Here is a 129011-nt window from a genome sequence, read left to right as displayed (position 1 = left end):
CAGCATTACTGTAAAGAACCGTTATCCTCTTCCCCTGATTACGGAACTCTTTGACCGGTTACAAGGCGCCAAGTACTTCACTAAGTTGGATCTCAGAGGGGCCTATAACCTTATTCGCATCCGAGAGGGTGATGAGTGGAAGACGGCTTTTAACACCCGAGACGGGCATTTTGAGTACTTAGTCATGCCTTTCGGACTCTGGAACGCTCCAGCGGTCTTCCAGGAGTTCGTTAACGACATTTTCCGAGACCTGCTCTATACCTGTGTCGTGGTCTATTTGGATGACATTCTCATCTTCTCTACTAACTCGGATCAACACCGTGCTCATGTCCGCTTTGTACTCTCCCATCTCAGGAAGAACCGCCTCTACGCTAAATTTGAAAAGTGCTTGTTCGACCGTACCAGTCTTCCCTTCCTGGGCTACATCATTTCCGCCAAGGGACTACAAATGGATCCTGCCAAACTGTCTGCCATCCTGGACTGGCCTCGTCCCTCTGGCCTTAAGGCCATCCAGCGATTCCTCGGATTCGCAAACTATTATAGACAGTTCATTCTGCATTACTCCACCCTTGTGGCACCAATTGTAGCCCTAACCAAGAAGGGGGCTAACCTGAAATCTTGGCCTCCCCAGGCCGAGAAGGCCTTCAGCGCTCTTAAATCTGCCTTTGCCACCGCCCCAGTTCTATCCAGACCGGATCCTACTAAGCCGTTCTACCTGGAAGTAGACGCCTCCTCCGTTGGTGCTTTGCTCATACAAAAGACTCCGAGAGGCAAGTTGGTTACTTGCGGGTTTTTCTCGAAGACTTTCTCTCCTGCTGAAAGAAATTATTCTATTGGGGATAGAGAATTACTCGCCATCAAGCTGGCCTTGGAGGAGTGGTGGCACTTACTTGAAGGATCGGTACATCCCGTGAACATCTACACGGATCATAAAAATTTATCATACCTCCAGTCTGCTCAGAGACTAAATCCCCGCCAAGATGGTCTCTATTTTTTGCCAGATTTAACTTCCGGATCCATTTTCGTCCAGCGAGCAAGAACTTCAGGGCCGATGCCCTCTCTCGTTCTTCTGGTGTCACAGGAGAGGAAGTCAAGCCACAGCACATTGTGCCCCCGGAATGTCTGGTCACCGTGGCACCTGTAGACTTGCGTAACCTCCCTCCCGGAAAAACCTATGTTTCTCCCCGTCTTCGCCTAAAAGTTCTTAAGTGGGGACATTCTTCTATTCTCGCAGGACATCCTGGCGTCCGAAAGACTGTACAACTTATCTCCAGGAGATATTGGTGGCCATCCTTGGAGAAGGACATCTCTGAATTTGTGCAGTCCTGCTGTGTATGAGACAAAACCCCTCGCCAAAGACCCGCCGGCTTTCTCCAGCCACTTCCCATACCAGAGACCCCTTGGTCCAATATCGCGATGGACTTTGTTATGGACCTACCACCATCTCACGGGAAAACTATAATTTGGGTCGTCATAGATCGCTTCTCAAAGATGGCGCACTTCATCCCGTTGCCAGCCTTACCATCCGTGCCTCAGTTGGCCACGCATTTCCTCCGACACATCTTCCGGTTACACGGCCTGCCTTCACATATTGTCTCCGATAGAGGAGTTCAGTTTGTGTCCAAATTCTGGAGGGCTCTTTGTGGACGGCTTAAAATCAAGCTGGATTTCTCTTCTTCATACCACCCCCAAACCAACGGACAAGTGGAGCGGATCAATCAAATCTTGGGCGACTACCTTCGCCACTTCGTTTCCTCCCGTCAAGACGATTGGATCGACCTCCTCCTGTGGGCGGAGTTTACCTATAACCACAAAGACTCTTCCGCCACCAACAAGTCTCCCTTCTTCGTGGTTTACGGTCGTCATCCTCTGCCTCCTCTGCCGTTGTCCTCCTCCTCCGGTGTACCTGCAGTGGATGACCTGGTGCAAGACTTTTCTACCATCTGGTGTTAGACACGCCTGTCCCTCTTACAGGCCTCATCCCGCATGAAAATCCAAGCGGACAAGAAACGTCGGCCTCCTCCTGTCCTGGATCCTGGGGACAGAGTTTGGCTTTCCTCCAGGTACATCCGCTTCAGGGTTCCTAGTTACAAGCTTGGTCCTCGTTACTTGGGACCCTACAAGGTCAAGAAGAGGATCAATCCTGTGTGTTACCAACTCCATCTCCCTTCCTCCCTTAAAATTCCCAACTGTTTTCATGTCTCCCTCCTCAAGCCTGCAGTCTTTAATCGCTTTTCCCCCAAGAATATTCCTCCCACGCCTGTATCCTGTACCTCGGATGTCTTCTCCGTTCAGGAGATATTGGCCTCTAAATTGGTCAGGGGAGAAGATATTTTTTGGTGGACTGGGAGGGCTGCGGTCCTGAAGAGAGATCCTGGGAGCCAGAGGAGAATATCTTGGACCGCAACCTCATCCTCAACCACTCCTTCTTTATCAGCCTCTTCCTTCATCAGCTGATGAAGGAGGCGTGGTTTTGCCTCTGAATGGTTCCTGATTGGCTACTAGCACTCAGGCTTTTGACAGCTCCATCTGACAATAGCACTCAGGCTTTTGACAGCTCCCTCTGTCAGTTTTTCCAAGTTTCTCCTGTTGGCTCTGACAGCTTCTCTTGATCTTATCACTGGCATCTACTGTACTATACATTTTATATGAATAAATTCTTGCTGCACTATTGGCCGCCTCTCTCTCCCCTTCTCTTACTATAAAAAAAGTCCCTTCCTCACATTTTTGTTCCCGTTTTTCTTAATTGACTGATTTTCATCATAGTTTTCGTCACTGAAAACATGCCTCTGCCGAAAATTATGATGAAAAATATTTTTGTCAAAACAAATTTAAAGGGAGGTTACCCTGTGATTCCCGAGGGTCTGGGTAATAGATGAATGATTGCTGTTCCACCTTACCTTTTCCAATGTATCTGTTTGGCTTGTCAAACATCACGTGTGTCTAACTAGACAACTGAGGAATTGCTAGTGATATCAGCCGTGTCCTATTGCTGCTCCATCTTGATTCTGGGCTTACATTTCTTCAGTTACTTCCTGGTTTCTTGGCAAATTATGTCATACATCCCAGGAGTCTTCAAGAGGGGAGGAGAGGGGGAGGGGTTTTCCCCAGCTAAGCACACTTTCCTTGCTAAGGCAAGGAAGTAAATGCTACATGAATCATTTGCCCTTACTCAAGATGGCCACAGCCAGAAATGCTAGTGGGGGGGGGGGGGGGGGGGGCGGGGGGTTTCAATGAGATTTCTCACCAAAATAAAGGATGGAGACATGGATGAATGGGTAGTTTGCTTTTGAGTATTAAAAATTAAATAAATAGTGTTTTTAGTTTGTGGGGCTCAGATACAGTGAAGATCGACTATAAGTACCCCATTTCCAGGCTGGCTGCAGAGGTGTTCCAACAGACTCCATTAGTTACTGTTATCTAACTGGCTGCTCTTTTCCATGTTAAATTGAATGACATCTTGTGTCAGGTACTGCTGTGGACATCCTGAGCACTTGCATTTTCTAGGGATCCTCAAAAAGTTTCCGCACTTTTTTATGTTTATTAGGGTTAAAAAAAGTGCAGAAACTTTTTGAAGAACCTTTGTATTTTTGGGCTCTCCTTGATTTTCTACCTACTCTTCTGTGGATATTATTAGTCACACTCTGGTTGTTATCACAGATCGGTAATAGGCCTTTGGACTGTCATGAAGAATTGGAGCAGTTCTAAATCTGATATACACTGCGAACTGAGATTCTGTGTATATTGGTCATGGAGGGATATTTCAATATGTGCAAGCTCGTCAAGGAAATATTTTAGATATTTTAAAGGGCTCACTCACACTTGCTTTGGTCTTTGAAGAGTGGTCGACATTGGGAGTGTTCTTCAGAGAGCATTTGATAGGCAGTGTTGTATCACTTCCTCATCTCCTGTTTTAACCTTTTAAATTCCACCGTAGCACAACGTATTGCAACTGGTTGCGGGGCACATTTACTTGAATGAGTCCCTCCAGGTGAATGCTACGCAAAAGGTTACAAGGGTAGAATTTCTGCCGGAAACCATGAAGCAAAGCAACATGGACACAGCTTGTGTACAACCCTGGTCACTTAATCTGCAGCTAAAGGGGGAGCAGTTGGGGGAGGTAAAAACCCACAAACAAACAAACAAAATGGCCCCTGCCTCCACCTATAACTGGCCTTCACAGCAAGGAGCACATGGAAGGCCAACGCATGCAAGACAAAAACCAAAAAAATTCCAAGCTCAACTCACTAGGTTTTACCATCCCTCAACCACTAATGTGAATGAGCCCCTGAGTGTATTTTCTGTGTGGAAGTTTTTTGATATATGAAAACAAAATAAAATAGAGATACATTGTTGATACAATATAATAGTAACTTGATACTTAAAGTGCTACTAAGTCCCGGTTCACACTGCCACGACTTGTCAGGCGACTTGGTCGCCTGACAAGTCGCGCTCCATTCTGTGCAATGGAAGCGTTCTAATCAGAGCGACTCAAGTCGCCTTGACTTAGAAAAAGGTTTCTGCACTACTTGGAGGTGACTTTGGAGCGGCTTGCATTGACTTCTATTAGAGAAGTCGTTTGCAAGCCGCGATGAAGTCGCGCTGCACGGGGCGGCTTCAAAGTTAGGGTGACTTTGAGTCGGCCCAGTGTGAACCGGCTCTTAAGGTTTAAAAAAAATAATATTTTCAAGTATGTATTTTTAACTCAAAAAGTAGCTTTTATTGCTTTCAGCCTCCTACAAATTGTTTTTTTGTTGCTGTGCTATGACTTCATATTATAAGACACTCTTGCTCATTCCCGCTGTGGATTAGAGACTAGGGACAAGATTTGTAGTTTGCACTGAGCAACTAATGTGCACTGCTCATTCTATACAAATGGAAGAGGTTCTGTAAGGTAATTTAGATCATTAAGATTTTTAATATAATTGAAATCCCCAGAAAATTAGGTCCTAAACAAATGAGAGGGGGTCAAGCACTTGGGTGAAAGAAAGAGGGAGCTATCCAGTTCTGCTGTTGTGACTTTTATTGAGGACTGATAATTTATTATACAGTGGGTACGGAAAGTATTCAGACCCCCTTAAATTTTTCACTCTTTGTTATATTGCAGCCATTTGCTAAAATCATTTAAGTTCATTCTTCTTCCTCATGAATGTACACATAGCACCCCATAGTCCCGGTTCACACTAGGGCGACCTGTGAGGCGACCTGGTCGCCTCGCAGGTCGCCGCAGGTCGCCTCCCATAGGGAAGCTGCGGACCCGTTCTAATAGGAGCGACACAAGTCGCTCCGACCTGGAAAAAGGGTCCGGAGCTTCTTTGGGGCGACCAGGAGGCGACCGCCATAGACTTCAATGTTATGAAGTCTGTGGCGGCCGCTCCGAGGTCGCGGCGCGCTGCTCGCACCGCGACCTCGGAGGTCGCCACCCAAAGTAGCGTCGCTCGTATGTGAACGGGCACATACTGACATAAAAACACAGAATTGTTGACATTGTTGCAGATTTATGCAGATTTAAGTATTCAGACCCTTTGCTCAGTATTTAGTAGAAGCGCCCGTTTGATCTAATACAGCCAGGAGTCTTTTTGGGAAAGATGCAACAAGTCTTTCACACCTGGATTTGGGGATCCTCTGCCATTCCTCCTTGCAGATCCTCTCCAGTTCTGTCAGGTTGGATGGTAAACGTTGGTGGACAGCCATTTTTAGGTCTCTCCAGAGATGCTCAATTGGTTTTAAGTCAGGGCTCTGGCTGGGCCATTCAAGAACAGTCACGGAGTTGTTGTGAAGCCACTCCTTTGTTATTTTAGCTGTGTGCTTAGGGTCATTGTCTTGTTGGAAGGTAAACCTTCGGCCCAGTCTGAGGTCCAGAGCACTCTGGAGAAGGTTTTTGTCCAGGATATCCCTGTACTTGGCCGCATTCATCTTTCCCTTGATTGCAACCAGTCGTCCTGTCCCTGCATCTGAAAAACACCCCCACAGCATGATGCTGTCACCACCATGCTTCACTGTTGGGACTGTATTGGACAGGTGATGAGCAGTGCCTGGTTTTCTCCACACATACCGCTTAGAATTAAGGCCAAAAAGTTCTATTTTGGTCTCATCAGACCAGAGAATCTTATTTCTCACCATCTTGGAGTCCTTCAGGTGTTTTTTAGCAAACTCCATGCAGGCTTTCGTGTGTCTTACACTGAGGAGAGGCTTCCGTCGGGCCACTCTGCCATAAAGCCCCGACTGGTGGAGGGCTGCAGTGATGGTTGACTTTCTACAACTTTCTCCCATCTCCTGACTGCATCTCTGGAGCTCAGCCACAGTGATCTTTGGGTTCTTCTTTACCTCTCTCACCAAGGCTCTTCTCCCCCGATAGCTCAGTTTGGCCGGACGGCCAGCTCTAGGAAGGGTTCTGGTCGTCCCAAACATCTTCCATTTGAGGATTATGGAGGCCACTGTGCTCTTAGGAACCTTAAGTGCAGCAGAAATCTTTTTGTAACCTTGGCCAGATCTGTGCCTTGCCACAATTCTGTCTCTGAGCTCTTCAGGCAGTTCCTTTGACCTCATGATTCTCATTTGCTCAGACATGCATTGTGATCTGGAAGGTCTTATATAGACAAGTGTGTGGCTTTCCTAATCAAGTCCAATCAGTATAATCAAACACAGCTGGACTCAAATGAAGGTGTAGAACCATCTCAAGGATGATCAGAAGAAATGGAAAGCACCTGAGTTAAATATATGAGTGTCACAGCAAAGGGTCTGAATACTTAGGACCACGTGATATTTCAGTTTTTCTTTTTTAATAAATCTGCAACAATGTCAACAATTCTGTGTTTTTCTGTCAGTATGGGGTGCTATGTGTACATTCATGAGGAAGAAGAATGAACTTAAATGATTTTAGCAAATGGCTGCAATATAACAAAGAGTGAAAAATTTAAGGGGGTCTGAATACTTTCCGTACCCACTGTATGTATTCATTTATTAATGCATTAACTTTTTGAAATACTGAGAGCCACTTTCCCTTTTCTTTATGTTTTTTTTGTGGTTATATTTACCATTATTAAACTATATAAAAATGATTAAATACAAATCTCACAGTGTGCAATACACCATATAAAGAGAGACCTACCCGCATAAGGAGATATCAACAGGAATAATAGATGCAGCTACTTGAAAAACAAAATACAAAAAGATAATATTTGATCATGAAGGTAGGACCAACCATATACAAATAATAGTAGCGCAAAGATATGACAATATTAAATCATCACTAATGCAGCATAAAAGATCATGCAGACCCAGGGAAAAAAAATCTAAAATCCACTTAAAAGTCCAACAGTCCTTCAGCTGGAAGTATAGGTAAGATGATGTGCTTTCCAAATATAGAGTCCCGGTATGCGTGAGATATATAAAGGGATCACCTCAATCTCCACCACCAAGTGCCAGGGATAATGCAAATATGGCAACTCACCAGAACACAATGCTTACTCACTCTCGTGAACAAGAGGAAATCACATTAAGATATAAGGTCCGGTAGAGAATCCACTTCCGGTTATCCAATCATCACACACCGATGCTTCAGTACATGTGGGAGAACAAATGACAGCCTCCATTTAGTTGTAGCTCCTGCTATGCTTCGTGGCTACAGCTGCTTTTCTTCTGTTCTGCATGATCTTTTATGCTGCATTAGTGATGATTTAATATTGTCATATCTTTGTGCTACTATTATTTGTATATGGTTGGTCCTATCTTTATGATCAAATATTATCTTTTTATAAAAAAATGATTGCGCTAATGTCATACAAAACAGCTGCTGGCACTACAATCCAACAAAATATTGCGTAGCATTCCAAAAAATTAAAAAGTGCAGTGCCAAATATGAAGCATAATAGATGTTTAAACCGATATGCGTGAATAATAATGATAACTTAATTTACACAATAAAGTGCGATGTGCAAAAAAAAAACAAGCAAGATTGAGCCTGCTCTATGTCATTGCGCTTGTTGGATTTACTGTGTGATCACAATCTAGATGAATGTTTCATTGATATGCCTGTAACTTAAGATTTGATATAGGTTTTCTACCTTTTTAATAAAACTTTAAGAGATGGCTTTACACTGTGAAGAGACCTTTTGTTTTCTATGAATGTTGGAGTTCATGATCTAGTAGAGGGACTGGATATGGTGGATAGTGTTGGTGACAGTTCTGCAGAAACCACTCCCTTCACCATTGTCCTGTTATTTCCATATTCATGCGTGGTTCACTCTTTGCTGCTGGCAGTTGAGTCCACATGTTTCCGGTAAGCGTGTTTACTCTCCCTCCTGGGTGGCGGATGCACGTGTTCTGGTGACTCCTTGAGGGCCGGTTCACATTCCTGCGAGTGCGGTGATCGAATGTATTTCGGAGCGCACTGCTCCTTCATTACATGCGATCGGAGGTGCGGATGCAAATTCAGCCATACACTTTGTATGGCTGAATTCGCACTGTATCCGCACCAAACACGAACATGACCTTTTTTTCCAGCCGCATCAGGATCGGATCGCACAGTGGTTCACACTTGTGTGATCCGATCCTGTGCGAACTGTCAGATCGCACTGCGATATGCGATCAAACTGGGGGTGTCGTTAACATTTCATTGACACCGCCTGCGTATCGCATATGGGAGTGTGAACTGTCAGGGGTGCGTTTGCGATATGGGAACAGGCTGCGAATTTGCAGCCTTCCCGGATCGCACAAGTGTGAACCGGGACTGAGTGAACATTGGATATTCTATTATTTCTATTGGAGTTGATTTAATTTCCAACTTTTTACATCTGGACTGTCCTAATACACAGTGGCTGCTTCATATTTACAGTTCTTATGTCCTTTTTCACTACTTGGATTTTGTTTTTGTTTTGCACATATTCATTAATTTGTATATAGCACTTATTGTCACATGGTATTATTACTGTTCATATATATATTAAATACACATTGTGTTTTCTTTTAGCATCACACATGATTTTTTTGCACATTACACATTATTGCTTGATATAAGTTATCATTAACATTCACGTATATCGGTTTAAAAATCTATTATGCTTCATATTTAGTGCTTCACTTTTAAATTTTTTTTTTTTTTTATATATACCATTATTGCTGGCTGCTGATCTGTAAAAGAGAGAAACGTTGGGTTTATTTTCTATCAATACCTGAGCTCTGTACAGAAAATTAAAAAAAGGTTTAGGCCCCTTTCACACATACGGTCCGTTCAGTTCATCAGTTCAGTCACGTCAAAATGTATCAGTTTTCCATCCGTTTTCATCCATTTTTCATCCGTTTTTCGTCAGTTGTTACCCGTTTTTCATCAGTTTTTGTCAGTTGTTATCTGTTTTTCATCCGTTGTCATCCGTTTTCATCAGTTGTCATCCATTTCTCATCCGTTGTCATCCGTTTTTTGTCCGATCCATTTTTTTGACAGATGAAAAGTAGGGCATTCATCCGTTCAAAAAAACGGACATTGACGGAAGTGGATGAAAATGGATGTTAACTGATGATCATCCGTTGTCATCCGTTTTTACATAGAGATACATTGATGTCCGTTTTTCATCCGTCAACGTATGGATGAAAAACGGACAAACGGACAGCATGTGTGAAAGGGGCCTAAGTCTATGGAATGTGAACAGGTCATCGGCTTTCTTAATTATGAAATTCAATGAGTGACTCCATTTGTAGGAAGCTTTGACCTCTTTAATGTGTGTCCAGTAAGGGACGAACTGCCCTCCTCATAGCCAGGGTAATGCATGAGAGGTCTGGTAGGAGATCAAATTCTGTTGGCCCATTACCTCATGCCCTCCACATTATCACTTCTTTTATCGGGAAGTAATGTGTTCTGCGGGGTGCACCTCTGGGCAAGTCTCAGTCATTACTGGGGCCAAAAATGCCAGTTGACGTGACCTAGTTTTGAGTGGCTGTGAGTAGAGATGTGCAAATTGTTTCCATTTGGATTTGTTCTTTAGGTTAATAATTTCGTTTCATCATACTTGTTATGATAGAATGATTCATTTTAGAATTAATTTTGTATATTTGGATTCATTTTGTTTATTCGTTGATTTCAAATCAATGCGAAATTTGAATCTTGGAAGACGGATATATTTGTTCTATTATATCATATTCTATTTTTTTCTACTCTATTTTGTTCTATTCTATTGTTTTATTTTCTGTTTTATTCTATTCTACTCCTTTATTTTATATTCTATTCTGTTTTAATATATTTTCTTCTTTTCTATTAAATTCTGTTCTTTTTGATTCTATTCTGTTTTATTCTATTCTAATATTTTATTTTATATTCTTTTCTGTTTTAATTTATTTTATTCTATTCTATTATATGCTATTCTATAAATCAGCCTAAGTAGGAATCTCCTTACTTCAATTTTATACCTTAATGTATTTATTGCAATAAATACAAATTCATTTTAAAATTCAAATTAATTTTGGAATTTGGATAATTTGATTCCTTATAATTTTTTTCAGATTAGTTGAAATCTGTTACTATTGTGATTCAGAAATTTGGATACATCCAAATCTACGAATGAACATTTCATCTGAATTTCGATTCTAAACAAAACAGAATACAGAATACTTTATTAATCCAAAGGGGAAATTGGGAAACTGTTGCGACACAGACACACTTAACAAATACAACACAAGATCACAACAATGAACAGAACAAAATACAAAGACACAAAAAAATTACCAATTACAGCCATTAGCATCAATTAAAAAAATTAAAACTACACTGCAAATAAAACCATCCATAAAATTAAAATAAAACATAGAATAAATAACACAGATTAAAAATAACAGGACATCAAACTACCAAATGCATATAATTCCCCACTTTCTCTTACATTTCCCAAATAATAATTACCAATACCACATACTATAAAAACAACATAAAATCCTGATCATAAACCATAATTAAATCTTCACCGCACATGTCTAGCTGAAAGATCCTTGTCAAGGGTGGCATTCAGGATGACCGTTGACTGTTGCCTTCAAATCAGAACCTGGGGTTGATTCAGGATGCCACAGAGCTGATATTGTCCCTCTGATTATGGTTTTCTGACCAGCTGGTATGCAGTGTAGAGGCGTTTTCCATCGTCATGAACTTGGCTTCTTGGAATCCAACACAAGACAGCTACACACTTCTGCTCACTTCTATGGCGGTCCCCCGACACCCCATACAGATATATATTTATCATTTTGGGATAGTTTGGAGTTGTTCATTTTTTACCAGTAGATGTTGTCCAATTTCACTTTGTATAAAGTAGAACACCCATACATGTGTTAAACTATAACTATGGTATAGCTGCTCTGTATTAAAAGACCTAAAAGATAAATCAACAGGGAAGAACATTTATATCCATAGAGCTACAAAATGAATCTGAATTGTAATGGATTTTAACAGCACGTGTCATTTTTCAAATCACGTTTCCTATGAAGACATCATTCAAAGTATAATTGTATGTATATGGTACATCTGTGTAAAGGATAGTTGGGACAAATTGTCTGCAAAGCAGATTAGATTGACTCAGTGGGACAAAATTGCTTTGAAACAAAGACGTGCCTATTAGGGTTTCATACTTCATACTTATAAAAAGATGAGTTTGAAGCTATGTGGTCATGAAATATCAATTTTTGTTGAAATTGTCATGTGTGTTTATAAACCGGTTTATTTACACTAAGGGTCCATTCACACTAGCGCGACTTGTCAGGCGACTTGGTCGCCTGACAAGTCGCAGTCGCTCGCCTGCCATTGATCAGCACAGGACCCGTTCTAATAGGAGCGACACAAGTCGCTCCGACTTAGAAAAAGGGTCCTGTACTACTTTGGGGCGACCTGGAGGCGACTTGCATTGACTTCAATTATATGAAGTCCGTGCAAGTCGCGCCGAGGTCGCCCCAGCAAGTCGTGTCGCCCATGTCTGAATGGGCTCTAAATGGTTTTTACCAGGGCTTTTTTTCTTGGAGAATAGGTGCAGGTACTCCCCCCTTCTGAGTCACCCCTAGTCTCCACCCACTACCCACCTCCGAGCGCTGTCCTTTGGTTCCACCCTCTACCACCCACCAGTACCCTCCCCCCCCCTTTTAGAGAATACAGAACCAAGTATCATGTTGTGGTTCTAGGTAATTTGTATGGAATTTGTAATGATAACTAGAAAAGCAGTAAAATAGATCCCCTGGAATCAGCAACAATAGACCGCTCCCCCCAACAATAGATCCCCATCAGCAACAATAAATCTTCCCCTGCAACAATCGCCCCCCCCCCCCCAATAAATCCTCCCCTGCAACAATAAACCCTCCCAAACAACAATAGCCCCCCAGAAACAATAAATCCTCCACTGCAACAATAGCCCCACCCACAACAAAATGCCCTCCAGCAACAATAGATTCACCCCAGCAACAATAGATCCCCCAGCAGCCAGCATCAATAGGCCCTTCAGCTCACCCCACTGACCCCAGCACCCCTTTGCCATTGCATACATTCAGACTGGAGGTGCCGGAACTGCGTTCCCCCGCATTCCCGCTGAAAAAAAGCCCTGGTTAGAGTGATTGTTACATACTGTACACATACTTCCACCTTTGACTGCAATGTCTTATTGCTTAGTTCTTAAGCATGGAAGGGATTGTAATGCACAATATTATTAAAGGTTGATTTTAAAAGTTTGCTAACTAGAGAATTAACTGTTTCTTGATAAATGCCATATATTTATTTGCCGATGTTTTACCATGGCAAACAAATGATCTGTGCTGTTTCCATGGTGATAGAGGATTCAGCACATGTCGCTTTGGTGAGAGACAATTTAGCACCTGTTACCATAACAAAGGAGGTGTTGGCAATGTTTCCATGGCAATGACCAGGGGCTATGCTTCCTTGTCATGGCAGCAAAGAGAATGGCCCATGCTGCCACAGTGACAGAGGGATAGACCTTAAAAAATACCATTGTCTTCAAGGACCAAATAAATAGATTAGGGTGGACTTTGAACTCAGCAGAGCACCACTAGTAAATCGAAAAAAGGATTACGCAATTAAATGACCATTAGAAAGTAAAACCCTGATTCAAAATATGGATAAAAATAAAATGTACTGCATTAAAGTTACCTGTATTACAGCACACATTTAAAACATATATATATATATATTTTTTTTTTTTTTTTTTTTTAATGGAAAAAAAATGAAAACAGTATCCAGTCTGTGATTATTTTCTTTTTTTATGTTATTTATTTTACATTTATAATAAGGAGTCATTGGTGGATATACAGTTTGAGCACTTTTCTGGGTATATATGGCATGTTGTATGTGTATTTTGATGCATGTTTGAAGTATATTAAGTTAATAAAGTGTATCGCTGCACATTTGCAATAAGTTCTGTTTGCTGTTTATCTGTGAGTGATACACAAGAGGTGTCTGCTGGCTTCACAATAGACACAAAATATGTTTTGTTGTGCGGACACATTTTGTATTATTTCTCTTTCTTCAAGGTACCCAACTTTTCTGGCCAACGTTTTTTTTTTCATCAATCACTGGCCGGCCAGTGGAGTAAACCTGGGACTGTTATAGTAACTTGTAAGAAATCACAAACCTCTGTCAATGAAAACTGTCAACCCTTGGGCCCCTTTCACACCAGAGGACCTATGGGGTTTGCCTGTCTGTTTTTCAGGCAGGCCCGATCGGACCCACCCATTGTTCCTTATGGGGTGGCAGATGTCAGCAGTCACCAGCTGGCATGTGATTCGTTCCGGTCTGCTAAAAACAGGCAGGTGGGGATACTTTCGCCATCCATCCAGCAGATCGGATGACAATCGGATGGAAATGGACATGCAGTCGGTTTCCATCTGACCGCCCCATAGAGAGCAGCTAGCTGTGTCAGGGTCCAATATGCAGACCTGTCATCCACCTGCTTAGCGGGAATCAGCTGAAAGATCCTCCGCTGAGCAGGCAGATCCGCTTTGACGGATTCAGCCCCGTGTGAAATGGGTGTTAAGGCCCGTACACACGTACCGATCGTCGGCATACAAACGTCGGCGGACGAAAGATCTGCCGATTGTACGCGTGTTAGTATGGTGCCTCCGACAGATGTCTGCGCACAATCCGCGGACAAAAGTCTTTCTTGCAAACATGAAAATTTTTGTATGCCGACACCAGAACGGACGATTGTTCGCCTGTAGCCCCGTACACACGTACCGATCGTCGGCCGACAGAACGTCCTACAAATGTTCGCGGCTGGTGTGTTTGTTGTTTGTCTGTTGAAAAGTGCTCAAAACTTGCCCAGGACATTTGTCTGCCGACAGAAAATGACGTCACTACGTTCCACGCACGTTCGCCGCTACAAAAGAGGAAGTGAGTGTTTGGCCGTGACCCTTCTGGGCATCTCGCGCTGATTTCGGTAGCATTTGTTTGGTTGACGACATTTCGCTATTTTCCGAGACATCGTTCGAGAATTTATTATGGCGACCGTGAATTCGTCCGTTGCTGTCGTTAGTGTTGGAGTTTTGGCTCTGAGGCGACGTACGAGCAATAGGAAGAAGAAGCGGACCTCCTGGACGAAAAATTGGTTGCTTAACCGTGATCAATTTTCTCATATGTCCTTGCTGAGGGAGCTCCAGGAAAATAATCCTGATGACTTCAGGAATTATTTGAGGATGACGGATCCCATCTTTTACCGTCTTCTTGCCCTGGTGTCCCCCTATATTCTGAAGCAGGATACTTGTATGCGGCTTGCAATTACTCCTGAGCAAAGGTTAATTGCGACGTTGAGGTATCTTGCAACAGGGAGAAGCCTGCAGGATCTGAAGTTCACCACAGGCATCTCCACCCAAGCTCTTGGTATCATCATCCCTGAGACCTGCTCTGCCATCATCAAGGTCTTGCAGAAGGACTATATCAAGGTATGTTTGATTTTTTACATTACATTACATGTATTACTAGTTTCACCCGAATTATGATGTTTTTGGATGTACAGCAATTGACACAGGCCATTATTTGTAAACTACCCTCTGTCCGCATGCACATAGTAGTAAAGATGTAGATTATCTTTAACCATTTGTAAAATTACCCACTAACCACCCCACCATTCTCTCCTATGTGTCCCTAAACGCATTGCCTGTTAACAGTATGTCGAATTTATCTAATTTTATTGCTTTCCCTCAAACAATTATTCCTTGGCCAATGTTTTAGTACCTAGTTAATGATTTATCTAAAATACATCAGTCCATCCATTCCCACCTATGATTCTGTATGTTTATGTAATGATGTTAAAACCTTCACTGACCACAAGCCCTTATTGATGTATAAATGCCCAGTTTTACTTACCCATCCCCCACCCACATGCTAAATCTCAAAGTCAGCATATACCAAAGCTCAAGTTCAGAGGTCTTCAAACTATGGCCCACCAGTTGTTCACGAACTTCAATTTCCATCATGCCTAGTCATGTCTGTGAATGTCAGAGAATTACAAGGCCTCATGGGATGTGTAGTTCTGCAACAGCTGGATGGCCGTAGTTTGTAAATCTCAGCTCTAGCTGGTGAGTATAATGGGCCATACACACTAGAAGATTGTCAGAACAATTTATCCTTCCGATTTACCAAAACCAAATAATATGAGGTCCAACAAACACTTTCAAATCCTATGCAATCTGGTAGGCCCTTGCACTACATAGAAAAGGTAAATCTGCACGAAAAAGTCTTCAGAGAATCTTCTAGTGTGTATGGCCCTTTACAATATAAGAACAATAGGAGGTTGAAAATAAATGTATGTAGATGTTACATCCCCATATCCAAACCTTTGCCTTCCTGTTGTATATTTTTTTAGCAAGTTGCATAAGCATTTAACAGACAACTGTGTGTGTAATTAATAATGTGATGTGCTCAAGCACTAATTTTATTTTTTTTATTTTTTCCCCACAGTTTCCTTCAAACGCAGAGCAATGGCTGGAGATTTCTGATCAATTTCTGGAGAAGTGGAATTTTCCCAATTGTGGGGGTGCTATTGATGGGAAGCACGTCCGCATTGTCCCCCCTCCGAATTCCGGCACATTTTTTTATAATTATAAAGGTTTTTTTAGTATAGTCATGCTAGCCATAGTTAATGCAAACTATGAGTTTATTTTTTTGGATATTGGCAAAAATGGCCGCAATTCGGATGGGGGAGTTATTGATCAGACGGAGTTCGCTCGTCGTCTAAAGAACGGCACTCTGAACCTGCCATCCAGGGAGCAAACTGTTGAGGGTATGAGCTTTGTGTTTATCGCAGATGAGGCTTTTGCGCTTGGGGAGCATCTCATGAAGCCCTACCCTCAGAGGAACCTCACCCCAGACCAAAGGATTTACAACTACCGGTTGTCCAGAGCTCGCAGAGTTGTGGAGAATGCCTTCGGGATAATGGCCAACCGGTTCCGGATATTCCTGACGTCCATAAACCTGGCACTGTACAAAGTGGATAATGTGGTCTTGTGTTGCTGCATTTTGCACAACTTCCTACGCAGGAATGCACAAAATTATGTATTGCAGCAACTGGATACTGACCCTGCTATGCCAGGTACAAGTGGAGAGGCCCAACCTTCTAACCAAGTGGAGTCCATGCCGTCAATGGAAGTTGGACGGTCAGCATTGGCATCACACAGGGCCCGTCAGATCCGCCAGGAATATCTGGACTATTTCGTGGGGAGAGGAGCTGTGTCCTGGCAGCAATCACTGTCACACACCCATTAATCTTGTTAAAGATTGGACACACAAGATAAATGTCAGAGATATATTATTTTTCAACACATTAAACAAAAATTGCAATGATTCTGTATTGTGGATTATAATCATTTGGGCACATATGCCAAACACAATTATTTGGGTTAATCATGTGTTATATATGTGTGACTTTGGAAGGGTTAATACATTCATCAGTGTGTTTCTTGACTGTAGTCTCTCACCAGCTGATCCAAAGTGATGATGGCCATGTGTTATTTTTTAGCCAGTGGTGTAAATACAAGGGCCTTCTGCACCCCACAAAATGTACACAAACCCTGTCACATTGAGAACTAGGTCACACCCAAGGTTCATCTAATGTCACCTTACATTGGTGTTCATTGTCCAGAAGTTGCCCATACTATATATTTCATATAATACATTAGGGTATTAACAAAGTACCTACACCTGTTATGTTGTGTTCATTTATGACATCCTTCTCACTGCCCACCAATGTTAGGATATGTCAGTGTTATGTGAAACTTGATCATTGTTCATCTCAAAGTGTTATATATATAGGTAATGGAAAGTGAACTAGAGCAACGAACAAGCAATACACTATAGATTACACTGATCTCCCTACACTGATTGCTACTGGCAATATCAATGCCATATTGAATCCTAGGACTGCTAGTACCTTGAGTGTTGAGTCACACTTATGCGATGCGGGAAGTCTGCGACTTTGCAGCCTTCCAGCATTGCATAAGGGTGACCCGCCACTTACTTTTTGCACAGGATTGTATTCCACAAGTGTTAAGCACTGTGCGATCCAATCCAGATACATCAGAAATAAAGGGTCATGTGCGACTTGTATGCGTGTTCAGTGCGAATGTAGCCATACAAAGTGTATGTCTCAATTCACACTGCACATCTGATGGCATGTAATATCGTAGCGCACTGCTCCTTTATTACATGCGATCAGATGTTCATGCGAAAATCAGCTATACAGTTTGTATGGCTCAATTCGCACTGCACTCGCACAAAAGTCGCACATGATGCATTTATTCAGCCGCATCAGGATAGGATCGCACAGTCGTTCAAACTTGTGTGATCCGATCCTGTGTGAAATGTCAGATCGCACTGTGATATGCGTTAAAACTGGGGGTATCTTTAACATTTCATTGACACCTCCAGCAACTCGCATATGGCAGTGTCCAAAATGCTTTCATTAACATGTAAATATGTGAATAGGACAGCCATCATACATTTAGTGCTTCTTTACACAGCTTTAGACCTCGACCCCCCAACGAAAGTCTAATAAAGAATTGAACACACATTGTTGAATGTAAAAATGTTTTAGTATCAAACATTCACAGGGTTAGGGTTAGGGTTAGGGTTAGGGTTAGGGTGTTGTAAAGTGCTTTTCCCAAACTTGGGTACACTCTTTAACATCTGAGTGTAATTAAAATGCCATAAAACATTATAAAAAATTTGTAACATCAGGAACATCCCAATACAAACATTAAAAACGTAGTAAAATTGTGGCTTAAAATTTGCCAATCATGTCCACAAAATTGCGCATTTTGATTTGTAATGCCGTTGCAGTCTCCTTTATTTGTTCCAGGTCTGCGCAGCATTGGAGAGCCTCACGGGTCAATTTGGCTAATGTGCAACTATGTAAAACATGGTCTGTAAAAAAAAAAGAGTCAATGTGAATCACCTACATGAGGTCATAATAATAGAGAAACATTTGGTGTCCAGGTAATCTTAAATTCCTCTCGAGTTAATACCTACCCTGTTCTTATGCTCTTTTGCCCTAGGCTCTTCTTCTTCCTCCTGTCCTCCTCCGATGCTGTTGCTGATGATTCTGCCGGTCTCCTGAGCTTACTATAGATTTATTAGGGGTGTGAACGCATGATGACGTCATTGTGAGGGCATGGTCGTAATGTATATATATTAAGATGCAGAGACCAGAGACGGGCAGAATGCACGGCAACAGCATCGGAGGAGGACAGGAGGAAGAAGAAGAGCCTAGGGCAAAAGAGCAGACAACATAAGAGCAGAAGATTGGACAGCAGAAGAGTGGAGAGGAGAAGATCCAAAGAGCAGAGTGGAGAAGACCGGATGAAGATATTTAAGAACATTTCATAAACGTCTCCTGTCGTTATTCACATACACTTCCATTTATGTGTTTAATGTGTAGGGGTACTATGTACCCCATACCCATTCACATAGGGATTGGGGTCTGGGATCTGGGGGCCACCCTTTGTTAAAGGTTGCTTCCAAAGTCCTAGGAACCCCCTGGCCGCATGACCCCCCAAAACCACCAGACAGGGTTGTGGGGATGAGGCCCTTGTCCTCCTCTACATGGGAGCAAGGTGCTTTTGTGTGTGCGGTGCAGAGGCCCCCTGGCCCAAAGCAACAAAACCCCCCCATGTTGAGGGCATGTGTCCTGCTGTGGTCCAGGGGGTGTTTGGTCCGCTTGCTCGTTCTCTTTCCTGGCCTGACAAGCTGCATGCTTGGATAAGGGTCTGGTAGGGGTTTTGGGGGTAACCCACGCTGTCTTTTTGTTGTGGGCATACCCTCAAACTCAATACCACACACAAAAGGCCTGGTTGTAAACTTGGGGTGGACACCCACGGTGGGTTCTTCAATTTTTTGGTGTAGTTCCCCCTCAAAAATCTTCACAACGCAAGTGGCCCCGCAAGTCAGAGCATCCTGATCCGACTTACGGTGCGACTTCCATTCAAATAAAGAGGCTCCCATAGGGAACTAGTGTTGTAAATTGGAGGCTAAAAATAACACTGATAAAAATCATTCTGAAAAAACCTACGTGGGCACACAATTGGCTCTTGGACACTTGGTCCTGGTTCCTCCACAGTTTCGGAAGTGGCTTCCACGCTGCTTGCCAAGTTGCCAGGAGATCGGGGTTCTGACATGGCTGGGGATGCCACATCCTGGCATGATGCAACATCTGCAATGTAAATTTGTAAGGGAATACAAGAATATAAGGTTAAACAATCATTGCAAATACACATATTTCTATGATCCCACTACACAAAAATCTGTGACTACCAACCTTCTTGTTGCTCTGGTGTCTGGTCACTTGTTGGCTCCACCAGAATCACCTCAGGCATAATGTCTTCATCTACATAATACAAAACATTGGCCATATCATAAAAGTCACAAGAGGTACATTTGTTAGGACATGGTGCCCTGCTTGATAGCTCTTTTAGTAACAAATATGAAGACATGTACATGGTTATCTACGAAAAATATGGTACATTAATGTTTGACAGTGCATAGGAACCAATTACCTTTAGTGGAATTTGTGCCACCATCTGGGCCCATGTCCTCCTCTTCTTCCACAACTGCCGATGGAGCTGCCAAACCTCTCCTCCTCCTTTCCCATTGTTTGGCACGGAGTTTACGTTTTTCTCCTATTTAAAGGTTTGAATAATAATCTGTGATTAATAGGAATGTTTGCTGAGAAGATTCGTGCAGGAAAGAACGTTCGTTGCAACACAATACATATATTTTTAACTATGGCTTCCTGACTTTTAATGTCATATACTAAAACATCAACAATAGATCGATCAAATCACGACATGACAACTAAAATGAGTAATCTAACTTTTTACATAGACATTATAATCTAGACATGTTAATACAACATACACAAAATTATAAAAAACATATTGCATGATTAAAAAAAAAAAAAAAAAAAAAACTTACTTTTTTTCAAAATCCGATGGATTTGGCCCAGCTGATCCTGCTCACGGTGTTTCAGGTCAGACCACCGTTTCCGAATCTGATCTTTCGATCGCTCCACACCGAATTTTTTTACCAAACAGGCCACCACCTTATCCATGATGCCATCTTTCCTGGCATTGGGCCGATCGTAATTTGCCAACTTGCCATCATAATCCATTTTTTCTAAAATGGAGACCATCTCCACCATTTCTGGCTTTGACATGGGTGTAGCCCTTGATTTTCGGGTGGCCCAATCACTTCGGCCCACACTAATTGAGCTCCCAGATTGTTGAGACATTATTCTTGATTACAAGATTTTTCCACTGCTTCAGGTGTGAGTGTCGCATGTAGGCCTGATCTTCGGCACGTACACACCCCTGCACAAGCCCGCCACTGGAGGAGGAGTTGACGCCTGCGCTGTATTTAAAGGACGCCAGATCGTTCGGCCGACGATTCGCTAGCGGACATATCGAGAGTTGGAGCACGATCGAGCGGCGAATCACGACTTTTCCCCACAAACAAAGGTACGACTCTTTTAATAGAAAGTGTGTGTTTTGGGCCCTATACAGCTTTTATTAGGAATATCTTTATTATGTGCCAAAATACATGCTATTTTAATATGTTTTGTGTTGTTTTGTGTCTTGCAGGCATATACTGTCCTGCAATATGGTGGACAATTACACCAGCCACAACTTTCTAATAAGTTTTATTGATGAGTTCAGGCAACTGCCGTGTTTGTGGCAAGTCAAGTCCGCAGATTATAAAAATAGAAAACTCAGAAAACAGGCCATGGAACATTTGGTGGCCTTCTACAAGCCCGTCTGTCCTGGGGCAAATTTTAATTATATACGCAAAAAAATAAACAGCATTCGCACTGCCTACAGGCGGGAGTTAAAAAAAATAGAGGAGTCCACCCAGTCTGGAGCAGGTGCACGGAATGTATATGTACCACGGCTGTGGTACTATGATAACATGCGATTCCTGGCAGACACCATGGAATCCAGGCCGTCAATTTCAACACTGCCTTCTACTTCGGCAGAGGGCTCAGTGTCGGTTGATCCAAGCCAGGATGAGGATTTCCTGGAGGAGAGTTTTACTCAGGTATGGCATTTCACAATATATTGTCTGCTAAAATGTAATCATGTAACAAAATTATAAGCTAAACCATAATTGACCCTTTATGTAAACGGGCATAGCAAGGGGTTGGCATAACAGGCAACCGCCAGGGGCGCAGGCCAAGGGGGGTGGGTCACAAAAACATTGGCATTGTTTTAGTGTTTATTTTAACAATCCACTCAGCCTGCACACCCCAGAACCCCCAGTTTGCAGGCGGATTCATGCAGGTGTAAAACATTGAGAGCTGCTTCATGCAGGTGTAAAACATTGAGAGCTGCTTCATGCAGGTGTAAAACATTGAGAGCAGCTGAGCCAAAAGACCAGGAGACTGAGACTGCCTCTCACTGCATCCCCAGCACACCTCTGGTCTTACAAACACTGCTGCATCCCCAGCACACCTCTGGTCCTAACAAACACTGCTGTAGCCTCAGCATTCCTCTGGCTCAACCTTTTTTAATACAAAACTAACAGCTCCTGCAAATGATACATCCATCCTTGCTTCCATGTCTCTGGTCTCTCACTCTGGGTCAGCAAGGCAGGTGGCTTCCTTATTCCTGTTTCCCTGCACTGCTTCACCCTCAATGCCCTACATCAAGCCCTCTGCAAGTTCAGGCCCCTCTCTCTCTGCAACCCCCCTCCTCTCTCTCTCACACCCCCTCTTTCTCTCCCTCTCTCTATCTCTCAACCCTCTCTTTCTTTTTCACACCTGAGACAATGATTGCCCACTAGAGAGCTCTACACTGGGCAAACAAGGGGCAAATTAGAAACTTTTAATGCCCTTTAATTTTTTTTTTGGGGGGTGGGTTACAGTTTTACATTGATCTTGGGGGGGGGGGGTTGTCGCCAAATACAGCTCCTCAACAAGGGCACTGGAGACCCTAGATACGCCACTGTATGTAAAGTCTGCTATTTGTTCACAATAATATAACAAACATGCATTTTTATATACACTATAACATTCTAATCAATTGTTCATTTCATCAACAGGGAAGTGTCACTGAGGAGGAGCCAGGTTGCAGCCAGGAGCCTGGGGAGCCTGAGGAGCCTGTGGAACTCTTTCCACCACCACCTCCTCCTGCCAAACGGAGGCAAAAGAGGAAGCACGTGGATGACATAACCGATGAATTTATCCAGGAGGCCACCATAGCCCTACGTCGGAAACCGGAGGCCAATGAGTCCTTCGGCAACATGACGGCAAAAATTTTGGATAAGGTGGACCTCAGGCAGTGTCAGTATGCCAGAAAAATTATCCTCGATGTGCTGCAAAAGGCTGAAAACGGGATCCTTAATGAGCACAGCCATGCATGCCAGGAGCACCCGTGCCCTCCACCTCCACCTCCACCTCCACAACACCCACCACCTCGCCAAATGCCACATGGCCAGTGGCAATATGGCCAGCAGGATCCAAACCTGCCCTCATGGCAACCTGATTTCAGTTACCAGCAACTTTAATTTTTGTAACCCCCTATTATTTATTTTACCCCTGTTTGCCAGTTTCTAGTTTAATTTTGTCCAAATGGACCTTTTTTATGTTTAGTTTATTATACGGAAAGTATTGATGTTTTCTTTGGTTTTTTTTGCTGAGATACAAAAAATAAAGAAAATGAAAATAAAAAATGGCCTATCTGAATTTGTTAACATGTTTAATATTGTGCATAACCTGAAAAATATGTTTTAGACATTAATTCAGACAAGAATAAAGGGTCATATCAATAGTTAGATCTTTGGTGTGAAAATACAAAAATAATGGTGAAGAGTTCAAATTATTTAATTATAAAATTTGATAGAACAGATAGAATAGACAAACATTATCTTCATCATAACAGAACACATGCCTTTTGATTAGAAAAGTATGGCATTATGAGCAGCATCTTCCTTCTTCTCACATTTATCAAGATGAGCATGTGCTCCGCATTTCACCTATTTCTTGGACTTCCGCGAGCCGAAAGTTCTTTCTGAATAAAATGTTGAGTTTACTAGAGAAAATTCTTCCGGGAACTCATTTGGTTTGATCATTCGTGTTGGGATTTGTAGCTGTGTGTCGGCCGAATTGTGTACTGACAGGCGAACAATCGTCCGTTCTGGTGTCGGCATACAAAAATTTTCATGTTTGCAAGAAAGACTTTTGTCCGTGGATTGTGCGCAGACATCTGTCGGAGGCACCATACTAACACGCGTACAATCGGCAGATCTTTCGTCCGCCGACGTTTGTATGCCGACGATCGGTACGTGTGTACGGGCCTTGTCAGTACACAATTCGGCCGACACACAGCTACAAATCCCAACACGCATGATCAAACCAAATGAGTTCCCGGAAGAATTTTCTCTAGTAAACTCAACATTTTATTCAGAAAGAACTTTCGGCTCGCGGAAGTCCAAGAAATAGGTGAAATGCGGAGCACATGCTCATCTTGATAAATGTGAGAAGAAGGAAGATGCTGCTCATAATGCCATACTTTTCTAATCAAAAGGCATGTGTTCTGTTATGATGAAGATAATGTTTGTCTATTCTATCTGTTCTATCAAATTTTATAATTAAATAATTTGAACTCTTCACCATTATTTTTGTATTTTCACACCAAAGATCTAACTATTGATATGACCCTTTATTCTTGTCTGAATTAATGTCTAAAACATATTTTTCAGGTTATGCACAATATTAAACATGTTAACAAATTCAGATAGGCCATTTTTTATTTTCATTTTCTTTATTTTTTGTATCTCAGCAAAAAAAACCAAAGAAAACATCAATACTTTCCGTATAATAAACTAAACATAAAAAAGGTCCATTTGGACAAAATTAAACTAGAAACTGGCAAACAGGGGTAAAATAAATAATAGGGGGTTACAAAAATTAAAGTTGCTGGTAACTGAAATCAGGTTGCCATGAGGGCAGGTTTGGATCCTGCTGGCCATATTGCCACTGGCCATGTGGCATTTGGCGAGGTGGTGGGTGTTGTGGAGGTGGAGGTGGAGGGCACGGGTGCTCCTGGCATGCATGGCTGTGCTCATTAAGGATCCCGTTTTCAGCCTTTTGCAGCACATCGAGGATAATTTTTCTGGCATACTGACACTGCCTGAGGTCCACCTTATCCAAAATTTTTGCCGTCATGTTGCCGAAGGACTCATTGGCCTCCGGTTTCCGACGTAGGGCTATGGTGGCCTCCTGGATAAATTCATCGGTTATGTCATCCACGTGCTTCCTCTTTTGCCTCCGTTTGGCAGGAGGAGGTGGTGGTGGAAAGAGTTCCACAGGCTCCTCAGGCTCCGCAGGCTCCCCAGGCTCCTGGCTGCAACCTGGCTCCTCCTCAGTGACACTTCCCTGTTGATGAAATGAACAATTGATTAGAATGTTATAGTGTATATAAAAATGCATGTTTGTTATATTATTGTGAACAAATAGCAGACTTTACATACAGTGGCGTATCTAGGGTCTCCAGTGCCCTTGTTGAGGAGCTGTATTTGGCAACAACCCCCCCCCCCCCCCAAGATCAATGTAAAACTGTAACCCACCCCCCAAAAAAAAAATTAAAGGGCATTAAAAGTTTCTAATTTGCCCCTTGTTTGCCCAGTGTAGAGCTCTCTAGTGGGCAATCATTGTCTCAGGTGTGAAAAAGAAAGAGAGGGTTGAGAGATAGAGAGAGGGAGAGAAAGAGGGGGTGTGAGAGAGAGAGGAGGGGGGTTGCAGAGAGAGAGGGGCCTGAACTTGCAGAGGGCTTGATGTAGGGCATTGAGGGTGAAGCAGTGCAGGGAAACAGGAATAAGGAAGCCACCTGCCTTGCTGACCCAGAGTGAGAGACCAGAGACATGGAAGCAAGGATGGATGTATCATTTGCAGGAGCTGTTAGTTTTGTATTAAAAAAAGGTTGAGCCAGAGGAATGCTGAGGCTACAGCAGTGTTTGTTAGGACCAGAGGTGTGCTGGGGATGCAGCAGTGTTTGTAAGACCAGAGGTGTGCTGGGGATGCAGTGAGAGGCAGTCTCAGTCTCCTGGTCTTTTGGCTCAGCTGCTCTCAATGTTTTACACCTGCATGAAGCAGCTCTCAATGTTTTACACCTGCATGAAGCAGCTCTCAATGTTTTACACCTGCATGAATCCGCCTGCAAACTGGGGGTTCTGGGGTGTGCAGGCTGAGTGGATTGTTAAAATAAACACTAAAACAATGCCAATGTTTTTGTGACCCACCCCCCTTGGCCTGCGCCCCTGGCGGTTGCCTGTCATGCCAACCCCTTGCTATGCCCGTTTACATAAAGGGTCAATTATGGTTTAGCTTATAATTTTGTTACATGATTACATTTTAGCAGACAATATATTGTGAAATGCCATACCTGAGTAAAACTCTCCTCCAGGAAATCCTCATCCTGGCTTGGATCAACCGACACTGAGCCCTCTGCCGAAGTAGAAGGCAGTGTTGAAATTGACGGCCTGGATTCCATGGTGTCTGCCAGGAATCGCATGTTATCATAGTACCACAGCCGTGGTACATATACATTCCGTGCACCTGCTCCAGACTGGGTGGACTCCTCTATTTTTTTTAACTCCCGCCTGTAGGCAGTGCGAATGCTGTTTATTTTTTTGCGTATATAATTAAAATTTGCCCCAGGACAGACGGGCTTGTAGAAGGCCACCAAATGTTCCATGGCCTGTTTTCTGAGTTTTCTATTTTTATAATCTGCGGACTTGACTTGCCACAAACACGGCAGTTGCCTGAACTCATCAATAAAACTTATTAGAAAGTTGTGGCTGGTGTAATTGTCCACCATATTGCAGGACAGTATATGCCTGCAAGACACAAAACAACACAAAACATATTAAAATAGCATGTATTTTGGCACATAATAAAGATATTCCTAATAAAAGCTGTATAGGGCCCAAAACACACACTTTCTATTAAAAGAGTCGTACCTTTGTTTGTGGGGAAAAGTCGTGATTCGCCGCTCGATCGTGCTCCAACTCTCGATATGTCCGCTAGCGAATCGTCGGCCGAACGATCTGGCGTCCTTTAAATACAGCGCAGGCGTCAACTCCTCCTCCAGTGGCGGGCTTGTGCAGGGGTGTGTACGTGCCGAAGATCAGGCCTACATGCGACACTCACACCTGAAGCAGTGGAAAAATCTTGTAATCAAGAATAATGTCTCAACAATCTGGGAGCTCAATAAGTGTGGGCCGAAGTGATTGGGCCACCCGAAAATCAAGGGCTACACCCATGTCAAAGCCAGAAATGGTGGAGATGGTCTCCATTTTAGAAAAAATGGATTATGATGGCAAGTTGGCAAATTACGATCGGCCCAATGCCAGGAAAGATGGCATCATGGATAAGGTGGTGGCCTGTTTGGTAAAAAAATTCGGTGTGGAGCGATCGAAAGATCAGATTCGGAAACGGTGGTCTGACCTGAAACACCGTGAGCAGGATCAGCTGGGCCAAATCCATCGGATTTTGAAAAAAAGTAAGTTTTTTTTTTTTTTTTTTTTTTTAATCATGCAATATGTTTTTTATAATTTTGTGTATGTTGTATTAACATGTCTAGATTATAATGTCTATGTAAAAAGTTAGATTACTCATTTTAGTTGTCATGTCGTGATTTGATCGATCTATTGTTGATGTTTTAGTATATGACATTAAAAGTCAGGAAGCCATAGTTAAAAATATATGTATTGTGTTGCAACGAACGTTCTTTCCTGCACGAATCTTCTCAGCAAACATTCCTATTAATCACAGATTATTATTCAAACCTTTAAATAGGAGAAAAACGTAAACTCCGTGCCAAACAATGGGAAAGGAGGAGGAGAGGTTTGGCAGCTCCATCGGCAGTTGTGGAAGAAGAGGAGGACATGGGCCCAGATGGTGGCACAGATTCCACTAAAGGTAATTGGTTCCTATGCACTGTCAAACATTAATGTACCATATTTTTTGTAGATAACCATGTACATGTCTTCATATTTGTTACTAAAAGAGCTATCAAGCAGGGCACCATGTCCTAACAAATGTACCTCTTGTGACTTTTATGATATGGCCAATGTTTTGTATTATGTAGATGAAGACATTATGCCTGAGGTGATTCTGGTGGAGCCAACAAGTGACCAGACACCAGAGCAACAAGAAGGTTGGTAGGCACAGATTTTTGTGTAGTGGGATCATAGAAATATGTGTATTTGCAATGATTGTTTAACCTTATATTCTTGTATTCCCTTACAAATTTACATTGCAGATGTTGCATCATGCCAGGATGTGGCATCCCCAGTCATGTCAGAACCCCGATCTCCTGGCAACTTGGCAAGCAGCGTGGAAGCCACTTCCGAAACTGTGGAGGAACCAGGACCAAGTGTCCAAGAGCCAATTGTGTGCCCACGTAGGTTTTTTCAGAATGATTTTTATCAGTGTTATTTTTAGCCTCCAATTTACAACACTAGTTCCCTATGGGAGCCTCTTTATTTGAATGGAAGTCGCACCGTAAGTCGGATCAGGATGCTCTGACTTGCGGGGCCACTTGCGTTGTGAAGATTTTTGAGGGGGAACTACACCAAAAAATTGAAGAACCCACCGTGGGTGTCCACCCCAAGTTTACAACCAGGCCTTTTGTGTGTGGTATTGAGTTTGAGGGTATGCCCACAACAAAAAGACAGCGTGGGTTACCCCCAAAACCCCTACCAGACCCTTATCCAAGCATGCAGCTTGTCAGGCCAGGAAAGAGAACGAGCAAGCGGACCAAACACCCCCTGGACCACAGCAGGACACATGCCCTCAACATGGGGGGGTTTTGTTGCTTTGGGCCAGGGGGCCTCTGCACCGCACACACAAAAGCACCTTGCTCCCATGTAGAGGAGGACAAGGGCCTCATCCCCACAACCCTGTCTGGTGGTTTTGGGGGGTCATGCGACCAGGGGGTTCCTAGGACTTTGGAAGCAACCTTTAACAAAGGGTGGCCCCCAGATCCCAGACCCCAATCCCTATGTGAATGGGTATGGGGTACATAGTACCCCTACACATTAACCACATAAATGGAAGTGTATGTGAATAACGACAGGAGACGTTTATGAAATGTTCTTAAATATCTTCATCCGGTCTTCTCCACTCTGCTCTTTGGATCTTCTCCTCTCCACTCTTCTGCTGTCCAATCTTCTGCTCTTATGTTGTCTGCTCTTTTGCCCTAGGCTCTTCTTCTTCCTCCTGTCCTCCTCCGATGCTGTTGCCGTGCATTCTGCCCGTCTCTGGTCTCTGCATCTTAATATATATACATTACGACCATGCCCTCACAATGACGTCATCATGCGTTCACACCCCTAATAAATCTATAGTAAGCTCAGGAGACCGGCAGAATCATCAGCAACAGCATCGGAGGAGGACAGGAGGAAGAAGAAGAGTCTAGGGCAAAAGAGCATAAGAACAGGGTAGGTATTAACTCGAGAGGAATTTAAGATTACCTGGACACCAAATGTTTCTCTATTATTATGACCTCATGTAGGTGATTCACATTGACTCATTTTTTTTTTACAGACCATGTTTTACATAGTTGCACATTAGCCAAATTGACCCGTGAGGCTCTCCAATGCTGCGCAGACCTGGAACAAATAAAGGAGACTGCAACGGCATTACAAATCAAAATGCGCAATTTTGTGGACATGATTGGCAAATTTTAAGCCACAATTTTACTACGTTTTTAATGTTTGTATTGGGATGTTCCTGATGTTACAAATTTTTTATAATGTTTTATGGCATTTTAATTACACTCAGATGTTAAAGAGTGTACCCAAGTTTGGGAAAAGCACTTTACAACACCCTAACCCTAACCCTAACCCTAACCCTAACCCTGTGAATGTTTGATACTAAAACATTTTTACATTCAACAATGTGTGTTCAATTCTTTATTAGACTTTCGTTGGGGGGTCGAGGTCTAAAGCTGTGTAAAGAAGCACTAAATGTATGATGGCTGTCCTATTCACATATTTACATGTTAATGAAAGCATTTTGGACACTGCCATATGCGAGTTGCTGGAGGTGTCAATGAAATGTTAAAGATACCCCCAGTTTTAACGCATATCACAGTGCGATCTGACATTTCACACAGGATCGGATCACACAAGTTTGAACGACTGTGCGATCCTATCCTGATGCGGCTGAATAAATGCATCATGTGCGACTTTTGTGCGAGTGCAGTGCGAATTGAGCCATACAAACTGTATAGCTGATTTTCGCATGAACATCTGATCGCATGTAATAAAGGAGCAGTGCGCTACGATATTACATGCCATCAGATGTGCAGTGTGAATTGAGACATACACTTTGTATGGCTACATTCGCACTGAACACGCATACAAGTCGCACATGACCCTTTATTTCTGATGTATCTGGATTGGATCGCACAGTGCTTAACACTTGTGGAATACAATCCTGTGCAAAAAGTAAGTGGCGGGTCACCCTTATGCAATGCTGGAAGGCTGCAAAGTCGCAGACTTCCCGCATCGCATAAGTGTGACTCAACACTCAAGGTACTAGCAGTCCTAGGATTCAATATGGCATTGATATTGCCAGTAGCAATCAGTGTAGGGAGATCAGTGTAATCTATAGTGTATTGCTTGTTCGTTGCTCTAGTTCACTTTCCATTACCTATATATATAACACTTTGAGATGAACAATGATCAAGTTTCACATAACACTGACATATCCTAACATTGGTGGGCAGTGAGAAGGATGTCATAAATGAACACAACATAACAGGTGTAGGTACTTTGTTAATACCCTAATGTATTATATGAAATATATAGTATGGGCAACTTCTGGACAATGAACACCAATGTAAGGTGACATTAGATGAACCTTGGGTGTGACCTAGTTCTCAATGTGACAGGGTTTGTGTACATTTTGTGGGGTGCAGAAGGCCCTTGTATTTACACCACTGGCTAAAAAATAACACATGGCCATCATCACTTTGGATCAGCTGGTGAGAGACTACAGTCAAGAAACACACTGATGAATGTATTAACCCTTCCAAAGTCACACATATATAACACATGATTAACCCAAATAATTGTGTTTGGCATATGTGCCCAAATGATTATAATCCACAATACAGAATCATTGCAATTTTTGTTTAATGTGTTGAAAAATAATATATCTCTGACATTTATCTTGTGTGTCCAATCTTTAACAAGATTAATGGGTGTGTGACAGTGATTGCTGCCAGGACACAGCTCCTCTCCCCACGAAATAGTCCAGATATTCCTGGCGGATCTGACGGGCCCTGTGTGATGCCAATGCTGACCGTCCAACTTCCATTGACGGCATGGACTCCACTTGGTTAGAAGGTTGGGCCTCTCCACTTGTACCTGGCATAGCAGGGTCAGTATCCAGTTGCTGCAATACATAATTTTGTGCATTCCTGCGTAGGAAGTTGTGCAAAATGCAGCAACACAAGACCACATTATCCACTTTGTACAGTGCCAGGTTTATGGACGTCAGGAATATCCGGAACCGGTTGGCCATTATCCCGAAGGCATTCTCCACAACTCTGCGAGCTCTGGACAACCGGTAGTTGTAAATCCTTTGGTCTGGGGTGAGGTTCCTCTGAGGGTAGGGCTTCATGAGATGCTCCCCAAGCGCAAAAGCCTCATCTGCGATAAACACAAAGCTCATACCCTCAACAGTTTGCTCCCTGGATGGCAGGTTCAGAGTGCCGTTCTTTAGACGATGAGCGAACTCCGTCTGATCAATAACTCCCCCATCCGAATTGCGGCCATTTTTGCCAATATCCAAAAAAATAAACTCATAGTTTGCATTAACTATGGCTAGCATGACTATACTAAAAAAACCTTTATAATTATAAAAAAATGTGCCGGAATTCGGAGGGGGGACAATGCGGACGTGCTTCCCATCAATAGCACCCCCACAATTGGGAAAATTCCACTTCTCCAGAAATTGATCAGAAATCTCCAGCCATTGCTCTGCGTTTGAAGGAAACTGTGGGGAAAAAATAAAAAAAATAAAATTAGTGCTTGAGCACATCACATTATTAATTACACACACAGTTGTCTGTTAAATGCTTATGCAACTTGCTAAAAAAATATACAACAGGAAGGCAAAGGTTTGGATATGGGGATGTAACATCTACATACATTTATTTTCAACCTCCTATTGTTCTTATATTGTAAAGGGCCATACACACTAGAAGATTCTCTGAAGACTTTTTCGTGCAGATTTACCTTTTCTATGTAGTGCAAGGGCCTACCAGATTGCATAGGATTTGAAAGTGTTTGTTGGACCTCATATTATTTGGTTTTGGTAAATCGGAAGGATAAATTGTTCTGACAATCTTCTAGTGTGTATGGCCCATTATACTCACCAGCTAGAGCTGAGATTTACAAACTACGGCCATCCAGCTGTTGCAGAACTACACATCCCATGAGGCCTTGTAATTCTCTGACATTCACAGACATGACTAGGCATGATGGAAATTGAAGTTCGTGAACAACTGGTGGGCCATAGTTTGAAGACCTCTGAACTTGAGCTTTGGTATATGCTGACTTTGAGATTTAGCATGTGGGTGGGGGATGGGTAAGTAAAACTGGGCATTTATACATCAATAAGGGCTTGTGGTCAGTGAAGGTTTTAACATCATTACATAAACATACAGAATCATAGGTGGGAATGGATGGACTGATGTATTTTAGATAAATCATTAACTAGGTACTAAAACATTGGCCAAGGAATAATTGTTTGAGGGAAAGCAATAAAATTAGATAAATTCGACATACTGTTAACAGGCAATGCGTTTAGGGACACATAGGAGAGAATGGTGGGGTGGTTAGTGGGTAATTTTACAAATGGTTAAAGATAATCTACATCTTTACTACTATGTGCATGCGGACAGAGGGTAGTTTACAAATAATGGCCTGTGTCAATTGCTGTACATCCAAAAACATCATAATTCGGGTGAAACTAGTAATACATGTAATGTAATGTAAAAAATCAAACATACCTTGATATAGTCCTTCTGCAAGACCTTGATGATGGCAGAGCAGGTCTCAGGGATGATGATACCAAGAGCTTGGGGGGAGATGCCTGTGGTGAACTTCAGATCCTGCAGGCTTCTCCCTGTTGCAAGATACCTCAACGTCGCAATTAACCTTTGCTCAGGAGTAATTGCAAGCCGCATACAAGTATCCTGCTTCAGAATATAGGGGGACACCAGGGCAAGAAGACGGTAAAAGATGGGATCCGTCATCCTCAAATAATTCCTGAAGTCATCAGGATTATTTTCCTGGAGCTCCCTCAGCAAGGACATATGAGAAAATTGATCACGGTTAAGCAACCAATTTTTCGTCCAGGAGGTCCGCTTCTTCTTCCTATTGCTCGTACGTCGTCTCAGAGCCAAAACTCCAACACTAACGACAGCAACGGACTAATTCACGGTCGCCATAATAAATTCTCGAACGATGTCTCGGAAAATAGCGAAATGTCGTCAACCAAACAAATGCTACCGAAATCAGCGCGAGATGCCCAGAAGGGTCACGGCCAAACACTCACTTCCTCTTTTGTAGCGGCGAACGTGCGTGGAACGTAGTGACGTCATTTTCTGTCGGCAGACAAATGTCCTGGGCAAGTTTTGAGCACTTTTCAACAGACAAACAACAAACACACCAGCCGCGAACATTTGTAGGACGTTCTGTCGGCCGACGATCGGTACGTGTGTACGGGGCTTTAGTGTGTGTGCTGCTTCCTTACATTGGGTTTCTGTCTTCTAGGCCCACCCACACATTTTTTTTTATAGACTAATAATCTTTACTGCCTCCTCCTCCAAGGGGTTATAGCAGCTGAGTTGTGTGGCCTGCTAAAGCACCATTTTCCTCCTCCTCTATCTACTTTAATACCTCCACACCTCTTTGTTGTTTTCAAGATAATCATTTCTTTCTTTTACTTCCTTTTCCTTTGCCTCCTTAAGAGGCAAACCTCTCATGCAACCTTTTCCTTCTCATCTTTCTGCTTAAGGGCATAGAGCAAACACTTGCTTAGCTATGAGGATCTGGCTGAATTATTTGGCTGCTATCATTATGACTGATCTACAGGTCCCTGGAGTTCTACTACAGAAGCAGAAGAAAAAAAATGGCAATCACCCCATGCCCAGTGTCCTTGTACAAGCTTGGACACACACCCCATTTATGCTTTTTATATGACCTGTGCTACACCACAGTGCCAGGTACTCAGGTTCTATAGCAGTCATTTCTTTAAAGCGGAGTTCAGGCCACAAAATCAACATAATCGATTTTGGGCCATCCGCTTGCTTTTGGTCACCTGAAAAAGAAATGGATAGTTATGATTTTTTTTTTGTTTACTTACCTTGTTATTGAAGAAAAATATACTCACCTTTCTTCCACTTCCTCCCTCTGCGGCCGCGGCCCACGCCGTCACTTCCTCTTTGCATTGATTCCTGGGAGCTGAACGTAATCGCTCTCAGGAATCAATGCGCCTGCACCGGCCCCACTCATCACTTCCAGTGCGGCGCCTCATTCCCTGCTAAACAGCTTCTGGGCATGCCCAGAAGCTGTGGAGGGATGATGCGCCCGCACCGGAAGTGATGAGCGGGACCGGTGCAGGCGCATTCTGGGAGAAGAGGACGCAGAAGAGGACGCGCTGGCTTCAGCTGCCCACATCCGAGATGGCAGCGCTGGAGAAGAAATTTTCAAGGTAAGTATTTCTTCTTAAAAGGTAAGTGCGACCCGGGACAGTACAGAGGCTATCCATTGTGGAATGTACTAGCCCTGACTGTCCCGGGGGTATTTTTATTGAAAAAACGTTTTTGTGGCCGGAACTCCGCTTTAAACAACTAATGTGACATTTTCCTCCTCTTACTCCTGAGGGCACATAGCAGCAATGTTTTTGGGCCTGCTAATGCACCATTTTCCTCCTCCTCTTCCTCAAGGCCATATATCAGCCATTTATCCAGACTGCTAAGGTAGCCTTTTCCACCTCCATTTCTTCAAGGACACATAGCAGCCAGACTGCTAATGAGCCACACCACAGTGGTAGGCACTTAACCATCATTTTTTTTTACCATATGTTTATCCCTGCCCTCCACCACCATGTGAATTGCTATGAGGCAGCAGGAGGCAAAGCAGGAATACAAGACGGAGGAGTGTTGTGGTGCTACTGGTTAGGATAAGGAGAAGTGTTGGGGTGCTGACAGTGAGGAGAACATTTTTCATGAAGGCTTTAAGAGAGAAATGTTACCCCCTCCCTGATACAAGGGGAAAAATCTGAGGTATCTACACCCACAAGCCAAGCGTGGGCCCAAAATGACCCAATCTTAAGATGTGGTGCAAAGAAACTCTGCCCCGTTTCTTGATGGTGGCTGGTGACTATTTGCTGCCCATCCTTCCAGAACAGGGTTTTGGCAGTAGACACATATTAAATGTAGGAAATTGCCTTTAGAGAAGAGGAAATAATTGACATGAACACAGTGGGGTTGATTTACTAAAACTGGAGAGCGCAAAATATGGTAAAGCTCTGTATAGAAACCATTCAGCTTCCAGCTTTTTTTGTCAAAGCTTAATTGAACAGGCTGAGGTTAGAAGTTGATTGGCTACCATGCACAGCTGCACCAGATTTTGCACTCTCCAGTTTTAGTAAATCAAACCCAATGAGTCGGCATCTTTAGCGCAATTGGTTGCCATTTTTCTGTAGATCATATTAGATGGTTATATAACAAATAATATGGCAAGTTTCGTTGGAGCTGTGTGAAGGGTTTATAAACAGTTGTATAATTGCATGTCTTGTTCTGTTAAGTCATGCTGACTATTTACTTTTATTAGAGGTACTTACAGTATCTCAAAAAAGTGAGTACACCTCTCACATTTTTGTAAATATTTTATTATATCTTTTCATGTGACAACACTGAAGAAGTGACACTTTGCTACAATGTAAAGTAGTGAGTGTACAGCTTGTATAACAGTGTAAATTTGCTGTCCCCTCAAAATAACTCAACACACAGCCATTAATGTCTAAACCGTTGGCCACCATTATTTTCCAGCACTGACTTAACCCTCTTGGGCATGGAGTTCACCAGAGCTTCACAGGTTGCCACTGACATCACGGAGCTGGTGGATGTTAGAGACCTTGCGCTCCTCCATCTTCCCTTTGAGGATGCCCCACAGATGCGCAATAGGGTTTAGTTCTGGAGACATGCTTGGCCAGTCCATTACCTTTACCCTCAGCTTCTTTAGCAAGGCAGTGGTCATCTTCAAGGTGTGATTGGGGTCATTATCATTTTGAAATACTGCCTTGCGGCCCAGTCTCCAAAGGGAGGGGATCATGCTCTGCTTCGGTATGTCACAGTACATGTTGGCATTCATGCTTCCCTCAATGAACTGTAGCTCCCCAGTGCTGGCAGCATTCATGCAGCCTGAGACTATGACACTCCCACCACCATGCTTGACTGTAGGCAAGACACACTGGTCCTTCTCACCTGGTTGCCGCCACACATGCTTGATACCATCTGAACCATGTAGTTTATCTTGGTCTCATCAGACCACAGGACATGGTTCCAGTAATCCTTGTCCTTAGTCTGCTTGTCTTCAGCAAACTGTTTTTTCGGGCTTTCTTGTGCATCATCTTTAGAAGAGGCTTCCTTCTGGGACGACAGCCATGCAGACCAATTTGATGCAGTGTGCGGAATATGGTCTGAGCACTGACAGGCTGACCCCCCCACCCCTTCAACCTCTGCAACAATGCTGCCAACACTCATACGTCTATTTTCCAAAGACAACCTCTGGATATGACGCTGAGCAGGTGCACTTAACTTCTTTGGTTGACTATGGCAAGGTCTGTTCTGAGTGTAACCTGTCCTGTTAAACCGTTGTATGGTCTTTGCCACCGTGCTGCAGCTCAGTTTCAGGGTCTTGGCAATCTTCTTATAACCTAGGCCATCTTTATGTAGAATCACAATTCTTTTTTTCAGATCCACAGAGAGTTCTTTGCCATGAGGTGCCATGTTGAACTTGTAGTGACCAGTATGAGAGAGTGAGAGCGATAACACCAAATTTAACACACCTGCTCCCCATTCACACCTGAGACCTTGTAAAACTAATGAGTCACATGACACCGGGGAGGGAAAATTGCTAATTGGGCCCAATTTGGACATTGTCACTTGGGGGTGCACTCACTTTTGTTGCCAGCAATTTAGACATCAATGGTTGTGTGTTTGAGTTACTTTTAAGGGACAACAAATTTACACTGTTATACAAGCTGTACACTCACTACTTTACATTGTAGCAAAGTGTCATTTCTTCAGAGCCCATTCACACTAGCACGACTTGTGAGGCGACTTGTGTCGCCCCAGGTCGCTTGACATAACAAAATCAATGTTAATCAATCAGTGCCGTCTTAATTGGCACTACTGAAGACTTCAGAAAAGGGTCCTGTACTACTTTGAGGCGACCTGTGATCCGACTTGTCCCATATACTTCAATGGGAGTTGCCTCGTTATCTTAATTGAAGCGACTTGTTATCAGACTTTCCAGGAAGAAGAAAGAGATTAGCCAGGCATTCCCCACAGACAAAGTCGCCTGCCTCTTCAAAGTAGTGCACAAGTCTCTTCCAAGTCTCTTCCAAGTCTCTTCCAAGTCTCTAAACAAGTTTCTTCAAAGTCACGGGGCGACTTTCTGGTCACGGTAGTGTGAACCGGCTCTTAGTGTTGTCACATGAAAAGATATAATAAAATATTTACAAAAACATGAGGGGTGTACTCTTGTGAGATACTGTACCTGTGAAAACCAGGTACGCACTCCAACTTTCGAGTAAAATTGCCGCAATCATTGTGCTGTGATCTACAAAAATTCTGGCCCCTCCTCCTTCCCCTCAGCTGCCTTCCTGGAGACACATAGGTCCCAGAAGACAGCCGGACCATTGAAAAAGCGCAGCGCGACTTACGCATGTGCAGTAGGAAACAGGCTGTGAAGCTGCAAGGGCTTAGCTTCCTGTTTCCCTTAGTGAAGGTTCCAGCGCCTGCAACCGGGGATCAGCTTGGGGCGCTGACATCATGGGATCCCTGGACAGGTAAGTGTCCTTATATTAAAAGTCAGCAGTTACAGTATTTTTTTTTTTTACAGGCTGGAACTCCTCTTTAACACTAAATATTCTTAAAAATGTTCCCTCCCTCCTTCTTTTACCCATCCTGTCTACCTTGTTTAAAAAAATAAATTTGAATACATACTTTTTTTTAGTCCAGTCCAGTCACGTGATCCTGCATTTTTGTCTTCCCTGTGAGAGTGGTGGTTGCAGGGGAGAAGAGGGAGCACTAACAATGGCTGGGCTATTTGAGCCTATATGATGATGTCACAGCTGCCATTACGCAGGGGAGCCAGAGCTGCAAAAATCACATGACTGGACCAGATTTTAGAAAAAGGTAAGTATACAGATATTTTTTAAACAGGGTATGCAAGAGCAGCATGGGAAGGAGTGGGGAGAGAATGTTTTTAAGAATCATTTGTGTTAGGCTTGATTTACATAAATGGGTTTAGTGCCACTTTAGATGCCATTGCTTTTGAAAATTCAGCACCTGATGAAAGGTGTTAGACCCATTGGTATCATCATGAAGGAATCCGCTTTGTTCATGCAGTGATAGAGGGATCAGCCTATATTGATTTGAATTTGAAGGCCCTTAATGACAAACAGATCAAGCCATTTTGCCATGGCAATAGAGGATCTACTCATCTTATTATAGAAGAGAGTAATGGCTTTTTTTTGCCATGGCAATGACATTTTCTGTGTGGTTGACAGTTCAGGTAGAAGATCTGCACTGGTGCCATTGCAACAGAAGGTTCAAGTGCTATTGCCATGTCAAAAGAGGTGTCAGCAAAGCAAACTTTAAAGTTACCCCCCAGAAGTGTCAGATAGGAGAATGCACCCAGAACTTTTTCTGATACGTATATAAATGTATCTTTCATAGGGTCCTTTTGTTTTCAGCTTTCTTTCTCATGGGCCCTAGGAGCACTTTAAAATCTGTTACATGTGTCAAAATGTTCAGCAAATCCAGCTTAAGTTATATACAGATCCTGACTATTCCTAAAAGCATTCAACCTGACCCCTCACCCTGCCATCTCCTGAGACTGCTTATTAGTAAGTGAGGGGTCCCATCAAGTGCCAGCAAGAAGATTTGGAGGGCAGGATGGGGTGAGGTCAAGTCACCATTGGATGTAACTGGTCCACTTTAATTATCCATTTTGATATTCTTCTAATGAAGATGATTTCTCATTTAAGAGAAGGTTCCCCTTGATTTAAGCACCCCATAGTAACTAGTCCATCTAAACTAAACCTATTCACTGGGTCACTACTCTAGCGCTAGCATGATGAAACAAGAAATGGCTGCTTCTTTCAGCGCCTGTTTTGTTCATTAAGGTTTTGGTTGCTCATTAAAAAAAATAGAGACACACATTACAAAAGCACCCACTTTAATTTCCGTTTCATAGGCAGCATAGCAAATAGTTATCAGAGATTTCATAATGATTTGTCATTTATTTCCCAAATAGGATAAATAAATCAGTAATTGGCTTATCAAACTAGAATATGTTACAGCAAAAGCAACTAATTAACAAAGGAATTAAAAAAAGACCAAATTTTATTATTGGATATATTCCATAGACTGCACAATAAATCTGCTTATCAGTTTCTGAAAATCCTAATTGGCGGAGCATTTGAACTGTAATTTGGAAGTTGAAAATACTGTCAAGGAAGCAGATGATGAAAAGTAGAATTTTTTCTGGTTATAGTTATATAGGTTTCAATGTATTTTGGAAATGCCATGTTTTAAGCATCGAAAAACAAAAATGTAATATGCTGCATTCATTTCAGTATACCTGTTGATTAGAAATGGATGTCTGTTCCAAGGAGTACTGACAGTGAAGTTACAAATAACTATGTTGGTATGTACAATGAATGCCCTGTGACATACAGAGTGGACACCATTTACAATATTATCCTAATTATTTACCATGCTGGGCTTATTATCCTTCATTAAGGAGGAAGGACAGTCTCTACAATAACTTGTTACACCCCGTATAAGCTACTTGTTATTATCTTTTGAGTTCCAGACTGGACTACATTGTCATATATTTACAGATATCATCATTATACTGTATATTGTGCCCAGGTTGGATAAAACAGTTGGGTCATTGTGTTTTCAATGCTCCAAAGAAGGTTTTTTTTTTTTTTACATGTGTATATATTTTTTTTTTATTTCAGCATTATGATTCCTCTATGCCAGAAATCTCCAAACTACGGCCCTCCAGCTGTTGCAAAACTACACATCCCATGAGGCATTGTAAAACTCTGACATTCACAGACATGACTGGGAATGATGGGAATTGTAGTTCCTGAACAACTGGAGGGCCATAGTTTGAAGACCCCTGCTTTATGCCTTTGCCCGTGTCTATCCCCCCTTCATTTTCACATGCTTTTACTAGTCTGTCCTAGAGGGATAGCATTGTCAAAACAATTTCTGAGAGAGAAATGGTGGATGATGTTTTTATTGGGACGTGTTATATCATGGTAATGTTTTTTATGTGTAAAATGTTTTTTTTTTTTGTACAAAAAAATTATCTTAAACCAGGGACTTGCTTATTGAAATACTTATTGGGTGTTTTTGTTAAATTGATTTGGTTCTTATAGTAAGCTAAGGTAATAATCCATCCAAGTCTAAACAGTGGTGTTTCAAATTTGTCTTGTTACTTTATAGTCACCTAGACTTTGGATTAGTTAGTGGGATTGTTGGGCCTTCATAGTGGGTATGGGTATATTGCAACTTACCAGCCCTTAAATGTGCTGGCTGCTTTAGCTTTTGTTATTAAGATTAGGAACATTTTCAGCAAGTACAGAAAGTAAAGAAACCTGTTGATCTTGTCTGAAGTGTTCTTATCACTTTCTTAAAGCTGAAAAGAAAGCAAAAACCTTATCTTTATTGTAACCTAACTTAACTTAACGTCTACAGTGCATTAAAAAACTATTCATTCCCCTTAAAATTTTCCACATTTTGTCATGTTACAACCAAAAACATAACTGTATTTTATTTGAATTTTATGTGATAGACCAACACAAAGTGGCACATAATTGTGAAATGGAAGGAAAATGATAAATGGTTTTTAACATTTTTTACAAATAAATATCTGAAAAGTGTGGTGTGCATTTCTTTTCAGCCCCCTTTACTCTGGTACCACTAACTAAAATCTAGTGGAACCAACGGCCTTCAGAAGTCACCTAAATATTAAATATAGTCCACCTGTGTGTAATTTTATCTCAGTTAAAATACAGTTGTTCTGTGAAGCCCTCCCAGGTTTGTTAGAGAACCGTAGTGAACAAACAGCATCATGAGGCCAAGAAACACACCAGACAGGTTAGGGATAAAGTTGTGAAGAAGTTTAAAGTAGAGTTTGGTTATAAAAAAAATATCTCAAGCTTTGAACATCTCACGGAGCACTGTTCAATCAATCTTCCGAAAATGGAAAGAGTATGGCACAACTGCAAACCTATCAAGATGTGGCTGTCCACCTACACTGACAGGCTGGACAAGGAAATTATTAATCAGAGAAGCAGCCAAGAGGCCCATGGTAACTCCGGAGGAGCTGCAGAGATGCACAGCTCAGGCAAATGAATCTGTCCATAGGACAACTATTAGTTGTGCGCTCAACAAATCTGGCCTTTATGGAAGCGTGGCAAGAAGAAAGCCATTGGTATAGGAAAGCCACAAAAAATCCCGTTTGCAAATTGTGAGAAGCCATGTGGGGGACACAGCAGATATGTAATAGAAGGTGCTCTGGTCAGATAAGACCAAAATTTAACTTTTTTGGCCTAAAAGCAAAATGATATGTGTGGCAGAAAACTAACACTGCACAACACCCTGAACACACCATCCACACTGTGAAACATGGTGGTGGCAGCATCATGTTGTGGGGATGCTTTTCTTCAGCAGGGTCAGGGAAGATGGTCAGAGTTGATGGGAATGTGGATGGGGCCAAATACAGGGCAATCTTAGAAGAAAACCTGTTAGAGTCTGCAAAAGACTTGAGGCTGGGGTGGAGGTTCACCTTCCAGCAGGACAACGGCCCTAAACATACAGCCAGACCTACAATGGAAGGGTTTAGATCAAAGCATATTCATGTGTTAGAATGGCCGAGTCAAAGTCCAGACCTAAATCCAATTGAGAATTTGTGACAAGACTTCAAAATTACTGTTCACAGACACTCTTCATCCAATCTGACAGAACATGAGCTATTTTGCAAAGAAGAATGGGCAAACATTTCACTCTCTAGATGTGCAAAGCTGGCAGAGACATACCCAAAAATACTTGCAGCTGTAATTGCAGCAAAAGGTGGTTCTACAAAGTATTGACTCAGGGGGGCTGAATACAAATGCACGCCACACTTTTCAGATATTTATTTGTAATAAAATTTGAAAATCATTTATCGTTTTCCTTCCACTTTACAATTATGTGCCACTTTGCGTCTATCACATAAAATCCCAATAAAATACATTTATGTTTTTGGTTGTAACATGACAAAATGTGGAAAATTTCAGGGGTATGAACACTTTTTCAAGGCACTGTAGTCCCATCAATCTACCATGAGATTAACCACTTTAACCCCGCCCACCGTACATATACTACGGCACTCTGCCACTGCTGGGCAAAGCGATGTAGCCCTACGTCGCTTGCTCAGGAGACTGTAGGGGGCGCGAGCGCGCTGCTGCCGGTGTGCTCCCACCCCTGCTCGTTCCCTGGGGAGCCAGCATGTGTGACCAGTGGCTCCGATGGCCACCGGCCACTAGAGATCTCCCGCAGCTGAGGGAGAAAGACAGACGGCTGATGTAAACACAGCCGTCTGTCATTCTCTCTGAAGTAATGACAGAGGCTATGTGATCCTGCTATATAGGATTGCATGTTTCTGTGATTACTTCACAAGCCATGCCCCCTGACAGTTAGAATCACGCCCCTAGGGACACATTTAACCCCTTCATCACTAGTACAGTTAACCCCTTCGCTGCCAGTGTCATTTTTACAGTAACAGTGCATATTTATAGCACTGATTACTGTAGTAATGTCACTGGTACCCCCAAAAGTGTCATAAATGTCAGTTAGGGGTCCGATCTGTCCGCCGCAATGTCGCAGTCCCGCAAAAAAAAAAATTGCAGATCGCCGCCATTACTAGTAAAAAAAAAACCAATAAAAATGACATAAATCTTTCCCGTAGTTAGTAAACGCAATAACTTTTGTGCAAACCAATCAAAATACGCTTATTGCGATTTTTTTTTTTTTTACCAAAAATATGTAGCAGAAAATAAATTGGCCTAAAATGTTAAAAAATTTTGATTTTTACATTTTTTTTAACAAATTCATATAAAAAAATGTGAAAAATATTATTATTTTTTCAAAATTGTCGCTCTTTTTTTGTTTATAGCGCAAAAAGTAAAACTCGCAAATACCACCAAAAAAAAGCTCTGTTTGTGGGGAAAAAAAGGAACAACCGCGCAATTGTCCGTTAAAGTAACGCAGTGCCGAATCGCAAAATATGGCCTGGTCAGGAATGGGGTAAAATCTTCCGGTCTTAAAGTGGTTAAAAATACACTCATTGAGAATTTTTTTTGTCAAAATTTTGCTTAATACATTTTGGCCTAAATATATGACAAAAATTGAATATATTGGATATTTTTTAACTGTCAAAATAGAAAATGTCAATTTTTTCGCAAAATGTTTGCTCTTTTTTTATTAATATCGCAAAAAATGAAAAGCACAGAGGTGATCAAATACCACCAAAAGAAAGCTCTGTTTGTGGGAAAAAAAGGACCTAAATTTCGTTTGGGTACGGCGTTGCATGACCGCGCAATTGTCAGTTAAAGTCGCACAGTGCCAAGTTGCAAAAAGTGGCCTGGACGTAAAGCAGGAAAATCCTCCGGTGGTAAAGTGGTTAATCTTAATGCATTCTATGCATTAAGATAAAAACCTTCTGTGTGCAGCAGCCCCTCTAATACTTACCTGAGCCCCATCTCAATCCAACGATGTTGTATCAGAGATTCAGCTGTCCGGGACTCTCCCTCCCTCCCTTGCCTTTGGCTCCCGCTGCTGTCAATCAAAGTCAGTGAGCCAGTGAGGAGATAGAGGAGCAGGGGTGGGACTGAGTCGTGACTCCATGTCTGAATGGACACAGACAAGAGCAGCTTGGCCCCAGTGCCCACATAGCAAGCTGCTTGCTGTGGGGGCACTCAGCGGGAGGAAGGGGCCAGGTTCGCCAGCGAGGAACCCAAGAAGAGGAGGATCTGGGCTGCTCTGTGCAAAACCACTGCACAGAGCAGGTAAGTATAACATGTTTATTATTTTCATACAAAAGAAAAAACAAGACTTTAGTATCACTTTATTGGCTACTCTAGATCTGTGTTGTTACTGTGGCAGCTGTTGGAGTTTGGGTCATGTGAGTGTTCAATTTCATACACATAACTGTTATTAAAAACCTAAGAACAGGGCTGCTAAAATAGATTTTTTTCATATCTGCCAAGTAACATTTCATATGAACTGCTGTAATGTGACAGCTTCTTAACACACAGGGAATATTGCCCAACATTTTAAATTGAAGCATGTCTAATTTAGGTCAGAGGGATGCCAACTGTAGGTCAAATACACCTGGCACTGAATTCTAAATGGTCTCAGAAGTGTCTCAAACTGATGCCCATTGACACAGTTATGACAATACCGAGGATTAAAGAAAACCAGTCACTAGTGGACCTTTGTAAATCTGAACCTCTACTCTGGAATTGTTACAACGGAGCAGCTTTATGTCTTATAAATTACGTTATATATATATATTCTCTCCCTGTTAGAGGAGAAGCATTGAGCCAAGTGTCAGGCTGTAATGGCATGCTATTCTCAGCCTCAAGTCTAGTGATGATAACAGATGCTTAAAATACAGTCATATAACGAAAGCACTGTCAATCATAGAACGAAAGTACTGTCAAGAGTACATAACCACAAAAAGAAAAAGATTTGTTAATTGATGGTTTTACCCTCCACCAGCAGCCTAGTTAGAGTGTTACTTATCCACCCTGAGCTCAGACATAGGAAGTACAGCCTTGATGGAGGATAGCCTGACACTGGGCTGACATTTCTGTTCTGACACTTAGAGTAGAGGATTAAAGCATATCTAAACCCAAGAAAAAAAATGTAATATAATGCAGTTTTCCTTGCCTTTAGATGTGGTGCGGAAAATACCTTGTGCTTTTGCCAGAAATGCAGTGTCCATGTCACTTTCTGTGAGCTGAAGGGAAAGAACAAACATCCATATCTTTCTTTTGTAAACGGCTAATCTCATCCATCCACTATGTGATGGAGATGGCAGACATGTTTGAAAATCAGTTTGTGTGACAACCACGGCTGCCTTCATACAAACAATGGAGAAGTAGGCATTGCCACCCATTAACAGGATGTATGTTATTTATATAAAAATAAAGATGAAAAAAGTCAAAGAAAACTAATGGGGCACTCTTTACGTCTGGAGGAAAACAGATGTTGTCTCCATAGACGGAAAGGTTTCTTCACTGTAAGAGCTGTGAAAATGTGGAATAGACTCCCTTCAGAGGTGGTTCTGGCCAGCTCACTAGATTGCTTTAAAAAAGGCCTGAATTCTTTCTTGGGTGTACATAATATAAGTGGGTACTAATATTTACAGGTAAAGTTGATCCAGGGAATATATGATTGCCTCTCGGGGGATCAGGAAGGAATTTTTTTTCCCCTGCTGTAGCAAATTGGATCATGCTTTGCTGGAGTTTTTTTTTTTTTGCCTTACTCTGGATCAACTGCGGGTATAGGATTGTGTATATGGGATTGTATGGTTGGGTTTTCTTTACTGTTATTTTTTTTTGTTTTTTATTGGTTGAGCCAGCTGGACTTGTGTCTTTTTTCCACAAGACTAACTATGTAACTATGTAATGCCATCCGTAAATCTAAGGACTGGTAATCTGCAACACAGTACATTTTTGTTTTGGGGTTTAGATATGCTTTACCATCAATTTGATGTACACTAACCCCACCATAACTAAAATAAATACACGGACAATGCTTATGTTTCGCATTCAACTCTTTCATAGCTTAGTAATCATTGCAAAATTACAGGAGTTCCTCAAAGAGTACCTCCAGGGAAAACTCCAAGATTAAAACCTCTACCAAGTTTGCACTCTTGCCTGGATCTCCATTGGAGAGACGTCCTGTGATTTCCCGTCTATGTGTGTCAGAACAGGAAGTAAGAAGAGGTCTTCCCAAAAGATTACTCACAGATATATGGAAAATCATTTCCTTTTTTGGAAGGGTTAGGATTAGAACCTCTATTGTTTTTGCTGTTTGTGTCTCCAACCAGGAAGATTTTTCCTCACTTTCAGTCCAGATGAAACAGGTTCTAACCTATCCCCACTCTGTCCAAAATTCCTAAAATAAAAGGTTTAAGCTAGAGTAAAGCAATAACACATATTTATAATATTTTTTAAAAATTATATTAATGGAGTGTTTTTTTTTCCAAAAAATGAAAATACATGAAAATGATCTTGCATGTATGCATATTTAAGTGCAAGAAAAACAAAAAAGTCATCATATTTTATTGTCTAAACTTGGATCTACCATATTTTTACATACATTAGTGGTAAACCTACCGCAAGTAAACCTTTGCTAGTGGCCAGTTTTTTGGAATGATCTACATTGATAACTTTTATGGACCTGTTGTTCAATACAGGAATGGCATAGCAGAGCCACTAAGTGTTTCAGGACCTTTTTGTAATAATATAAGAAGTCTGTAAGCAGATGTTAGTACCCCCTTTTAGTAAGGTCCCTCCCCTGGGTGGAGCTGGTGGATGGAGTACAGCACCCTTATATAAGCTGGTGTGGGAGGAGTCCTGGTCAGAGGAGTAATGGGAATAGGATATACCTGATATACACTAGGGAGAGTACCCTTCAGAGTGGACCATAGAGACTCTGGGAAGAACCCACTTATGGGGGATCTGCATGGAGGAGTGTGGGAGAGCTGGCTGGACATTCAGTATTAATGTGTCTCTACACTGTGGTGAATTTTACTGCTGGACGTGAAGTTATGGAGGTGAAGAATGTGATGTATGGATCTGTTAACATGTTGCTGTTACATTAATATTCTGGTAAGAGACTGTACGTGTGGACATTCCAATATTATTGCAGGTGGGCCTCAGGCCAGGAGAATGTTACTAAAGCCCCGTACACACAATCAGATTATCGAACGATCTGTCGTCCTTTTTTTGTGGTATGCTAGTCTGATGTGGAAAGTGAAGAGGTTATTTTCATACGAATTTTCCCGTATGACAGAATTCTACTTCAGAAGTGATGTCATGTGTTGGATGGCTTTGTTTGTGTTCCTTCGTCTCTGAGCATGCCTAGTCTTGCTCTTAAGATTTTTTTTCCGTCCAAATCTGTACTAATGAGACGAAAATCAGACGTTGTTTTGACGGACGACAAAAATTATATAGCCTGCACATCAGGATTTTGTCAGCCGAAAATTCGGAGTCGGCTGTCGAAGGCACCATACTAACAATCCGAAAATCGATAGATCGGTCGTCGGACGAATTTTCCCTACAGATTTTTTTTCTCGTTTGTACAGGCCTTAAGTTTCTCCCTATACAGGTATGTACGCACCCTATCACACCCTAAACAAGGAGAAGATGGGAGGTGCCCTAGCCAGCTTGGAAGGAGCTGGCGGTGAATCAAGGCTGCCCACAAGTTGACAAAACAGATCATCTTTAATGCATCTTGGATGATGGTTCAGAATTCTCAGTTTAAAATGTTTCATCATTGATAAATGTATAATTCTCATACTGTATTCCTTTATCTAGAAGCAATAAGAAATAGCAATAAGTATAAGCAAAGTCAATTTTACAAAAATGTATACATTCCAATAGCAGACTAACAAGATCAGATACCACTTGTTATATTTGCATGCAGCATGTTAGGTTGTAGAGTGGGGAAGGGCCTCCATGAGGTTTTCATTGTTCTCTGTACCCACATAGTTTGCACTTTCTTTTCCAAAGACCAATGTCACTAGGTCAGGAAAAAAAAGAAAAATATATTGAAAGTTTGGATAGGAGTGGATGAATGGTGGATAATTGTAGTCCAATATCTAGTGACCAGCATCTAGTCAAAGGAGCTGGAATAGACATTGTCATCAATTTAAATTTTTCAGGATAATCATATCAGTAGGATGTATGAAATTTGTACTTGGTTGTGTATAGTAACATGTTATGCCTATTCTAAATAACAAAGCAGTATACTACCTTGGTTTCAGAGGCTTTCTGTATCACACCGCCCCCACTGCTTCTTCTCACTCTAACACAGGTTTTCTCAACCAGGGTTTTGTGGAACCCTTATGTTCTTAACAGAGATTGCTAGGGGTTGCTTGAGAAACAAGAGTTTCTAACTCCTAGTACCCACTGATATTAATTATCTTTTTAGCTGTATGTAAGGGCAGGGCCGGATTAAGAGCATCATGGTCTTGGCGCTGAGGATTTTGAAGGGCCTTAAGGGCCGTGCCTTGGCATGCACCCAGAGGAGGAAGGGTGCAGCCATGCATGCCTAATTCAACATGGGATGCTGTCTCTGAAGCCCATAAACACATCCATGCATCGGCAACTGTCCCTCCTTGTCAGGCCTTCGCGCTGTGTGGGGAGGTTCTGAGGGTGCTGCCTGGGGAAGCGAGCATAGAAGCCAGACTTCTGTGTTTACAAGTGACAGAAGAGCGGTCACAGTGAATATGGCCAACCCGAGGCCTATATAAAAGGTAGGGGCCTGGAGCTGCAGCTCCAATAGCCCCTACGTTAATCTGGCCCTGTGTAAGGGGGAAATTGCCCCACTGTCCAACAAAGTAAGAGTGTCCTTTTCCCATTGACCACCAATTTATAGGATCACCAAATCAACTATATTGGAAGGCACTTCCACTGACCACCAATTGAAAGAACTCTACAGTTTTCACAGTTGGTGTCTATTTTCTGGCAATTAACTATTAGTGCCGGTTCACACTACCGCAGCACGACTTCGGGGGCGACCTGTGAAGTCGCGTGCACCGCGACTTCGGCGCGACTTGCACGATATGAATGTCAATGCAAGTCGCTCCGATATCGCCCCGAAGTAGTACAGGAACTATTTTCTAAGTCGGAGCGACTTGAGTCGCTCCTATTAGAACGGTTCCCGTAGCACTGCATGGACCGTGACATGTCAGGCTGACCAGTCACCTGACAAGTCGCGGTAGTGTGAATGGGCACTTATATGTCTCATTTCATGATTGTTACTGCAACAATGTTTCTAATAGAGCAGGGGAGTGTCAAATACGGTAGATACAGGACATTCTTTATTCTTGTATGTAATATTATAGTTACAACTTACTGGACATATAAATATTCCATAAACTAGAGATGTAATAATACAGCAGGGGTTCCCCAAGACATAAAAATTATTTCAAGAGTCCCTTTGTATTAAAACGTTTGGGAAAGTCTGCTCTAGCAGTTGCCATATGCATAACAAAACCAGCAAATGCTTTGATTTAATAAGCTCAGAGTCCAGCTTTCAATGGAGCCCTGATGCAGGGGGATTTTTCCTAGCCCTTGAAATTTGTTGGCTAAGTAATTCCATGAATCTTGTTTATGAAAATAAAAGGAATACTATTGTGGACTCTGTGGTGTGGAGCTTTCATGACTCTGCTCATCAAAGTAATAAAAATAAGTATTAACACCATATTGGTAAGTTTTGGAATGCCTGTCTTTACACGAACATGAACCTTAATGGTATCCCAGTCTTAGTCCGTAGGGTTCAATATTGAGTTGGCCCACCCTTTGCAGCTATAACAGCTTCAACTCTTCTGGGAAGGCTGTCCACAAGGTTTAGGAGTGTGTCTATGGGAATGTTTGAACATTCTTCCATAAACGCATTTGTGAGGTCAAGCATTGATGTTTGACGAGAAGGCCTGGCTCTCAGTCTCCGATCTAATTCATCCCAAAGGTGTTCTGTCAGGTTGAGGTCAGGACTCTGTGCAGGCCAGTCAAGTTCCCCCACCCCAAACTCACTCATCCGTGTCTTTATGGACCTTGCTTTGTGCACTGGTGCGCAGTCATGTTGGAACAGGAAGGGGCCAACCCAAACTGTTCCCACAAAGATGGGAGCATAACATTGTACAAAATGTCTTAATATGTTGAGGCCTTAAGAGTTCCCTTTACTGGAACTAGGGGCCAAGGCCAACCCCTGAGAAACATCTCCACACCATAATCCCCCCTCCACCAAATGATTTGAACTAGTGCACAAAGCAAGCTCCATCAAGACATGAATGAACGAGTTTGGGGTAGAGGAACTTGACTGGCCTGCACTCAACCTGATAAAACACGTTTGGGATGAATTAAAGCAGAGACTGCGAGCCAGGCCTTCTCGTCCAACATCAGTGCCTGACCTCACAATTGCGCTTCTGGAAGAATGGTCAAACATTCCCATAGACACACTCCTAAACCTTGTGGACAGCCTTTCCAGGAGCGTTGAGGCTGTTATAGCTGTAAAGGGTGGGCCAACACAATATTGAACCCTACAGACTAAGATTGGATGCCATTAAAGTTTATGTGCGTATAAAGGCAGGCGTCCCAATACTTTTGACAATATAGTGTATGTGCAGACCTAAAAGGGCGAATGAAAATAAGGCACAGGTTTTAACTCTTTACCACTGTATTAAAAATTAATATATTGCTATATTTGTCCCTGTTGGAGAGATTTCAATACCCTTCCTATTTCAGTTATCATTGTCACTGCTACAGGAAGTATGGACATTTTCCTAAGCAAGGACGCAGGAATAAAAACCAGACAGAGATTCTAACCCCTTTCTAACTATAGGCCTCACTCCTCTCTTCGTCCACTAATCTATGGTTTGCCACTTACAAAGGTTAACCAGAGTTTTCCGTGATTGAATGAAGGCGGCTCTCTTCTATGTAAGATTTTAATACTAATTTTCTTTGGTTTGGTAGGAATATGCAAGGCATGGTATGACTTTTCCTTTACTCTTTAACAAAAAACACCTAAGTGTCAGAATTACCGACCAATAAAGAGCAGATGTTTCCTATTCACTGCACTCCAAGCAAACATTTGTCCTTCGGAATTGTTAACAGGTTAGTTAATTAAGGCTCCGGGGAGCTGTCTGGCAAGTGGAAAACATAGTAATTTAGACCAAGAATGATTAAATTATAATGTAGCCTGTTCAAATATTCATAGCACTGGAAAAGACGAATTGCTTGGATGACTTGAGATAAAATTTGTTTTGTCTTCTTCCCGTAGGGTTATATTCGATTCTTCACACCTGTATGTCTTGTTCTGAACTATGCCCAACTGAACTTTATCAGGGTCTTCTAGTCAGGCTGGAGGTGTGCGCTGTCAATGTGTCAGAGGTTCAAAGATGGTATCTCCAAGGCTCCATTGAAATCCGTGGTAGATGTACAGGTATGTGATTCACAGCATCCATTTCCTAAAATCAGAATTGTAAAGAATGTTGCAATGTATCAGCTTGGAACAGGAGTGTCATTTTAAGAAACCACAGCAATAAAGACTCTAAACATGGTACAGATTGACAGAATATTCCAGACACAATTGAAAATTACATTTTTGAAGGAGAACTTCACTGGGATATTTTATTTATTTATTTATATTAGTTATGGCGGCGGCTCCCCCGTAGTATTGGATGGCTGGCGCTTTGTGGATCTACCATCAGATTCATACCACTACCCTATGGATCTAATATACCCCTATCCTGGGACCTTCTTCGGAACACTAAGATTACTACCTCTGATGTCTGTGGAGATCATTGCTATTTAGAAGCCCTTATCAAGAATTATTTATCTCTGGTATCCCTGTTATTCCTCTTCTAAGGACTTCCCTATATCTTAATTAAACATTGTAACTCCACTTACCTAGGGGTGGGTACTGTGCTTCTGTAATTGATTACTATATTTATCAATTCATGACACAGGTGTCAGCACTACTGGCCATACCATTCCTTGGCGGATCCACACCGTACGCATTGTTCACCCACATTTATCAGCCTTTACTAAGTTCAGTGGTGAGTTATGCTCCTGAGAAAGCGGCATTGCGAAACATGTTGAGCTAACACCCCTATTATCACCGTATAGCATCACGGCCACGCCGATATCCCCTGATGGGTTTTGTAAAGAAGTGAATGGTTGAGTCTCAAAGAGAGTCCACAAGTCAGTTTGCCCTCATCCCTGCATTGGATACAGTAGCAAGATAATTTGTTAATCATTGACCTCATTCATTTTGATGTCTCAATATCAATGGAATTGTACATATAATGTATTTGAATATATGTATTCTTATCCTAAACACCCTATAGTGGATCATTGATAGAAAGACCCCTGAAGAAGAGCAAATATAGGCATTCGTTGAAATATCAAAACACGTTGGGTTTCTTTGACCCACCAAAGGTCTCCTCCTGCTTCATATGGCCACACTTTTATTGCATTATGAGTCGCTTTCATTTTGTTTTATATGAGAACCTATATGTGATGTTTTGTACTTTTCAATATTTGTATCAATAAATTATAAATTTTTTTTACAAAGGAAGCAGTTGCCCGTTATAGTCCCAATTAGGGGGTTTTCCTTCTTGCTACTGTACCCTGAGGGGTTTTGGTAATTATCACTATCCCCTTCAGGGGACTTGGCCCTTTGACCGTAGTTGCTATTAGGGTCCATGGTATTTATATTATGTTCATGTAACTATGTATAAATCTCTTCTTATTTTTGTTTTAAATTGTATGTTCTCTTTTTGTATGAATACATTTTGATATTTTTTATACATGTGCCTACAAAGTCTATATTTCCGCACTTCGTTTCAATACTCTCCATTAGGATGCGGCACATTTTTTACCTTATGCATTCAGGTTTCTATAACCATTCACTAGGATATTGTTATCTTGGTTCCACCATCTATACTTAACTTAACTGACACATGCGTAATTGGGTAGCAGGTCTCTGCCAAGTCTTTAGGACCTGGCAGAGACTTGGGACAGATCTGCCCATGCGCAGATATTTCCACACATATGCGGTTAAGCCGCCTTGGTTTTGGCATCTATCTTTATAGGGTTCTGTGGCTTGTTTTCACATGTGCAGAAATGTCTGCGTCACAGGTTTGCTACCGCTCTCTGCCATATTGGAAACAACACGCTTGCATTCTGCGTTAAATTGTGCAAGAGTCCCGAAATTTGGTAAACAAATTTGTCTGAATTCGGACCTGAAATGGACCAGAAGACAAAGGTTCTGCAAACCTCTCCCCAGCCATCCTGGAGCTGTGGGAACTGGCTCCATTGAGAGCCGGACACAGTCTCCTGACATGCAAATTGGATGCGGGGAAACCCAATAGTGTGACCCCAGCCTAAAAGAGAACAACACCCTATTCTTACTGGGGCAGGGAGGAGGAACAAAAAAAGCTTAAAGTGATTCTAAAGGTTTGCAGTTTTTTTTTTTTTTAAATAGGAAACATGTTATACTTACCTGCTCTGTGAAATGGTTTTGCACAGAGCAGCCCTGATCATCTGCTTTTTGGGTCCCTCGCCAGCGGTCCTGTCTTTTCCCCCCTGCCGAATGCCCCCAATAGCAAGCCTCTTGCTATGAGGGCACTTAAGCAGTCTTGCTCCCAAGCCACACTCCTGTAAATGGACACTGTCCATTCGCACACAGAGCATGACTCGGCCCTGCCCCCGCTCTCTCCTCATTGGCTCACTGGATGTGATTGACAGCAGCAGGAGCCAATGGCTCCTGTTGCTGTGTGAGTCAATGAAGAGAGAGACCCGGAAGAGGAACCTCTCATGCATATGGCTGGATCCAGATGGGACTCAGTTAAGTAAAAGGCCCCTTTCACATGAGGAACAATCCATTCAAGCAGATCCACCTGCTCAGCGAGTCAGCAGGCGGATGACAGGACATTGTCCACTCGGACATAGCCCACTGCTCTCTATGGGGCTGTCAGAAAGAAACGTACTGCATGTCTGTTTCCATCCCACTGTCATCCAATCCGATCTGCCGGATGGATGGTGAACATATCCCAATCTGTCTGTTTTTAGCAGACCGGATCAGATTGGATGCTGGCGGGTGACAGCACCATAGAGAACAATGGGTGATTGTGTCCGCCTGAGAAACAGGCAGGTGGACCCAATCACTCTGCCGGTGTGAAAGGAGCCTAAGGGAAACCAGGGGAGTAGAGCTGCACCAAGGTTTTTTTTTACTTTAATGCATAGAATGCGTTAAAGTACAAAAAAAAAAAAAAAAAAACTACTGCCTTTAGAATCACTTTATTATGTATCTTTATGTTCCACTTTAAGTAAACACAGGCAATCCAGTCTACCGGCCCAGGTTGCCAGTTTGTCTTCTTATAAAATCTATCCACTTCATTTTTGTTGGTGATCTTATGATTTAGAAACCATATATTTGCTTATGTGTCTGGAATGTAGGAGAGGCATTCCCAGCATATCCAATGCAGGTTTCCCGTACCCTCTTCCGTACAAAAAGCCTAAAATATCACCACTACAAAATGTCTTAGTCACCAGTCAGATTCGGATCTGTCTTGCCCTTGAATTGACAATTTAAGGAACTTTGTGAATTCTGGTTCCAGGGAATTGCACAGATGTCAGCTAAAGATTCTTCTTTTTTTTTTTTTTTTTTTTTTTTTACTTCGGCACAGTTGCTGTCTTTGCTAGGTAGTAATAACATACAAATTCTATTGACTTGATCCCTCGGATTGCTGTTCAATGTCTAGTGAAGACAATATATATAACATATAATATAGTATATGCATAGTATACAATGTATTTTATGTTTCACCAATATTTTAACCTTAAACACTGATTTTCTTTGACCAATATGTTTACAATCTGCCTTTTTAAAATTCTTCATGATGCCATTCATTTTTTATCTTTAAAGGTTGAGTTTATTAGTCAACCCTAACCCTAACTCTAACCCTAACCCTTAGGGTTAGGGTTAACCCTAACTCTAACCCTAACTAACTCTAACCCTTAGAGTTACCCTAACTCTAACCCTAACCCTTAGGGTTAGGGTTAGGGTTAACCCTAACTCTAACCCTTAGAGTTACCCTAACTCTAACCCTAACTCTAACCCTTAGTTACCCTAACTCTAACCCTAACTCAAACCCTTAGAGTTACCCTAACTCTAACCCTAACCCTAACCTCAGCCTGAACCCTAACCCTAACCCTTAGAGTTACCCTAACTCTAACTCTAACCCTAACCCTTAGAGTTACCTTAACCCTAACTCTAACCCTAACCTCAACCCGAACCCTAACCCTAACTCTTAGGGTTAGGGTTTGGGTTAGGGTTAGAGCTAACCCTAACTTTAACCCCAACTCTAACCCTAATTCTAACCCTAACTCTAACTCTAATCAAACTGATGTTCTACATGGTTCTAGATGGACTAGTAGCTGATATATAATCACTGCTCAATCTCACTGCACTTAAAACTTAATAAAGCACCTTCCTGTTTGCCTATTTTCGAATTTGGTTCGAACATCCCGATTTGTTTGAAGTTCTACGAACGAGTGAACAGCCAATGTTCTGCTCGAACTTAGGTTCAACTCAAACTCACTCATCCCTAGGTACAACCAGCATGTCACATTTTTAGCACATTTTTAGCATGCAATTATTGCCAGCAGCTATGGCCGCTAGCAATAATCATTGTGCTTTCCCGGTTCTCCATGGTTGCAGGAAAGAAAATTGCATAATCTATGGTCTGCTTAGTTGTTCTTTGAGAAAGGCAAGAGGGGAGAAGCAGAGACAGATAAAGATCAAAGAGTTGAGGAGACATAGAGAATAGGGACACAGGAAGGCAAGAAAAAGAGGATGGGGCGGAAAGACACCCAGGCTGGGAACACACATATGATGAGGAAGGTATGATAGGAAAGATTCCACCACAAGGTTTGTGAGGCTAACATCCCTCGGAATGGAGCTGTACTACAGAATAATTTCCAGGATCTGCAAATATCATAAGTGGGGTATGATGATCACATGGATTTGCTGTTACTTTCCCCATCATTTTAGATATGCATCTCATTCACCCACTCCCTGCCATTCATTCATAATGGCATCCCATTGCACCTTACCAATGCATGTGTGTTGCAGTTCCCCACAATGCACAGTAACATCCTACCATCTGTCATGGTGTGCTGCGTTACAAAAAAAAAATCCTCTTTTTTAGTGCATTTTGTTGCGTAAGGCAGCCTTCTGAAATTAAATGGCTGCCTTATACAACACATGTTAATGTGCAGCACTGCAATAGTGTGAATTCATGGCGCTCATGGAAAATATGGCACTCATCAACCCAAGAGAAGGGTATGAGTATGCCTATGGGCAGGGCTTTTTTCAGGGGGAACGCAGTTCCGACACCTCCAGCACTGAATGTATGTAATGGCAAGGGATGCTGGGGTGTGCCGCGGGTTCTGTTGTTGATGCTGGCTGCTGTGGGATCTATTGTTGCTGGAGGGGTTCTGTTTTTGCAGGGGGGTCTTTTGTTGCTGGTGGCAGGACTATTGTTGATGAGGGGTCAGTTGATGGGTAGGGGTGGTGACAAGGGGGTAAATGGGAAAGGGGGAGTTCCTGCACCTAGTTCATGAGAAAAAAAGCCCTGCCTATGGGTATTTAATAATATACTTAATTTATGCTCCACCACCATACACTTCAAAACTTGCACTTGGCAAACATTTACTAACCAGTGCAGGACTGGATGCAAGCCTTTCTCTTTGCTCTAATTTTCAAATATCAATCTAGGTCTTCCATACAGGATTTATATTTTAGAAGGTATTACTGAATATCAGGAAGAACTTTGATGGTTAAATATGCAGTATGTAAACAGGAGTATTCTGAAAGGGAGTAATGATAGCAATTTGGGACAAATCTTCTAACCTGACCAATCACTCAGCAGTAGCTGCATGATGTCATCTATGGCCTACCATACATATGATATTGTCATCTTTTGCCAAGTTTGGTGTTCATATTTGTTGACACCCTAATAAAACCATTGTTCATTTCTTTAGTTTAGTTTTTGTGGTATCATTGGATGAACACAAGACTCTACATACTCACATCTGTATGAAACAACTTTCTTTTTTGGTGATGAATCCTACTATCCTTTAGGTGGCTAGGGCTTATTCACACCAGATAAGTGGGACATTTATCATTTGGCACAGGAATAGTGCATGCACATAAGAAAACAATTATTCCTCTGGAACTTATTACATACCTCCCAACTTTCTGAAATAGTAAGCAGGGATATCTTTTACCATACATTATGTAGGCAAAAGACAAGTCCCTGCCATGGCCCTAGTTGCACAGATCACAAAGATAGGCGGTCCGTTTTCATCCGATCTCCCATAGAGGAGAGCGGGGTTCTGACAGGTCCTTCTCAGCACAGAGAACGGAGAAAGACCCGTCATCCACCTGCTCAGTGGAGATCGGCGGATTGATCCCCGTTGAGCAAAACAGAGTCCGCTGGGCGGAAAGCCCGTCTGAAAGGACCCAAAAAGGGAAAGGAGTTGATTTAACACTGGGAAATGCAAATCTGGTGCAGCTGGAAACTGATTGGTTTCTATACAGTGCCACACCTGATTTTGCACTTTCCAGTTTTAGTAAATCAACCCCACAGTCTCTCCAAATGAGGGACAGTTGGGCGCTATGTCATTCTCACCAACTAATTGTGCTCCTCATTTCTCCATTTAGGTCAGCTGTGCAGCATCCTACAGTATTGTGCTGTAAATGCATGGTAGCCCATAGTCATTCATATAAGCTTTTTTCAGGTATTGCTGGTGTGAACTGGCCCTAAATATGCAATAAACTAAAGCGGAGTTGTACAAGATCAAAGGTTGTGTCTGAGCCATGCTGTATGTGACATTTCCTGTAGGGGGCACTGTTCTATTACTTTCTATCAAGGAATAAGTATCATAGGTCCTGGATATTTTCTTCCACTATCTTTTATACATCCTCTAATTCAAAACTTTGACAGCTGTAATCTTGTTGTGATGTGTGTTTAATGTATCAGAGGTTTAGTCACATCATTAAGCACAACTTAACAGCAGCTTAATAGCACAGAGTAATAGCTCCATAAGTAGAATATAATGGTCCTTTGAGGCTGTACTTACCACCGGATGCAACTGCAGAGTAGGATAGAGTCCAGTGTAGTTACTGTATGGGGAAACAGGCTTGTCTGTTGAAAACAGATGCAAACAAATACAAATTAATTAATTAATACATAAAATGTATTACGTTCTCAAAACACTAAAATAGCTCATTGACGTCTGCTTAGAAGGGGCTTAGACATTTTTGCATGCTCTGTTGTAAAAAGTATAATAGTTGTATATTTTAAAGTGTATCTCACAATATTGCTGTATTGCATTATAATAATAGTGTAGGAATGGCCCCATGGGAACATTTAACCACTTTAAGACCGGAAAGATTTGCCCCTTCCTGACCAGGCCCTATTTTGCGATTCGGCACTGCGTTATTTTAATGGACAATTGCGCGGTCGTGCAAAGCTATACCTAAAGAAAATTGATGTACTTTTTCCCACAAATAGAGCTTTCTTTTGGTGGTATTTGATCACCTGTGCGATTTTTATTTTTTGCGCTATAAACAAAAAAAGAGCGACAATTCTGAGAAAAAAAACCCCAATATTTTTAACATTCTGCTATATAACATTCCCCCAAAAAATTAAAAATCAACATTTTTTTAACTTTTTAAGCCAGTTTGTTTTCTGCTACATATTTTTGGTAAAAAAAATTGCAATAAGCTTATTTTGATTGGTTTGCGCAAAAGTTATCAGGTCTACTAACTATGGGAAAGATTTGTCATTTATATTGTTTTTTTTTCACTAGTAATGGTGGCGATCTGCAATTTTCTGTGGGACTGCGACCCCTAACTGACATTTTTGACACTTTTTGGGGGGACTAGTGATATCCTACAATAATCAGTGCTAAAAATATGCACTGTTACTGTAATAATGACACTGGCAGGGAAGGGGTTAACACTGTGGGTGATCAAGGGGTTAAATGTGTACCTAGGGGCGTGTTTCTAACTGTGGGGGGCGTGGTTTGTGAAATGATCACAGAGACATGTGATCCTATATAGAAGGATTACATGAGCTCTGTGATCATTCCAGGGAGAAGAACGATCAGCTGTGTTTACAACAGCTTCCCGTCCTTCTCTCTCAGCGGGGAGCGATCGTGGGTGTCAGCCGGCAATCGGAGCTGCCTGCCTAGTGCATCGGCTTCCCCACTGATGATGGGGGCAGTAGCGCGTCGCCCCCTAGTTGCCTGCGCGTGACCGGCTAATACCTACAGCGATTCGCGCAGGAGCGGCTGCCTGCCACAGCATAACTGCGGCGGGCAGTCGTTAAGCGGTTAAAGTGGTTGTAAACCCTTTGAATTGACTGGCATCAGTTGATTCACAGAGATGAAATAAATCCTCCTACATAAGTTGTACCTGTGTAACTACAGTCATCTTTTCCCTACATCCATTCAAAGTGCAGAATTTACCCAGGATTTCTCAGCTCTGAAAAGCAGGGGCAGGGAGCTGAAGTTACATTAATGGGGAGAGCTCTGAGAGCTGATTGGAGGGAAGGGACCCCCCTCGTACATATAACACAGCACAGAGCGAGCTGAGACTGTCAATCACAGGCTGTGCCCTCCTCATCCCCATTTTTCTCTCGATGTCAGGAAAACTCATCTCACATAGTTTACTTTTTTATATTTTCATGAATATATTTGTACCACTCATTAAAGCGGAGTTCCACCCTGGATTTTTTTTTTTTTTTTTTAATACCCCCGGGACAGTCAGGGCTAGTGCATTCCACAATGGCTAGCCTCTGATCTGTCCCGGGTTGCACTTACCTGCAAGACGAAATACTTACCTTGCAAACGTCTTGTCCAGCGCTGCCATCTCAGATGTGGGCAGCTTGAAGCCAGCGCGTCCTCTTCGGCGTCTTCTTCCGCCTTCTGTGGTCCCACGATGCTCTGCGCTGGCCCCGACGTCACTTCCGGGTCGCGCGCGTCACCCCTCCACAGCTTCTGGGCATGCCCAGAAGCTGTTTAGAAGGGGATGACGCGCGCGACCCGGAACTGACGTCGGGGCCGGTGCAGGCGCAATGATTCCTGGGAGCTATGACGTCCAGCTCCCAGGAATCATTGCAGAGCCAGGAAGTGACGACGGGCCGCGGCCGAGGAAGGAGGAAGAAGGAAGTAAGGTAAGTATATTTTCTTCACTACGAGGTAAGTAAAAAAAAAAAAAATATGCGATTATCCATTTCTTTTTCAGGTGACCCGGAGCGAGAAGATGGAGGTAAGTATAAAAATAGGGTGGAACTCCACTTTAATATAATGGGTTTAAGCCCCAGTTCACATAGGGGCGACGCTACTTCGCACCGCGACCTCCGAGGTCGCGGTGCGAGCAGCGACCTCGGAGCGGCCGCCACGGACTTCATAACATTGAAGTCTATGGCGGTCGCCTCCTGGTCGCCCCAAAGAAGCTCCGGACCCTTTTTCTAAGTCGGAGCGACTTGTGTCGCTCCTATTAGAACGGGTCCGCAGCTTCCCTATGGGAGGCGACCTACAGCGACCTGTGAGGCGACCAGGTCGCCTCACAGGTCGCCTTAGTGTGAACGGGGGCTAAATGATTCGTCTTATGTTTATATGTACTGGTAAACCTTTTCAATAAAAGTTTGTAAACAAGGAAGAAGCGACTGTTAAGCCCCTTTCACACTTGTGCGACTTAAAAGTCACGCGATTTTGACGCAATTTTGTTGCCGCGATTTTGACTGGACTTGAAGCAATGCCTATGTCTTCGGACCTCAAAACTAGGGATTGACCGATTATCGGTAAAGCTGATATATCGAGGGCCGATCGGCAGGTTACCGATATTGCCGATATTTCGGGAAAGTGCATGTCCCGTAGTGATGCCTGCAGCTAGAGGCATCACCCCTGTACCGGCGACCATACCCGATGGTCGGCTGTCTTGTAATGACAACCGATGCGGCTGAGAAGCTGCTTGGCTGTCATTACAAGAAGCGGGAGGGAATGTCCCCCCCCCCTCCCGCCACTGTCCACAGCTCGCCCGGGTCTCCCACCCCACCAGGAGACCCAGGCATCCTACCTGCATGGCCGCCGAAGAGAAGACCCGATCAAAGCCGCATTCGGCTCTGATCGGGTCTCCATGTAAAAACCATGACATCACTTTCGGTACTTGGCGCCAGATTAAAAAAAATGACAGCATTCAAAACGGCCAAACTTGGCTGTTTTGAATGCTTTTAAGTGCACAGGAGGGGTTTGGGGTCTTTTAGACCCCCAGATCCCTCCACAACAGTATCTGCCAAGTGTAAAAATAAAAAAATAAAACATTTTTAAATGTACAAAAATATCGGCCAATATCGGCCAATACCGATATTCAATGGCCAAAATATTGGTATCGGCAATGAAAATCCGATATCGGTCGATCCCTACTCAAAACGCATTAAAATCGGCCAAAAGTAGTGCAGGGACTACTTTGAAGTCGTTGCGACTTGAAGTCGCACAGATATGAAAGGTACTCATTGGAAATCATGGAGAACGACTTGTCATGCAACTTTTGCAGTCCAAAATCACAGAACAAGTCGCACAAGTGTGAAAGGGGCCTTAGCAGAGGAAAGAGGCAGCGGACATAATTAACATTTCGTGCTCTGGATTGAGACAAGTACACACTAAAGAGGGATATGCTTTGTTCATATTTCATGTCTGAGGTTTACAACCACTTTATGGCTGGAGACTATATCATATTGTTTTGTAGAACATCCAGTTGAGGAGAAGACCTTTCTTCAGTTCAGATTAAAACTACATTCGTCCTTTAAGTCTATTATGACTGGGCGGTGGTGTGGATCAGTTTATGATGGGTTTTCCCTTATTTCAATGTTTAAAATGCAATAGGCAACAGCTTTTGTCTCTACATCTTCCCAATCATTCCAATGGCAGATTATTTTCAGAAAACCAAGAAATCGCTGTCCAGTGACAATGAGGACCGTCTAGATAAAACATGTGGGACTTGTTCCCAGGCTGATCATCAATACAACTATGGATAACAACTGGTTGTTGTTGATGGATAATCACGTGGATGTTCTTGACGAATCTAACTCCCATTTGCTAAATTGAAGAGGACATGTACATATATATACAGTAAGTGTGTGAATGCACTCAAAATGATATCATAGGCATTCTGATTGATAATATAAATACATAAATGCTGCACTATAATAGAATGTTATGTCCTGACTAATACACCAAGGGCTTATAAAAAAAAATCTTGGCATAACTACACCTGTAAAAGAATACATATCCTGTGCTAATATTTTAAAACTACAGTTAACGTAATCTGTATTGATCATTTCCTGAGGGAGAAATAATATTATTCATGTTGAACAGAGTTAAAATAAATCAATGCTGAGCTCTGTGCATGCATTCAAATAATTGACATCGAGTATCCATTGCCAGCTTAACCACTTGCCGACCAGCTGCTGTACATATACTGCCGCAGGTCGGCAGGTTCCCGCGAAACAACGTACCCGTACGTCGCCTCACTGGAGCGTACGTGTGCGCCCATTTGCCAGAGGGGAAGCTGATCTGCGGGGCCGGAGGCTGCGATTGCCACCGGGCACCCACGATCACTCCCCATGGAAACAGAACGGCGGTCTGTCATTGTAAATACGGCAGACTGCTGATCTGTCAGGGATCCTGTGTTCCTCTTATTTAGAAACACAGGTCTCTGTGTTCATGCAGCAACCCCACCCCACACACACACAGTTAGAAAGCACCCCCTAGGGACACATTTAACCCTTTGATCGCTCCTGGTGTTAACCCCTTCCCTGCCATTGTCAGTACAGTAACAGTGCATATTTTTGGCATTGATTACTGTAGTAATGTCACAGGCCCCCCCAAAAGTGTCAAAAATGTCAGTTAGGGGTCCAATCTGTCCGCTGCAATGAAGCAGTCCTGCTAAAAAAAAAACGCTGATCGCCACCATTCCTAGTAAAAAATAAATAAATAAATGAAAATGACAAAAATCTTCCTCCTACTTTGTAGACGCGATAACTTTTGCACAAACCAATCAATATACTCTTATTGGGATTTTTTTTTTCCAAAAAATACTGTATGTAGCAGAATACAGATTGGCCTAGAAGGATGAAAAAATTAATAATTACACAAAGAGGAATACTGTATCTTTATAATCTTTATTCCATATGTTTCTTATTTCACAACTTTACAAATTAACCTCTTCTGGACTGAAAGATTGCCCTTAATGGTCAGGCCATGTTTTGAGATTTGGCACTGCGTTACTTTAACTAACAATTGCGCAGTTGTGCGATGCTGTACCTAAAAAAAGCTGAAGTCCTTTTTTTTACCCCAAAAATAGAGCTTTTGTTTTGGTGGTATTTGATCTTCAAAAATGACATCCTTAATACCAGCCAGAAAGTTAAGCACTTTTATTAGCTGCTTTGATTTAAAAAAAAAATAAAAATCTGCTAGTTAGAGAGCTCCGTAACTAAAGCTGGATACACACTATCCAACTTTTGTTGGTAGATTTCCTTCAGATTTACCTTTTCTATGTAGTGCAAGGGCCTGCCGGATTGCATACAAATTGAAAGTGTTTAGGTTTGACCTCATATTATCTGGTTTTGGTAAGTCTACAGACAAAAGTCTTCAGATAATCTTATAGTGTGTATGGCCCATTAAGCTTCATTACACAAAGGTTGAATGAGTCAGAGGAGTGACTTACCCCCTAAAAATGGTACAGTTTTAAGTTTCAATTAGAAAGAGAGAATGTGAAAGGGAAAAGCTACTGTTGTGTTCACTCCATAATCCTTATGGGCCATACACACTATAAGATTTTCTGAAGACTTTTTCCTTTAGACTTACCAAAACCATATAATATGAGGTCAAACCTAAACACTTTCAATGTGTATGCAATCTGTCAGGCCCTTGCACTACATAGAAAAGGTAAATCTGAAGGAAATCTACCAACAAAAGTTGGATAGTGTGTATCCAGCTTTAGTTACGGAGCTCTCTAACTAGCAGATTTTTTTTTTTTTTTTTTAAATCAAAGCAGCTAATAAAAGTGCTTAACTTTCAAAGCAGCTAATAAAAGTGCTTAACGCCAGAAAATCTTTCGTCCAGACCACTTTTTTCAACTTGGCACTGCGCGAATTTAACTGACAATTGTGCGGTCATGCCACGCTGTACCCACACAAAATTTACGTCTTTTTTTTCCCCATAAACAGAGCTTTCTTTTGGTGGTATTCGATCACCTCTGCGCTTTTTATTTTTTGCGATAAAAATAAAAAAAAAGCAAAAATTTTGTGAAAAATTTGACATTTTCTAATTTGACTGTTAAAAAATATCCAATATATTCAATTTTTTACATAGTTACATAGTTACATAGTAGGTGAGGTTGAATAAAGACAATAGTCCATCCAGTTCAACCTGTGTAGGTGTGTGTGGCTGTAATCATCTCACATACCCCTGAATGTTCTGATCCTTGAGATGTACGTCTAATAGTCTTTTGAAAGCCACCATACTACCCGCAGAAACCACCTCTTGTCGTAGAGAATTCCACAATCTTGTAGCCCTAACAGTAAAGAACCCCCCACGCTGCCTAAGATTAAAACGCTTCTCCTCTAATCGCATTGTATGCCCCCGAGTCCTCATGCAATCCCTTCGACTGAACAGCTTTTTTTCTAAGCTGAGATCCCCATTGAGATGTTTAAAAATTGCTATCATGTCCCCCCTCAAGCGTCTCTTCTCCAGGGAGAATAAATCAAGCGATTGCAGACGCTCCTCATAATCAAGATCCTCCAATCCCCTAATCAGTTTAGTTGCCCTTCTCTGGACTCTCTCCAGCTCCATCACATCCCTCCTGAGGACCGGCGACCAGAACTGGACAGAATACTCCAGATGCGGTCGGATCAGAGTTTTATAGAGTGGAAGGATTATAGACTTATCTCTGGAATACATCCCTTTCTTTATGCATGCTAATATTCTGCTAGCCTATTTAGGCCAAAATGTATTTAGCTACATGTCTTTGACAAAAAACTTGTCAATGAGCGTATTTTTATTCACTTTAAGACCAGAAGATTTTATCCCCTTCCTGACCAGGCCATATTTTGCGATTCGGCACTTCGTTACTTTAACAGACAATTGCGCGGTCGTGCAGCGCTGTACCCAAATGAAATTTAGGTCCTTTTTTCCCCCAAAAAATAGGGCTTTCTTTTGCTGGTATTTAATCACCTGTGCTATTTTTGAAAAAAAGAGTGAACATTTTGAAAAAAATATATATATTTTTCACATTCTGATATATAATATTCCCAAAAAAAATGTAAAATCAAAATTTTTGAACATTCTAGACCAATTTGTTTTCTGCTACATATTTTTGGTAAAAAAAATCGCAATAAGCGTTTTTTGATTGGTTTGCGCCAAAGTTATCGCGTTTACTAACTACGGGAAAAATTTTTCATTTTTATTGTTTTTTTTTTTTTTTACTAGTAATGGCGGTGATCTGCGATTTTTTGCGGGACTGTGACATTGCGGCGGACAGATCGGACCCCTAACTGACATTTTTGACACTTTTGGGGGGACCAGTGTCATTACTACAGTAATCAGTGCTATAAATATGCACTGTTATTGTAATAATGACACTGGCAGGGAAGGGGTTAACACTGTTGGTGACCAAGGGGTTAAATGTATGCCGCATGCTTACTGACATGTGTGGGGGGAGGGGGTTCTGTGACACAGACAGAGATCGCAGGTTCAGCTATGCTGAATCCTGTGATCTGTCCCTGTCTTGTCACAGAGAAGATCCGCCTGCTTTGTTTACACAAGCGGGCAGATTTTCTCACTCTTTCCCCGACGATCGGGGAAAAGAAGCGGTGATCGCCACCTCTCCTCCTCCTGCTGTGTCTAAACACGGCCGAGACCACTAGGAGTCCAGCAGCATAGGTCTATGTCGCTGGACCCAGGGGAGCTGACCTGCCACAGTAGCAGCACAGTGAGCGGTCGGCAAGTGGTTAAAAACAAATAAAAATACAAACAAAACTTGATGTCAAACCATTATACAGTAGTTTGAAGAATCGGGTTTGTGCACCAAAACCACATTTCCCAGCATAAAACCAAAGCTTTAGCTCTCATATATATGATCACATGTTTATTACTTAAATCTCATATATTGCTTACTTTGTTCTCTTCTAGAGCTGTCTGGCTCAGCTGAATCCAGGTTATCCATAGAGAATGCTCGGTTTTCCATTACAATAGAGGGTGACTCATCAGAATGTCGATTCAGGATGTTCTGTCTGTCCCCTTCATACTTGTATCCAGACCTTGTCATCTCTACAAGTTGTGGGATGGCATAGAACAAGATGAAGACCCAGGCGTTTGATGCCAAAGCTATGGCCAAAACTGCATCATCCCAAGATTTGTGGCCTAACTTCTCATTGCCATACAGATACATCACAATCCAGGCCACCCAGATAAGAAGAGACAGCAAAGCAGTAGATACAATGTGTTTTCCATGACGCCTCCATTGTAAATAGTGTCCACGGAGCACTGAGCATGGGATCACCAGTGATGCCACTATCAGGAACATAACATAGACTAATGCCGTCACAAAGTCCTGGTTAGTAATGTTACATGGATGATCAGTATTTTGCTGAGTTTGGCATACATTGGTGATGAGAAGCCATTCCAAATTTATCACCGCCTCTACCAAGAAAAGTCCAATAGCCAGCAGAAACACCAAGCATCCTCCGGGGCCACGGTTCTGGAGTACTAGGTAGTTAAGCCTTACTGAATTTGCCACAAGGCATGCAAAACATTTGGCAAATAACACGCCAAACAGAAATCTGCGGATTATGCAGACTGTGGGATTGGGTGCGATGATAAAGGCAAACACTAAGGAAAATAACCCAAAAACTCCAGTAAGGAAAAGGAAATTTAAGGCTAAGGCACCTTTACGTTCATCTTGAGAAACAGAAGGAGAAAGGGCTATACATATTAAGATTAAGATTATTGTACAAAAAATACCCAAAGCTGCAACAGATTCTAGGATAATACCCCAGGCAGCTTCCAAATCACATAAGAAAAAGAAAATCCACTTCACATCTTGACCACAACCAGGAGGTAAAACTGTGACGTTCGGGGAATTTGAAGATGTTGAATTCTGAGTGAGTACTTCTCTTGCATAGATCACCAAGCACAAAATGATCAGATGACGGCAATGAGCCATTTTCAGTTCAATCTATGGGAGAAGAACATAACAAAATTACTATGACATAACTCTCACTTACTTTTCAAATACTGGGTTTAAAGAACAGCTCCAGATAATTATATCAAGGGCCTTTCAGCTCTCTTCTGTTTCTCTTCAAAACCTCTGAAATAGATTTTCAATTAAAGGAAAAATACAGTGTATTTCCAGGGAGCAGATATTTTATTTATTATTTCTAAGTTTAACTTTTTGTTGCATCTTTCACATTTGTATTATTTTTTCTTTTTGGTTGTGTTAAATAAAGAGAATTGTAGTCTACTTTTAGCTCCTTTAACCTCCCTGGCTGTATGATTATGTCAGGAATTATATACCAAATGCGGTACAATTTTTTTCATGGAAATTTGGCGTTATGTATTATAGGCCTACAATTCTTAGTAATTACTGACTTAAACCTGACCAAAACAAGAGTCTAGTAGACATCCCAGATGTGATAAATTTGAAACACAAATGCATGAATTATAATCGAATCAATAATATAATTATATATATATATATATATATATATATATATACGTGTGTATATAGGTTATATATATATATATATATATATATATATATATATATATATATGTGTGTGTGTGTGCATATATATATATATATATATATATACACATATATACATATATATATGTATATATAAAATGTGTTATGTGTTTGTGTTTGTGTTTTGTGCAACGTTTTGAATTTCCCTCCCTAGTTCCGCTCCCATGCAGCATTGCTGCTGCAGGGAACGGAACTAGGAAGTCATCACACCGACGGACGAGCGGCGGGACTCTCGGCTGGCGGTCACAGCAATGAGAGATCATCGCTGGATCGCCAGGAGAAGGTAAGAGACACCGCTGCGCTCTCTGCACATCTACCCCGAGCGTGACTCGGGGATACCGATCCTGGACTAAAAAATCCACCCCGAGTCACGCTCAGGATTACTGCCAGGGAGGTTAAAGTATATCTAAAGTCAAAAACTTTATTTTTCATTTTTAATACGGTCAAGGGGAGTGAAAACAAATTTTTTGCCATCTGTGTCCCATTGGGGAGATTTCTCTTCACTTACTATCCAGCAGATTCAACAAGATATAACAGGATATCTTTCCAATGTGAGAAAACAAGTAGGATTCAGTCCTAGGATAACAACGCTCAATCCTATCTTGTATCATCCTGGCCTGATCTGATTTAGACTACAAACATCTCCCTCTTCCTTTGGGTCCATTACACAGAGGTACATTGCTTTATAAGTTACCAAAGATAGCTGAAAAAGCTAATAGGAATTGTTAAAATGTATATTCAGTCTAGTCAACTGGAAGTAGAAACACCATATTTCTGATGGGATCAACTTCAGAAAATGTACTTTCTGACAAAACGTATGTTCTTACCACATCTGAAGACTTGTAGGTGGGAAACCACTGACATTACATCATATGAAGTACACTCTGTGACCAAGTGGTCATTTTGGACCTTTTGGTCATAGAGGGTTGAGGGGGAAGTGACTACATGACAGGCACATCTTGTTTTACTGGTCAGATTCTGGGTGGGGACCTCAGGTACCTAACTCACTGCTGCCGCAAGAGAGACTGGCATACTGTATATCATCCACCTTGGCAGTTGCAGATTGTAGTTCCTGGACCTTGTCTGGTCCCATTGCAAGTGTCCAGGAAAAAAATGGGCTACACTTTTCCATCTGTTCAATTGCAGTTTTCTTTATAGAGACATAAACAGTCAGGCATCAATATTTTAACCTTTACGTGCTGTGCATGTGAACATTTTTACTCAAAAGGCCCCTCTAGTTAAGCACTTTCCTGTGCGAAATGCGCCGTGGTTTTCATAATATTGAATGACTGTTTTTGAATCTTGCACTGTTGATAAGCCTATATACGTGATCCTGCACTTCCAGGTCGGGGGCGCAAATGCGCACTGCCGGAAGCTTGCTCCCGCTGTGATTATACACAGCAGGAGCGAATAGGTGGGTACCATGGACTCTATTGGTGCTTTTCCACTGCATGGAACCGAATGGTTCGGCTCGCTTTTGGGCTTTTCCACTGCATGGTACTGCATGGTACGGTGTTGGAACGGTTCGGTACGGTACGGTACAGCGGCGCTTTTCCACTACATGGAACCGAACAGTACGGCTCTCTAAACAGTACCATAAACAGTACCACCTCAGTTGTGGTTCCAAGAGGGCCGTACCGGTACTATATCCCACAATCCTTTGCATGCAAACCAAGCAGGGCCAAGTGGAGCCGAGCCGGTACTTTCAGTTGAAAAGTGCCATATGTCTGCTGGCATCCGCCAGAGAGACAGAACTGCAATCTGCCTATGTAAACAAGGCAGATTACCATTCTGTCAGGGGGGAAGGGATGGAATTTGTGTCCCTGCAAAGCAGGGAATAAATTCAATCTCTTTCCCCAGTAAAAGTTCCTCCCACAGTATAGAAAAACACAGGCTAGGCACACAGTTAACCCTTTGATCGCCACGGATGTTAACCCTTTCTCAACCAGTGTCATTAGTAAAGCGACAGTGCATATTTTTAGCACTCATCACTGTATTAGTGTCTCTGGTTCCCAAAAAAAGTGTCAGAATGTCCGCAGTCCCTCTATTACTAGTAAAACAAAAATAAAAATATCCCAGTTTGTAGACGCTATAACTTTTGGGCAAACCGATATACACGTATTAGGATTTTTTTTTTTACCAAAAATATGTAGCAGAATCCATATTGCCCTAAATTAATGAAGAAATTTTATTTTTTATTTTTTTTTTTTTTAATTTTCAGTCTTTTTTGTTTATAGCGCTGAAAAATAAAAAATGATCAAATACCACCAAAAGAAAGTTCTATTTGTAGGGGGGGGGGGGGGAGACGTACATTTCATTTGGGTACAGTGTCGCAGGAATGCACAATTGTCAGTTAAATTAACTCAGTGCCGTATCGCAAAAAATGGCCTGGTCATGAAAGGGTAGATCTTCCGGAGGTCAAGTGGTTAATTGGCCGGAATAATAAGTTATTCTGGTCTTTGAAATTATTACCACTCAAACGTTTGACGCTTCCAGCGATAATGAGCATTTAGACATGTTTACAAGCGGCAAGCGTTTTTTTTTCTGCCAAATGCTGGTGCTTGGATGCACTGGCAGTGGAGGTTTTTTTCTGCCTCTAAATGCCCCTACTTCTAAATGCCCATGTGTGCATGCTCACATAGGCTAACATAGAGGGGAGTTTGGAAGCAGAAAAAAAAAAGACACCCCTAAAAGCAGTGTTTTAACGCTTATTGTGCATGAGACCTACTTGTGTCACAGTGTGGCTTTTATGCAATTTATTTTTAAGATATTGTATTTTTGCTGGAAACTTCACCAAAGATACAGCAAACAAGCAAGCAGGCTGAGGCTGGTTCAAGAACCAAGTAAGAGAGATTGATCAGAAGATGAATCAAGCAATCTAACTGTGTTTTCTCCCTCCCCATCCCCCCAAACTTCTCCTGAATGTAACCTAAAAGGTCAAGAGTACTAGCATATTGTTCCTACCAAGAATTCCCTGCTTACTGACCTGCAATCAGTTCTATAAGCAGAGCCAAGGATTAATTAGACATTCTTTCTAGAAGGCAGAGAGGGGAGAAGCGTGCGTTGCTAGTGAGAAAAATGACGTTTTGATGGTGTCAATTAAATTTAAGGATACATTTCACTTTTATAATTTTAAGGATATGGTAAAATGTTGAATTTTTATTACATTATTTTAAGATATACAGTATCTCAAAAAAGTAAGTACACCCTCACATTTTTGTAAATAATTTATATCTTTTCATGAGACAACACTGAAAAAATTACACTTTGCTACAATGTAAAGTAGTGAGTGTACAGCTTGTATAACAGTGTAAATTTGCTGTCTCCTCAAAATAAATAACTCAAAACACACCCATTAATGTCTAAACTGCTGGCAACAAAAGTGAGTACACGACTAAGTGAAAAATGTCCACATTGGGGAGCAGGTGTGGTAAATTTGGGGTTATCGCTCTCACTCTCTCATATTGGTCACTGGAAGTTCAACATGGCACCTCATGGAAAAGAACTCTCTGAGGATCTACACAAATAATTTTTGCTTGACATAAAGATGACCTAGGCTATAAGAAGATTGCTAAGACCCTGAAACTGAGCTGCAGTACGGTGGCCAAGACCATACAGCGGTTTACCAGGACAGGTTCCAGTCAGAACTGGCCTAGCTATGGTCAACCAAAGAAGTTGAGTGCACATGCTCAGCATCATATCCAGGGGTTGTCTTTGGGAAATATACATATGAGTGCTGCCAGCATTGCTGCAGAGGTTGAAGGGGTGGGGGGGGGTCAGACTCTCAGTCCTCAGACCATACGCTGCACACTGCATCAAATTGATCTGCATGGCTGTCATCCCAGAAGGAAGCCTCTTATAGAGATGATGCACAAGAAAGCCCACAAGCAGTTTGCTGAAGACAAGCAAACTAAGGACATGAATTACTGGAACCATGTCCTGTGGTCTGATGAGACCAAGATAAACCTATTTGGTTTAGATGATGTCAAGTGTGTGTGGCGGCAACCAGGTGAGGAGTAAAAACAAGTGTGTCTTGCCTACAGTCAAGCATGGTGGTGGGAGTGTCATAGTCTGGAGCTGCATGAGTGCTTCCAGCACTGCGGAGCTACAGTTCATTGAGGGAACAATGAATGCCAACGTGTACTGTGACATACTGAAGCAGAGCATGATTCTCTCCCTTTGAAGACTGGGCTGCAGGGCAGAATTCCAACATGATAACGACCCCAACACACCTCCAAGAAGACCACTGCCTTGCTAAAGAAGCTGAGGGTAAAGGTGATAGATTGACCAAGCATGTTTCCAGACCTAAACCCTATTGAGCATCTGTGGGGCATCCTCAAACAGAAGGTGGAGTAGCGCAAGGTCTCTAGCATCCACCAGCTCCATGATGTCGTCATGGAGGAGTGGAAGAGGGCTCCAGTGGCAACCTGCGAAGCTCTGGTGAACTCCATGCCCAAGAGGGTTAAGGCAGTGCTGGAAAATAATGGTGGCCACACCACTTCTGAACCGCTGGCCGTCAAATTAAGTCTTTAGGTTTAAGTGGAGATGTCTAAATGATGGGTGCATCTTTTTTTTTTCAGTCGGCGATTCCCTGCACAGTAAAAACAATCATAGTGGCAGTTTAGCCGCATGGTTGTTTTTACAGGCTCCGGGAGGAGACGCGCACCCCCTCCTGCCACCCTCTGGTGCCGGAGCCGGAGAAGGAATCCACGGGCGGCGGAAGTTTACCATAGATCTGACCAAGGAGTCCCCGTCATCTCTATGACTCTTGGAGGCCAGGTGCGGCCCCGGGCAGTTGTAAACACTACCGTGTGTTTGGCTAGAAAGCCTGAGATCTTTTTTTTTTAGCTCAGGCTTTCCAACCTAGAGGAGAGATGTGGAGTCTTAAGGATCCCAGATCTCTCCATAAAGAGGACCTGTCATGCCCTATTCCTATTACAAGGGATGTTTACATTCTTTGTATAATAGGATTAAAAGTGATCAAAAAAAAAAAAATTAAAGGAAAAGTGTGAAAATAAATAAATGAAATAAACAATAAAAATTAAAGCGCCCCTGTCCCCTTGTGTTCGCACGCAGAAGCGCATGCTTATGTAGGTCGCGTCCACATATGTAAACCACACATGTGAGGTATCGCCGCAAATTTTAGAGCGAGAGCAATATTTCTAGCACAAGACCTCCTCTGTAACTGTACACTGGTAGAAAAAAAATTAAAGTGTAGCCTATGGAGAGTTTTAGATGCTGAAGTTGGCGCCAGTCCAAGAGTGTGGGCAATTTTAAAGCGTGACATGTTAGGTATCTGATTACTCGGTGTAACATCATCTTTCACATTATACAAAAAAATGGGCTAACTTTATTGTTTTTTTTTTTTTTTTTTAAATTCATGAAAGTATTTTTTTTTCCCCCAAAAAATTGCATTTGAAAAACTGCTGCGCAAATACCGTGTGACATGAAAAATTGCAATGACCGCCATTTTATTCCCTAGGGTCTTTGCTAAAAAAAATTATATGTAATGTTTGGGGGATCTGAGTAAATTTCTAGCAAAAAAATGATGATTTTTACATGTAGGGGAGGAATTCCAGAATTTACCCGGTGTGGAAGTGGTTAATTAGACACCAAAATAGATATTACTTGGATGCAAAAGAATAGAACATTTTCGAATTGTGACAACTGCGATTTTCCTGAAAAACCTTTTATTTTTAGTTACTGTCATTTATAAAATATTAGCAGTATATAACACAATTCTTTTAAAGTTGGTGGATGGGATTTATGGTTATCCTTGAAGCTTGTTATATAGAGAAGATAATTTTCAAGTCATTGCTGGGTAAAGCCAAGTGTGTTATAAAATGATTTTCATCACTAGGAGGCATTATGGTCTTTTTTTTGTGTGAGGTTCAGTAACCCTATAGCAACCAATCAGCTATTGTTTTTTATTTTTTGACTGCTCTGAATGGACAGAAATTTAAATATTTTTAAATATTTAGAATGCTATTATATCTCCTAATGGCACACAATTCACGCAATATACAAGGCATGTGGTTAGATTTGATTTACACATGTGGAAAACTAAAAACTCTAGTAGTAGTGTGCCTTTAAGAAAACTCTAGTAGTAGTGTGCCTTTAAGAACAAGTACACAAGTAAGAAAGTTGAATTTTTATTAAATATCTTATCTGTATTTGAAAAAAAAAAAAAGACAAAATCTGATTGCTTGATAGGGGATTAAACTTATAATTTAAGGGTCCATAAGCGGCTTTTGAGGTCCTCTGCTTGCAGAGCGTACAGCCCTCTGTGGGAACCACCTAGAACCACTTGGAATTTCATAATTCCGCAAATTTATCACGGTAACTGACAAAGAAGTTCCAATTAGGAAATTCTTTTCATGGTAAAGTGAAGCCAAAGATACTTGCAGGGCATTTAAAATGCACATGCTCTTTTTATTTTTTATATTGCCCTAACCTGATTGGTGTGATTTCTCAATTTGACATGAAGAGTACTTTGCCAGGCTAGCAAACTATGTTAAATCACCCACCTTGATTGTTAAATTATCCATGATCTTAGACTGCATTTAATTATGGTAAGCAGTGGGAACAATCACTTGATTTTATAATCTTTCGCATACATTTGAGTGCCAAGACATCGCTAGGAAAATCCAAATAACATTTCATCTTGGAAGGTATATGATTCCTTCAGGGTATAACAACAGATTAGGTTAAATATTTAATCGCCTTTAGATAAAGTAGCACATTTACAATGAGAGCACAATCCTACTAATGAAAGGAAAAATGATTGCGCAAATTAACAACATTTCTTTAAAAAAAGCACGGGAAGTTTACACTTTAGCTGAGTCACAGTCATACATTTGATGCCTCATGCTGACACCAGCTCGGCTTCTTTGATCAATTAGAAATCTGCTTTCAATGCTAATCATCTGAGCATTTGTAAGGATGTTTCAATGAGGAAGCAGATGCATTGTAATGCTAATTTAATTGATTGTAGGTGCAATTGTCCTTTTTATTTTGCCTTTACAAACATTACCCCCTTAACTGAAACTGAGCGACTTTACTGAAACACTGGGTGAATAATTAAATGAGGCCAAAGACAAAGAGATTAACAATTAGTCAGAGGCAATCTGCGGTGGTCTGATGGTGTCTATGGAGAAAACAAGGGGGTATCTATTGAGGAATGCAGTAGAGTTTCAGGTGAAACTATGGGACAAACTCAATACAGCTACCAAAATGTTAACCTGGACATTTGGATGCACTGTCATGCTCTCATTGCTAGACATCTTTTTATTTTATAGTGCAAATTTTAAATATAAGCAAGCCTGAATTTTCATTTTTAAAGTTAACTTTAAATTTAGGCTTTAAGAGAGGGGGGTATCGGGTTTTTAAAAATCTACATAAAATTACATCTCAGTTTTTATTTGGATTGTGAAGGCAGAATGTTTTTTTTTATCTTTATGCATTAGGATGAAAAAGGTTTCTGTGTTAGGCAGCCCCCCTAAAACTTACCTGAGCCCATCTTTAACCAGCGATGTTGCAGGAGTTTCTCAGCTGTCCAGGACTCCTCTACTCATTGGTTGATACAGCGATTGGCTCCCGCTGCTGTCAATCAAAGTCAGTCAGCCAATCAGGAGAAAGAGGGGCAAGGATGGGTCATGGCTCCGTGTTTGAATGGACACAGAGAGCTGTGGCTCCGCTCGGGTGCTCCCATGGAAAGCTGCTTGCTGCGGGGCCACTCAACAGGAGAGAAGGGCAGGGAGTGCCAGCGAGGGACCTCGAGAAGAGGAGGATCCGGGCTGCTCTGTGCAAAACCAACCAAAACTGCACAGAGCAGGTAAGTATAATAGATTGTAAGCTCTAACAAACAGGGCCCTCTAATTCCTCCTATATTGAATTGTATTGTATCTGTATTGTCTTCCCTCATATTGTAAAGCACTGCGCAAGCTGTTGGCGCTATATAAATCCTGAATAATAATAACATGTTTGGTATTTAACCTCCCTGGCGGTATTACCGAGTGTGGCTCGGGGTTAACTTTCAGTACCAAAAGCGGTAACCCCGAGCCACACTCGGGATTACCCCGCAATGTTACTCACCTTTCCTGCGCTCCCCCCGCCGTCTTCCCCGCCATCCTGACAGTCTCCCCCGCTCTGTGCACGGCCGATTGCCGGCACTTGCCTTCCAGTTCTCTTCCCTGCGAGCGTTGTGACGCAGGGGGGTGGAACCGGTGGCAAATTAAAAAGTGTAAAAACACAAATGACATGATACAAACTGTGATCCTAACAGATTACACTGTATCATGCCATTTCAGCACAGGATCGCACATTGTGACTTTTCCAGTGCCCTGCCTGTGCTTTTCCAGTGCTTTGTGCCTGAAAATTTTTGAATGACCATGGCGTCCAAAAAGCGTTCTTTTTGCACAAAAGTGCTTTTAGATGAACTGGAAAACAGCGACAGTGAAACTGAGTTACTTGAAGAACTGAGCGATAGCGATTCGTGGGAAAATTCGTCATCAGGTACGGAAAGTGACGACAGCGACGATTCTGATGTTTCTTTCTGGCACATAGCTTGTGGAATTTGGGAAGTTTATCAAATGATTCTTCACAATTTCCAACAGAGCTATGTGCCAGAAAGAGACATCGGAATCATCGCTGTGATCCGTTAGGATCACAACTTTGTATCATGTCATTTAGTGTACTTACATGTTTTAAATTGCCGCCAGTTCCACCCCCCCTGCGTCGCAACTCTCGCAGGGGAGGGAAGCGGAAGACAGGTGTTGGCATCGGCCGAGCACACAGCGGGAGGACGGCGGGGGAGGACTGCGGGGGATCGCAGGGGGAGGTGAGTTTTAAAATGTAAAACAACAGATTTCCATGTAAAAGAATGTACTGCTTTTAGCACAGAAATCTGTACATAATCAGACCGCCAGGGAGGTTAAAAAAAAAAGAAGACTTTACAATCACTTTAGGGATATAGGTCATTGGTGGTGGGTCTTATGACCTTAGGTCATTGCGGCAGTGTATTAGGGGCTGCCAGCAGTGGAATATTTTCCATCCACCATAAACTATTCATTTAGTAGATTATGGGCACCTAATCTGACTAATTGTGTCAGAATCCTGTATAATACCAATAATTATTATAAAGTGTAAAACTCTGTTAATAGTATATACGGAAGACTGTTCTTATTTGAAAATGAGAAAACCTGTCTGATCTTCTGTAATAAGCAGGACTGGAAGCCCTAATCTCCCCTTCTCCAATCACCACTTATTTGCCTAAACAGGCACAGTCAGCTGAGCTGAATGTTTCTGTGCATTGAGTATACTGCTGTCACAGCTGGTTTATGCTTCCTTGGCAAACAACCATCCTATGTCTACAGGCAACTTAAAGCTGACCAAACATGATCAGAATTTCAATTGAGCGTTTGTATGGAAATCCTGAAAAATCACTAGTTGGAACATTCTTTCTTGCCATCGTTGGGGTTGATTTACTGAAGGGAAATGGATTGTGCACTTCTGCTGCAAATGTAGTGGCTGCAGAGCTCAGTAAATGGGGGGGGGGGGGGGGGGGATCTGCAGCCTTTCATTTTCCAATTATATGCAAGCAAAATGCTGTTTATTTTTATTTTCCTTGCATGTGATTGGGTGTTCATTGTAAAGTGAAGCTTTGCTTCATTAACTAAGCTCTCGTGCAACTGTACTTGCAAAGTGCACAGTCATTTTACCTTTATTATTATTGATATTATTATTATACAGGATTTATATAGCGCCAACAATTTGTGCAGCGCTTTACAATATGAAGGCAGACAGTACAGTTACAATACAATTTAATACAGGAGGAATCAGAGGGCCCTGCTCATTAGTAGTAAATCAACCCAGTTGAGTCAACTAATTTAAGTTCGAAATCCTTAAATATTTCGGCCAGGCCTGTTATATAAATAGAATTCCATGTGGTAAACCGGTTTAATCACAATATGTATGATTTTTCCCAAATGAAAACCGCATTCACAGTTACAATTTGATTTGTTTAAGATACAGTATATTTTTTATCTTGCTCCTTCAAATGTTCTCATCAGTGATTGATCTGACCCCACTAACCATTAGAAAATTGAAAAATGCTCAGAAAATTAATATTTTTAACTAAAGAGATACTGATGTATGGCCAGCTTAAAGTGGTTGTATACTAAAAAAAAAACCAAACCCTGCAAGACAAAGGCATAATGAGCTAGTATGCAATGCATACTAGCTCATTATGAAATACTTACCTTAAAACTAAGCCCCGACATGGACCCCCAGATACCGCTGTGGGAGCTGACATGCTCCCTCGGCGTCTCTTCTGGGTTCGGCGGCTCTGGGTTCGGCGATGACGTCACTCCCGCACATGCGTGCGGGAGACATTGTCTGGCAAGTGCCCGGCATGGAACTCTGAAGGTCCACCGGACCTTTAGAGCGCTTGCGCCGCTAGCATCAGCGGCTGCATGCAGGGCAAATATCTCCTAAACCGTGCAGGTTTAGGAGATATTAATTGTACCTACAGGTAAGCCTTATTATAGGCTTACCTGTAGGTAAAAGTCACAAAAATGACTATACTACCACTTTAAGGGCTGCCAGTTGTTTAAAGAATCCTAAAGCCAGCCATACATGGATCGAAATTCGCTGAGATTCGATCCATCTATAGGCAGGCTGATTGTACCCAGGTCAATCTGTCAGTTGCTAGCAGTAATTATTGTGTTCTGCAGGCTGCGAAGGCTCACCCCGCAGCCCCCCCCCCCTCAGCAGAACACAATAGCCCTACATGATGCATTCCCCATCAACACTGACTCTGTTAATGGGGGAATTGAGAAACTTTTTTTCCTTCGAATCATCTATGGGCTGCTTACGAACTTTGCTTTAACCTCTTAGCGACTGCCCCACACAGATATATTGCGGCAGGGCGGCTTCTCTGTACCAGATCATGTACTGATACTTCCGGGTCTGGAGCGTACGCCGACGATGACCCGCTCCCGCTGTGATTGTACACAGCAGGAGCCAGTCAGCGGGTCTTCATGTCATTGGACATCGCATCCGCCGGGACCCCCCGATCATTGAGGAGAAAGGCAGACCGCCGTTCTTTGAGAGGGGAATGTACTGATCCTGTGTTCCTCCTAAGCAGGGACATGGATTTTTACATTCCCCCAGTCAGAGCACCTCTTCCACAGTTAGTAATCACTCCCAGGGAACACAGTTAACCCTTTGATCACCCCTAGTGTTAACCCCTTCCCTGCCAGTGTCATTATTACAGTGACAGTGCATATTTTTTAGCACAGATCACTGTATTGGTGTCACTGGTCCCTAAAAAGTGTCAGTTAGCTGTCTGATTTGTCTGCTGCAATATCGCAGTCCCACTATAAGTTGCTGATCGCCACCATTGCTAGTAAAAAATACACGTATTGGAATTTTTTTTTTTTCCAACAAATATGTAGCAGAATACATATTGCCCTAAATTGATGAAGAAATTAAATTTTTTACATTTTTTTTTATTGGGAATGTTTTATTACAGAAAGTACATTTTTTTTTTTTTTTTCAAAATTGTTGGGGTTTTTTTTGTATAAAGCACAACAAATAAAACTGCAGAGGTGAACAAATAGCCACCAAAAGAAAGCTCTATTTGTGGGGAAAAAAACCGTTGATTTAATCTGGGTACAGCGCCACACGTCTGCGCAATTGTCAATTAAAATAATGCAGTGCCATATCACTAAAAATGGCCTGGTCGTGAAGGAGGGTAAACCTTCCAGAGCTGAAGTGATTAAATAATCATGATATCATTAACTATGTGTGCTTATATCACTCAAAAAAGAAGGCAGTGTGACCTGACATCCCAATGCATCATCTATGTGTAAAAAATACAGTGGCTGAAAATGTCCAACCCAACTGACCTCCCCTGTCATGTGCTGATTTGGGTGATAATTGTCTCTTGTTTGTTGATAGACTATTGTCCCATGAGATAAGAGTAGAGCTGAGCTTTCAGGCCCATGCATGTTGGATACAAATCAGTATTAGGTGACTATTGGAGGGAAATAAGATTGCATAAGGCCCCTTTCAAATGGGGCAGATCTGCTTGGAGGACTCTGCTAGCTCAGCGGGGATCGCTCTGTTGATCCCCGCTGAGCAGGCGGATGACACTGTGCGAGACAGACCTGTCAGAGTCCCGCTCTCCTCTATGGGGAGATCGGATGAAAACGGACAGCATGTGGGGAGCCGGAACACCCGTCTGCCATCCCATCCCATCTGACCTGCTGGAGGGATGGCAAACGTATCGCCATCCATCTGTTTTCAGCGGATCTTGTCGGATTGGATGGCAGACGGGTGTTCTACCTCCCCATAGAGTAGAATGGGTGACCCGATCAGGTCCACCTGAAAAATGGACAGGCGAACCTGATCAGTCCGATCGCATGAAAAGGGCACTAGACAGATTATTTGCAAAGTTGCCAATAGACATTAGATGGCAATGGAATGTTCCTTTTTGTGAATAATTGTTGCTGCTTGTATCAACCAAGTGTCCACGTCTATGCAGTGAAAGAGAGTATGCACACACCTTAAATAAGGTGAACAGAACCAGTATAGGTGAACTGAAAGTGAACATTAGCTGGATGCCATTTGTTTTGAGAAAGTACAGTGCATTAATAATAAAATTAGTATTGTCATTTTTTTCCCATAAAACACTTTTTTTTTTTTTTACCTTTCTTTCATCCTTTTTGCACTTGGGCACTGCTGATCTCATCCATTCTTCAACCATTTCCTGTCTACATGCACTCAGCTGAACATCATTGCTCTGGACTGGCTTCCTGATAGTGACAACATAGACCATACCTGCCCAATGTGTATCAACATTGCTACTTAAAAGAAGTAGGGCCAAAGCTTTTTTCGGTCATACTTCTCTTGTGGGTCACAAGAGTGCACTTACTTGAAGTCACTGAGCTGTTCCAGGATCTGGAAGGATACTGACAACATTGTCTGGATCTATCCAAATGACTGACTGAAGGATGGCTCAGCCTCTCCCCTGCCCCCTCCACCCCCCAGCCCGGCACTCTAGTGAGCACTGGTGGGACAGAGCCTAGAGCGGTGACTGACAGGCTCTGACATACCTGGTAATCCTGCCAGCCCCCCTGTTTTCTTATTTCAAACTGACCAGGCTAAGCATAGAAGCAGATCCATTCCAGCGTGGTCAGTTTTTTGGCTGTGCTGGGAGCACAGCCTGCCTATCCTCATATGGCTAAGACTTGTACTGACATACTGCACAACCACTGACTAGTAAGATCAGTGTATTGCTATTGCCTACAGTGTCCCCCCTCAGCCCTGTAAGCCCCATATACAGCTGAGAATGTGATTACCATAAAAAAAAAAAAAAAATATATATATATATATATATATATATATATATATATATATATATATATATATATATATATGGCAGGGGAATGGAATCAGTGGTGGTGGGGTGGTGGGGTGGTGGGGTGGTGGAGTGGTGGGGATCAGTGGCAGAGGGATAGTGGTGGGGGGGGGGATGGGATCAGTGGCAGAGGGATGGTGGTGGGAGATGGGATCAGTGACACTGACAGAGAGATGGTGGGAGGGATGGAATCAGTGGCAGAGGGATGGTGGGGGGGATTGGAATGGGATGGTGGCAGGGGGACGGGATCAGTGGCAGAGGGATGGTGGTGGGGGATGGGATCAGTGACAGAAAGATGGTGGGAGGGATGGAATTAGTTGCAGAGCAATGGTGGGGGGGGGGGTGGTATGGTGGCAGAGGGATGGGATGGCGGCAGGTATGGGATCAGTGGCAGAGGGATGGTGGGAGGGATGGGATCAGTGGCAGAGGGATGTGGGAGGGATGGGATCAGTGGCAAAGGGATGGTGGGAGGGATGGGATCAGTGGCAGAGGAATGGAATAAGGAGCAGAGGGATGGTGGAGGGGTGCTGTGGTGTCAGAGGAATGGTTGGGGGGGTGGAATAGAGGGATGGGATCAGTGTCAGAGGGATGGTGGGGGGGATGGGATGGTAGTGGTGGAGGGATGGCATCAGTGGCAGAGGGATGGTGGAATGGGATCAGTAGCAGAGGGATGGTGGGGGGATGGGATGGTGGTGGAGGGATGGGATTAGTGATAGAGGGATGGTGGGAGGGATGGGATCAGTGGCAGAGGAATGGTGGGGGGATGGGATGGTGGTGGAGGGATGGTGGGAAGGATGGGATTAGTGACAGAGGGATGCTGGGAGGGATGGGATCAGTGGCAGAGGAATGGTGTGGGATGGTGAGCGGGATGGGATTAGTGGCAGAGGGTTGGTGGGGGGATGGAATGGTGGTAGAGTGATGGGATCAGTGGCAGAGGGATGGTGGGGGGGGATGGGATGGTAGTGGTGGAGGGATGGCATCAGTGGCAGAGGGATGGTGGGGGGGGGATGGTAGGGATGGTGGGAGGGATGGGATTAGTGGCAGAGGGATGGTGGGGGGTGGGATGGTGAGCGGGATGGGATCAGTAGCAGAGGAATGGTGGGGGGATGGGATGGTGGTAGAGGGATGGGATCAGTGGCAGAGGGATGGTGGTGGAGAGATGGAACAGGGGCAGAGGTAGGTTTGTTTTAACAGTGAGAGAAAGAGTAACAACAAAAATATCCAGAAAAACGCATTTTAAAAAAAGTTATAAATTGATTTGCATTTGAATTAGTGAAATCAGTATTTGACCCCTTCGCAAAACATGACTTGGTTGCAAAACCCTTGTTGGCAATCACAGAGGTCAGACATTTCTTGTAGTTGGCCACCAGGTTTGCACACATCTTAGTAGGGATTTTGTCCCACTCCTTTTGTGCAGATCCTCTGCAAGTCATTAAGGTTTCAAGGCTGACAATTAGTAACTCGAACCTTCAGCTCCCTCCACATATTTTCTATGGGATACTGGCTAGGCCACTCCAGGACCTTAATGGGCTTCTTCTTGAGCTACTCCTTTGTTGCCTTGGCCCTGTGTTTTGGGTCATTGTCATGCCGGAATACCCGTCCACGACTGAGTTTCAATGCCCCGGCTGAGGGAAGGAGGTTCTCAACCAAGATTTGATGGTAAATGGCCCCGTCCATTGTCCCTTTGATGCGGTGAAGTTGTCCTGTCCTATTAGTAGAAAAACACCCCCAAAGCATAATGTTTCCACCTCCATGTTTGATGGTTGCGATGGTATTCTTGGGGTCATAGGCAGCATTCCTCCTCCTCTAAACACGTTGAGTTGATGCCAAAGAGCTCGATTTTGGTCTCATCTGACCACAACACTTTCACCCAGTTCTCCACTGAATCATTCAGATGTTCATTCGAAAAACTTCCGATGGGCCTATACATGTGCTTTCTTGAGCAGGGGGACCTTGCAGGCGCTGCAGGATTTCAGTCCTTTACGGCGTAGTGTGTTACCAATCGTTTTCTTGGTGAATATGGTTCTAGCTGCCTTGAGATCATTGACAAGATTCTCCCATGTAGTTCTGGGCTGATTCCTCACCGTTTTTATGATCATTGAAACTCCACGAGGTGAGATCTTGCATGAAGCCCCAGACCGAGGGAGATTGACAGTTATTTTGTGTTTCTTCCATTTGTGAATAATCGCACCAACTGTTGTCACCCCTCACCAAGTTGCTTGGTGATAGTCTTGTAGTCCATTACAGCCTTGTGTAGGTCTACAATCTTGTCCCTGACATACTTGGACAGCTCTTTGGTCTTGGCCATGGTGGAGAGATTGTAATCTGATTGATTGATTCAGGTGTCTTTTACACAGATAACAAACTGAGATTAGGAGCACTCCCTTTAAGAGAAAGCTCCGAATCTCAGCTTGTTACCTGTATAGAAGACACCTGGAAGCAAGGAATCTTGCTGATTGATAGGGAATCAAATTTATAACTTTTTTGAAATGTGTTTTTCTGGATACTTTTGTTGTTATTCTGTCTCTCACTGTTAAAATAACCCTACCATTAAAATTATAGACTGATCATTTCTTTGTCAGTGGGCAAACGTACTGTCGGGACTATTGGGGGGTTGATTCAAATAATAATAGGTAAAAAGAAAAATGATTTTAAAAGCCATGTATTTCATATTATGCATAAGAGATTCTGAATGGTGCTGCCTGGCGTCCATCTTGTTTTCAGGGTGAAACAAAGTTCATATATACTTGTTAAACAAAATGTCTCTCACAGGCTTACAAAGGGTCTATGGTTTCAACAGAGATCTTTGTATTTCTATGTAATCGTAAATAAGATCCCTTTTGACATCTCGATCAGATAAAACTTAGTCAGTCTGACGCTATGTTAAGGGGGAATATCTCAGTCTGTCTATAAGTATATAACAATGGACAATACCCCAGTATATTCTAGCAGACATTTAAAGATGAACCATATAAGTTTTTATAGATACATTATCATATGTGAGAAGATATTAGCCATAATTATGTCATTATATTATGTAAGGCATATACATATATATTTAGGAATGTTATATCACATTTTGGGTTTATATTCTCAGTAATAATCTTACTTAGAATTCTTTTTCTAATAAGTGTAAGGACATATGTATCTCGTCACTAGTTGCCTCATTTCAGAGAAGTCTAGTCTAAGTGCTCAAGGTGTTGTAAATCCTACAGGCCAGACATCTTAATTGACAGTGTAAGACATGGTCAAAGAAGTAATGGCTATTCACTAGCCAGAGGTCAGAGAGGTCATCAGATAAGGACATGGTGGTAAAAGTGTTAAATACAAAATCTAATGAACGGTACAATACTGCCCTCTGGAGGCGAAATACCAGGTGCAGTCTTGAGATAATTTGAGATATTCCAATATAAAAATATGATATTGTGTTAAATAATATAATTATTGGAATGGCATTACTTGCCCAGGTGAATTATGGAGATACAGGTGGACATTTATGTATGTGCTGGGAGTCTAGACAAAGTTTTATATGTGTTATATGATTAATCTTGCATATAGAGAAATCATCATTTAACTTTATTATCCAAGTATGGGGTTAATTATAAAAAGGGTGTGTCTCTGACCTCACTAGTTTAGGTATAGAATATCCTGACCAATTGGGATAATGTTTCATCCCTCTGGGTTTTACTTATGGTAATTTTTATAGCTCTTTGTTCTTACCATATAAAAGACCAACCCAGATGAGAGATAGGAGACACATCACATTACACTACTGACAACACACCTCACACTTACACCACACACGCTATTACATTTTTCGAAAGACTCATCCAGACATACTCCCTGGTCCATCATTCATCTGAAACTTGAAGGGAATCCACCATCTTAAGAAAGGCGTCCATCTTAGGACTCTGGTAACGACTTGAAGCTAGCACCATCTTAAGTGTGGTAATTATGCCTTGCTATAATATTTGATTTTATTCAACAATTGTTTATTCCTTCCTTATATGTTTTATATTGCATATTTAAGGGTAATGAGATTACAATCCCAGTCGTGTAAGCCATGGTAGATTTTTCTCTAAAAAGCTGATTTTTGTTTTTATATATTTTTATTAATATCAGATTGAGTGCATTATTTGCAATTTTAAGTCTTCCGTTTTGCATGGCTTATTCTCATTCCTTCTGCAGTGGAATGATTTTGGGCCCTGTGATTCGCAGACCATTGTAGTCTGTTTATATAGAACATTAATTTATGGCTTGTACTATACCTGGGAAGAAATGGTAATCTTGCTTTCGTTTTACTTTCGTTTTACTTTCACTTTGTTTCAGTTTCACTTTCATTATTGAGCTAAACATCACATTGCATTGATTATTTGAAGTTAGTATTTTTCTGTAGAAGTTGTTTTTGTGTCACTTCTTGTTTGATCATATATTGTGTTTGCATGTCTTGAGAATAAATATTTTTATATATATTCCACGCTGTAGACTGTACTCACTAAGATTGGTATATGCTTTTAAAAAGAAATTAATCAATTAAAAAGAATTCACGACATTGATTTATGGCAATAGGTGAAGACTCTCCTTTTTCACAGATCTTTGCTTATTAACCATAAATAAATACACTGCTATATTCAGAGCAGTATAAATATTCTGACATAATTAAGTACGAGCGCAAGATATTTATTATTAAATATTCTTACATATAATGGAGGCACTGCTGAGATAATTATTGATTTCTTACATATGCCAATCATAAATATTGATCAGGTGATATAATCAATAACTTTGAAAAAAAAAAATAATTTTCTTTTTTTTTTGGAATTTTTTTTTATTAATTATGAATGTGATAGAAATGCCTTAATTAAAAATGTCTACAGCAGGTAATGTTCATGCTGCCAACTCTGGCAAGGTGTGAATCCCTAGTGGTAATGCCACAACCCCAGTAGATTTGGCACAGATCATAAATGTGTGGAAACACCTCTCTGAGTCTGAAATGGTGTAATATGTAAATGCTGGTTAGAGTCATATATCAAAATCCTCAAACGTCGGGCCAATAAAGGGCATCTGACATGGGTAGAGGACAACCTGTATGTATGAACTCACCAATAAGCTTATCTAACACCAAAAGACGTCAGGAAGTGTGATCACATACTTTTTGGTCATGGCCAATCTTACTGTATCTTTGTGAGGAACTGCACCAGAAGGCTCAGCAAAAAGGAGTTTAGTAAAGTTTCAATCTCCACTCCAAATAAATGAGAGAATGAGATTAGGAACCTCCTTGAGCAGGTGAAAGTAACCTCTATTGGGACACATCAGTTAGAGAATGTAGCGTGAAACTGCAAAATAAAGTAGAACTGTGGCAGAAGTCTTATCAAGAAAGCTGTAATGAAAGTAACCATGTGAAAGTGAAATGTAAATGATTAATGCAATAATTAGGAAATTTTGAGCAAGGAAAAATGTTTTCTAGCAAAAAGTTGCCGAGTAATCCGCAGTGGAAAATTAAAAAAAAAAAAATGTAACAGTTCAATTCATGACAGGAACTCATAAGTGAGTAAATAGCGGAGTTCCATAAGGTCATGGTGTCCATACAAAAGGGCAATGCTTTATTAGTCCTGCATTTTAAATATGAAATAATTATTCATAGACCCAGATATGATTCCCAGTCTGTTGGTTATGACCCAGACAAGGGGGGGGAATCAGGCAAAGAGTCCATGTCCTACCCCGGCCATATTCCTAAAATGTAGGAGGGCAGAAATTGGGCAGCCATGCATAAATAGGTATGCGTCATATCAGGTCACTGCAAAAAGACTAGCACCCCTAAAAAGATACCAAGCACCTCCAAAGTTTTAAAAAGAGTACTGTCCTGATTTTTGTTAATAAAAAGGTCCTTAAATATTATTAATCATCCTGAGGCCTATGAAAACAACTGTCTGTGTTGTGCCTGCAGGATGTAATTTAAAAATCAGCCCATATAAAACTTTACTGCTGCTAGAGCTGTTATCTACAATTTAAAATGTACACAGCACCAAAGCCATTACATTTTTTCTGCTGTACTCAAAAGTGCCTAACACCCTTCAATGAAGGAGCCTGAGTACAATCATTTGGGATTTAAATCCCTGTGCTTTGATGCATTGCCCATGCACATAAAAATAAAAAGTTTGGCAAAGGAGCAAGATATGCCACCTAGGCCCCAAAAGGAAACACCGGATACCTTAAGGAGGACACCGGACATCCCATTAACAAGGGGGGGACACCCGCAAATAAATAGGGATTTGCCCCATCCTAGGGCTCCCCAAAATCCTCGGGACAATCGAGAGACATTAAGGCCCAGACCTCACGCCAGAACCGAGTAACTGGTTCTGATAGGGATCTGTCCCATTTGCCTGAACCCGAGAGACATAGGCACCGCAGGAGGCGGAGCCAATAATTCAATTCTGTAAAGGTTTTCAGCTGAGTAGGTGCCAAATTGATCAGCTGATCACTTGATTCACTTTGGGCACTGCAGCCCAGAATAAAAATAAAATCCATCTCTAGGAACAAATCCTGTGGCCAGCCAAAGGCCACAAAATCTTTAAATGCCCAAGTGGCAGGAATCAGAAGGATACACTGAATAGAGGCAAAGGATACAGAGGTTCTAACACCATTTTATTCTCAGGTCACAGCACTGAGGATCCTGAAATCCCTGCCAGGGGGGGATCTTGGTTGTTAGATACTAACTACCCTCCTATTTTTCAGTGGTCACTTCATCCCTCTGACTCAAACAGGTCGCTCAAAACGGGCACATTTCAAAATCGCCAATGACGGTGATACCAAGGAGGATCAAAACCGTAATGACGTAATGCAGTCAAGAGGTTAAAGGTTGTATACGGTAACCAAGAAGGAATCCTCAATGCCAGGTAGTTTTATTGCCTCCAATAAATTGCATTGATGCCCCATAGGGGGAGATATTATATTTTTTTTCTCCCAAGTAGTAGGTAAATTTTAAACAAAGTATTGTATCATTGTATTATTGTCCAATGTATAGTATCCATGGCGATATATACATCCCCATGTTAATAAGCCCCAGAAGTCAGTCGCCCAAGGAAAGGTTGCATATATAGTTTCACCTTCCGTGGTGCTCATATAAAAGGCTGATCGCACGGTGGAGTAAAGGAGAACTCTGAGAAAGCTTAGGGTACCAACATCGCATTGAAATGTCAATTGATAAGAATGTATATTCATACTGTATGTTTCATCCAATAGGAAGAGATTAACCTTCCATGCCAGGTCGTTGATTGGTACAGACGATGATGTTTGCCAAAGACACAGCGATCGGATGGGTCATCTCTCCCTAGAGCACAGCTCAGGACGGAACCCCTCATTGAATCGGATCCCTCTTCAGGAATCAAGCTGCGAGACGCCCCGGATTCTTGTTGACGGAGAGGAAGATTTGTTTCGACAGATCTTTGTGCATTTGATCCGAGGAAATCCATTAAGAGGAATCGCACTACCTCCTGTTTTCAGTTGAAGGAGATGTGAGAATGGTGCATTGCACATGTGAGCAAACCTCAGTCTAGGTGTATGACACTCTAGACCATGCTGAAACCATTCATTATCCAACCAACATCCAAGGTTGAACGTTCAAACAGATTTCTCGGATTCCTGATTGCCAACATTGTTTTACTGCGCTTTGAATGGTAATTGTCAATGCCATTGCAGCAGTTAATTTCTGTCTCCATCAAGACTTTGCAAGCTGGAGATGCAGATTTCAAGGAACATTTGTGTTTCTTTACCAGGAGATCAGAATTCAAAGAGACTAAATAGGAACAGTTTGTGACATAGCTAACACCAGCAAAGTCGCTACGAACTGACATTTTGAACTGATTTTTTTTCTCATTTATTTTTTACCGCTTTACTTAAAAGTTATGAACAATTCCCAATATGAACTATTCTCTTACAAAAAGAGAACAAGACATTTTTTTTTTTACTACTCCTTAAAAGGCTTTCTTTCCAGATAGGCCTAAGTTGCTCACTTGTCTACTGGGAAGAAAGGGGGGATATGTCGGGACTATTGGGGGGTTGATTCAAATAATAATAGGTAAAAAGAAAAATGATTTTAAAAGCCATGTATTTCATATTATGCATAAGAGATTCTGAATGGTGCTGCCTGGCGTCCATCTTGTTTTCAGGGTGAAACAAAGTTCATATATACTTGTTAAACAAAATGTCTCTCACAGGCTTACAAAGGGTCTATGGTTTCAACAGAGATCTTTGTATTTCTATGTAATCGTAAATAAGATCCCTTTTGACATCTCGATCAGATAAAACTTAGTCAGTCTGACGCTATGTTAAGGGGGGATATCTCAGTCTGTCTATAAGTATATAACAATGGACAATACCCCAGTATATTCTAGCAGACATTTAAAGATGAACCATATAAGTTTTTATAGATACATTATCATATGTGAGAAGATATTAGCCATAATTATGTCATTATATTATGTAAGGCATATACATATATATTTAGGAATGTTATATCACATTTTGGGTTTATATTCTCAGTAATAATCTTACTTAGAATTCTTTTTCTAATAAGTGTAAGGACATATGTATCTCGTCACTAGTTGCCTCATTTCAGAGAAGTCTAGTCTAAGTGCTCAAGGTGTTGTAAATCCTACAGGCCAGACATCTTAATTGACAGTGTAAGACATGGTCAAAGAAGTAATGGCTATTCACTAGCCAGAGGTCAGAGAGGTCATCAGATAAGGACATGGTGGTAAAAGTGTTAAATACAAAATCTAATGAACGGTACAATACTGCCCTCTGGAGGCGAAATACCAGGTGCAGTCTTGAGATAATTTGAGATATTCCAATATAAAAATATGATATTGTGTTAAATAATATAATTATTGGAATGGCATTACTTGCCCAGGTGAATTATGGAGATACAGGTGGACATTTATGTATGTGCTGGGAGTCTAGACAAAGTTTTATATGTGTTATATGATTAATCTTGCATATAGAGAAATCATCATTTAACTTTATTATCCAAGTATGGGGTTAATTATAAAAAGGGTGTGTCTCTGACCTCACTAGTTTAGGTATAGAATATCCTGACCAATTGGGATAATGTTTCATCCCTCTGGGTTTTACTTATGGTAATTTTTATAGCTCTTTGTTCTTACCATATAAAAGACCAACCCAGATGAGAGATAGGAGACACATCACATTACACTACTGACAACACACCTCACACTTACACCACACACGCTATTACATTTTTCGAAAGACTCATCCAGACATACTCCCTGGTCCATCATTCATCTGAAACTTGAAGGGAATCCACCATCTTAAGAAAGGCGTCCATCTTAGGACTCTGGTAACGACTTGAAGCTAGCACCATCTTAAGTGTGGTAATTATGCCTTGCTATATTATTTGATTTTATTCAACAATTGTTTATTCCTTCCTTATATGTTTTATATTGCATATTTAAGGGTAATGAGATTACAATCCCAGTCGTATAAGCCATGGTAGATTTTTCTCTAAAAAGCTGATTTTTGTTTTTATATATTTTTATTAATATCAGATTGAGTGCATTATTTGCAATTTTAAGTCTTCCGTTTTGCATGGCTTATTCTCATTCCTTCTGCAGTGGAATGACTTTGGGCCCTGTGATTCGCAGACCATTGTAGTCTGTTTATATAGAACATTAATTTATGGCTTGTACTATACCTGGGAAGAAATGGTAATCTTGCTTTCGTTTTACTTTCGTTTTACTTTCACTTTGTTTCAGTTTCACTTTCATTATTGAGCTAAACATCACATTGCATTGATTATTTGAAGTTAGTATTTTTCTGTAGAAGTTGTTTTTGTGTCACTTCTTGTTTGATCATATATTGTGTTTGCATGTCTTGAGAATAAATATTTTTATATATATTCCACGCTGTAGACTGTACTCACTAAGATTGGTATATGCTTTTAAAAAGAAATTAATCAATTAAAAAGAATTCACGACATTGATTTATGGCAATAGGTGAAGACTCTCCTTTTTCACAGATCTTTGCTTATTAACCATAAATAAATACACTGCTATATTCAGAGCAGTATAAATATTCTGACATAATTAAGTACGAGCGCAAGATATTTATTATTAAATATTCTTACAGTACAAAATCAGCAGGGGATCAAATACTTTTTCCCTGTATATAGTAGCCTTTTTGGATCGGTTTTCCTAACAGTAATGCATAGAAACCTAAATATGGAAATCATTTGGGTTGATTTACTTAAAGTATACCTAAAGTTAAAACTTTTCGTTTTGGATAGAGTGGAGGTGGGTTAGAACACCTGTCAGGTTTTTATTGCTATCTGTGCCCCCAATGGTCCATTTGGTAGAGGGGAGATTATGATGTGGGGTTGGTCTTGGCCTCTTAAGCCCCGTACACACGAGCAGATTATCAAACGATCTGTCGTCCATTTTTTGTGGCATTCTAGTCTGATGTGGAAAGTGAAGAGGTTATTTTCATACAAATGTTCCCGTACGACATAATTCTACTTCAGAAGTGATGTCATGTGTTGGATTGCTTTGTATGTGTTCTTTTGTCTCTGAGCATGCCTAGTCTTGCTCTTAATATTTTTTTCCGTCTAAATCTGTACCAATGAGATGAAAATCGGACCTTGTATTACAGACGACAAAAATTTTATAGCCTGCACATCAGGATTTTGTCAGCCGAAAAGTCGGAGTTGGCTGTCGAAAGCACCATACTAACAATCCGAAAATCGGCAGATCGGTCGTCGGATGAATTTTCCCTTCAGATTTTCTTATCGTGTGTACGGGCCTTTAGTTCCAGTGAAGAGAACTCTTAATGCGTCAGCATACCAAGACATTTAGGACAATTTCATGCTCTCAACTTTGTGGGAACAGTTTGGGATGGCTCCTTCCTGTTCCAACATGACTGCACACCAGTGCACAAAGCAAGGTCCATAAAGACACGGATGAGTGAGTTTGGGGTGGAGGAATTTGACTGGTCCTGACCTCAACCCAATAGAACACCTTTGGGATGAATTAGAGCAAAGACTGTAAGCCAAGCCTTCTCTCCAACATCAGTGCCTAACTTCACAAATGCGCTTCTGGAAGAATGGTCAAACATTCCCATAGACACACTCCTAAACCTTGTGGACAGCCTTCCCAGAAGAGTTGAAGCTGTTCTAGCTGCAAAGGGTGGGCCAACTCAATATTGAACCCTACGGACTAAGACTGGGATGCCATTAAAGTTAATGTGCGTGTAAAGGCAGGCGTCTCAATACTTTTGGTAATATAGTGTATATACTGCTTTACAAATCTTTTGGCAGCTCTAACATTTTCTATATTTGGATTTAGCCGTTTGGCTATTCATAATAACTGTATGGTTGTACTGACAAGTGAAAAGCTATCTTACCTAATTTATTGTTGATTCATTTGATAATAATCTGTCCTAATGGGTGTATATTATTTTCCCTAATGACAGAGGCATTGATAGGAGAAAGAGAGATGTATCCCAGGCTTTATCATTATTACGGGCAATCTTGTTATAATAGGGACACTGTGCCCCGCCCCCTATTTCATGCATCCGTAAACTATCACAAAGGGATAACTGAGAAGGAAGCACCCAAGCACAACACAGTTACTATGTTAAAGCAAGACTAACAAGCATACACTGGCTCCCATGCTGGGCAACTTAAATAGCCTTCCACCCACCATCATTCAGTCTCTAAGACTAGACACCGCCTTGCCAAGAGACAAACAGATTAGGCAACAGCCTCTTCCTTGTTATATTTGTTAAACAGTGGCATTATTCCGGCTTCACACGTGAGTTTATGAGCAAACAGTACGGAAATCTATTAAACAATACTGCTAGTGGCTGGCAGCATTCTGATGTGATTTGTTTTATCAGCAAAACAAACATTTCACAATGAGGTGCTGCGATTTTTATTCTCTAGTTTAAACCGTTAGGGCTCATGTTTCGGAAAAATCTTTTGCTGGGTTGTCCCTTGTTACTGTCAGAATAGGGAACCAACGTAAGTGAATTGGTAGCTTTCCACTAACAGGCAACCTAAAAGTGTTACTAAAACCACAACAGTAAAATCAGTCTGTATATGCAGTAAAACATGCTCGTTATACTCACTGTGGAACCTAAGGGGTTACCCCTCCACATTGTGTAAAAAAAGCTGTTTGATCCTGTCTCTTCTGATCCTCCCCTTTTTCCACTGTCCTCAATCTATCTCCTGATAGTACAGAGCCTTGGGGGCACTCTGCACATGCTAAGTTTGGTCTGTGAATAAGAAGCAGGTAGACTGCGCTCATAAACAACCAGTGAAAATAAAAATATTAATAAAAAACAATGTAAAGAATGTACTCTATTGTGCTGTCTTTCATTGAAATAAATCACTTAAAGAAACACTTGTGACTTGTGAGAATGTCCACTCCTCCACTGGCATCCGCATGCACAGTCCACTCACCAGATTTGAATGACCCCCGCTACAGGTAGTCAACACCAGCTTTGAAGACCAAAATTTGGAGCCGTCAGATGAAGTATGTGATTCTCAGGATGAGGATGTATGCAAAAGAGAACAGCATCTCATTGTGCAGTATTCGGAAATGTTTCTTTAAAATTAAAGGTTCACTTACAGTAAAACTTGCTTTCAAGCTTGTTGCGAGCAGAGGACGTCGTTCCGCGTTCCACACAGCGGTCATCTTGACCCCTGATGACGTCAGACATTTGCTGACAAAACACGTTGTGACATTGACAAGCAACATGCCACTTCCGCTGTGTGGCATGCAGCTGGAACGCTGCTCGCAACGAGCTTGAAAGCAGGTTTTAATGTAAGTGAACCTTTCATTTTAAAGCAATATGTTTCTAAATACTGCACAATGAGAGGCTATTCTCTTTTATATACATCCTCATCCTGAGTGTCAGGGATTCACTATTATGCTCAGGCGCACTGGCGCTGCAATCTGGCGAAAGCCTATGCGCATGCATGTACGCAGAGGTGCCTTGAATATTTAGAGGCTACCATAGGATAGTTCGAGGCTACCACCCGTTCGCACGAATGCGCATGCGCGCGCAATCACCATTGGCGCCAAATGGCCTATTTAAGGGCAGTGGTCACATTGAATCTTTGCTGTGTGATCTTCAGCTCTCCTATCTCCTGTACCTGAATTTACCTGCTGTTCGTCTGACCCAGCTTGCCTCCGACCTTGATTACCTGCTGCCCGCCCTGACCCCGGCTTGTCTTGACTACTCTTCTGCCTTATCCCGATCTGCTTTTCCGCTACCAGCTATTGGAACTGGACCTGCTCTTGGCCTGGCTGGGAATCCGGAGGACCGTGACCTGGTGTTAGCACGCAGCTAAATCCATCCCCACCATCAGGGGCCTTGGTGAATACCGGCTAACACTTAGACTCCGTGCCTCTGGTGAACCTGTGTCCAGCTAAGTATCTTGTCAGCATCCCCGTCCTGGGATCGTAGCTGGTTCCTGGCTCCTCTTCCGGTGAGAAATTCTTCTACACATCAGGCTCTGCCACGACAACCCTGACACTGAGAATCACATACTTCATCTGGCGGTTCCGAATTTTTGGTCTTCAAAGCTGGTGCTGACCACCTGTTATGGGGGTCATATATATCTGAATACATACCATTTTTGACGGCTCCGATAGTTGGTCTAAAGCTGGTGTTGGCTACCTGTAGTGGGGGTCATTCCAATCTGGTGAGTGGACTGTGCATGCGGATGCCGGTGAAGCAGTGGACATTCTCACAAGTCACGGGGGTTTCTTTGAGTGATTTATTTTAAAGGAAGACAGCACAATATATGGGACTTATGAGCACTTTCTTCACATTGTTTTTTATTATTAATTTCATTTTCACTGGTTGTTTATGAGCGCAGTCTACCTGCTTCTTATTCAAACTCCTTCTATAAGCTTTAACCAGACACTAAAAAAAGCAAGGGCGTAGGGATCAAAAGGAGTAAATGAAAGATGATAACTTTATTTTAGCAACTTACATCGGGAATTGCAGTCATCAGCCTTTGTAGTAGCCAGGAAGGCGGACCTCCGAAACGATGTTGCGGCCCGCCCTCCACTAATTGTTTTGCCTTTTGCTGTTTTTGGCCCCTTCCGGATTCTGTGGAGGAACCAGCAGTGCGCCACTGCGTTTTTTCCGGTCACAGGCTACAGTGAGGCTGCCCATACAGGGAGTCCCCGCTACAATAAAGTTATCATCTTTCATTTACTCCTTTTGACCTGGCGCCTTTGCTTTTTTTCTTTCTGCTTGTCTGGAGGGATCCCAACCTCTCTTAGAGATGCCGGTCCAACATTCCTGCCTTTTGGATAATCAAGACTGTTCTCATCAGAAAGAATTCGCTGCTGGTTTTGTTGTACTTTGCTCAATGGACATCACACAGTAAAGATCCACGGTCCATGGATGAGGTTTTATATTTGTGCTTCTTCCTTTTATGTTTTAAATTATCTAGTCTCCACTTTTGATTTGCTTGCTAGTGTATTTGCTTTTATCATGCTGTGACAGTGAGCGCTGACTCACTGATCTTGGTTGTATTGTCTTTTAACCAGACACTGATAGAAGCCACAAGCCTGCCATATACTGCTGATGAGAAAAGGTATTTAGTAGAGTGGCACGAATTATTGTTAAAAAATTGCGGTCTCGATTCAACCGCCCTCAAGATCTTAATCCGGCATTTCCATGATTCATGTAACAAGTGCAGAGTCGTTCCCTGCTCACAGCTGTCAAAAAAAAAAGCCGTCAGTGTTTATCAACAACATGTGCTCAAAGAGAGATAAAAAGAAACATTGTATCTTCTGTTCTTTTAGAGATCAAGGGGATGAACTTGGGTCTGCAAATGAGGTCAGTTTAACTACTTAAAGATGAGCCTTTCTATGACACTAGTTGCTTACAAGGTAAAATCAGTATTTCTTGCTAGAAAATTACTTAGAACCCCCAAACATTATATATATATATATATAGTATATTTTTAGCAGAGACCTAGAGAATGAATATAGAAAAAATTGTGATTCTCATTTTATCCAGAATTGTGCAGCTCTAATATTTAGAAGTTTATATTTACTAAAATAATTGCATTTCCATGTTCTGCGTACTGTGGGAGACCAGATATAGTGAATGCAGGGTCCTGGGTTTAGTAACACTTTATAGCTGACATACAGCCAAAAAAAAAAAAAAAGATAAAGATGAACATTCCATTGAAAGTTACAATAACATACCCAGCTTTTTCTGCAATAGTCAGCTTCAGTGCAGAGATTTCTCCTGCAGTGCCTTTATTCTGCTTTATTCTGCTGCTGGATGTCCCTGGTCTGATTATCAGCATCTTTCAACCCTCTTCCTCTGAGCCCAGATTGCTCTGACCCACCTCCAGCCTGTCATTGGACAGTGAAAGGAGAAGCTGGGCAGTGAATAGCTCATCTCAGTGTCACTCTGCTATCTCTGCCTATCAGCAAAAAAAAAAAACTGATGGGCTCCTTGTACTGCTTCTTCCTCTCACACTCCAGCTCTGCTTTATGGGAGCTGCAAGAGGTGGATGCCAAGTCAAATCCAGGTACTTACACTGCTTGCATGGGCCTGTTCACACCACATGCAGTCTAGTGCTTTTATTTCTGCAACAAAAATGCAGAGACAATAGGTTATATGGTTTCCAATGGCCAGTGCGGTCAATTCCAGTGCATTTCAGAAAAAAGTAGAACTGGCTGCATTGCATTTTTTCTGCAGTGAACTGTACTTGAATGCAGTAAAACACATAAAAAACGCACCTAAACGAATAAAAAATGCACTGCAACACACATGTCCTTATTTATGGCCAGTTCACACCACATGCAGTCCAGTACGTTTTTAGTAGCAGGGGTGTTGGGAGGTGGGTGGCTAACCTGGGCTATAGCCCCAAGTGAGCCCCAAAAAAACCCAGGTCTCATATTGCTTACTTAAAATTATTAGCCCCAAGTCCCAAGGCCTGGGGTTGGCCGGGAACTCGGGGCTACATACCTCAGCAGTGTAACATCTAACCAGGGCATCCAGTGATTGGTGGGCAAGCTGGGGGCGGCATCAATGAGAGTGATTGGAGCTGTCAAATTGAAGCACTGATGCCAGGGTGTGCGGGGCCAATATGTGGGGCTCAGCCCCTTTGTCCCATGCATAGACAAACAGCTGCTGGCTGGGGAGGAAGTTAGCAGGGGGCGGGACCAATTGTAACTACTGTATGTGCACCCAGAGTGGTATATAAAAAAAAATGAAAAATACATTGCTAAGGGTGCACATACAGTGGGTACAATTGGTCCCTCCCCCTGCCGCCTTCCTCCCTGGCCAGCAATTTATACACACCGCCAATGCCAACTGTTTGTCTATGCAGGGGACAAAGGTGCAGAGCCCAGCATATCAGACACGCCCATCCCCAACATCAGTGCTTCAATTTGACAGCTCCAATCACTCTTATTGCGGCTGCCCCCAGCTTGCCTACCAATCCCTGGCTGTGCTGGATAGATGATAAACTGCTGCATGTGCTGCTATAAGCTGCACTCATTTAGGTTCCATCTGAAGCACCTTTCTTCCCTTGGCTCCTGTATGCTGCTAATCAAGGTTTTAAGATAAGTGTGTTATATTTAACTAATTGGTGTCTTTGCAGTTTAACTAATTCCTAAACCTTGAACTCTGTACAATGTATTCCTGAGCCTTGCAGTCTTTACAACGCACTTCTGAACCTTGCGCTCTGTACGAAAGGCACTCTTGAACCTTGCACTCTGTACAACGCATTCCTGAACCTTGCACTCTGTACAACGCAGTCCTGAACCTTGCACCCTGTACAAAGCACTCCTAAACCTTGCACTCTGTACAATGCACTCCTAAACCTTGTACTCTGTACAACGCACTCTTGAAACTTGCACTCTGTACAATGCGCTCCTGAGCCTTGCATCCTGTACAACACATTTCTGAACCTTGCACTCTGTACAATGCATTCCTGAACCTTGCTCTCTGTACAATGCATTCCTGAACCTTGCACCCTTTACAACGCACTCCTGAACCTTGCACTCTGTACAACGCATTCCTGAACCTTGCACCCTGTACAACGTACTCCTGAACCTTGCACTTTGTACAACGCATTCCTGAACCTTGCACTCTGTACAACGCATTCCTGAACCTTGCACTCTGTACAACGCATTTTTGAACCTTGCACTCTGTACAACACATTCCTGAACCCTGCACCCTCTACAACACACTCCTGAACCTTGCACTCTGTACAACACATTCCTGAACCTTGCATCCTATACAACGCACTCCTGAACCTTGCACTCTGTACAACGCATTCCTGAACCTTGCACTCTGTCATGCACAAATCCTTCCACACTTAGCGTAACACACTCTTCCACAGTTTGTGTATAGCTTGTAATGGAAGCTTTTTATTATTTTTTATTTTTTTTAATAATTATACTTGGGTTTGTGCCCTTGAGACTCCAGCATGTAGCACAGCAATCAAAGATATTTTATAAGTACGAGGAAGAGTGTTTTTTAAGCATTTGGCCACACCCATTTTGCCACGCTACACATGCCACAGGTCACTTCTCGTCCTCTCAAGAGTTCCTCATTCTGAAGTTCAAAAGTTGGGAGGTACGGGGCTATAGTGATGCAGTTCCAGAAAAATAGTAGAACATGCTGAATTTTTTCTGCACTAGACTATACTGGAACGCGGTAAAACACATAAAAATGCACTGGTACACACCTAAATGCACCAAAAACGCACTGAAACAGACTTATTTATGGTTAAGAAAATGAGGGGAAAAAAGAGGGGAAAAATGCAATGGACTGCATCAAAAATGCACTGGAATGCTTTAAAAATGCGCATAAAGAAAAGTATCTGAAACGCATCCGGACTGCGTTTCTATGGTGTGAACTGGCCCTTAAGGAGAAGAAAAGAGTGGGAAAAAATGCACTGGAATGCATAAAAAACACTATAAAAACATATCATAAACGCACCGGTATGCGTCAAAAACATGCATACAGAAAAGCATCTGTAACACATCTGGACTGCGTTTCTATGGAGGCCAGTTCACACCAAAGAAATGCAGTCCTAATGCATTCCGGATGCATTTTTGAATACACGTTTTTGGAGTATTTTTGATGCATTTCCAGTGTGTTTTTTCTTATCTTTTTTTCTTCACCTTAAATAGGGACATTCTGGTGCGTTTTTGGTGCATTCCAGTGCATTTAAGCATTTTACTGCGCTCCGGTGCAGTTCAGTGCAGAAGAAATGCAGCATGTTCTACTTTTTTTTTTCTGGAACTGGAATGCACTGTAACTGACCACACCGATGTGAACTATGCAATTTGAAACTGTATAACTTACTATCCATGCGTTTCTGATGCAGAAAAAAAACTGCACTGGACTGCATGTTGTAAACACCGCAGATCTTCTCTCTGAAATGATCACAGAGCGCCTGCGATCCTTCTATATTGGATTACAGGTCTCTGTGATCCTTTCACAAGCCCATCCCCCATACAGTTAGTAAACACTTCTCTAGGCTCACATTTAACCCTTTGATCACCCACTAGGTAAACCCCTTCCCTGTCAATGTCATTATTACAGTAACAGTGCATATTTTTAGCACTGATTACTGTAGTAATGTCACTGGTCCCCCCAAAAGTGTCAAAAATGTATGTTAGGGGTCCGATCTGTCCGCCGCAATGTCGCAGTCCCGCTAAAAATCGCAGATCGCCGCCACTACTAGTAAAAAAAAATAATAAAAAATGACATAAATCTTCCCCTAGTTTGTAGACACGATAACTTTTGTGCAAACCAATCAAAATAAGCTTATTGGGATTTTTTAGCAAAATACAAATTGGCCTAAAAGGATGAAAAAATTAGATTTTTAATTTTTTGGGGGGAATGTTATATAGCAGAAAGTAAAAAATATTGCTTTTTTTTTCCAGAATTGTCGCTTTTTTTGTTTATAGCGCAAAAAAAAAAAAAAAAAAAAGGACAGGTGATCAAATACCATCAAAAGAAAGCTCTATTTGTGGGAAAAAAAGGACATCAATTTTATTCAGGTACAGCGTCGCACGACCGCGCAATTGTCAGTTAAAATAAAGCAGTGCCGAATCGCAAAAAATGGCCTGGTCATTAAGGGGGAAAATCCAGAAGTGGTTAAATGACAAATCACAAACTGCTGATCTACTGGGATTTTCACACACAACTATCTCTAGAATTTACAGAGAACGGTCCGAAAAAGAGAAAATATGCAGTGGGCGGCAGTTGTGTGGACAAAAATTTCTTATTTATGTCAGAGGTCAGAGGAGAATGGGCAGACTAGTTCGGGATGATAGAAAGGCAACAGTGACTCAAAAACCCATTGGCTACAACCAAGGTATGCAGAATGCCATCTCTGAATGCACAACACATCGAACCTCAAAGCAGATGGGCTACAGCAGCCGACAAATCTGCATCAACTGTGTTATGCTATCAATTCACCTTGTGGAATCTATGCCATGAAGAATTAAGGCAGCTCCAAAAAGGCAAAAGAGGGTCCAACCCAGCACTAGCAAAGTGAGTGTACATTGAAACTGTTGTAAGCAGGCTTGAGACGGGGCAGGGTGGAAATTTCCCCCCAGTCTGCCTAACTTATAATCAAAGCTGTCTGTGGACATTTTTTTGAAACTTTTGAAACATTTTTTTGAAACTTTTTTTGAAATTGAAGGAAGTCGGCCCTCAACACTGTCTGGCTGCGAGGTCCTCTGCTGGCAATGGCCTGTGGGTTCTGCTGGCCATAGCCTGTGGGTCCTGCTGGCCAAGGATTGTAGCTCCTGCTGGAAGCTGGCCATGCCCTGTTGATCCTGCTGGTCATAGCCTGGAGGTCCTGTTGGCTGTGGCCTGTGGGTTCTGCTGGGAGCTGGCCATGGCCTGTTGGTCCTGCTGGCCATGGCCTTTTGGTCCTGCTGGAGCTGGCCATTTCCTGTGGGTCCTGCTGGCCATGGCCTGTTGATCCTGCTGGCCATGGCCTGTTGGTCCTGCTGGCTATGGGCTGTGGTTCCTGCTGGGAGCTGGCCATGGCGTGTAGGTCCTGCTGGGAGCTGGCCATTTCCTGTGGGTCCTGCTGGCCATGGCCTGTTGATCCTGCTGGCCGTGGCCTGTGGGTCTTGCTGGCTATGACCTGTGGGTCCTGCTGGCCATGGCCTTTGGGTCCTGCTGGCCATGGCCTTTGGGTACTACTGGTCATGGCCTGTGGGTCTTGCTGGCCATGGCCTGTGGGTCTTGCTGGGAGCTGGCCATGGCTTGTGAGTCCTGCTGGAAGCTGGCCATGGCCTGTGGGTCCTGAAGGCCATGGCCTGTGGACCCTGCTGGGAGGTGGCCATGGCCTATGGGTCCTGCTCTCCCGTGGGTCCAGCTGGGAGCTGGCTAAGGCCTGTGACCCACAGGACATGGCCAGCTCCCAGTAGAACCTACATGCCAGCAGCCAGCAGGACCCACAGGCCATGGCCAGCTCCCAGCAGAACCTACAGGCCAGCGGCTTGCAGGACCCAGAGGGATGGGCACTGGTGAGACTAAGCTGATAGGAATTGATCAGGCTGCATTGATGGGCACTGATGAGGCTGCATTGATAGACACTGGTGAGGCTGCATTAATTGGCACTGATCAGGCTGCATTGATGTGCACTGATGAGGCTGCGCTGATGGGCACTGATAAGGCTGCACTGATGGGCACTGATGAGGTTGCACTGATGGGCACTGATGAGGCTGCGCTGATGGGCACTGGTGAGGCTGCACTGATGGGCACTTATCAGGCTTCACTGATGGGAACTGATCAAGCTGCACTGATGGGACTAAGCTGATGGGTACTGATAAGGCTGAGCTGATGGGCACTGGTGAGGTTGCATTGATGGAGACTGGTGAGGCTGAATTGATGGACACTGGTGAGGCTGCATTGATGAGCACTGGTGAGGCTGCATTGATGAGCACTGGTGAGGCTGCATTGATGGGCACTGGTGAGGCTACATTGATGGGCATTGGTGAGGCTGCACTGGTGGCCACTGGGGAGGCTGCAATGATGGGCACTGGTAAGGCTGTTTTGATGAGCACTGGTGGGCCTGCATTGATGGGCACTGGTGAGGTTGCATTGATGGGCACTGGTGAGGCTGCATTGATGCAATATTTTTGTTAAGCCTCCTTTGTTGCTATAAACACTAAATTATGTTACCACAGCGGCTGCAGAAGGGGAGTATTTAAAGGGTCCATTCACACTAGCGCGACTTGTCAGGCGATTTGGTCGCGGACGATCGCTCGCCATTGAATAGTACAGGACCCGTTCTAATAGGAGCGACACAAGTCGCTACGACTTAGAAAAAGGGTCCTGTACTACTTTGGGGCGACCTGGAGGCGACTTGCATTGATTTCAATTATATGAAGTCCGTGCAAGTCACGCCGAGGTCGCGGTGCACGCTTCACAGGTCGCCCCACAAAGTCGTGTCGCGCCAGTCTGAATGGGCGCTAAGGGTGTGTGGGGGCAACATGTAGGCTGCCTTTGCTAGCCTCCTTCAGAAAAATACTAGTTTCCTGGCTGTGTCAGAGCTAAGTTAGAACTCACAGTTAGCATGTGTATTCCAGGTTTGTGAAGTACAATGTATTGAAGCTACTGGATATATTTAGCAGACACACAATTATGAATTTAAGTAGGTTTTCTTAAAATTACAATAACATGTTTTGCAATTTTTTTTTTATGGGACACATGCGGTTTTAGTGTGAATGGTCGTCATTGCAAATTGAAAAAAAAAATAGTTTTAAATATCTATTAGATTGAAATTCAAACTGCGCTCAAAATGATAATTCATATTGATAACATTTCTCATAAAGGATGTGTGTAGACACAAAAATGGAAAACCCATGTTCCATTTTTTTCTATTGGCAATTATTTTTGTATCTAATATGTTACAAAAGTAATTTGTAAAGTGAATAAAATGTAAAGTGAACCTTTTCCCAGGCTAGGCACAGGAAAGTATATATCTATATATCTTCTGAAGAAGCCATAAAAACACTTCAAAAGGTAACCCATATGTGGAAAAAAATATAACAAATTAAAAAGTTATTATTGCGTACCCAATTGCTACACAAGCCATTAAGTAATTTAAAGTGGTAGTAAAGTCTTTTTTTAAGCGGAACTTCGCTCTCTCAATCAGCATTTTCTATGTTTAATCCTAATACTGCTTGCATTAGTAAATAGATAGGAATGCATATCATTAAACTTTATTTTAACATTTCTTCACTTACTTTCCGGTTTCCAGGCCTAGGATAATGATGTCATACATCCCGGGAGTCTTCGGGGGGGGGGGGGGGGGTTTATAAGGTAACTAAACCCCTCTGCCTGCATGCCTGAACTAAGGGCAGAAGGATTCCAGGAAGTAAATGCTACATCTGCCCTTACTCAAGATGTCCATGGCCAGGAATATCAGAGGGTGTTTTTTCAGTGTTTTCTCAGAAAAATAAAGTGTTTTTTTTGGGATACAGCACTGTGTTACTTTAACTGACAATTGCGCTGTCATGCAACGCTGTACCCAAATAAAATTTATGTCCTTTTTTCCCACAAATAGATCATTCTCTTAGTGGTTTTTGATCACCACTGCATTTTTAATTTTTTCCACTATAAACAAAAATATTCCGACAATTTTGAAAAAAAAACAAAAAAAACAAACAATATTTTTTACTTTCTGCTATATAACATATTTAATAATAATAAAAAAAAAAAATCTAATTTCTTGATTAATGTAGGCCAATATGTATTCTGCTTCATATTTTTGCTAAAAAAAAACAATAATAAAAAATCCCAACAAGTGTATATTGATTGCTTTGTGCAAAAATTATAGCGTCTACAAGCTATGGAATATATGCTGGAATTTGTATTTATTTATTTTTACCAGTAATGGTGGCGATCAGCAACTTATAGCAGGACTGCGATATTGTGGCGGACATTCTGACACTAACCGACCCTTTTGTTTGTTTTTGGGGACCAGTGACACTAATACAGTGATCAGTGCTAAAAATATGCACTGTCACTGTACTAATGACACCGGCTGAGAAGGGGTTAAACGCCTCGGGCGATCAAAGGGTTAAATGTGTGCCTAGTCAGTGTTTTGGTGTACAGTATGTGATGCTTTTACTAGGAGTAGTAATGGATTTTATCCCCTGCTTTGAGGGAAAGAAAATCCATCACTGACAGGACACAGGTACAAGTCAGTTTTTAGGCATCCTCTGCAATAAAAAAGTTGATTTTGGTAAAAGAGTTAATCGCTACTAAAGGGACGCAGACACTGCATCTTTTCTCATCACAACCCTGAAAGTAAACCAGCTGATTAAAATGAATTTGCCACTCCCATTCAGAATCAGTATCCAAAGGACAAACAGCTTTTTCTTCAGATCAGAAATAGGTCAGAATCTGCAACAAAATTAATTAAAATCCTTGTATCTAATCTATCTCTCTCTTGTTTAGCAATTGGAGATTCATCATTGTTTTGGCTTGGTGGCTAGTGACCATAAGGGGTATTTACAAAAAACTGGAGAGTGGAAAATCTGGTGCACCTCTGCATACAAACCAAACAGCTTTCAGGTTTTATTGTTGAAGTCTAAAGTATAACTAAAGGCAAAACTTTATTTTTAGTTTTGGATAGAGTGGTGAGGGATTAGGATGCTTGTCAGTTTTTTTTTTGCTGTCTGTGCTCCTGTTAAAGAGATTTACCCTCTCTATTTGTCCTGTTTACCATTATCATTGAAAATGAAAGTAAAATATAATCCCACATTTTTGGTTGTCCCCAGAAAAGTAACAGAAGGAAAATCTTCCACTAGTTCTTGGGATCTGGGGGTCCCCAAGGAATTCCCATAATTTGCTGGGATTCCTCTCACTTCCTGTTTGGCTATGGGACAGGAAGTGAAGTGAAATCTCCCCAAAGGGACGCAGATGGCGAAAAAAAAGTTTGACGGGTTATAACCCTTCCTTGCTCTATCCACAATAAAAAAAAAAATTGCCCACAGTTCTACTTTAACCACTTGCCGACCGGGCCATAGCCGAATGACGGCTACAGGGCAGTCGGCTTATTCTGGGAGGGCATACAATGACGTCCTCCCAGAATCGCGCCCCCGCACCCCCTGGTGCGCGCACATGGAGCTGTCCGTGCTTGACCGGGTCCCGGGGATCCGGCACATCACGGATCGTGGTAAAGGGCCAATGGCAGCGGCCCTTTACCACATGATCCCTCTGTCCAATGACGGAGTGATCACGTGGTAAACAAACCGGCGCATGTCCGGTTCATTTCTCTCCTCGCACCCTGTACACAATGATCGGTACAGTGTGCGAGGAGAGAAACTGCAGCTGGCACTGGTATGTGACACTGATAGGCAGCACTGATTGGCACTGATAGGTGGCACTGGTGGGCACTGATAGGTAGCGCTGGTGGGCACTGGTAGGTGGCACTGGGGCACAGATGATCCTCTCCTCTTCTGGACCGATGTCCCTCTGACAGCAGCTGGCGATTGGCTTTTTCTTTTCTCCTCACGCTGGCAGCTGATCACGTGGTAAGGGGCCGGGATCGCTGATCACAGAGCGAGCCTCGCGCGCTCTGGCGCGCAGGAAGCACATGCACGGGTGGACGTACATGGACACCCTCCCCGGCAATTAAGCTCCGCCCTGTAGCCGTCTTTTGGCTATAGCGTGGACAGGAAGTGGTTAAAACTATATTATATGATTAAAAACAAAAATTAAAAGTCACATGGCTGATAATGCTAATTGTTATTGACATAACACATGTGTTCTGGCTTAGTGAAATAAGGCTATTGCAGTTCTGTTTCATTAAGACAAATGTAAAATTGGAAAATCTTGGGGACTACTGAAAATTGACAATTTAGCTTCATTCAAATGTCTACATATCAGTCATCTTCTCATTCCACAAATCATTCTGTTAATCTTTCTACCTTACTCGTATGTAAAAAAACACCCAGCTATCTGACTGTTAAGAGTTATCATCCTCTCCTCGGCATTAACAAATACGGATCATTTATTGCCGTCACGCCTGATAAGGCAGCACAACATACCCAGGGTAAAATATAAATTCAAGTAGCCGTAAGAAATATTACATTAGAGTCCTTCAACCATTGAAGATTATCACTTGAGCTCTTCAAATATGAAATTCTGCTACAAAGCCATCTGGGAAATGTACAAAGGAAAAAGCGTCATCCTCAACTAGGCTAAGTCATGCAGCCCCTCCAAGATCTATAAAACTAATGAAGGATTTATTAATACCTTCTGTGCCTAGGAGGCCCAACGCTAATTACTGTTTAGCAGTGCAGGCCTTTGTGAATGCATCTTACTATAAAATATAGGCAAAGTACAAATGGCTAAAGTCCAACCCAAATTGTATAGAGTCTAATCAATAGAATAAAGGCAATTACGACAAAAACATGCCACAATTTTATAGTTCTCTCATCTGACTGTGTTATCAACCTGTAGGACTGATTTCCCCCAAAAAACATTTTTTCCAGGAATTTAAAGATTTTTACCAGTTTTTTTTTTTTGTTTTAGATCTTCATATAAATATGAATAGCTAAGGCTGGCCATACATGAAGCGAATTTTGGTGGGTTCCTGATGAACCAGCGAAAATTCAAGCCGTGGGTGACCCTTTCGGTATCCTCCCACCCGACAACCTTCCTTGACGTAAAGTTGATGTAAACCCAAAAATCCTATATAATCTTTACCATTTTAAAAGTAATTTGTAATATTTTGAAATCTATACTACAACTTAGTGATCTTGCCATAAGGCACATTTCTGATATAGGGTGACAACGTCAAGCCCTAAGCTGGATACACACTATCCAACTTTTGTGGTTAGATTTCCTTCAGATTTACCTTTTCTATGTAGTGCAAGGGCCTGCCAGATTGCATACAAATTGAAAGTGTTTAGGTTTGACCTCATATTATATGGTTTTGGTAAGTCTAAAGGAAAAAGTCTTCAGCATATCTTATAGTGTGTATGGCCCATTAGTCTCTCAATTGTTTGCCTGTGTTATCACCCTATCACATGCATTTCTGGTGGAGATTATAGGAGGCCATGCCGTAGCCCATTGTGCAGACATGTTCCACCGTTGTCACCATAATAATATTTATTAGTGAAATGTCAAACGGTACATATGTAGGTACCATAACAGTTTTCTAACATAAGAGTCAACGCAATCAACCATAGTAAACCCACATTAAAATATGTCATGCGGCCCTCCATGGCTTGCATGCATGTAGACAGGAAGAGGCCAAAAAGGAAGATCAGCCGCACTAAGATGAAACAGGATAAAATAGGAGGAAGCAGTTCTTTTAAAAATGGCAATCATTTATGACACACAAAATGCTTTTGCAATATTAAGCACTTTAGGACCGGAGGATTTTCCTGCTTTACGTCCAGGCCACTTTTTGCAACTTGGCACTGTGCGACTTTAACTGACAATTGCACGGTCATGCAATGCCGTACCCAAACGAAATTTACGTCTTTTTTTTCCCCACAAACAGAGCTTTCTTGGTGGTATTTGATCACCTCTGCGCTTTTCATTTTTTGCGATATTAATAAAAAAAGAGCGACAATTTTGAAAAAATAACAATATTTTTCTACTTTGACAGTTAAAAAAATATCCAATATATTCAATTTTTGTCATATATTTAGGCCAAAATGTATTTAGCTACATGTCTTTGACAAAAAAATTCTCAATGAGCGTATTTTTAACCGCTTTAAGACCGGAAGATTTTACCCCCTTCCATATTTTGCGATTTGGCACTGCATTATTTTAACAGACAATTGCGCGGTCGTGCGACGCTGTACCCAAATTAAATGTATGTCCTTTTTTTCCCCACAAATAGAGCTTTCTTTTGGTGGTATTTGATCACCTGTGGGTTTTTTACTTTTTGCGCTATAAACAAATAAAGAGCGACAATTTTGAAAAAAATAACAATATTTTTCACATTTTTTTATATGAAATTCCCTCCAAAAAAAATTTAAAAATCAAAATTTTTTAACATTTTAGGCCAATTTGTTTTCTGCTACATATGTTTGGTAAAAAAAAAATCGCAATAAGCGTATTTTGATTGGTTTGCGCAAAAGTTATCGCAGCTACTAACTACGGGAAATGTAATCATTTTTATTGTTTTTTTTTTAACTAGTAATGGCGGCGATCTGCGATTTTTTTTTTTTTTTTTTTTTGCGGGACTGCGACATTGTGGCGGACAGATCGGACCCCTGACTGACATTTTTTACACTTTTGGGTGTACCAGTGACATTACTACAGTAATCAGTGCTATAAATATGCACTGTTACTGTAATAATGACACTGGCAGGGAAGGGGTTAACTTTATTGGTGATCAAGGGGTTAAATGTATGCCTGGTGCTTACTGAGGTGTGTGGGGGAGGGAGTTGTGTGACACAGACACAGATCGCAGGTTCAGCTATGCTGAAACCTGTAATCTGTCCCTGCCTGTCACATAGGAGATCCGCCCGCTTTGTTTACACAAGCTGGCGGATCTCCTCACTCTCCTCCCCTGTTCACCCACGAGGGGAGGAGTCCAGCGACGTAGGTCTACGTCGCTGGGCGATAACGAGCCACTTTGCCGCAGTACGCTCCATGTAAGCGGTCGGCAAGTGGTTAAGCACTTCTGGACCGAAAGTTTTTCCCCCTTAACGACCAGATCATTTTTTGCGACGTGGTTCTGTGTTATTTTAACTGACAATTGCACATTCGTGCGACGCTGTACCCAAATAAAATAGATTTTCTTTTTTTCCCACAGATAGAGCTTTCTTTTGGTGGTATTTGATCACCTGTGCGATTTTTATTTTTTGCGATATAAACAAAAAAATAGCGACAATTCTGAAAAAAAAAATATTTTTTTTTTCACATTCTGCTGTAGCACCCTCCTAGGTAGGTGCTAGGAAAACACATTTGATGGCTCTGTTCTGCTTATCAGGAGAGCCAGGTCTGTTAGTTTAGCCTGTCACATGTTTCCAGGTGTGATTTGTTGGGCCTAAGGGAGTCTCCCCACTGTATCCAATAAGGGAGCTTGTTGGACAGTGGAGGAAACCTAGCCAGTAGTACACCAGGATTTATAGTTGTCCCAGTGGGCGGGTATTGCTGCAATGCATCCTGGGATTGGTAATAAATCCTGAGGGTGCATGTGACAGGGTGTCTTTTGGCGGGAGCAAAGTCCCAGGAGGAGGCAGACGGCTGTCTCTCCTCCTGCTGATGTGAGGCAGGGGGTTCAGGCAGTCGGCTTGTTGAACCAGGTGTGGAGCTGGGCTGCAGAGGATCCAGTGTGCTGACCAGTGGACCTGCTGGGCAGAAGACTTTTAGAAAAACAGTATTGTGAGTACTGAGGGATCTGCCTAAGGGTCTGCCTAGGAGAGGAGACCACTCCAGAGAAGTCAGGGGATCAAGGAGCCAGGTCACACAGATTGTTACAGGAAAGGGGGTACCGTGTAGTTAACACTAAAGATTAGGGACAAAGGGGGGTGCCAGGAAGGGCCCTGAAGTTGTTCAGCAGCACAGTCTACCTCAGGATACAGCTTACCTCAGGATACAGCTTACCTTAGGACACTCAAATAATTCCTTTCACAGCCAAGGTCAAAGCGGTCTAGCCGTGACTAGCTCTATTCAGCGTTACTCAGCGTTACACAGCGTTAATCAGCTTTATTCAGCTCTATTCAAGTCATCCAAGCCTATTGTGCATAGTTCTTTAAGTTGGATTATCCCACTCATTCCCTTCTCCTATCCAAGTTCCAAATAAAACCTAAAAAACAGAGATACTGGACTGTTTCTTGACTGAGGAAAAACACTTGGAAAAATGCCAGACTGTTCTGTTGTTGCTAATGGTAACCCAGGGGAACCTGTACCCAGCAGCTCCCAAGGGAGTAGTGCTACACTGCTATATAACATTCCCAATAAAAAAATAAATAAAAAAATCAAATCTTTTCATTATTTTAGGCTAATTTGTATTCTGCTACATATTTTGGGGAAAAAATCCCAATAAGAGTCTATTGATTGGTTTGCATAAAAGTTATCGCTTCTACAAACTAGGAGAAAGATTTATGTCATTTTTATTTTTTTACTAGTAATGGCGGCGATTAGCGCTTTTTAGTGGAGCTTCGACATTGCGGCGGACAGATCGGACCCCTAACTGACATTTTTGACAGCCGCATCGGTTGTCATTACAAGACAGCCGACCGTCGGCTATGGACACCGGTATCGGGGTGAAGCCTCTAGCTGCAGGCATCACTCTGGTGCAAGCACTTTCCCGAAATATCAGCAATATCTTGGTAAATGAGTGCTCCGGTATGTAAGGCTTCGCCATAGCAGCTACAATACTTGGACATGTGCAGAACTCAATGCTGTTTCATATTGTATGCTTACAATGGCACAAAGGGGGCATGATGCCAACAATTAGTGTGGCAATGATCACGATGAGAGGAAAAATCCTTCAACACTAGAGTCCTTCAACAGGTATAGGCAGCCAGCAAATAATTCACCTTGCACACGGACATGGGAGACTGAAATACCTCTTCTTAGCCAAGTGCACATTGAACATTCTCTTTATATTGCCATAGCTCCCAAATGTCCCACCATTTCACACTTGTGCGACTTGTCCTGCGACTTGGGACTGCAAAGTCGCATGGCAAGTCGTACGCCATGATTTCCAATGAGTACTGTTCATATCTGTGCAACTTCAAGTCGCAGCAACTTTAAAGTAGTCCCTGCACTACTTTGGTCCGTGGGTTTTTAGGTCCATAGGACCTCAAGATTGCACAGGCATTGCCTCAAGTTCAGTCAAGATTGCGGCAAAATCGCACAACTTTCAGGTCACGCAAGTGTGAACGGGGTCTTAGAGGGACTGTCCTTGATTTGGAAATAAGTCCCTCTGTCCCTCTTTCCTCCTCATTAGTCCCTCATTTTAGTATAATCTATATAGTTGTAAATAAAAAGCACTTTTTAGCTTTCAAAAATTGTTTATCACTGCTAAACCTTTCATCCAATTTCTAAATTGCTGCATTTGTAAATTTCCAAAGCAAACATAAAGGAATAGTAGTGGTAAAAAAAAAAAAAAAAAAGCACCTAACTAATCATTTTTTTTTTTTTTGTACAGTTCTCCTTTAACCACTTGACCTCTGGAAGATTTACCCTCCTTTGTGACCAGGCCCTTTTTTCCAAAACAGCACTGTGTTACTTTAACTGACAATTGCGCAGTCATGCGACTCTGTACACAAATAAAATGTATGTCCTTTTTTTCCCCACAAATAGAGATTTTTTTGGTACTATCTGATCACCTCTGCAGTTTTTATTTTTTGCGCTATAACCAAAAAAATTCACAGACGATTTAAAAAAAAACAAAAACAAAAAAAAAAACAATATTTTTTACATTCTGCTTCAAAACATATCCAATAAAAAAAACTTTAAAAAAATTGAATTTCTGTATAAATTTAGGCCAATATGTATTCTGTTACATATTTGTGGCAAATATGCACTGTCACTGTACTGATGGCAGTGGCTGGGACAGGGTTAACATCAGGGGTTAGGGTTGAGGTTGAAGTTAGGGGTTCGGGTTTTCCCTTGAAGGTCAAGGTTAGGACTCATGGTCTCAAAGATCAAAGGTCAAGAGGTGTGGCTTCCCTCCATCTAAGTGGGCTTGCCTACTGTATAAAAGGGTTAAATGTGTGCCTAGCCTAGGTTTTTCTAAACCCTGGGAGGTGTTTTTACTAGGGGGAAGACATGGATCCTAGTCCTTCTTTGCAGAGACACAGGATCAATGCCTTCTCTCCTATCAGAACGGCAATCTGCTTGATCATCAGCAGGTGTCGATGGACATCGAGCCTGTGGTACCCGCCGCTGGACCCCTGCTGTGTGGGATCACAGCGTGAGCGAGCCAGTGGCAGCGCACATGCATGCCCCCTACCTGGAAGAGCCGGATCAGGTATATATGTGGACCTGAATTAGTTAAGGGGGCGTGTCCTACGCCTATATACTTTTGCTTAAAAAGGTGTCCCTCGTTTCCCATCTCAAAAAGTTGGGAGGTATGTATTACCAGCAGTCAGGCATGTGCGGGGGTGGGTGCAGAGGGTGCCCCTTTGCACTTTGATGCCCAACGTGCCCTTTTGTCAAGCCAAAATTTCCACAACGGCGCCTATAAACAATATGGCTGCGGGCCGACCGTGCAACTGCACATGCACCATTTCCGAAGCTTGCTGGGCTCCAGAAAGCTTGTACATGCTCGCCGGCGCTTGTACATGCGCAGTGATGTAATGGCGCCATTTTTGCAAGTGAGGCACTCGGTCTCGCTGCAGCGACGGCGCCTTGTTGTCACATCAGCAGGTAGGACCAGACCCTGGACCACTCCACAGCCTCTGACTACCTCCTGCACCATGTCTGTTGCCTCTGATCAGACCACCACCTGCACCATATCCGCAGCCACTGATCACCCCCCGCACCATGTCCGCAGCCTCTGACCAGACCACCACCTGCACCATGTCTGCAGCCTCTGACCAGACCACCACCTGCACCATGTCCGCAGCCTCTGACCAGACCACCACCTGCACCATGTCCGCAGCCTCTGACAACCCCCTGCACCATGTCCGCAGCCTCTGACCAGACCACCACCTGCACCATGTCCGCAGCCTCTGACCAGACCACCACCTGCACCATGTCCGCAGCCTCTGACAACCCCCTGCACCATGTCCGCAGCCTCTGACAACCCCCTGCACCATGTCCGCAGCCTCTGACCAGACCACCACCTGCACGATGTCCGCAGCCTCTGACAAACCCCTGCACCATGTCCATTGCCTCTGACCTGACCATCACCGGCACCATGTCCGCAGCCACTGATCACCCCCTGCACCTGCCCTATTTAAAGCCATGTTCCATGTGCCCATTTTATACTTTGAGCACTTCCACCTCCAAAGGTCTCTGCACGGCCCTGTCACCACCAGTAATCTTACTACATAGCATATGGGCAGTTTAACAGTTGCATGTAAATGTTGCTTATCTTTGTGATGAAAATATAGTCTGGTTTGTACCTGGTGCTGAACCGCAGGCCTGCAGTGCCTTCCAGCAATGACTTACTGCTAATCAGCCCGGTGGCTGAGAATACATCACATTTCTTTACATTTGTGTCCCCTCTTATCACTTGGCTGGCTTTCAATTTACCCTTCTTGTAACATTGACATTCTGCATGAATGTTATTTTTTCCCTGACTTGCCTATTATTGCCATTATCTCCTGCAACATTCCAGGAACTCACAATGCTGATTTACAAGGTGCATTAACATTGGCCCAGAAACATCCAGAGATTTCAGCTGCTTACATAGAAAGCACAGGAATCCTTGAACTGGTAACATCTAGTGGGGAAATAAAACCTCACAGATGTTTCAGGGTTAGAGAATAGCCATAAATCTTCCTGCAATGGAGCTGTCTGCCAGCTCCCATAAAGTACTGCTCAGGCAGTCCTCCTACACAAGGCTGCAAACCAAGTTTTGGGCAGAACAGAAAAAATACAATGAAATGCAGATCTGGTCTTTTTTCAACTTTAAGTTCGTTTTTTTCACTTATACCTAGTGCAAGCAGTTTGGATGAGAAACACATTACCACTTGCAGACCAGCCGCCTGTAGGTCGACTCTATTACGCGAAACAACGTACCTGTATGTCGTTTCGTGTAATAGCCAGTAAGGGGGCTCTCGTGCGTTGATTGGCCAGAAGGGGAGCCAATCAGTGGGTCTGGCTGAAGAGACGTCCACCGGCCACCCACAATCTCTCCCCATAGAGACAGAACTGCGGTCTGCCGATGTAAACAAGGCAGACTGCCGTATTGTCACAGATGAACACAGTGATCCTGTGTTCCTGCTATTCAGGAACACAGATCTCTGTGTTCATCCAGTGAGTACATCCCCCATACAGTTAGAAAGCACCCCCCTAGGGACATACTTAACCCTTTGATCGCCCCTGGTATTAACCCCTTCCCTGCCAGTGTCATTAGTACAGTAACAGTGAATATTTTTAGCACTGATTACTGTAGTAATGTCACTGGTCCTCCCAAAAGTGTCAAAAATGTCAGTTAGGTGTCCGATCTGTCCGCCACAATGTCACAATCCCGCTAAAAATCGCTGATCGCCGCCATTACTAGTAAAGAAAAAATAAAAATACCATAAATCTATCCCTAGTTTGTAGACGTGATACCTTTTGCACAAACCAATTAATATACACTTATTGGGATTTTTTCCCAAAAATATGTGGCAGAACCCAAATTGGCCTAAATTGATGAAAAAATTTGATTTTTTTTTTTATTGGGAGTGTTTTATAGCAGAAAGTAAAAAATATTGTTTTTTTTTTTTTTTCAGAATTGTCGCTGTTTTTTTGTTTATAGCACAAAAAATAAAAAACACAGAGGTGATTAATTACCACCAAAAGAAAGCTCTATTTGTGGGGAAAAAAAGGACATCAATTTTATTTGGGTACAGCATCGCACAACCAGGCAATTTTTAGTTAAAGTAACGCAGTGCCGTATCACAAAAAAAATGGCCTGGTCCTTAAGGGGGTAAAACCTTCTGGTCCAGAAGTGCTTAAACCTTTCAATACACCGTTCCTTCGGCAGAAAATTTCCAAACTTGTCCTTCATTTTTTGGGCTTAAAAACATCACAACCGATTACCGATTTGTGGCCATTAACTGTCCAAATGACCGAATTTCAGCCGATATTTCGTATAGTGTATGGCCAACAATAGTTTCAAGTGTAACCAAACCCAAAACCAAATACTGTTTGTAATATATTGTAGCTTACTAGTCCTTGGTGTGGTGACTGCATTCATTTTCCTTTTTCAGATGTCTTTTGCTTTATTTTCACCTGGTAATCTTGCAACAAAAAAAAAAAGACACACTTTCTGTTCCTCGGTAGCTACGTCACTCCACCATTATATCTATGGAGAGAGTCATGGTGTTACCCTAGGCTGCTCTCCTGATATGGACTACAAACACATCCATATCTCTTCATCTACATTACAAGGGGCAAGGCAATAGGTGATTCATACAGGATAGCTAGGAAGGAAGATTTTCTTCGGTGCAGCTCCCAGGAAGTGACAATGACACAACATCTCTGGCAAGATCAATAGGTATTTTTTGTATTCGCTGATGTTCTTAGCTTGAAAAAAAAAAGAAAACTTACCCAACCATCACATCTTAGGACTGTATGCTGCAATATATTGCAGTTTCGTTCCTGGCTTTAGTTACTGTATCTATTAAGAAAAAATCTTATTGATGTTTTCATCTAACAAGAAATCCACAAAGGTATCAATAGACAACTTTTGTAGAGACCCCCAGGCACCCATTCTTGAAGTCAGTCACTTCTAGAAAAGGCTGGTGTCAGGACTAACTATTGCATAAAAATACATGATCTGGTGATACAAGAGTGAACTAAAAACGTAAGACTATTCAGATATTCCATCATGTTCACCAATGGTTTATGCTACTAGTGGTATATGGCAAACACTGTAGGTGTACTTTAAAACCACTTTCCGACTTTTGGGTGATTCGGCATCTGCTAAAAGTGATCCCAGCAGCAGATTCACCACGGGATCACTTTTAGAGGTGCGGGGAGACACGGCCGGATTAAGAGCATCATGGGCTTGGTGCTGAGGATTTTGAAGGGCCTTAAGGGCCGTGCCTTGGCATGCACCCAGAGGAGGAAGGGTGCAGCCATGCATGCCTAATTCAACATGGGATGCTGTCTCTGAAGCCCATAAACACAGGCTCAAATCATTGCCAGTTTATTATTGGTGTCTGTGCACCAAAAAATACATTTCTGTTCACTTGCTGAATTAAAGATGTGATAAGAAGTTAGAGGAAATCTCCCGAAGTGAGGGAAATTCTTCTCTTAGACAGCTGTTCCCAGATCAGGCTACCCCAGAAGATTTCTCCTTACTTCTTGTTTTGGGGACGACTCTGAAATATTGGAGTTTCTAATATTTTTTCTTTCTAGATGAGAGTGGCCAAAAAATCCAAAACGAGAGGTGGATCCTGCCAGTGAGGACACAGATAGCAATAAAAACGTAACAGGGAGTCTAACCCTTTATCACTGAAAAAAAGGTTTTGTCTTGAGATCCACTTTATTCTGATCTGTCTGTTATCCCCTGCATTTACGCAGCTCTTTGGGGGTATACTTAGATTATCCCTCCTGAAGCATGTGTAGCTTTCTGCATCATTGATTACATTTACACTTCCATGGTGAGTTTGAATCTGACTGGTGCCTGTTGCCCAACTTATTAATAGTAAATATTTTTTCCACAAGCAAGACTTTCTGGCTATATAAGAAAAATAAAGCTTGGATCAACACATTGTCAGCAAAAAGTGACTTAGGTGGGTTGGTGCAGTATAGAAATCATATCTGAATACAACATTGATGTACCATGCACACTCTAATATGCAGGTCAAGGCTTCATTTTAAGTTTTGATTGACTTATTTTCTTCAAGAGTCCATAGACATTAGATGATGCCTTGTCTTCCAGTAAGCTCATAAAGGATGGACTGTCTCCTCTTATATTCTGCTATTGCTGTGTTTATTTTGCTATACAACTCTTTGCTTAAAGAGCTGACAATCTAATGTCCCCACCCCCTACCAAACACACAAGCACACATACAATAGGACCAATTTAGACCAATTTAGAAGAAGACAATCAACCTACAATAACAAATACAAAGCATGCAGACAGCATGCAGACAGTGTACCAGATGAAAAAAAAGACTGCTAACCAATGAAATGCCAGGCTGTCCTTTGCTATTAAAATTTTTTTGTATTTGTTTTTTATTAAGCACCACTGTATGAATTACTAGGGTCTCATGCACACAGACATTTAAAGTTTTCAGAGTCCTCTAGTGTAAAATCCCTGCCTCTTTCCTATCCATAAAGAGCTGCAGGTGCCACAAGTGAATGGCTTTACTCATGGTCGTACTCATATAAGCCTGCGCATGTGAGTGTGACGTATTTCCCCAAATGTGACAATGGTACTATCGGGGCAATACAATGTAGTCGTATGCATCAACCATCAGCATTTAATTGAGTTTCTCCAATGGACAAGTAATATCTCCATAACTTCTCGGCATAATAATAGTATTTTTGGCATATTTTGGACTATTGTTTGCCTTGTTGGGTGTAAAATAGAAAAACAAATGATATGTCTCTGTGATTACCGATATTTTGACTTAATGGCAATCACCACTGAACATTGCTCTAGCTTTTGTATTAAAACATCCACAATAGTGATATCTGCAGACTGTACTGTTGTATATGTTGAAGATATCAGAAAAATTCAGTTTCTTACAATTTGCCTAAACTATTGAACTGGTTTTTTTTTTTTTTTTCTTTTATAATTCCTAGGTTATCAGCAAATTTAATGTCTTCTCTAAAAGGTGACATGTACAAAAGGTGCTGTACAAACAAGTTGCTTCAGGCATTAAACTGGCTAAGGACATTAGAAGTCACCTTGTATGGGACCTAACCAGAAGAACTTGACCTGGTGCCTAATGCTTTTGATATGATAACAGCACTCCTTGGGATCTGCTGATAACTTTTTGTACCTCCTTGGTATGTCACATTAGTATTTGATATTCTAATCCTGGAGGGTTGAAAATAACACTACTGAGCCTCAATACAATTTTGCAATTCCTAGCTTTGTGCAATGCATTAACATGTGCTATTGTGCTTTAACGTGCATTGCGGTAGGGCAGCCTATTAATTTGGAATGGCCTGAACACACAACCCAATGAGCTGAAATCTCACCTGCACATTTTTTTAGAGCAAACCACAATGCACAGATGTGAACAAATGTCTGCATTGTGGTGCACTGAACTTAGATCTCCTGTGGGACATTGGGGAGCCATTCAAAATAAATTGTGTGGTCTGTTTATTAATGAAAATATTTAAACCTGGCCTAAGGTTCAGTGTAGAAGGATACAAACTGATGTAGTAGGTTTCTAGTCGTTTCCAGGGAATAAAAAGTTTGAGGTCAATTTAAGATGCCTTTGAGTTTCCTTTAACCACTTAAGCCCCGGAAGATTTTACCCCCTTCCTGACCAGGGTTTTTTTTGCGATTTTTTACTGTGTGGCTTTAACGAACAATTGCGCGATCATGCGACGCTGTACCTAAATGAATTTGATGTCCTTTTTTTCCCACAAACAGAGCTTTCTTTTGGTGGTATTTGATCACCTGTGCAATTTTTACTTTTTGCGCTATAAACAAAAAGAACGTAAATTTTGCAAAAATAACAATATTTTTCACACTTTTTTATATGAAATTCCCCCCCAAAAAAATGTAAAAATCAAAATTTTTTAACATTTTTGGCCAATTTGTTTTCTGCTACATATGTTTGGTAAAAAATAAATTGCAAAAAGTGTATTTTGATTGGTTTGCGCAAAAGTTATTGCGTTTACTAACTAAGGGAAAGATTTCTGTAATTTTTGGTGTTTTTTTTTAACGCGTAATGGCGGCGATCTGCGATTTTTTTTGCAGTACTGCGACATTGTGGCGGACAGATCGGACCCTTGACTGACATTTTTGACACTTTTGGGGTTACCAGTGACATTACTGCAGTAATCAGTGCTATATATATGCACTGTTACTGCAAAATGACACCGGCAGGGAAGAGGTTAACTTTATTGGGGAAGGAGGGGTTAAGTGTGTCCCTAGGGGCGTGCTTTTTACTGTGATTGGACATGGCTACTAGTGTAGGAACAGTGATCAATGGTCCTACATAGTAGAACCGTATGATCACCATTCCTACACAGGGGAGAATGACAGGCGGCTTGTTTACATCAGCCGCCTGCCTTTCTCCCTCTCCACCGACGATCGCCGAGTGACCGGCGGACATCGGGTCCGCCGGTCACATGCACGGACTTCCTAGAGAACGAGCCGTGGTGGGCGCGCGCCTCCGCGGGCGCGTGCTCGCCCACTATTGGCTCACAAGGAAGTGACAGGCTAGTGACGTATATATACGTCACTTTGCCTGGCTGGGGCTGACCGCCGCCGTATATAGTCGTGCGGCGGTCGGCAACCGGTTATTTTTGATTAGTTGCCTCCGGCATCCAAGCACATATCCATTAATGCACACCACTGTATTTGATTTTGGTGAAACATTGGAGAACATTTTTTTGAATTTCATCTGAATTAAACATGTTAATTTGATGTTTACATTAGGGCTAGACAAATCCAAGGTCCCTAAAGAGATGGAAAAAGTCTACCGTTGACTAAGAAATCCTGGACATAAACTCCCTCATCAGGATTGGCTTCTCATCCGGATGCCTGTGCCTACTGCCAACAAGTGGAACTCGTATTCCTCTGTGTGCTGCAGGTTTTCTTCACAGAGCGCAGGGGAAGCCAAGTCCTGGCAGTATGCATAATGTGGCAGGTTGTCTCTTTGATGACAAATAGGTCAGGAAGCTTTTAATGATTACCACTATGTCTGGTCACTGTAAGGCTTTGCAGTAATCATTAAACATTAGAAGGATGGGATTATGAGGAATGTACAGTATATTTTATATACAACTACAGTATATACTGTATGTGTGTGTGTGTGTGGGGGGGGGGGAGCAGAACACTATGTACAGTATGTCTGCTGTGCAGAAAGGTGGTTGGGTAATAGAACTATACATACAACTGCTGTGACAAAGTCACTTTAGCTATTGAGTTTGGTATACAACAGGCTATAGATTAAGATAAGCAAAGAGAAAACTGTAAAATTCAAAAAGAGCCTTTAGACCCTCCTACTGCCTCAGAAGCAGCATGCCAATTTGTATGTGCAATACTTTACATGTAAATAAAATATTCGTTTTAGTCCCATTTAGTGCTAACCATAAAATACAAAAGGACAATAACTATGCGCAAAGCAGCTACATTCCTTTTAAATTCCAAACTTTCTATTGACATTAATGGCAAACAGGGGACAACACTCTTCTACAAGCAGCTCAAACTGATCTTAATGTTTAACCAAAGCAATCCAAAGTTGGAGTAAATACATTTTTTTACTGCGTTGTCTTGTGTGTCATTGTATGTAAAAACCTGCACACATAAGTTCCCAGTTTGGCCGTGCAAAAATATTTATGGCTGATCAACAGTGCAATAGGACACTTTATTTTTAAATGATTTTGTATTAAAAAAGAATTGAACTAGGGAAATTATCATTTTGACTTTGTTCTATGCGTTAATGGAACATGTTATTATTTATTAAGAAGTGATGCTTTAAAGCTCTAAAAAGCAGGGCCCTCTGATTCCTCCTTTATTGAACTGTATTGTAACTGTACTGTCTGCCCTAACATTGTAAAGCGCTGCCTAAACTATTGGCGCTATATAAATCCTGTATAATAATAATAATAATATTAAAGCAGCCTATTCATTTGAAACAACTGGCAGTGCACCTTATTGCACTAAAAGACACACATGAACCTTTTCTTTCAATGCACCTCACTGCAATGCTTAACATTTGTGCCTGTGCATTGAGATTCACTGATAAGATGGATTGAGGTTCATTCAAAATGAATGCATGTTAATGTTTGGATAAATGCTTATTTTACCACGTGTCGCTGCAGTGCATCAGTATGGATGGGCCCTAAAATTATTTTAATTAGAATTATTTATATAAAAAATCACAGCATAGCCATTGCCCTTTTCTAGTTTTTCTCCTTTGTCCATTTTTTCCTTTCAGTTTTATTTATAATATAGGAATATGTCCAAGTTGAAACATTTTTTCAAAAAAATACCAGGTCTTTACAAACATCATCAACAGTAAAACATACTCTATCCTAACATTAAAAAAAAAAAAAAAAACTTACAAATAATTATACATAAAACAAAAAGAGCACACTTCATGGTCTAGGTTTCCATAAAAATGTTTGTGATGATCTTTATCTCCCATCAACTGGGGGGATGGGTGATCGGTGAAGGAATGTGCATGCCCCATTCAATCATCCAGGGTAAACAGGGCCGGTGCCACCACTAGGCAAAGTAGGCGGCCATCTAGTGTGCACTGCTGCCAAGGGTGCCCAGCCGCAGGTTTTCCTACTCTCCGTCTCCCGCCGGTCTCAGCGCTATGTACGTTTTCAGTGCAGAGCTGTATGCAGGGGATGCCACTGCAGCATATAACTAACTCAGGCAGCCACTCCATCCTTACGTAGTGTCATTAGAGGCGCAGCACAGCACTGGAGAATATGTCCTGATGGAACGGATAGTGATTCCTATACTGAGTCATGTGACCCCTGACCCCCCGTGACACCACCATTCATAGGTGCCGATCTCCCTCCCGGCCTGTTCTGTACAGCGGCAGCGTCATGTGGTATAGCCTATAGTATTGAAGTAGTGGGCGCTCCGGGGTCAGTGCCTGGTGACAGCTGGAGCCTGGGGGCACCAAGGCAGGGTTTGTGCCTGGCAGAGTCGTCAGATGCAGAGCAGAGCACCGGTGAGTGAAGAACACTGACAGTGTATTACTGTATAGACTGATCTGTCCTCAGATTCCTCATATAATTCCCTAGCCTGTCCCTATACTACCCTAGCCTGTCTGTATACTACCCTAGCCTGTCCCTATACTACCCTAGCCTGTCCCTATACTACCCTAGCCTGTCTATATACTACTCTAGCCTGTCCATAACTACCCTAGTCTGTTTATATGCAGTACAATACTACCCTAGCCTGTCTATATACTACCCTAGCCTGTCCATATACTACCCTAGCCTGTCTATATGGTACCCTAGCCTGTCTATATACTACCCTAGCCTGTCCATATACTACCCTAGCCTGTCTATATGGTACCCTAGCCTCTCCATATACTACCCTAGCATGTCTATATGGTACCCTAGCCTTTCCATATACTACCCTACCCTGTCTATATACTACCCTAGCCTGTCCATATTCCTGCGGACCATGGCTGGCGCAAGCAAGCGAGCCGGAGCTGCCACGATTTGTCTTTATGCTAGGTCCCGAGGCGCTGGTGTAGGCCTACGTACCAGGGCTGAAGAAATAGGTGGAGAGGTGCCCCAAAAATCTCCACCCTCGTCACCTTCACCAGATACATGGGCGGAGCCAGGGGGAGGTGGCAAAATGAGATTTCGCCTAGGGTGTCAAAAAATCCTAAAATGTATTCTATATGAGTATTCTTAAGTTGTACTATGTTTTGTCTTCTATTCATATCCCCTGCCTGGGATAATTACAGCTGTATTTTATTTCTCATATCCTAATAAAAATATTGTACCAGAAAGATTGTTTCAAGAGATGTCCATTCTTTAAACAATCTATGAACACCTGCAGGTTCTCCTTGTGCTTGGGTTTTTTTGTATTATCTGAGTTTCTTACATGACAGAAAATAAAATGGTGGATAATAAGAAATTTTATTTGTATATTGTATATTTTTGTACATGTATTAGTACATCTATTAGATTGTAAGCTTTGGAGAGGAAACCAATGTGACTACTCTAAGTATTCTGTAAAAGGCTGCAGAAATAAATTGTTCCCAGGGATTTCCCAACTTGCTGGTTGAGTGACCATTTGGCTAGCTTCATAAAAAGGGTTATCATTTCACTGTGTTTGCCAGTGCTTATAACAGCCTAGTTTGATCAAAATGTTATGCTTAATACAATTGTTTGGCCATATCTGAGACGACAGGCATATGTCATACTCCATTGTTTTTGTGAAATCTGTTAATTTATGAGTAGCTTTATTTTTAAATAAAAACTATATTTCCAAAATTTGTTCTCCTGAACAGATTACATCGTAATGCAAATAAATTCAACACGCTGGTAGAATTCTGCAACTGATACAATTTCTGTTACTTTATGGGGCTCCTTATCACTTTTTATTAAATTATACACCACCTCACTTTAGTAAAGATGGGTACACACTATAAGAAAATCGGAAGAAAAATCCTGTACGAGGAACGATTGTTCAATTTTCGTACACTGTGTACACAACTTTCAACATCTGATTCAGACTTTCCAAATTAAAATTTTTCGAAAGGAGAAACTTCAAACTTTTTCTCATACGTGAGCAGAACTAACGATTTTTGTTAAATGACTACGGTTTTCATACGAGAAAAATCGGACACGAAAGACTGCACATGATCAAAAACAATAAACAACAAAAAAAAGCCTTTGTCGTATGAGTATTTTCATACAATTAGCACCATCCTCTGTTTCAACTTGCTGTGAAACATTAAGGAAAGCCGGACGATCATTCACCAGATTTTCTTATAGTGTGTACCCAGCTTAAGGAATGCTTGAACCTGATCAACTTTGTCTAACCTATATATCACTTTATTTCAAAAAACATAAATAACTCAAAAATCACATCAATATTAAACAAACTTAAAGGCAAAATCTTACTACCCAGGCTTTTTCTTTTCAGCTCTTTTATGCAAACCTTACTAACTCTGAATTGATCTTGGGCTTTATAACAAATGATAGTGAATACGTATAATATAATATTATATATTAATATAATATAATAATATAATATATAATATTATAATATGTAATACATGTTGCAAGGTGCTGCCATAGTGGTGAACAATGATGCACTGTTATACCTGTTTACAATTATCACACTCAGCCCCCGTTTACATTGGCGCACTTTTAACATGTTAAATCGCATGCAAAATCGCAGCCTATTACCGACAACAGCACTGTCCCAATTGCTGCAATGCCAACTTTGCGGCGCTGCACTGATTTACAAAAGTAGTTCCTGCACTACTTATGGCGATTTTGGGGGCGTTTTCAATAGACATCTGTGCATGAAGCTGCACAGATGTCATTCAAATCACCCCCGAACTTGCACTGAAATGCGGGTTCAAAATCGTGCAAGTTCAGCTGCTGAACTCATAGGATTGTGTATATGGGATTGTATGGTTGGGTTTTCAATACTGTTTTTTTTTTGAACCAGATGGACTTTTGTATTTTTTTTAACCTGATTAACTATGTAAATTTCAAACTGGGGCTCAGTGTGAACGTACCCTTAATCTGATTCACTACCACTTGGTAGAAAGTGGACTAACACACGACTTGAAAACTGTATGAAAAATACCACTTTCGAAGTGATCATACGACGATCTGATCGTGAGTATACAGCTTTCAAGAGCAGATCACGACAGTTCATCCAATATCGAATGGGACAAGCACAAAAATGTTTCTTGTACCAGATCGTACGATTTTTGTTTAATTAGTACAATTTCCATCTGAAAATACAATACTAATACAATTCAATACATTACATCACTTCCGATTTTTTATTCTGCCATATAAGAATTTTCAAAACTTTAGTAACCTATTCAGTTTTAAAACGTGACTAGCAAGCAAAAAAAAGTCAGACAATCTGTCGTCTGATTTTCAGATTGTGTGTAAAGGGCTAGGTTCACACTTTTTGTATTTTGTTTTCATTTGTTTTTTTAAAGCAATTTTTGATGCACAGTTTGTTCAATGTTATTTGCCCCAAAACGCATGAAAGTGGAGCAAGTCCTAGCCCTGAACTTTTTTCAAAAATGTTCTGCAGCGCACAGATATGAACAGCCTCTATTTACAGCATTGCCTTTTAGTGCACTGTAGTGCGCTCAGACGCAAACGTTAAAATACAAACGTGTGAACTGCACTGTAGCGCAGAAGAGAAGTCATCTTTGTATCAAAGCCCAAAGTAACGAAACAAAGAAAGTTCAAACAGTCCACTGTGTCTGTCGATTTATATTGTTTCAAAACAAAAACAGAACCACGTGGTCACCCAGTACAAAGTTTTATATTTTCTATAAAAAAGTAGGGAACTGCTACACTGTACTCACCGCATGCACGTCTCTAGCTGGCTAGGTTTCCGTTTTGCAGCCTGGAATTCTATCAAGTGTTTGGATGAAGAGCAGACAAAGTATTAGAGCCCCCTCCTCTATGTGACCAAGCCTCTAACAAGTGGAAGGAGATTGCTCACCCTCCCAACAGAAAGAGGTGAGCACAGAGGGGGCTAAGGGTGGAGCCATACGAATTACTCAGCCTTCCATCAGCAGCCACCCCTCCAATGCCCACACTGCTCCAGCTAGGTAATCTTGAGATATTTGGCAGGCGGACACTGAATAATGTTGGTATGGCTAGATAAACACACAGAAATGTGTTGCTCAACACTTGCAAACATTTTTTATACTTCTTGTACAAAGGCATTTCATGCTTCGAAGACAAACAAACTAGAATCTCATCATATCCAAATATTATTAACTCTGAGTTAGAAGAATATATCCACAAAGCATGGCCCCAACTGTCCCTCATTTGGCATCAAACCCCTCATTCCACGTTAAATGTCCATGCTAGACTTCTGTTGTAAAGATCTGTATGAATAAATGTACTGTGTAAATGAGAAGTCCACATTTGGAAAAAAGAAAATGCATCCATATTGCATAATGGAAATATTTTTTGCATTTATGTTTACAAAGCTGTGCACGAACAGTCCAATTGACTCCTCCAGCTCAAGTATTTATTGAAGTATGGACCTTCAGGTGCTAAGTCAGAGGAAGTATCAAAGGACTACAAGTGCATGACTGCACCAATTCCCCACAAGGCAACGCATGACGGCCCTGGCGTGCGCCTGCCTCTCTTTGGCTGCCAGCACAAGGCATTAGGAGTGGGACTGGCGAGATCCCTTGGGGGTATACATGAGAGGGACAGCTGGGGGGGGGGGGGGGTGCTATTTCTTGCTTTCCTCATACACCTAAGACTTATCCCTGGATTGCCAGCTCCAACATATTTATGGTGGGTGGCTGGGGCCATACAAGTCTACTTTTTGAAAAAAGAAAATACAACAATATTGCAATATGGAAATATTTTTTTCATTTATGTTTACAAAGCTTTGCACCCACAGTCCACTTGACTCCTCCAGCTCAGGTCTTTACCAAAGTATGGATCTTCAGGTGCTAAGCTGGAGGAAGTATCAAAAGACTATAAGTGCAGTGACTGAGTGTACCAATTCCCCACGAGGCAATGCATGCTGGCGCTGGCGTGCGCCTGCCTCTCTTTGGCTGCCAGCACAAGGCTTTATGGGTGGGACTGGTGAGACCCCCTTGGGGGTACAAATGGTTGGGACAGCTGGGGGTGCCATTTCTTGCTTTCCTCCTACACCTAAGATTTTCCCTGGATTGCCAGCTCCAACATCTTTATGGTGGATAGCTGGGTCCATACACATATTTCCCTGCACACTTATTTTTCCACTTTTTTTTTGCTTTGTGGCCTTGGTGGTGCCTTTCCTTCTTTTCCTTTTTCTTTCTCACAGACACATTCATAAATCCATTGCTTTTTCACTTTGCTCCCTGCCATGGATCTGTTTCATCCTATTTCACCTTGTATTATTGTTTACACCAATGCACAGGTTTTCAGGCACTTCTGGTCTATAGTCCTTTATTTTCAATCATTTTGTCATGCCAGTATTCCACTGTATTAAACATTTAGACACATATATTTACATATTTTTATAGCTATTATCTTGGATGACATATAGCCCACGTTCACATTGAGCTGAATTAACATGCGTTTTGACATGTCAAATCGCATGCCAAATCGGAGCCTATTGCCGGCAATGGCACCGTCCAAATGAGTGTGATGACGACTTTGCGGCGCTGCATCGATTCCCAAAGGTAGTTTCTGCACTACTTTTGGTGTATTCGGGGGGCGATTTCAATAGACATCTGTGTAAGCAACCCGCACAGATGTTTGTCAAATTGCCCCCGAAGTTGGACTGAAATGCCTGTTTGAAATCTTGCGAGTTGAATCTGAACTCGCACAATTTCAAATCCGCCCTCAGTGTGAACCTAAACTATAGGATGGACCAATTTTGGTTTTACACATGCTGTCTTCACCTCTCATTGCCCCACCCCCCAGGTCTCCCCTGGTCCCTCACACTCCCAGGCCAGACGTTTTCCTGATTGTCACTCACTGGGAATGTGGCTGCAATATCTAGTCTCACCTGATTTGTAAGTATGGGGTCCTTTATGGTGTCCTCTATTATTTAAAGGATTTTACCTATTACTGTCGTGTTTTATATATTCTAAAAAAAACATATGTTTTACTTTATAGATATGTTTTATGTGCATCCACTCCTGAAGAAGTGAGCGGTAGCTCACGAAACGCGTCGCATTTTTAAAGATGCCCTGTCTCAAACATGTACTGGCATTTGTAACTTTTCAAGCATGTATTATACACTGTAATCATCACCATGAATCGGCTTGGTTTGTTGTATTTGCATTTAATGTAACATGATGTAAAGTTTATTTTTACCTTTCAATAAACATATTTATTATGTGTAATTTGCATTCAATGGCCATTTGTGGTACACCTCATTTAAAGTCCCAGGGCACAGTTCTTTCTCTGTACAAGTGCAGTGACTGCACTTGTGATCCATTGAGAATAAGGCCTCGCTTGCATGCATGAATTACAATGTACGCCCACACAAGGGCCATGTTTACCCACATGGAGATGTTCCATGTGGATGCAGCGGCTACACGATCACAGCCGCTGCTTCAAAATTGACAATTGACATCCATGCAGGTGCATGGCCCTGAACACACACTGTTTGCCTTCAGGGCTGTGCTCTCGCACCCGCATGGATGTCAAATTGGGAGCAGCCACTACATCCCATTTGATATGGATGGGACTGCCTGCACAGGGGTGCACAGAAAACCTGTGCATCTCCATGTGGGTAAACGTGGCCCTCTGTAAGGGAAGGCTTACCAATAGACAAGATTGCTCCTCTGGGCAGACTTCTGTGCACAGGCTAATACATGTTCCCTTTCATGCTTGCAGGAACTGGGCACTGGCTAATACATATGTGCATACTCATGCACGCACACATGCCTTTGCGCATTTTAATGTGGGCCGGCGTTCACGTGCACCTGTGACAGATGTTGGCGCCAAACGGGCTATTTCAACTCAGTGCTCGGGATCAGTGCTGCTTTGTCTTCAGCCTCTTGGGTATCCTGTGACCCTGTGATTCTGTATCCTGATTCCAGTTGCTGACCCGGCTTGTCTTGACCACTCTCCAAACTCCTGCTGCACTGACTGCAGCTTGTCCCCTGACTTTTGCTTTTGTCTGCTCCATTGGCTCCTGCTTACTGATCGTTTTCAGACCCAGCTTGTTTCCTGACCACACTCCTGCCTGTGGCCTGTACCTGATCGATCCAATCTGGCTATGACCCGACCTGCTTGACACTGCTACTCTGTCTACTGTCGCCAGTATCAGCTGCCCACCCCTTTGCCTGCTTACTGGAGCCGCATGTCTGTCAAGGACCCCGAGTCAGAGGTATAAGAGAGGTCTTCCTCATCATATCAGGCTCTGCTACCAGGCACGCGATACCCTCACATGGGCGTACACTGTGCTATACCTGTGTAAGCGAGGCCTTATAGTTCGGGCAGGAGCTAGCAGGAAGTAGAAACCCAGGATCCTGTAAAAGAAGAGTACGGTTTGAGGGTGGAGGGCTGTGCATGCTGGCCTTCATGTTAATATTGGTGTAAAATGAAATATGTTATGCCTGTGTGGGTTTTCTCCTGGTCCACAGGTGTCCTCCCACACTCCAAACACATGTTGGTAGGTTAAAGTGGGACTTCACTTTTCCAATCAACAACGATTATTTTTAATCCTCATACTGCTAGCATTAGAAAATAGATAGGAAAGTATATTATATTTACTTGTTTTAAACTTTTTTTTTTCTTTCTGGTTTCTTGCCTAGGCACATGATGTCATATACCCAAGGAGTCTTCAGGAGGGGAGGAGAGGAGGAGTTTTTTTCTCAGCTAAGCACACTCTCCTGCATGCATGCCTGAGCTAAAGGCAGATAGATTATGTGAAGTAAATGATACATGAATCATTTGCCCTTACTCAAGATGGCTCAAGATGAGGTTGTTTTTCAAAGTGATTTCTCGACAAAATAAAGCGTGGAGACATTGATGGATGGGGGAGTTTGCTCTGAATATTAAAAATGAATGAAAATTTGTTTTTGGTTTGTGGTGCTCAGATACAGAG

At 42.0% G+C, this 129011-nt stretch overlaps 1 protein-coding gene across 1 annotated transcript; it reads right to left on the bottom strand.

Annotated features, from left to right (window-relative positions):
- Positions 1-50208: 50208 nt before the first annotated feature.
- Positions 50209-124912, bottom strand: LOC309568804 (G-protein coupled receptor family C group 5 member C-like). Its single transcript, XM_082274589.1, has 4 exons — positions 124801-124912; positions 65883-66942; positions 57780-57844; positions 50209-51094 (listed from the first exon to the last, which is right to left on the bottom strand). Exons 2-4 carry the CDS (start codon positions 66928-66930, stop codon positions 51020-51022), a joined length of 1188 nt encoding a protein of 395 aa, XP_082130715.1. The 5' UTR covers positions 66931-66942; positions 124801-124912; the 3' UTR covers positions 50209-51019.
- Positions 124913-129011: the final 4099 nt, after the last annotated feature.

This window comes from Pelophylax lessonae (genome assembly GCF_965119305.1).
Source record: "Pelophylax lessonae genome assembly, chromosome: 12".
In the NCBI taxonomy this organism is placed as follows: domain Eukaryota; kingdom Metazoa; phylum Chordata; class Amphibia; order Anura; family Ranidae; genus Pelophylax; species Pelophylax lessonae.
This window is presented reverse-complemented; position numbering and strand designations above follow the sequence as displayed.

Excerpts from the sequence above, each read along its gene's own strand:
- LOC309568804 (XM_082274589.1), bottom strand. The coding sequence starts at position 66,930 with ATGGCTCATTGCCGTCATCTGATCATTTTGTGCTTGGTGATCTATGCA. Across the intron at positions 57,845-65,882 it reads CAGCTCTAGAAGAGAACAAA|ACAAGCCTGTTTCCCCATAC; the intron begins GTAAGCAATATA and ends TGTTTTCAACAG. Across the intron at positions 51,095-57,779 it reads CTCTGCAGTTGCATCCGGTG|GAAATGGATGCTGTGAATCA; the intron begins GTAAGTACAGCC and ends TTCTGATTTTAG.